The following is a 143,625-nucleotide window of genomic DNA, read 5'->3' as shown; positions in this document are numbered from 1 at the left end:
GTAGTTCTCTCTCAGGAGAGGTTCTGGTAGATATGGTAGGTAGTTCTCTCTCAAGAGAGGTTCTGGTAGATATGGTAGGTAGTTCTCTCTCATGAGAGGTTCTGGTAGATATGGTAGGTAGTTCTCTCTCAAGAGAGGTTCTGGTAGATATGGTAGGTAGTTCTCTCTCAAGAGAGGTTCTGGTAGATATGGTAGGTAGTTCTCTCTCAGGAGAGGTTCTGGTAGATATGGTAGGTAGTTCTCTCTCAAGAGAGGTTCTGGTAGATATGGTAGGTAGTTCTCTCTCAGGAGAGGTTCTGGTAGATATGGTAGGTAGGCTATAGCCCTGCCCCAAACCACCGGTAGTTATCGTGTTCAAGGGTGAGAGAGTTTATCAGTCATTCTTTATGAGAGCCTCAGTGTGCATGGTGTTTATAAAGAGTTGGGAAAGCTACTGCATGATGGCTATGTGATTGTAATCACATCACAGTCAAAGGTTGGCTCTGCACTGAAGTCTGAGGTGGTGAGTTCACTTAATAATATGTAGCCTAAATGTGCATTATATAATGTAGTTAAACCTGTCTGCAATACATATCTCAATATATACATATAATAACATAATAACATAAGGTATGAGCTACATGAGTAGCTTAGGCCTACACAGCAAATTCTCCAGTGTTAAATCAACACTGGCCAGTGTCTATACGGGTCTTTTGAGTGTTAAATTATTACTGTGCTAGTGCTGACGCTGTTACCCTTTCTGGTCCCTTCCTTTATGCAAATTATTTCACAGCTATTCTTTCAAAATAATATTTATGTATTTATTGTAAGACACATATTGGTGTAACTCAATAAATCTAACTAACTGATTGGATTAGTTAAAAAATATATATGTTATTTATCTTTGTGTAGCATAAGATGAATCAATCAATTAGTGTAATGCAAAAACACAGTTATTAAAAATTGGTTAGGTCAGGGTGTGACGAGGGTGTTATGTGTGTTTTTGTCTTGTCTAGGGTTTTTTTGTATGTCTAGGTGTGTGTGTGTCTAGTCTAGACATATGTAGGTCTATGGTGGCCTAGATTGGTTCCCAATCAGAGGCAGCTGTTTATCGTTGTCTCTGATTGGGGATCCTATTTTGGTTGCCATTTTCCAGTTTGGTTTGTGGGTTATTGTCTATGTGATGTTGCATGTCTGCACTCATTGTTTATAGCGGTCACGTTCGTGTTTTTGTAGTTTCGTTTGTTCAGAGTATTTCTTTATTAAAAGAAGTATGTATTATAATCACGCTGCGCCTTGGTCTCCTCACTACGACGTTCGTGACAAAAACAATCCTAAAAAAATCTAGTTGCAGTAGGCATGCTGGGAAATATGATAATTATGGACGTGGTTTTGATGGGAATGTTTTATTCTACACTGAGTAAAACTGACTCAATCAAACTGTCACACTCAACACTAGTAATTAACACCAACACTGGGGTTCTTTTACACCAATGAGTGTTACTTGCACTCTTAGAGAGTTAACGCCTGAATCAACATTATAAATGTTATACTGAAAAATGAGCAGTGCCCTGCCCTGAACCTTAGACAATGTCACTAGCTAGCTACCATCTGGTACTCTACCCTGCCCCTTAGAGACTGATGCACTATCTAATGTACATAGAGTCATTGAACACTGGTCACTTTAATAATGTTTACATACTGTTTTACCCACTTTACATGTACAGTGCATTCGGAAACTATTCAGACCCCTTGACTTTTTCCACATTTCGTTACATTCCAGCCTTATTCAAACATGTATTAAATTGTTTTTTTCCCTTATCAATCTACACACAATACCCCATAATGACAACGCAAAAACAGGTTTTTAGACATTTTTGCAAATGTATTAAAAATAAAAAACGGAAATATAAAATTTACATAAGTATTCAGACCCTTTAATCGGTACTTTGTTGAAGCACCTTAAGCAGCGATTACAGCCTCTGGTATTCTTGGGTATGTATGCTACAAGCATGGCACACCTGTATTTGGGGAGTTTATCCCATTCTTCTCTGCAGATCCTCTCAAGCTCTGTCAGGTTGGATGGGGAGCATCGCTGCACAGCTATTTCAATCGAGTTCAAGTCCGGGCTTTGGCTGGGCCACTCAAGGACATTCAGAAACTTCTCCCGAAGCCACTCCTGCATTGTCTTGGCTGTGTGCTTAGGGTTGTTGTCCTGTTGGAAGGTGAACCTTCGCCCCAGTCTGAGGTCCTGAGCGCTCTGGGGCAGGTTTTTATCAAGGATCTCTCTGTACTTTGCTCCGTTCATCTTTCTCTCGATCCTGACTAGTCTCCCAGTCCCTGCTGCTGAAAAACATCCCCACAGCATGATGCTGCCATCACCATGCTTCACCGTAGGAATGGTGCCAGGTTTCCTCCAGACGTGGTGCTTGGCATTCAGGCCAAAGAAATCTTGGTTTCATCAGACCAGATAGTCTTGTTTCTCATGGTCTGAGAATCTTTAGGTGCCTTTTGGCAAACTCCAAGTGGGCTGTCATGTGCCTTTTACTGAGGAGTGGCTTCCGTCTGTTACTATAAAAGCCTGATTGTTGGAGTGCTGCAGAGATGGTTGTCCTTCTGGAAGGTTCTCCCATCTCCACAGAGGAAATCTGGAGTTCTGTCAGAGTGACCATCGGGTTCTTGGTCACCTCCCTGACCAAGGCCCTTCTTCCCCGATTGCTCAGTTTGGCCGGGCGGCCTGAAGATTCATGGAGGCCACTGTGTTCTTAGGGACCTTCAATGCTGCATAAATTTTTTGGTACCCTTCCCCAGATCTGTGCTTCAACATAATCCTGTCTCGGAGCTCTACGGACAATTCCTTCAACCTCATGGATTGGTTTTTGCTCTGACATGCATTGTCATCTGTGACAGGTGTGTGCCTTTTCAAATCATGTCCAATAAATTGAATTTACTACAGATGGACTCCAATCAAGTTGTAGAAACATCTCAAGGATGATCAATGGAAACAGGATGCACCTGAGCTCAATTTAGAGACTCATAGCAAAGGGTCTGAATGCTTATGTAAATAAGATATTTACATAAGTAATTTCTAAAAACCTGTTTTCGCTTTGTCATTATGGAGTATTGTGTGTTGATTGATGAGAATTTAAAAATATATATATTTTAGAATAAGTGTCACGCCCTGACCTTAGTTCCTTGTTTATGTCTCTATTTTGGTTTGGTCAGGGTGTGAGTTGGGTTGGGCATTCTATGTTTTGTTCTATGTTTTGTACTTCTATGTGTTTGGCCTGGTATGGTTCCCAATCAGAGGCAGCTGTCAATCGTTGTCTCTGATTGAGAACCATACTTAGGTAGCCTGTTCCCACCTGTGTTTGTGGGTAGTTATTTTCTGTTTAGTGTTTGTATCACCTGTCAGAACTGTTTCGGTTATTCCTTTTGTTATTTTGTATTTAGTGTTCAGTTTCGATTAAATAATATGAACACGTATCCCACTGCACCTTGGTCTTCTCCTTCTTCCGATGAATGCCGTTACAATAAGACTTATGTAACAAAATGTGTAAAAAGTCAAGGGGTCTGAATACTTTCCGAATGCATTGTATATACTGTATTCTAGTGATGGCTTATCGTATATAACTACTGCTGTACAGACCTTTTCTATTCACATAGTCCACACTGTCTTTACACACACCATTCACTTAGGGTGAGTTCAGAAAGAGTGGGACATCATATCAACTGGCACAGCTTAATCCTAACAGTTTATTTCTTGGTCTTGGTTACTAAATCATTGCTGACAAACCACATGATCCAAATCATATCAATTCATTGGTGTGACCTCATCGAGGGGGGCAGAGCAAACTTCAAACGTTTTTGTCTGTTTTGATGTTTCAGGTATAAAACTGTCATAAATAATGCACTGTGCCAAATGGTGATGTAAATGTGTATACTATGTACTGGTGCATCAAAATACATTAAAAAGTTGCTAATATTATGTTTCCACTTTGTAATTCAGTAATTGTTTTTCAACCATAGCTAGCTAAAGTAGGACAGCATGGAGTAGCTATAGTAGAACAGCATGGAGTAGCTAAAGTAGGACAGCATGGAGTAGCTGAAGTAGTCCAGCATGGAGTAGCTAAAGTAGGACAGCATGGAGTAGCTAAAGTGGGGCAGCATGGAGTAGCTAAAGTAGGACAGCATGGAGTAGCTGAAGTGGGACAGAATGGAGTAGCTAAAGTAGGACAGCATGGAGTAGCTAAAGTAGGACAGCATGGAGTAGCTAAAGTAGGAAAGCATGGAGTAGCTAAAGTAGGACAGCATGGAGTAGCTAAAGTAGGACAGCATGGAGTAGCTAAAGTAGGACAGCATGGAGTAGCTGAAGTGGGACAGCATGGAGTAGCTAAAGTAGGACAGCATGGAGTAGCTAAAGTGGGACAGCATGGAGTAGCTGAAGTAGGACAGCATGGAGTAGCTAAAGTGGGACAGCATGGAGTAGCTAAAGTAGGACAGCATGGAGTAGCTGTAGTGGGACAGCATGGAGTAGCTAAAGTAGGACAGCATGGAGTAGCTGAAGTAGGACAGCATGGAGTAGCTAAAGTAGGACAGCATGGAGTAGTTAAAGTAGGACTGCATGGAGTAGCTGAAGTGGGACAGCATGGAGTAGCTAAAGTAGGACAGCATGGAGTAGCTGAAGTGGGACAGCATGGAGTAGCTAAAGTAGGACAGCATGGAGTAGCTAAAGTGGGACAGCATGGAGTAGCTGAAGTAGGACAGCATGGAGTAGCTAAAGTGGGACAGCATGGAGTAGCTAAAGTAGGACAGCATGGAGTAGCTGAAGTGGGACAGCATGGAGTAGCTAAAGTAGGACAGCATGGAGTAGCTGAAGTAGGACAGCATGGAGTAGCTGAAGTGGGACAGCATGGAGTAGCTAAAGTAGGACGGCATGGAGTAGCTAAAGTAGGACAGCATGGAGTAGCTGAAGTAGGACAGCATGGAGTAGCTAAAGTAGGACAGCATGGAGTAGCTAAAGTAGGACAGCATGGAGTAGCTGAAGTAGGATAGCATGGAGTAGCTGAAGTGGGACAGCATGGAGTAGCTAAAGTAGGACAGCATGGAGTAGCTAAAGTAGAACAGCAGGGAGTAGCTAAAGTAGGACAGCATGGAGCAGCTGAAGTGGGACAGCATGGAGTAGCTGAAGTAGGACAGCATGGAGTAGCTAAAGTGGGACAATATGGAGTAGCTGAAGTAGGACAGCATGGAGTAACTAAAGTGGGACAGCATGGAGTAGCTAAAGTAGAACAGCATGGAGTAGCTAAAGTGGGACAGCATGGAGTAGCTGAAGTGGGACAGCATGGAGTAGCTAAAGTAGGACAGCATCGAGTAGCTAAAGTAGGACAGCATGGAGTAGCTGAAGTAGGACACCATGGAGTAGCTAAAGTAGGACAGCATGGAGTAGCTGAAGTGGGACAGCAAGGACTAGGTGAAGTGGACAGCATGGAGTAGCTGAAGTGGGACAGCATGGAGTAGCTAAAGTGGGACATTATGGAGTAGCTAAAGTGGGACAGCATGGAGTAGCTGAAGTAGGACAGCATGGAGTAGCTGACGTGGGACATTATGGACTAGCTAAAGTAGGACAGCATGGAGTAGCTAAAGTAGGACGGCATGGAGTAGCTAAAGTAGGACAGCATGGAGTAGCTAAAGTAGGACGGCATGGAGTAGCTGAAGTGGGACAGCATGGAGTAGCTAAAGTAGGACAGCATGGAGTAGCTAAAGTAGGACAGCATGGAGTAGCTGAAGTGGGACAGCATGGAGTAGCTAAAGTAGGACAGCATGGAGTAGCTAAAGTAGAACAGCATGGAGTAGCTAAAGTAGGACGGCATGGAGTAGCTAAAGTGGGACAGCATGGAGTAGCTAAAGTAGGACAGCATGGAGTAGCTGAAGTGGGACAGAATGGAGTAGCTAAAGTAGGACAGCATGGAGTAGCTAAAGTAGGACAGCATGGAGTAGCTAAAGTAGGACAGCATGGAGTAGCTAAAGTAGGACATCATGGAGTAGCTAAAGTAGGACAGCATGGAGTAGCTGAAGTAGGACAGCATGGAGTAGCTAAAGTGGGACAGCATGGAGTAGCTAAAGTAGGACAGCATGGAGTAGCTAAAGTGGGACAGCATGGAGTAGCTGAAGTGGGACAGCATGGAGTAGCTAAATTGGGACAGCATGGAGTAGCTAAAGTAGGACAGCCTGGAGTAGATGAAGTGGGACAGCATGGAGTAGCTGAAATGGGACAGCATGGAGTAGCTAAAGTAGGACAGCATGGAGTAGCTAAAGTAGGACAGCATGGAGTAGCTAAAGTAGGACGGCATGGAGCAGCTAAAGTGCGAAAGCATGGAGTAGCTGAAGTGGGACAGCATGGAGTAGCTAAAGTGGGACAGCATGGAGTAGCTGAAGTAGGACAGCATGGAGTAGCTGAAGTGGGACAGCATGGAGTAGATAAAGTGGGACAGCATGGAGTAGCTAAAGTGGGACAGCATGGAGTAGCTAAAGTAGGACAGCATGGAGTAGCTAAAGTAGGACAGCATGGAGTAGCTAAAGTGGGACAGCATGAAGTTTCTGAAGTGGGACAGCATGGAGTAGCTGAAGTGGGACAGCATGGAGTAGCTGAAATGGGACAGCATGGAGTAGCTAAAGTAGAACAGTATGGAGTAGCTGAAGTAGGACAGCATGGAGTAACTAAAGTGGGACAGCATGGAGTAGCTGAAGTGGGACAGCATGGAGTAGCTAAAGTAGGACGGCATGGAGTAGCTAAGTTGGGTCAGCATGGAGTAGCTAAAGTAGGACAGCATGGAGTAGCTGAAGTGGGACAGCATGGAGTACATAAAGTGGGACAGCATGGAGTAGCTAAAGTGGGACAGCATGGAGTAGCTAAAGTAGGACAGCATGGAGTAGCTAAAGTAGGACAGCATGGAGTAGCTAAAGTGGGACAGCATGGAGTAGCTGAAGTGGGACAGTATGAAGTAGCTAAAGTGGGACAGCATGGAGTAGCTGAAGTGGGACAGCATGGAGTAGCTGAAGTGGGACAGCATGGAGTAGCTGAAATGGGACAGCATGGAGTAGCTAAAGTAGAACAGCATGGAGTAGCTGAAGTGGGACAGCATGGAGTAACTAAAGTGGGACAGCATGGAGTAGCTAAAGTAGGACAGCATGGAGTAGCTAAAGTGGGACAGCATGGAGTAGCTGAAGTAGGACAGCATGGAGTAACTAAAGTGGGACAGCATGGAGTAGCTAAAGTAGGACAGCATGGAGTAGCTAAAGTGGGACAGCATGGAGTAGCTGAAGTGGGACAGCATGGAGTAGCTAAAGTGGGTCAGCATGGAGAATCTAAAGTGGGACAGCATGGAGTAGCTAAAGTAGGACAGCATGGAGTAGCTAAAGTGGGACAGCATGGAGTAGCTAAAGTAGGACAGCATGGAGTAGCTAAAGTGGGACAGCATGGAGTAGCTAAAGTAGGACAGCCTGGAGTAGATGAAGTGGGACAGCATGGAGTAGCTGAAATGGGACAGCATGGAGTAGCCAAAGTAGGACAGCATGGAGTAGCTAAAGTAGGACAGCATGGAGTAGCTAAAGTAGGACAGCATGGAGCAGCTAAAGTGCGAAAGCATGGAGTAGCTGAAGTGGGACAGCATGGAGTAGCTAAAGTGGGACAGCATGGAGTAGCTGAAGTAGGACAGCATGGAGTAGCTGAAGTGGGACAGCATGGAGTAGATAAAGTGGGACAGCATGGAGTAGCTAAAGTGGGACAGCATGGAGTAGCTAAAGTAGGACAGCATGGAGTAGCTAAAGTAGGACAGCATGGAGTAGCTAAAGTGGGACAGCATGGAGTATCTGAAGTGGGACAGCATGGAGTAGCTGAAGTGGGACAGCATGGAGTAGCTGAAATGGGACAGCATGGAGTAGCTAAAGTAGGACAGCATGGAGTAGCTGAAGTAGGACAGCATGGAGTAACTAAAGTGGGACAGCATGGAGTAGCTGAAGTGGGACAGCATGGAGTAGCTGAAGTGGGACAGCATGGAGTAACTAAAGTGGGACAGCATGGAGTAGCTAAAGTAGGACAGCATGGAGTAGCTAAAGTGGGACAGCATGGAGTAGCTGAAGTAGGACAGCATGGAGTAACTAAAGTGGGACAGCATGGAGTAGCTAAAGTAGGACAGCATGGAGTAGCTAAAGTGGGACAGCATGGAGTAGCTGAAGTGGGACAGCATGGAGTAGCTAAAGTGGGTCAGCATGGAGAATCTAAAGTGGGACAGCATGGAGTAGCTAAAGTAGGACAGCATGGAGTAGCTAAAGTGGGACAGCATGGAGTAGCTAAAGTAGGACAGCATGGAGTAGCTAAAGTGGGACAGCATGGAGTAGCTAAAGTAGGACAGCCTGGAGTAGATGAAGTGGGACAGCATGGAGTAGCTGAAATGGGACAGCATGGAGTAGCTAAAGTAGGACAGCATGGAGTAGCTAAAGTAGGACAGCATGGAGTAGCTAAAGTAGGACAGCATGGAGCAGCTAAAGTGCGAAAGCATGGAGTAGCTGAAGTGGGACAGCATGGAGTAGCTAAAGTGGGACAGCATGGAGTAGCTGAAGTAGGACAGCATGGAGTAGCTGAAGTGGGACAGCATGGAGTAGATAAAGTGGGACAGCATGGAGTAGCTAAAGTGGGACAGCATGGAGTAGCTAAAGTAGGACAGCATGGAGTAGCTAAAGTAGGACAGCATGGAGTAGCTAAAGTGGGACAGCATGGAGTATCTGAAGTGGGACAGCATGGAGTAGCTGAAGTGGGACAGCATGGAGTAGCTGAAATGGGACAGCATGGAGTAGCTAAAGTAGGACAGCATGGAGTAGCTGAAGTAGGACAGCATGGAGTAACTAAAGTGGGACAGCATGGAGTAGCTGAAGTGGGACAGCATGGAGTAGCTAAAGTAGGACGGCATGGAGTAGCTAAGTTGGGTCAGCATGGAGTAGCTAAAGTAGGACAGCATGGAGTAGCTGAAAGGGGACAGCATGGAGTACATAAAGTGGGACAGCATGGAGTAGCTAAAGTGGGACAGCATGGAGTAGCTAAAGTAGGACAGCATGGAGTAGCTAAAGTAGGACAGCATGGAGTAGCTAAAGTGGGACAGCATGGAGTAGCTGAAGTGGGACAGTATGGAGTAGCTAAAGTGGGACAGCATGGAGTAGCTGAAGTGGGACAGCATGGAGTAGCTGAAATGGGACAGCATGGAGTAGCTAAAGTAGAACAGCATGGAGTAGCTGAAGTAGGACAGCATGGAGTAACTAAAGTGGGACAGCATGGAGTAGCTAAAGTAGGACAGCATGGAGTAGCTAAAGTGGGACAGCATGGAGTAGCTGAAGTAGGACATCATGGAGTAACTAAAGTGGGACAGCATGGAGTAGCTAAAGTAGGACAGCATGGAGTAGCTAAAGTGGGACAGCATGGAGTAGCTGAAGTGGGACAGCATGGAGTAGCTAAAGTAGGACAGCATCGAGGAGCTAAAGTAGGACAGCATGGAGTAGCTGAAGTAGGACACCATGGAGTAGCTAAAGTAGGACAGCATGGAGTAGCTGAAGTGGGACAGCAAGGAGTAGCTGAAGTGGACAGCATGGAGTAGCTGACGTGGGACATTATGGACTAGCTAAAGTAGGACAGCATGGAGTAGCTGAAGTGGGACAGCATGGAGTAGCTAAAGTAGGACAGCATGGAGTAGCTAAAGTAGAACAGCATGGAGTAGCTAAAGTAGGACGGCATGGAGTAGCTAAAGTGGGACACTATGGAGTAGCTAAAGTAGGACAGCATGGAGTAGCTGAAGTGGGACAGAATGGAATAGCTAAAGTAGGACCGCATGGAGTAGCTAAAGTAGGACAGCATGGAGTAGCTAAAGTAGGACAGCATGGAGTAGCTAAAGTAGGACATCATGGAGTAGCTAAAGTGGGACAGCATGGAGTAGCTAAAGTAGGACAGCATGGAGTAGCTGAAGTGGTACAGCATGGAGTAGCTGAAGTGGGACAGCATGGAGTAGCTAAAGTAGGACAGCATGGAGTAGCTGAAGTAGGACAGCATGGAGTAGCTAAAGTGGGACAGCATGGAGTAGCTAAAGTAGGACAGCATGGAGTAGCTAAAGTGGGACAGCATGGAGTAGCTAAAGTGGGACAGCATGGAGTAGCTGAAGTGGGACAGCATGGAGTAGCTAAAGTGGGACAGCATGGAGTAGCTAAAGTAGGACAGCCTGGAGTAGATGAAGTGGGACAGCATGGAGTAGCTGAAATGGGACAGCATGGAGTAGCTAAAGTAGGACCGCATGGAGTAGCTAAAGTAGGACAGCATGGAGTAGCTAAAGTAGGACGGCATGGAGCAGCTAAAGTGCGAAAGCATGGAGTAGCTGAAGTGGGACAGCATGGAGTAGCTAAAGTGGGACAGCATGGAGTAGCTGAAGTAGGACAGCATGGAGTAGCTAAAGTGGGACAGCATGGAGTAGCTAAATTAGGACAGCATGGAGTAGCTGAAGTGGGACAGCATGGAGTAGCTAAAGTAGGACCGCATGGAGTAGCTGAAGTAGGACAGCATGGAGTAGCTGAAGTGGGACAGCATGGAGTAGCTAAAGTAGGACGGCATGGAGTAGCTAAAGTAGGACAGCATGGAGTAGCTAAAGTAGGACAGCATGGAGTAGCTAAAGTGGGACAGCATGGAGTATCTGAAGTGGGACAGCATGGAGTAGCTGAAGTGGGACAGCATGGAGTAGCTGAAATGGGACAGCATGGAGTAGCTAAAGTAGAACAGCATGGAGTAGCTGAAGTGGGACAGCATGGAGTACATAAAGTGGGACAGCATGGAGTAGCTAAAGTGGGACAGCATGGAGTAGCTAAAGTAGGACAGCATGGAGTAGCTAAAGTAGGACAGCATGGAGTAGCTAAAGTGGGACAGCATGGAGTAGCTGAAGTGGGACAGTTTGGAGTAGCTAAAGTGGGACAGCATGGAGTAGCTGAAGTGGGACAGCATGGAGTAGCTGAAATGGGACAGCATGGAGTAGCTAAAGTAGAACAGCATGGAGTAGCTGAGGTAGGACAGCATGGAGTAACTAAAGTGGGACAGCATGGAGTAGCTAAAGTAGGACAGCATGGAGTAGCTAAAGTGGGACAGCATGGAGTAGCTGAAGTAGGACATCATGGAGTAACTAAAGTGGGACAGCATGGAGTAGCTAAAGTAGGACAGCATGGAGTAGCTAAAGTGGGACAGCATGGAGTGGCTGAAGTGGGACAGCATGGAGTAGCTAAAGTAGGACAGCATCGAGGAGCTAAAGTAGGACAGCATGGAGTAGCTGAAGTAGGACACCATGGAGTAGCTAAAGTAGGACAGCATGGAGTAGCTGAAGTGGGACAGCAAGGAGTAGCTGAAGTGGACAGCATGGAGTAGCTGACGTGGGACATTATGGACTAGCTAAAGTAGGACAGCATGGAGAAGCTGAAGTGGGACAGCATGGAGTAGCTAAAGTAGGACAGCATGGAGTAGATAAAGTAGAACAGCATGGAGTAGCTAAAGTAGGACGGCATGGAGTAGCTAAAGTGGGACACTATGGAGTAGCTAAAGTAGGACAGCATGGAGTAGCTAAAGTAGGACATCATGGAGTAGCTAAAGTAGGACAGCATGGAGTAGCTAAAGTAGGAAAGCATGGAGTAGCTGTAGTGGTACAGCATGGAGTAGCTGAAGTGGGACAGCATGGAGTAGCTAAAGTAGGACAGCATGGAGTAGCTGAAGTAGGACAGCATGGAGTAGCTAAAGTGGGACAGCATGGAGTAGCTAAAGTAGGACAGCATGGAGTAGCTAAAGTGGGACAGCATGGAGTAGCTAAAGTGGGACAGCATGGAGTAGCTGAAGTGGGACAGCATGGAGTAGCTAAAGTGGGACAGCATGGAGTAGCTAAAGTAGGACAGCCTGGAGTAGATGAAGTGGGACAGCATGGAGTAGCTGAAATGGGACAGCATGGAGTAGCTAAAGTAGGACCGCATGGAGTAGCTAAAGTAGGACAGCATGGAGTAGCTAAAGTAGGACGGCATGGAGCAGCTAAAGTGCGAAAGCATGGAGTAGCTGAAGTGGGACAGCATGGAGTAGCTAAAGTGGGACAGCATGGAGTAGCTGAAGTAGGACAGCATGGAGTAGCTAAAGTGGGACAGCATGGAGTAGCTAAAGTAGGACAGCATGGAGTAGCTGAAGTGGGACAGCATGGAGTAGCTAAAGTAGGACAGCATGGAGTAGCTGAAGTAGGACAGCATGGAGTAGCTGAAGTGGGACAGCATGGAGTAGCTAAAGTAGGACGGCATGGAGTAGCTAAAGTAGGACAGCATGGAGTAGCTGAAGTAGGACAGCATGGAGTAGCTAATGTAGGACAGAATGGAGTAGCTAAAGTAGGACAGCATGGAGTAGCTGAAGTAGGACAGCATGGAGTAGCTGAAGTGGGACAGCATGGAGAAGCTAAAGTAGGACAGCATGGAGTAGCTAAAGTAGAATAGCATGGAGTAGCTAAAGTAGGACAGCATGGAGCAGCTGAAGTGGGACAGCATGGAGTAGCTGAAGTGGGACAGCATGGAGTAGCTAAAGAAGGACGGCATGGAGTAGCTAAAGTAGGAAGGCATGGAGTAGCTAAGTTGGGACAGCATGGAGTAGCTGAAGTGGGACAGCATGGGGTAGCTGAAGTGGGACAGCATGGAGTAGCTAAAGTAGGACAGCATGGAGTAGCTAAGTTAGGTCAGCATGGAGTAGCTAAAGTAGGACAGCATGGAGTAGCTGAAGTGGGACAGCATGGAGTAGATAAAGTGGGACAGCATGGAGTAGCTAAAGTGGGACAGCATGGAGTAGCTAAAGTAGGACAGCATGGAGTAGCTAAAGTAGGACAGCATGGAGTAGCTAAAGTGGGACAGCATGGAGTAGCTGAAGTGGGACAGCATGGAGTAGCTGAAGTGGGACAGCATGGAGTAGCTGAAGTAGGACAGCATGGAGTAACTAAAGTGGGACAGCATGGAGTAGCTAAAGTAGGACAGCATGGAGTAGCTAAAGTGGGACAGCATGGAGTAGCTGAAGTAGGACAGCATGGAGTAACTAAAGTGGGACAGCATGGAGTAGCTAAAGTAGGACAGCATGGAGTAGCTAAAGTGGGACAGCATGGAGTAGCTGAAGTGGGACAGCATGGAGTAGCTAAAGTGGGACAGCATGGAGTAGCTAAAGTGGGACAGCATGGAGTAGCTAAAGTAGGACAACATGGAGTAGCTAAAGTGGGACAGCATGGAGTAGCTAAAGTAGGACAGCATGGAGTAGCTAAAGTGGGACAGCATGGAGTAGCTAAAGTAGGACAGCCTGGAGTAGATGAAGTGGGACAGCATGGAGTAGCTGAAATGGGACAGCATGGAGTAGCTAAAGTAGGACAGCATGGAGTAGCTAAAGTAGGACAGCATGGAGTAGCTAAAGTAGGATGGCATGGAGCAGCTAAAGTGCGAAAGCATGGAGTAGCTGAAGTGGGACAGCATGGAGTAGCTAAAGTGGGACAGCATGGAGTAGCTAAAGTGGGACAGCATGGAGTAGCTAAAGTAGGACAGCATGGAGTAGCTAAAGTGGGACAGCATGGAGTAGCTGAAGTAGGACAGCATGGAGTAACTAAAGTGGGACAGCATGGAGTAGCTAAAGTAGGACAGCATGGAGTAGCTAAAGTGGGACAGCATGGAGTAGCTGAAGTGGGACAGCATGGAGTAGCTAAAGTGGGACAGCATGGAGTAGCTAAAGTGGGACAGCATGGAGTAGCTAAAGTAGGACAACATGGAGTAGCTAAAGTGGGACAGCATGGAGTAGCTAAAGTAGGACAGCATGGAGTAGCTAAAGTGGGACAGCATGGAGTAGCTAAAGTAGGACAGCCTGGAGTAGATGAAGTGGGACAGCATGGAGTAGCTGAAATGGGACAGCATGGAGTAGCTAAAGTAGGACATCATGGAGTAGCTAAAGTAGGACAGCATGGAGTAGCTAAAGTAGGATGGCATGGAGCAGCTAAAGTGCGAAAGCATGGAGTAGCTGAAGTGGGACAGCATGGAGTAGCTAAAGTGGGACAGCATGGAGTAGCTGAAGTAGGACAGCATGGAGTAGCTGAAGTGGGACAGCATGGAGTAGATAAAGTGGGACAGCATGGAGTAGCTAAAGTGGGACAGCATGGAGTAGCTAAAGTAGGACAGCATGGAGTAGCTAAAGTAGGACAGCATGGAGTAGCTAAAGTGGGACAGCATGGAGTATCTGAAGTGGGACAGCATGGAGTAGCTGAAGTGGGACAGCATGGAGTAGCTGAAATGGGACAGCATGGAGTAGCTAAAGTAGAACAGCATGGAGTAGCTGAAGTAGGACAGCATGGAGTAACTAAAGTGGGACAGCATGGAGTAGCTGAAGTGGGACAGCATGGAGTAGCTAAAGTAGGACGGCATGGAGTAGCTAAGTTGGGTCAGCATGGAGTAGCTAAAGTAGGACAGCATGGAGTAGCTGAAGTGGGACAGCATGGAGTACATAAAGTGGGACAGCATGGAGTAGCTAAAGTGGGACAGCATGGAGTAGCTAAAGTAGGACAGCATGGAGTAGCTAAAGTAGGACAGCATGGAGTAGCTAAAGTGGGACAGCATGGAGTAGCTGAAGTGGGACAGTATGGAGTAGCTAAAGTGGGACAGCATGGAGTAGCTGAAGTGGGACAGCATGGAGTAGCTGAAGTGGGACAGCATGGAGTAGCTGAAATGGGACAGCATGGAGTAGCTAAAGTAGAACAGCATGGAGTAGCTGAAGTAGGACAGCATGGAGTAACTAAAGTGGGACAGCATGGAGTAGCTAAAGTAGGACAGTATGGAGTAGCTAAAGTGGGACAGCATGGAGTAGCTGAAGTAGGACATCATGGAGTAACTAAAGTGGGACAGCATGGAGTAGCTAAAGTAGCACAGCATGGAGTAGCTAAAGTAGGACGGCATGGAGTAGCTAAAGTAGGACAGCATGGAGTAGCTGAAGTAGGACAGCATGGAGTAGCTAAAGTAGGACAGCATGGAGTAGCTAAAGTAGGACAGCATGGAGTAGCTGAAGTAGGACAGCATGGAGTAGCTAAAGTGGGACAGCATGGAGAAGCTAAAGTAGGACAGCATGGAGTAGCTAAAGTAGAACAGCATGGAGTAGCTAAAGTAGGACAGCATGGAGCAGCTGAAGTGGGACAGCATGGAGTAGCTGAAGTGGGACAGCATGGAGTAGCTAAAGTAGGACGGCATGGAGTAGCTAAAGTAGGAAGGCATGGAGTAGCTAAGTTGGGACAGCATGGAGTAGCTGAAGTGGGACAGCATGGGGTAGCTGAAGTGGGACAGCATGGAGTAGCTAAAGTAGGACGGCATGGAGTAGCTAAGTTAGGTCAGCATGGAGTAGCTGAAGTGGGACAGCATGGAGTAGATAAAGTGGGACAGCATGGAGTAGCTGAAGTGGGACAGCATGGAGTAGATAAAGTGGGACAGCATGGAGTAGCTGAAGTAGGACAGCATGGAGTAACTAAAGTGGGACAGCATGGAGTAGCTAAAGTAGGACAGCATGGAGTAGCTAAAGTGGGACAGCATGGAGTAGCTGAAGTAGGACAGCATGGAGTAGCTAAAGTGGGACAGCATGGAGTAGCTAAAGTGGGACAGCATGGAGTAGCTAAAGTAGGACAACATGGAGTAGCTAAAGTGGGACAGCATGGAGTAGCTAAAGTAGGACAGCATGGAGTAGCTAAAGTGGGACAGCATGGAGTAGCTAAAGTAGGACAGCCTGGAGTAGATGAAGTGGGACAGCATGGAGTAGCTGAAATGGGACAGCATGGAGTAGCTAAAGTAGGACAGCATGGAGTAGCTAAAGTAGGACAGCATGGAGTAGCTAAAGTAGGATGGCATGGAGCAGCTAAAGTGCGAAAGCATGGAGTAGCTGAAGTGGGACAGCATGGAGTAGCTAAAGTGGGACAGCATGGAGTAGCTGAAGTAGGAAGGCATGGAGTAGCTAAGTTGGGACAGCATGGAGTAGCTGAAGTGGGACAGCATGGGGTAGCTGAAGTGGGACAGCATGGAGTAGCTAAAGTAGGACGGCATGGAGTAGCTAAGTTAGGTCAGCATGGAGTAGCTAAAGTAGGACAGCATGGAGTAGCTGAAGTGGGACAGCATGGAGTAGATAAAGTGGGACAGCATGGAGTAGCTAAAGTGGGACAGCATGGAGTAGCTAAAGTAGGACAGCATGGAGTAGCTAAAGTAGGACAGCATGGAGTAGCTAAAGTGGGACAGCATGGAGTAGCTGAAGTGGGACAGCATGGAGTAGCTGAAGTGGGACAGCATGGAGTAGCTGAAGTAGGACAGCATGGAGTAACTAAAGTGGGACAGCATGGAGTAGCTAAAGTAGGACAGCATGGAGTAGCTAAAGTGGGACAGCATGGAGTAGCTGAAGTAGGACAGCATGGAGTAACTAAAGTGGGACAGCATGGAGTAGCTAAAGTAGGACAGCATGGAGTAGCTAAAGTGGGACAGCATGGAGTAGCTGAAGTGGGACAGCATGGAGTAGCTAAAGTGGGACAGCATGGAGTAGCTAAAGTGGGACAGCATGGAGTAGCTAAAGTAGGACAACATGGAGTAGCTAAAGTGGGACAGCATGGAGTAGCTAAAGTAGGACAGCATGGAGTAGCTAAAGTGGGACAGCATGGAGTAGCTAAAGTAGGACAGCCTGGAGTAGATGAAGTGGGACAGCATGGAGTAGCTGAAATGGGACAGCATGGAGTAGCTAAAGTAGGACAGCATGGAGTAGCTAAAGTAGGACAGCATGGAGTAGCTAAAGTAGGATGGCATGGAGCAGCTAAAGTGCGAAAGCATGGAGTAGCTGAAGTGGGACAGCATGGAGTAGCTAAAGTGGGACAGCATGGAGTAGCTAAAGTGGGACAGCATGGAGTAGCTAAAGTAGGACAGCATGGAGTATCTGAAGTGGGACAGCATGGAGTAGCTGAAGTGGGACAGCATGGAGTAGCTGAAATGGGACAGCATGGAGTAGCTAAAGTAGAACAGCATGGAGTAGCTGAAGTAGGACAGCATGGAGTAACTAAAGTGGGACAGCATGGAGTAGCTGAAGTGGGACAGCATGGAGTAGCTAAAGTAGGACGGCATGGAGTAGCTAAGTTGGGTCAGCATGGAGTAGCTAAAGTAGGACAGCATGGAGTAGCTGAAAGGGGACAGCATGGAGTACATAAAGTGGGACAGCATGGAGTAGCTTAAGTGGGACAGCATGGAGTAGCTAAAGTAGGACAGCATGGAGTAGCTAAAGTAGGACAGCATGGAGTAGCTAAAGTGGGACAGCATGGAGTAGCTGAAGTGGGACAGTATGGAGTAGCTAAAGTGGGACAGCATGGAGTAGCTGAAGTGGGACAGCATGGAGTAGCTGAAATGGGACAGCATGGAGTAGCTAAAGTAGAACAGCATGGAGTAGCTGAAGTAGGACAGCATGGAGTAACTAAAGTGGGACAGCATGGAGTAGCTAAAGTAGGACAGCATGGAGTAGCTAAAGTGGGACAGCATGGAGTAGCTGAAGTAGGACATCATGGAGTAACTAAAGTGGGACAGCATGGAGTAGCTAAAGTAGGACAGCATGGAGTAGCTAAAGTAGGACGGCATGGAGTAGCTAAGTTGGGTCAGCATGGAGTAGCTAAAGTAGGACAGCATGGAGTAGCTGAAAGGGGACAGCATGGAGTACATAAAGTGGGACAGCATGGAGTAGCTTAAGTGGGACAGCATGGAGTAGCTAAAGTAGGACAGCATGGAGTAGCTAAAGTAGGACAGCATGGAGTAGCTAAAGTGGGACAGCATGGAGTAGCTGAAGTGGGACAGTATGGAGTAGCTAAAGTGGGACAGCATGGAGTAGCTGAAGTGGGACAGCATGGAGTAGCTGAAATGGGACAGCATGGAGTAGCTAAAGTAGAACAGCATGGAGTAGCTGAAGTAGGACAGCATGGAGTAACTAAAGTGGGACAGCATAGAGTAGCTAAAGTAGGACAGCATGGAGTAGCTAAAGTGGGACAGCATGGAGTAGCTGAAGTAGGACATCATGGAGTAACTAAAGTGGGACAGCATGGAGTAGCTAAAGTAGGACAGCATGGAGTAGCTAAAGTGGGACAGCATGGAGTGGCTGAAGTGGGACAGCATGGAGTAGCTAAAGTAGGACAGCATCGAGGAGCTAAAGTAGGACAACATGGAGTAGCTGAAGTAGGACACCATGGAGTAGCTAAATAGGACAGCATGGAGTAGCTGAAGTGGGACAGCAAGGAGTAGCTGAAGTGGACAGCATGGAGTAGCTGACGTGGGACATTATGGACTAGCTAAAGTAGGACAGCATGGAGTAGCTGAAGTGGGACAGCATGGAGTAGCTAAAGTAGGACAGCATGGAGTAGCTAAAGTAGAACAGCATGGAGTAGCTAAAGTAGGACGGCATGGAGTAGCTAAAGTGGGACACTATGGAGTAGCTAAAGTAGGACAGCATGGAGTAGCTGAAGTGGGACAGAATGGAGTAGCTAAAGTAGGACCGCATGGAGTAGCTAAAGTAGGACAGCATGGAGTAGCTAAAGTAGGACAGCATGGAGTAGCTGAAGTAGGACATCATGGAGTAGCTAAAGTAGAACAGCATGGAGTAGCTAAAGTAGGACAGCATGGAGTAGCTGAAGTGGTACAGCATGGAGTAGCTGAAGTGGGACAGCATGGAGTAGCTAAAGTAGGACAGCATGGAGTAGCTGAAGTAGGACAGCATGGAGTAGCTAAAGTGGGACAGCATGGAGTAGCTAAAGTAGGACAGCATGGAGTAGCTAAAGTGGGACAGCATGGAGTAGCTAAAGTGGGACAGCATGGAGTAGCTGAAGTGGGACAGCATGGAGTAGCTAAAGTGGGACAGCATGGAGTAGCTAAAGTAGGACAGCCTGGAGTAGATGAAGTGGGACAGCATGGAGTAGCTAAAGTAGGACGGCATGGAGCAGCTAAAGTGCGAAAGCATGGAGTAGCTGAAGTGGGACCGCATGGAGTAGCTAAAGTGGGACAGCATGGAGTAGCTGAAGTAGGACAGCATGGAGTAGCTAAAGTGGGACAGCATGGAGTAGCTAAAGTAGGACAGCATGGAGTAGCTGAAGTGGGACAGCATGGAGTAGCTAAAGTAGGACAGCATGGAGTAGCTGAAGTAGGACAGCATGGAGTAGCTGAAGTGGGACAGCATGGAGTAGCTAAAGTAGGACGGCATGGAGTAGCAAAATTAGGACAGCATGGAGTAGCTAAAGTAGGATAGCATGGAGTAGCTAAAGTTGGACAGCATGGAGTATCTGAAGTGGGACAGCATGGAGTAGCTGAAGTGGGACAGCATGGAGTAGCTGAAATGGGACAGCATGGAGTAGCTAAAGTAGAACAGCATGGAGTAGCTGAAGTAGGACAGCATGGAGTAACTAAAGTGGGACAGCATGGAGTAGCTGAAGTGGGACAGCATGGAGTAGCTAAAGTAGGACGGCATGGAGTAGCTAAGTTGGGTCAGCATGGAGTAGCTAAAGTAGGACAGCATGGAGTAGCTGAAGTGGGACAGCATGGAGTACATGAAGTGGGACAGCATGGAGTAGCTAAAGTGGGACAGCATGGAGTAGCTAAAGTAGGACAGCATGGAGTAGCTAAAGTAGGACAGCATGGAGTAGCTAAAGTGGGACAGCATGGAGTAGCTGAAGTGGGACAGTATGGAGTAGCTAAAGTGGGACAGCATGGAGTAGCTGAAGTGGGACAGCATGGAGTAGCTGAAATGGGACAGCATGTAGTAGCTAAAGTAGAACAGCATGGAGTAGCTGAAGTAGGACAGCATGGAGTAACTAAAGTGGGACAGCATGGAGTAGCTAAAGTAGGACAGCATGGAGTAGCTAAAGTGGGACAGCATGGAGTAGCTGAAGTAGGACATCATGGAGTAACTAAAGTGGGACAGCATGGAGTAGCTAAAGTAGGACAGCATGGAGTAGCTAAAGTGGGACAGCATGGAGTGGCTGAAGTGGGACAGCATGGAGTAGCTAAAGTAGGACAGCATCGAGGAGCTAAAGTAGGACAGCATGGAGTAGCTGAAGTAGGACACCATGGAGTAGCTAAAGTAGGACAGCATGGAGTAGCTGAAGTGGGACAGCAAGGAGTAGCTGAAGTGGACAGCATGGAGTAGCTGACGTGGGACATTATGGACTAGCTAAAGTAGGACAGCATGGAGTAGCTGAAGTGGGACAGCATGGAGTAGCTAAAGTAGGACAGCATGGAGTAGCTAAAGTAGAACAGCATGGAGTAGCTAAAGTAGGACGGCATGGAGTAGCTAAAGTGGGACACTATGGAGTAGCTAAAGTAGGACAGCATGGAGTAGCTGAAGTGGGACAGAATGGAGTAGCTAAAGTAGGACCGCATGGAGTAGCTAAAGTAGGACAGCATGGAGTAGCTAAAGTAGGACAGCATGGAGTAGCTAAAGTAGGACATCATGGAGTAGCTAAAGTAGGACAGCATGGAGTAGCTAAAGTAGGACAGCATGGAGTAGCTGAAGTGGTACAGCATGGAGTAGCTGAAGTGGGACAGCATGGAGTAGCTAAAGTAGGACAGCATGGAGTAGCTGAAGTAGGACAGCATGGAGTAGCTAAAGTGGGACAGCATGGAGTAGCTAAAGTAGGACAGCATGGAGTAGCTAAAGTGGGACAGCATGGAGTAGCTAAAGTGGGACAGCATGGAGTAGCTGAAGTGGGACAGCATGGAGTAGCTAAAGTGGGACAGCATGGAGTAGCTAAAGTAGGACAGCCTGGAGTAGATGAAGTGGGACAGCATGGAGTAGCTGAAATGGGACATTATGGAGTAGCTAAAGTAGGACAGCATGGAGTAGCTGAAGTGGGACAGCATGGAGTAGCTAAAGTAGGACAGCATGGAGTAGCTAAAGTAGAACAGCATGGAGTAGCTAAAGTAGGACGGCATGGAGTAGCTAAAGTGGGACACTATGGAGTAGCTAAAGTAGGACAGCATGGAGTAGCTGAAGTGGGACAGAATGGAGTAGCTAAAGTAGGACCGCATGGAGTAGCTAAAGTAGGACAGCATGGAGTAGCTAAAGTAGGACAGCATGGAGTAGCTAAAGTAGGACATCATGGAGTAGCTAAAGTAGGACAGCATGGAGTAGCTAAAGTAGGACAGCATGGAGTAGCTGAAGTGGTACAGCATGGAGTAGCTGAAGTGGGACAGCATGGAGTAGCTAAAGTAGGACAGCATGGAGTAGCTGAAGTAGGACAGCATGGAGTAGCTAAAGTGGGACAGCATGGAGTAGCTAAAGTAGGACAGCATGGAGTAGCTAAAGTGGGACAGCATGGAGTAGCTAAAGTGGGACAGCATGGAGTAGCTGAAGTGGGACAGCATGGAGTAGCTAAAGTGGGACAGCATGGAGTAGCTAAAGTAGGACAGCCTGGAGTAGATGAAGTGGGACAGCATGGAGTAGCTGAAATGGGACAGCATGGAGTAGCTAAAGTAGGACCGCATGGAGTAGCTAAAGTAGGACAGCATGGAGTAGCTAAAGTAGGACGGCATGGAGCAGCTAAAGTGCGAAAGCATGGAGTTGCTGAAGTGGGACAGCATGGAGTAGCTAAAGTGGGACAGCATGGAGTAGCTGAAGTAGGACAGCATGGAGTAGCTAAAGTGGGAAAGCATGGAGTAGCTAAAGTAGGACAGCATGGAGTAGCTGAAGTGGGACAGCATGGAGTAGCTAAAGTAGGACAGCATGGAGTAGCTGAAGTAGGACAGCATGGAGTAGCTGAAGTGGGACAGCATGGAGTAGCTAAAGTAGGACGGCATGAAGTAGCTAAAGTAGGACAGCATGGAGTAGCTGAAGTAGGACAGCATGGAGTAGCTGAAGTGGGACAGCATGGAGAAGCTAAAGTAGGACAGCATGGAGTAGCTAAAGTAGAACAGCATGGAGTAGCTAAAGTAGGACAGCATGGAGCAGCTGAAGTGGGACAGCATGGAGTAGCTGAAGTGGGACAGCATGGAGTAGCTGAAGAAGGACGGCATGGAGTAGCTAATGTAGGAAGGCATGGAGTAGCTAAGTTGGGACAGCATGGAGTAGCTGAAGTGGGACAGCATGGGGTAGCTGAAGTGGGACAGCATGGAGTAGCTAAAGTAGGACGGCATGGAGTAGCTAAGTTAGGTCAGCATGGAGTAGCTAAAGTAGGACAGCATGGAGTAGCTGAAGTGGGACAGCATGGAGTAGATAAAGTGGGACAGCATGGAGTAGCTAAAGTGGGACAGCATGGAGTAGCTAAAGTAGGACAGCATGGAGTAGCTAAAGTAGGACAGCATGGAGTAGCTAAAGTGGGACAGCATGGAGTAGCTGAAGTGGGACAGCATGGAGTAGCTGAAGTGGGACAGCATGGAGTAGCTGAAGTAGGACAGCATGGAGTAACTAAAGTGGGACAGCATGGAGTAGCTAAAGTAGAACAGCATGGAGTAGCTAAAGTGGGACAGCATGGAGTAGCTGAAGTAGGACAGCATGGAGTAACTAAAGTGGGACAGCATGGAGTAGCTAAAGTAGGACAGCATGGAGTAGCTAAAGTGGGACAGCATGGAGTAGCTGAAGTGGGACAGCATGGAGTAGCTAAAGTGGGACAGCATGGAGTAGCTAAAGTGGGACAGCATGGAGTAGCTAAAGTAGGACAACATGGAGTAGCTAAAGTGGGACAGCATGGAGTAGCTAAAGTAGGACAGCATGGAGTAGCTAAAGTGGGACAGCATGGAGTAGCTAAAGTAGGACAGCCTGGAGTAGATGAAGTGGGACAGCATGGAGTAGCTGAAATGGGACAGCATGGAGTAGCTAAAGTAGGACAGCATGGAGTAGCTAAAGTAGGACAGCATGGAGTAGCTAAAGTAGGATGGCATGGAGCAGCTAAAGTGCGAAAGCATGGAGTAGCTGAAGTGGGACAGCATGGAGTAGCTAAAGTGGGACAGCATGGAGTAGCTAAAGTGGGACAGCATGGAGTAGCTAAAGTAGGACAGCATGGAGTAGCTAAAGTGGGACAGCATGGAGTAGCTGAAGTAGGACAGCATGGAGTAACTAAAGTGGGACAGCATGGAGTAGCTAAAGTAGGACAGCATGGAGTAGCTAAAGTGGGACAGCATGGAGTAGCTGAAGTGGGACAGCATGGAGTAGCTAAAGTGGGACAGCATGGAGTAGCTAAAGTGGGACAGCATGGAGTAGCTAAAGTAGGACAACATGGAGTAGCTAAAGTGGGACAGCATGGAGTAGCTAAAGTAGGACAGCATGGAGTAGCTAAAGTGGGACAGCATGGAGTAGCTAAAGTAGGACAGCCTGGAGTAGATGAAGTGGGACAGCATGGAGTAGCTGAAATGGGACAGCATGGAGTAGCTAAAGTAGGACAGCATGGAGTAGCTAAAGTAGGACAGCATGGAGTAGCTAAAGTAGGATGGCATGGAGCAGCTAAAGTGCGAAAGCATGGAGTAGCTGAAGTGGGACAGCATGGAGTAGCTAAAGTGGGACAGCATGGAGTAGCTGAAGTAGGACAGCATGGAGTAGCTGAAGTGGGACAGCATGGAGTAGATAAAGTGGGACAGCATGGAGTAGCTAAAGTGGGACAGCATGGAGTAGCTAAAGTAGGACAGCATGGAGTAGCTAAAGTAGGAGAGCATGGAGTAGCTAAAGTGGGACAGCATGGAGTATCTGAAGTGGGACAGCATGGAGTAGCTGAAGTGGGACAGCATGGAGTAGCTGAAATGGGACAGCATGGAGTAGCTAAAGTAGAACAGCATGGAGTAGCTGAAGTAGGACAGCATGGAGTAACTAAAGTGGGACAGCATGGAGTAGCTGAAGTGGGACAGCATGGAGTAGCTAAAGTAGGACAGCATGGAGTAGCTAAGTTGGGTCAGCATGGAGTAGCTAAAGTAGGACAGCATGGAGTAGCTGAAGTGGGACAGCATGGAGTACATAAAGTGGGACAGCATGGAGTAGCTAAAGTGGGACAGCATGGAGTAGCTAAAGTAGGACAGCATGGAGTAGCTAAAGTAGGACAGCATGGAGTAGCTAAAGTGGGACAGCATGGAGTAGCTGAAGTGGGACAGTATGGAGTAGCTAAAGTGGGACAGCATGGAGTAGCTGAAGTGGGACAGCATGGAGTAGCTGAAGTGGGACAGCATGGAGTAGCTGAAATGGGACAGCATGGAGTAGCTAAAGTAGAACAGCATGGAGTAGCTGAAGTAGGACAGCATGGAGTAACTAAAGTGGGACAGCATGGAGTAGCTAAAGTAGGACAGCATGGAGTAGCTAAAGTGGGACAGCATGGAGTAGCTGAAGTAGGACATCATGGAGTAACTAAAGTGGGACAGCATGGAGTAGCTAAAGTAGGACAGCATGGAGTAGCTAAAGTAGGACGGCATGGAGTAGCTAAAGTAGGACAGCATGGAGTAGCTGAAGTAGGACAGCATGGAGTAGCTAAAGTAGGACAGCATGGAGTAGCTAAAGTAGGACAGCATGGAGTAGCTGAAGTAGGACAGCATGGAGTAGCTGAAGTGGGACAGCATGGAGAAGCTAAAGTAGGACAGCATGGAGTAGCTAAAGTAGAACAGCATGGAGTAGCTAAAGTAGGACAGCATGGAGCAGCTGAAGTGGGACAGCATGGAGTAGCTAAAGTGGGACAGCATGGAGTAGATAAAGTGGGACAGCATGGAGTAGCTAAAGTGGGACAGCATGGAGTAGCTAAAGTAGGACAGCATGGAGTAGCTAAAGTAGGACAGCATGGAGTAGCTAAAGTGGGACAGCATGGAGTATCTGAAGTGGGACAGCATGGAGTAGCTGAAGTGGGACAGCATGGAGTAGCTGAAATGGGACAGCATGGAGTAGCTAAAGTAGAACAGCATGGAGTAGCTGAAGTAGGACAGCATGGAGTAACTAAAGTGGGACAGCATGGAGTAGCTGAAGTGGGACAGCATGGAGTAGCTAAAGTAGGACGGCATGGAGTAGCTAAGTTGGGTCATTATGGAGTAGCTAAAGTAGGACAGCATGGAGTAGCTGAAGTGGGACAGCATGGAGTACATAAAGTGGGACAGCATGGAGTAGCTAAAGTGGGACAGCATGGAGTAGCTAAAGTAGGACAGCATGGAGTAGCTAAAGTAGGACAGCATGGAGTAGCTAAAGTGGGACAGCATGGAGTAGCTGAAGTGGGACAGTATGGAGTAGCTAAAGTGGGACAGCATGGAGTAGCTGAAGTGGGACAGCATGGAGTAGCTGAAGTGGGACAGCATGGAGTAGCTGAAATGGGACAGCATGGAGTAGCTAAAGTAGAACAGCATGGAGTAGCTGAAGTAGGGCAGCATGGAGTAACTAAAGTGGGACAGCATGGAGTAGCTAAAGTAGGACAGCATGGAGTAGCTAAAGTGGGACAGCATGGAGTAGCTGAAGTAGGACATCATGGAGTAACTAAAGTGGGACAGCATGGAGTAGCTAAAGTAGGACAGCATGGAGTAGCTAAAGTAGGACGGCATGGAGTAGCTAAAGTAGGACAGCATGGAGTAGCTGAAGTAGGACAGCATGGAGTAGCTGAAGTGGGACAGCATGGAGAAGCTAAAGTAGGACAGCATGGAGTAGCTAAAGTAGAACAGCATGGAGTAGCTAAAGTAGGACAGCATGGAGTAGCTAAGTTGGGACAGCATGGAGTAGCTGAAGTGGGACAGCATGGAGTAGCTAAAGTAGGACGGCATGGAGTAGCTAAGTTAGGTCAGCATGGAGTAGCTAAAGTAGGACAGCATGGAGTAGCTGAAGTGGGACAGCATGGAGTAGATAAAATGGGACAGCATGGAGTAGCTAAAGTGGGACAGCATGGAGTAGCTAAAGTAGGACAGCATGGAGTAGCTAAAGTAGGACAGCATGGAGTAGCTAAAGTGGGACAGCATGGAGTAGCTGAAGTGGGACAGCATGGAGTAGCTGAAGTGGGACAGCATGGAGTAGCTGAAGTAGGACAGCATGGAGTAACTAAAGTGGGACAGCATGGAGTATCTAAAGTAGGACAGCATGGAGTAGCTAAAGTGGGACAGCATGGAGTAGCTGAAGTAGGACAGCATGGAGTAACTAAAGTGGGACAGCATGGAGTAGCTAAAGTAGGACAGCATGGAGTAGCTAAAGTGGGACAGCATGGAGTAGCTGAAGTGGGACAGCATGGAGTAGCTAAAGTGGGACAGCATGGAGTAGCTAAAGTGGGACAGCATGGAGTAGCTAAAGTAGGACAACATGGAGTAGCTAAAGTGGGACAGCATGGAGTAGCTAAAGTAGGACAGCATGGAGTAGCTAAAGTGGGACAGCATGGAGTAGCTAAAGTAGGACAGCCTGGAGTAGCTAAAGTAGGACAGCATGGAGTAGCTAAAGTAGGACAGCATGGAGTAGCTAAAGTAGGATGGCATGGAGCAGCTAAAGTGCGAAAGCATGGAGTAGCTGAAGTGGGACAGCATGGAGTAGCTAAAGTGGGACAGCATGGAGTAGCTGAAATGGGACAGCATGGAGTAGCTAAAGTAGAACAGCATGGAGTAGCTGAAGTAGGACAGCATGGAGTAACTAAAGTGGGACAGCATGGAGTAGCTGAAGTGGGACAGCATGGAGTAGCTAAAGTAGGACAGCATGGAGTAGCTAAGTTGGGTCAGCATGGAGTAGCTAAAGTAGGACAGCATGGAGTAGCTGAAGTGGGACAGCATGGAGTACATAAAGTGGGACAGCATGGAGTAGCTAAAGTGGGACAGCATGGAGTAGCTAAAGTAGGACAGCATGGAGTAGCTAAAGTAGGACAGCATGGAGTAGCTAAAGTGGGACAGCATGGAGTAGCTGAAGTGGGACAGTATGGAGTAGCTAAAGTGGGACAGCATGGAGTAGCTGAAGTGGGACAGCATGGAGTAGCTGAAGTGGGACAGCATGGAGTAGCTGAAATGGGACAGCATGGAGTAGCTAAAGTAGAACAGCATGGAGTAGCTGAAGTAGGACAGCATGGAGTAACTAAAGTGGGACAGCATGGAGTAGCTAAAGTAGGACAGCATGGAGTAGCTAAAGTGGGACAGCATGGAGTAGCTGAAGTAGGACATCATGGAGTAACTAAAGTGGGACAGCATGGAGTAGCTAAAGTAGGACAGCATGGAGTAGCTAAAGTAGGACGGCATGGAGTAGCTAAAGTAGGACAGCATGGAGTAGCTGAAGTAGGACAGCATGGAGTAGCTAAAGTAGGACAGCATGGAGTAGCTAAAGTAGGACAGCATGGAGTAGCTGAAGTAGGACAGCATGGAGTAGCTGAAGTGGGACAGCATGGAGAAGCTAAAGTAGGACAGCATGGAGTAGCTAAAGTAGAACAGCATGGAGTAGCTAAAGTAGGACAGCATGGAGCAGCTGAAGTGGGACAGCATGGAGTAGCTAAAGTGGGACAGCATGGAGTAGATAAAGTGGGACAGCATGGAGTAGCTAAAGTGGGACAGCATGGAGTAGCTAAAGTAGGACAGCATGGAGTAGCTAAAGTAGGACAGCATGGAGTAGCTAAAGTGGGACAGCATGGAGTATCTGAAGTGGGACAGCATGGAGTAGCTGAAGTGGGACAGCATGGAGTAGCTGAAATGGGACAGCATGGAGTAGCTAAAGTAGAACAGCATGGAGTAGCTGAAGTAGGACAGCATGGAGTAACTAAAGTGGGACAGCATGGAGTAGCTGAAGTGGGACAGCATGGAGTAGCTAAAGTAGGACGGCATGGAGTAGCTAAGTTGGGTCAGCATGGAGTAGCTAAAGTAGGACAGCATGGAGTAGCTGAAGTGGGACAGCATGGAGTACATAAAGTGGGACAGCATGGAGTAGCTAAAGTGGGACAGCATGGAGTAGCTAAAGTAGGACAGCATGGAGTAGCTAAAGTAGGACAGCATGGAGTAGCTAAAGTGGGACAGCATGGAGTAGCTGAAGTGGGACAGTATGGAGTAGCTAAAGTGGGACAGCATGGAGTAGCTGAAGTGGGACAGCATGGAGTAGCTGAAGTGGGACAGCATGGAGTAGCTGAAATGGGACAGCATGGAGTAGCTAAAGTAGAACAGCATGGAGTAGCTGAAGTAGGGCAGCATGGAGTAACTAAAGTGGGACAGCATGGAGTAGCTAAAGTAGGACAGCATGGAGTAGCTAAAGTGGGACAGCATGGAGTAGCTGAAGTAGGACATCATGGAGTAACTAAAGTGGGACAGCATGGAGTAGCTAAAGTAGGACAGCATGGAGTAGCTAAAGTAGGACGGCATGGAGTAGCTAAAGTAGGACAGCATGGAGTAGCTGAAGTAGGACAGCATGGAGTAGCTGAAGTGGGACAGCATGGAGAAGCTAAAGTAGGACAGCATGGAGTAGCTAAAGTAGAACAGCATGGAGTAGCTAAAGTAGGACAGCATGGAGCAGCTGAAGTGGGACAGCATGGAGTAGCTGAAGTGGGACAGCATGGAGTAGCTAAAGAAGGACGGCATGGAGTAGCTAAAGTAGGAAGGCATGGAGTAGCTAAGTTGGGACAGCATGGAGTAGCTGAAGTGGGACAGCATGGAGTAGCTAAAGTAGGACGGCATGGAGTAGCTAAGTTAGGTCAGCATGGAGTAGCTAAAGTAGGACAGCATGGAGTAGCTGAAGTGGGACAGCATGGAGTAGATAAAATGGGACAGCATGGAGTAGCTAAAGTGGGACAGCATGGAGTAGCTAAAGTAGGACAGCATGGAGTAGCTAAAGTAGGACAGCATGGAGTAGCTAAAGTGGGACAGCATGGAGTAGCTGAAGTGGGACAGCATGGAGTAGCTGAAGTGGGACAGCATGGAGTAGCTGAAGTAGGACAGCATGGAGTAACTAAAGTGGGACAGCATGGAGTATCTAAAGTAGGACAGCATGGAGTAGCTAAAGTGGGACAGCATGGAGTAGCTGAAGTAGGACAGCATGGAGTAACTAAAGTGGGACAGCATGGAGTAGCTAAAGTAGGACAGCATGGAGTAGCTAAAGTGGGACAGCATGGAGTAGCTGAAGTGGGACAGCATGGAGTAGCTAAAGTGGGACAGCATGGAGTAGCTAAAGTGGGACAGCATGGAGTAGCTAAAGTAGGACAACATGGAGTAGCTAAAGTGGGACAGCATGGAGTAGCTAAAGTAGGACAGCATGGAGTAGCTAAAGTGGGACAGCATGGAGTAGCTAAAGTAGGACAGCCTGGAGTAGCTAAAGTAGGACAGCATGGAGTAGCTAAAGTAGGACAGCATGGAGTAGCTAAAGTAGGATGGCATGGAGCAGCTAAAGTGCGAAAGCATGGAGTAGCTGAAGTGGGACAGCATGGAGTAGCTAAAGTGGGACAGCATGGAGTAGCTAAAGTGGGACAGTATGGAGTAGCTAAAGTAGGACAGCATGGAGTAGCTAAAGTGGGACAGCATGGAGTAGCTGAAGTAGGACAGCATGGAGTAACTAAAGTGGGACAGCATGGAGTAGCTAAAGTAGGACAGCATGGAGTAGCTAAAGTGGGACAGCATGGAGTAGCTGAAGTGGGACAGCATGGAGTAGCTAAAGTGGGACAGCATGGAGTAGCTAAAGTGGGACAGCATGGAGTAGCTAAAGTAGGACAACATGGAGTAGCTAAAGTGGGACAGCATGGAGTAGCTAAAGTGGGACAGCATGGAGTAGCTAAAGTAGGACAGCCTGGAGTAGATGAAGTGGGACAGCATGGAGTAGCTGAAATGGGACAGCATGGAGTAGCTAAAGTAGGACAGCATGGAGTAGCTAAAGTAGGACAGCATGGAGTAGCTAAAGTAGGATGGCATGGAGCAGCTAAAGTGCGAAAGCATGGAGTAGCTGAAGTCGGACAGCATGGATTAGCTAAAGTGGGACAGCATGGAGTAGCTGAAGTAGGACAGCATGGAGTAGCTGAAGTGGGACAGCATGGAGTAGATAAAGTGGGACAGCATGGAGTAGCTAAAGTGGGACAGCATGGAGTAGCTAAAGTAGGACAGCATGGAGTAGCTAAAGTAGGACGGCATGGAGTAGCTAAAGTGGGACAGCATGGAGTATCTGAAGTGGGACAGCATGGAGTAGCTGAAGTGGGACAGCATGGAGTAGCTGAAATGGGACAGCATGGAGTAGCTAAAGTAGAACAGCATGGAGTAGCTGAAGTAGGACAGCATGGAGTAACTAAAGTGGGACAGCATGGAGTAGCTGAAGTGGGACAGCATGGAGTAGCTAAAGTAGGATGGCATGGAGTAGCTAAGTTGGGTCAGCATGGAGTAGCTAAAGTAGGACAGCATGGAGTAGCTAAAGTAGGACAGCATGGAGTAGCTAAAGTGGGACAGCATGGAGTAGCTAAAGTAGGACAGCATGGAGTAGCTAAAGTGGGACAGCTTGGAGTAGCTGAAGTAGGACAGCATGGAGTAACTAAAGTGGGACAGCATGGAGTAGCTGAAGTGGGACAGCATGGAGTAGCTAAAGTGGGACAGCATGGAGTAGCTAAAGTAGGACAGCATGGAGTAGCTAAAGTAGGACGGCATGGAGTAGCTAAAGTAGGACAGCATGGAGTAGCTGAAGTAGGACAGCATGGAGTAGCTAAAGTAGGACAGCATGGAGTAGCTAAAGTAGGACAGCATGGAGTAGCTGAAGTAGGACAGCATGGAGTAGCTGAAGTGGGACAGCATGGAGAAGCTAAAGTAGGACAGCATGGAGTAGCTAAAGTAGAACAGCATGGAGTAGCTAAAGTAGGACAGCATGGAGCAGCTGAAGTGGGACAGCATGGAGTAGCTAAAGTGGGACAGCATGGAGTAGATAAAGTGGGACAGCATGGAGTAGCTAAAGTGGGACAGCATGGAGTAGCTAAAGTAGGACAGCATGGAGTAGCTAAAGTAGGACAGCATGGAGTAGCTAAAGTGGGACAGCATGGAGTATCTGAAGTGGGACAGCATGGAGTAGCTGAAGTGGGACAGCATGGAGTAGCTGAAATGGGACAGCATGGAGTAGCTAAAGTAGAACAGCATGGAGTAGCTGAAGTAGGACAGCATGGAGTAACTAAAGTGGGACAGCATGGAGTAGCTGAAGTGGGACAGCATGGAGTAGCTAAAGTAGGACGGCATGGAGTAGCTAAGTTGGGTCAGCATGGAGTAGCTAAAGTAGGACAGCATGGAGTAGCTGAAGTGGGACAGCATGGAGTACATAAAGTGGGACAGCATGGAGTAGCTAAAGTGGGACAGCATGGAGTAGCTAAAGTAGGACAGCATGGAGTAGCTAAAGTAGGACAGCATGGAGTAGCTAAAGTGGGACAGCATGGAGTAGCTGAAGTGGGACAGTATGGAGTAGCTAAAGTGGGACAGCATGGAGTAGCTGAAGTGGGACAGCATGGAGTAGCTGAAGTGGGACAGCATGGAGTAGCTGAAATGGGACAGCATGGAGTAGCTAAAGTAGAACAGCATGGAGTAGCTGAAGTAGGGCAGCATGGAGTAACTAAAGTGGGACAGCATGGAGTAGCTAAAGTAGGACAGCATGGAGTAGCTAAAGTGGGACAGCATGGAGTAGCTGAAGTAGGACATCATGGAGTAACTAAAGTGGGACAGCATGGAGTAGCTAAAGTAGGACAGCATGGAGTAGCTAAAGTAGGACGGCATGGAGTAGCTAAAGTAGGACAGCATGGAGTAGCTGAAGTAGGACAGCATGGAGTAGCTGAAGTGGGACAGCATGGAGAAGCTAAAGTAGGACAGCATGGAGTAGCTAAAGTAGAACAGCATGGAGTAGCTAAAGTAGGACAGCATGGAGCAGCTGAAGTGGGACAGCATGGAGTAGCTGAAGTGGGACAGCATGGAGTAGCTAAAGAAGGACGGCATGGAGTAGCTAAAGTAGGAAGGCATGGAGTAGCTAAGTTGGGACAGCATGGAGTAGCTGAAGTGGGACAGCATGGAGTAGCTAAAGTAGGACGGCATGGAGTAGCTAAGTTAGGTCAGCATGGAGTAGCTAAAGTAGGACAGCATGGAGTAGCTGAAGTGGGACAGCATGGAGTAGATAAAATGGGACAGCATGGAGTAGCTAAAGTGGGACAGCATGGAGTAGCTAAAGTAGGACAGCATGGAGTAGCTAAAGTAGGACAGCATGGAGTAGCTAAAGTGGGACAGCATGGAGTAGCTGAAGTGGGACAGCATGGAGTAGCTGAAGTGGGACAGCATGGAGTAGCTGAAGTAGGACAGCATGGAGTAACTAAAGTGGGACAGCATGGAGTATCTAAAGTAGGACAGCATGGAGTAGCTAAAGTGGGACAGCATGGAGTAGCTGAAGTAGGACAGCATGGAGTAACTAAAGTGGGACAGCATGGAGTAGCTAAAGTAGGACAGCATGGAGTAGCTAAAGTGGGACAGCATGGAGTAGCTGAAGTGGGACAGCATGGAGTAGCTAAAGTGGGACAGCATGGAGTAGCTAAAGTGGGACAGCATGGAGTAGCTAAAGTAGGACAACATGGAGTAGCTAAAGTGGGACAGCATGGAGTAGCTAAAGTAGGACAGCATGGAGTAGCTAAAGTGGGACAGCATGGAGTAGCTAAAGTAGGACAGCCTGGAGTAGCTAAAGTAGGACAGCATGGAGTAGCTAAAGTAGGACAGCATGGAGTAGCTAAAGTAGGATGGCATGGAGCAGCTAAAGTGCGAAAGCATGGAGTAGCTGAAGTGGGACAGCATGGAGTAGCTAAAGTGGGACAGCATGGAGTAGCTAAAGTGGGACAGTATGGAGTAGCTAAAGTAGGACAGCATGGAGTAGCTAAAGTGGGACAGCATGGAGTAGCTGAAGTAGGACAGCATGGAGTAACTAAAGTGGGACAGCATGGAGTAGCTGAAGTGGGACAGCATGGAGTAGCTGAAATGGGACAGCATGGAGTAGCTAAAGTAGAACAGCATGGAGTAGCTGAAGTAGGACAGCATGGAGTAACTAAAGTGGGACAGCATGGAGTAGCTGAAGTGGGACAGCATGGAGTAGCTAAAGTAGGACGGCATGGAGTAGCTAAGTTGGGTCAGCATGGAGTAGCTAAAGTAGGACAGCATGGAGTAGCTGAAGTGGGACAGCATGGAGTACATAAAGTGGGACAGCATGGAGTAGCTAAAGTGGGACAGCATGGAGTAGCTAAAGTAGGACAGCATGGAGTAGCTAAAGTAGGACAGCATGGAGTAGCTAAAGTGGGACAGCATGGAGTAGCTGAAGTGGGACAGTATGGAGTAGCTAAAGTGGGACAGCATGGAGTAGCTGAAGTGGGACAGCATGGAGTAGCTGAAGTGGGACAGCATGGAGTAGCTGAAATGGGACAGCATGGAGTAGCTAAAGTAGAACAGCATGGAGTAGCTGAAGTAGGGCAGCATGGAGTAACTAAAGTGGGACAGCATGGAGTAGCTAAAGTAGGACAGCATGGAGTAGCTAAAGTGGGACAGCATGGAGTAGCTGAAGTAGGACATCATGGAGTAACTAAAGTGGGACAGCATGGAGTAGCTAAAGTAGGACAGCATGGAGTAGCTAAAGTAGGACGGCATGGAGTAGCTAAAGTAGGACAGCATGGAGTAGCTGAAGTAGGACAGCATGGAGTAGCTGAAGTGGGACAGCATGGAGAAGCTAAAGTAGGACAGCATGGAGTAGCTAAAGTAGAACAGCATGGAGTAGCTAAAGTAGGACAGCATGGAGCAGCTGAAGTGGGACAGCATGGAGTAGCTGAAGTGGGACAGCATGGAGTAGCTAAAGAAGGACGGCATGGAGTAGCTAAAGTAGGAAGGCATGGAGTAGCTAAGTTGGGACAGCATGGAGTAGCTGAAGTGGGACAGCATGGAGTAGCTAAAGTAGGACGGCATGGAGTAGCTAAGTTAGGTCAGCATGGAGTAGCTAAAGTAGGACAGCATGGAGTAGCTGAAGTGGGACAGCATGGAGTAGATAAAATGGGACAGCATGGAGTAGCTAAAGTGGGACAGCATGGAGTAGCTAAAGTAGGACAGCATGGAGTAGCTAAAGTAGGACAGCATGGAGTAGCTAAAGTGGGACAGCATGGAGTAGCTGAAGTGGGACAGCATGGAGTAGCTGAAGTGGGACAGCATGGAGTAGCTGAAGTAGGACAGCATGGAGTAACTAAAGTGGGACAGCATGGAGTATCTAAAGTAGGACAGCATGGAGTAGCTAAAGTGGGACAGCATGGAGTAGCTGAAGTAGGACAGCATGGAGTAACTAAAGTGGGACAGCATGGAGTAGCTAAAGTAGGACAGCATGGAGTAGCTAAAGTGGGACAGCATGGAGTAGCTGAAGTGGGACAGCATGGAGTAGCTAAAGTGGGACAGCATGGAGTAGCTAAAGTGGGACAGCATGGAGTAGCTAAAGTAGGACAACATGGAGTAGCTAAAGTGGGACAGCATGGAGTAGCTAAAGTAGGACAGCATGGAGTAGCTAAAGTGGGACAGCATGGAGTAGCTAAAGTAGGACAGCCTGGAGTAGCTAAAGTAGGACAGCATGGAGTAGCTAAAGTAGGACAGCATGGAGTAGCTAAAGTAGGATGGCATGGAGCAGCTAAAGTGCGAAAGCATGGAGTAGCTGAAGTGGGACAGCATGGAGTAGCTAAAGTGGGACAGCATGGAGTAGCTAAAGTGGGACAGTATGGAGTAGCTAAAGTAGGACAGCATGGAGTAGCTAAAGTGGGACAGCATGGAGTAGCTGAAGTAGGACAGCATGGAGTAACTAAAGTGGGACAGCATGGAGTAGCTAAAGTAGGACAGCATGGAGTAGCTAAAGTGGGACAGCATGGAGTAGCTGAAGTGGGACAGCATGGAGTAGCTAAAGTGGGACAGCATGGAGTAGCTAAAGTGGGACAGCATGGAGTAGCTAAAGTAGGACAACATGGAGTAGCTAAAGTGGGACAGCATGGAGTAGCTAAAGTGGGACAGCATGGAGTAGCTAAAGTAGGACAGCCTGGAGTAGATGAAGTGGGACAGCATGGAGTAGCTGAAATGGGACAGCATGGAGTAGCTAAAGTAGGACAGCATGGAGTAGCTAAAGTAGGACAGCATGGAGTAGCTAAAGTAGGATGGCATGGAGCAGCTAAAGTGCGAAAGCATGGAGTAGCTGAAGTCGGACAGCATGGATTAGCTAAAGTGGGACAGCATGGAGTAGCTGAAGTAGGACAGCATGGAGTAGCTGAAGTGGGACAGCATGGAGTAGATAAAGTGGGACAGCATGGAGTAGCTAAAGTGGGACAGCATGGAGTAGCTAAAGTAGGACAGCATGGAGTAGCTAAAGTAGGACGGCATGGAGTAGCTAAAGTGGGACAGCATGGAGTATCTGAAGTGGGACAGCATGGAGTAGCTGAAGTGGGACAGCATGGAGTAGCTGAAATGGGACAGCATGGAGTAGCTAAAGTAGAACAGCATGGAGTAGCTGAAGTAGGACAGCATGGAGTAACTAAAGTGGGACAGCATGGAGTAGCTGAAGTGGGACAGCATGGAGTAGCTAAAGTAGGATGGCATGGAGTAGCTAAGTTGGGTCAGCATGGAGTAGCTAAAGTAGGACAGCATGGAGTAGCTAAAGTAGGACAGCATGGAGTAGCTAAAGTGGGACAGCATGGAGTAGCTAAAGTAGGACAGCATGGAGTAGCTAAAGTGGGACAGCATGGAGTAGCTGAAGTAGGACAGCATGGAGTAACTAAAGTGGGACAGCATGGAGTAGCTGAAGTGGGACAGCATGGAGTAGCTAAAGTGGGACAGCATGGAGTAGCTAAAGTAGGACAGCCTGGAGTAGATGAAGTGGGACAGCATGGAGTAGCTAAAGTGGGACAGCATGGAGTAGCTGAAGTGGGACAGCATGGAGTAGCTAAAGTGGGACAGCATGGAGTAGCTAAAGTAGGACAGCCTGGAGTAGATGAAGTGGGACAGCATGGAGTAGCTGAAATGGGACAGCATGGAGTAGCTAAAGTAGGACCGCATGGAGTAGCTAAAGTAGGACAGCATGGAGTAGCTAAAGTAGGACGGCATGGAGCAGCTAAAGTGCGAAAGCATGGAGTAGCTGAAGTGGGACAGCATGGAGTAGCTAAAGTGGGACAGCATGGAGTAGCTGAAGTAGGACAGCATGGAGTAGCTAAAGTGGGAAAGCATGGAGTAGCTAAAGTAGGACAGCATGAAGTAGCTGAAGTGGGACAGCATGGAGTAGCTAAAGTAGGACAGCATGGAGTAGCTGAAGTAGGACAGCATGGAGTAGCTGAAGTGGGACAGCATGGAGTAGCTAAAGTAGGACGGCATGGAGTAGCTAAAGTAGGATAGCATGGAGTAGCTGAAGTAGGACAGCATGGAGTAGCTGAAGTGGGACAGCATGGAGAAGCTAAAGTAGGACAGCATGGAGTAGCTAAAGTAGAACAGCATGGAGTAGCTAAAGTAGGACAGCATGGAGCAGCTGAAGTGGGACAGCATGGAGTAGCTGAAGTGGGACAGCATGGAGTAGCTGAAGAAGGACGGCATGGAGTAGCTAATGTAGGAAGGCATGGAGTAGCTAAGTTGGGACAGCATGGAGTAGCTGAAGTGGGACAGCATGGGGTAGCTGAAGTGGGACAGCATGGAGTAGCTAAAGTAGGACAGCATGGAGTAGCTAAGTTAGGTCAGCATGGAGTAGCTAAAGTGCGAAAGCATGGAGTAGCTGAAGTGGGACAGCATGGAGTAGATAAAGTGGGACAGCATGGAGTAGCTAAAGTGGGACAGCATGGAGTAGCTAAAGTAGGACAGCATGGAGTAGCTAAAGTAGGACAGCATGGAGTAGCTAAAGTGGGACAGCATGGAGTAGCTGAAGTGGGACAGCATGGAGTAGCTGAAGTGGGACAGCATGGAGTAGCTGAAGTAGGACAGCATGGAGTAACTAAAGTGGGACAGCATGGAGTAGCTAAAGTAGAACAGCATGGAGTAGCTAAAGTGGGACAGCATGGAGTAGCTGAAGTAGGACAGCATGGAGTAACTAAAGTGGGACAGCATGGAGTAGCTAAAGTAGGACAGCATGGAGTAGCTAAAGTGGGACAGCATGGAGTAGCTGAAGTGGGACAGCATGGAGTAGCTAAAGTGGGACAGCATGGAGTAGCTAAAGTAGGACAGCATGGAGTAGCTAAAGTGGGACAGCATGGAGTAGCTAAAGTAGGACAGCCTGGAGTAGATGAAGTGGGACAGCATGGAGTAGCTGAAATGGGACAGCATGGAGTAGCTAAAGTAGGACAGCATGGAGTAGCTAAAGTAGGACAGCATGGAGTAGCTAAAGTAGGATGGCATGGAGCAGCTAAAGTGCGAAAGCATGGAGTAGCTGAAGTGGGACAGCATGGAGTAGCTAAAGTGGGACAGCATGGAGTAGCTAAAGTGGGACAGCATGGAGTAGCTAAAGTAGGACAGCATGGAGTAGCTAAAGTGGGACAGCATGGAGTAGCTGAAGTAGGACAGCATGGAGTAACTAAAGTGGGACAGCATGGAGTAGCTAAAGTAGGACAGCATGGAGTAGCTAAAGTGGGACAGCATGGAGTAGCTGAAGTGGGACAGCATGGAGTAGCTAAAGTGGGACAGCATGGAGTAGCTAAAGTGGGACAGCATGGAGTAGCTAAAGTAGGACAACATGGAGTAGCTAAAGTGGGACAGCATGGAGTAGCTAAAGTAGGACAGCATGGAGTAGCTAAAGTGGGACAGCATGGAGTAGCTAAAGTAGGACAGCCTGGAGTAGATGAAGTGGGACAGCATGGAGTAGCTGAAATGGGACAGCATGGAGTAGCTAAAGTAGGACAGCATGGAGTAGCTAAAGTAGGACAGCATGGAGTAGCTAAAGTAGGATGGCATGGAGCAGCTAAAGTGCGAAAGCATGGAGTAGCTGAAGTGGGACAGCATGGAGTAGCTAAAGTGGGACAGCATGGAGTAGCTGAAGTGGGACAGCATGGAGTAGATAAAGTGGGACAGCATGGAGTAGCTAAAGTGGGACAGCATGGAGTAGCTAAAGTAGGACAGCATGGAGTAGCTAAAGTAGGACAGCATGGAGTAGCTAAAGTGGGACAGCATGGAGTATCTGAAGTGGGACAGCATGGAGTAGCTAAAGTAGGACAGCATGGAGTAGCTAAAGTGGGACAGCATGGAGTATCTGAAGTGGGACAGCATGGAGTAGCTGAAGTGGGACAGCATGGAGTAGCTGAAATGGGACAGCATGGAGTAGCTAAAGTAGAACAGCATGGAGTAGCTGAAGTAGGACAGCATGGAGTAACTAAAGTGGGACAGCATGGAGTAGCTGAAGTGGGACAGCATGGAGTAGCTAAAGTCGGACGGCATGGAGTAGCTAAGTTGGGTCAGCATGGAGTAGCTAAAGTAGGACAGCATGGAGTAGCTGAAGTGGGACAGCATGGAGTACATAAAGTGGGACAGCATGGAGTAGCTAAAGTGGGACAGCATGGAGTAGCTAAAGTAGGACAGCATGGAGTAGCTAAAGTAGGACAGCATGGAGTAGCTAAAGTGGGACAGCATGGAGTAGCTGAAGTGGGACAGTATGGAGTAGCTAAAGTGGGACAGCATGGAGTAGCTGAAGTGGGACAGCATGGAGTAGCTGAAGTGGGACAGCATGGAGTAGCTGAAATGGGACAGCATGGAGTAGCTAAAGTAGAACAGCATGGAGTAGCTGAAGTAGGACAGCATGGAGTAACTAAAGTGGGACAGCATGGAGTAGCTAAAGTAGGACAGCATGGAGTAGCTAAAGTGGGACAGCATGGAGTAGCTGAAGTAGGACATCATGGAGTAACTAAAGTGGGACAGCATGGAGTAGCTAAAGTAGGACAGCATGGAGTAGCTAAAGTAGGACGGCATGGAGTAGCTAAAGTAGGACAGCATGGAGTAGCTGAAGTAGGACAGCATGGAGTAGCTAAAGTAGGACAGCATGGAGTAGCTAAAGTAGGACAGCATGGAGTAGCTGAAGTAGGACAGCATGGAGTAGCTGAAGTGGGACAGCATGGAGAAGCTAAAGTAGGACAGCATGGAGTAGCTAAAGTAGAACAGCATGGAGTAGCTAAAGTAGGACAGCATGGAGCAGCTGAAGTGGGACAGCATGGAGTAGCTAAAGTGGGACAGCATGGAGTAGATAAAGTGGGACAGCATGGAGTAGCTAAAGTGGGACAGCATGGAGTAGCTAAAGTAGGACAGCATGGAGTAGCTAAAGTAGGACAGCATGGAGTAGCTAAAGTGGGACAGCATGGAGTATCTGAAGTGGGACAGCATGGAGTAGCTGAAGTGGGACAGCATGGAGTAGCTGAAATGGGACAGCATGGAGTAGCTAAAGTAGAACAGCATGGAGTAGCTGAAGTAGGACAGCATGGAGTAACTAAAGTGGGACAGCATGGAGTAGCTGAAGTGGGACAGCATGGAGTAGCTAAAGTAGGACGGCATGGAGTAGCTAAGTTGGGTCAGCATGGAGTAGCTAAAGTAGGACAGCATGGAGTAGCTGAAGTGGGACAGCATGGAGTAACTAAAGTGGGACAGCATGGAGTAGCTGAAGTGGGACAGCATGGAGTAGCTAAAGTCGGACGGCATGGAGTAGCTAAGTTGGGTCAGCATGGAGTAGCTAAAGTAGGACAGCATGGAGTAGCTGAAGTGGGACAGCATGGAGTACATAAAGTGGGACAGCATGGAGTAGCTAAAGTGGGACAGCATGGAGTAGCTAAAGTAGGACAGCATGGAGTAGCTAAAGTAGGACAGCATGGAGTAGCTAAAGTGGGACAGCATGGAGTAGCTGAAGTGGGACAGTATGGAGTAGCTAAAGTGGGACAGCATGGAGTAGCTGAAGTGGGACAGCATGGAGTAGCTGAAGTGGGACAGCATGGAGTAGCTGAAATGGGACAGCATGGAGTAGCTAAAGTAGAACAGCATGGAGTAGCTGAAGTAGGACAGCATGGAGTAACTAAAGTGGGACAGCATGGAGTAGCTAAAGTAGGACAGCATGGAGTAGCTAAAGTGGGACAGCATGGAGTAGCTGAAGTAGGACATCATGGAGTAACTAAAGTGGGACAGCATGGAGTAGCTAAAGTAGGACAGCATGGAGTAGCTAAAGTAGGACGGCATGGAGTAGCTAAAGTAGGACAGCATGGAGTAGCTGAAGTAGGACAGCATGGAGTAGCTAAAGTAGGACAGCATGGAGTAGCTAAAGTAGGACAGCATGGAGTAGCTGAAGTAGGACAGCATGGAGTAGCTGAAGTGGGACAGCATGGAGAAGCTAAAGTAGGACAGCATGGAGTAGCTAAAGTAGAACAGCATGGAGTAGCTAAAGTAGGACAGCATGGAGCAGCTGAAGTGGGACAGCATGGAGTAGCTAAAGTGGGACAGCATGGAGTAGATAAAGTGGGACAGCATGGAGTAGCTAAAGTGGGACAGCATGGAGTAGCTAAAGTAGGACAGCATGGAGTAGCTAAAGTAGGACAGCATGGAGTAGCTAAAGTGGGACAGCATGGAGTATCTGAAGTGGGACAGCATGGAGTAGCTGAAGTGGGACAGCATGGAGTAGCTGAAATGGGACAGCATGGAGTAGCTAAAGTAGAACAGCATGGAGTAGCTGAAGTAGGACAGCATGGAGTAACTAAAGTGGGACAGCATGGAGTAGCTGAAGTGGGACAGCATGGAGTAGCTAAAGTAGGACGGCATGGAGTAGCTAAGTTGGGTCAGCATGGAGTAGCTAAAGTAGGACAGCATGGAGTAGCTGAAGTGGGACAGCATGGAGTACATAAAGTGGGACAGCATGGAGTAGCTAAAGTGGGACAGCATGGAGTAGCTAAAGTAGGACAGCATGGAGTAGCTAAAGTAGGACAGCATGGAGTAGCTAAAGTGGGACAGCATGGAGTAGCTGAAGTGGGACAGTATGGAGTAGCTAAAGTGGGACAGCATGGAGTAGCTGAAGTGGGACAGCATGGAGTAGCTGAAGTGGGACAGCATGGAGTAGCTGAAATGGGACAGCATGGAGTAGCTAAAGTAGAACAGCATGGAGTAGCTGAAGTAGGACAGCATGGAGTAACTAAAGTGGGACAGCATGGAGTAGCTAAAGTAGGACAGCATGGAGTAGCTAAAGTGGGACAGCATGGAGTAGCTGAAGTAGGACATCATGGAGTAACTAAAGTGGGACAGCATGGAGTAGCTAAAGTAGGACAGCATGGAGTAGCTAAAGTAGGACGGCATGGAGTAGCTAAAGTAGGACAGCATGGAGTAGCTGAAGTAGGACAGCATGGAGTAGCTAAAGTAGGACAGCATGGAGTAGCTAAAGTAGGACAGCATGGAGTAGCTGAAGTAGGACAGCATGGAGTAGCTGAAGTGGGACAGCATGGAGAAGCTAAAGTAGGACAGCATGGAGTAGCTAAAGTAGAACAGCATGGAGTAGCTAAAGTAGGACAGCATGGAGCAGCTGAAGTGGGACAGCATGGAGTAGCTGAAGTGGGACAGCATGGAGTAGCTAAAGAAGGACGGCATGGAGTAGCTAAAGTAGGAAGGCATGGAGTAGCTAAGTTGGGACAGCATGGAGTAGCTGAAGTGGGACAGCATGGAGTAGCTAAAGTAGGACGGCATGGAGTAGCTAAGTTAGGTCAGCATGGAGTAGCTAAAGTAGGACAGCATGGAGTAGCTGAAGTGGGACAGCATGGAGTAGATAAAATGGGACAGCATGGAGTAGCTAAAGTGGGACAGCATGGAGTAGCTAAAGTAGGACAGCATGGAGTAGCTAAAGTAGGACAGCATGGAGTAGCTAAAGTGGGACAGCATGGAGTAGCTGAAGTGGGACAGCATGGAGTAGCTGAAGTGGGACAGCATGGAGTAGCTGAAGTAGGACAGCATGGAGTAACTAAAGTGGGACAGCATGGAGTATCTAAAGTAGGACAGCATGGAGTAGCTAAAGTGGGACAGCATGGAGTAGCTGAAGTAGGACAGCATGGAGTAACTAAAGTGGGACAGCATGGAGTAGCTAAAGTAGGACAGCATGGAGTAGCTAAAGTGGGACAGCATGGAGTAGCTGAAGTGGGACAGCATGGAGTAGCTAAAGTGGGACAGCATGGAGTAGCTAAAGTGGGACAGCATGGAGTAGCTAAAGTAGGACAACATGGAGTAGCTAAAGTGGGACAGCATGGAGTAGCTAAAGTAGGACAGCATGGAGTAGCTAAAGTGGGACAGCATGGAGTAGCTAAAGTAGGACAGCCTGGAGTAGATGAAGTGGGACAGCATGGAGTAGCTGAAATGGGACAGCATGGAGTAGCTAAAGTAGGACAGCATGGAGTAGCTAAAGTAGGACAGCATGGAGTAGCTAAAGTAGGATGGCATGGAGCAGCTAAAGTGCGAAAGCATGGAGTAGCTGAAGTGGGACAGCATGGAGTAGCTAAAGTGGGACAGCATGGAGTAGCTAAAGTGGGACAGCATGGAGTAGCTAAAGTAGGACAGCATGGAGTAGCTAAAGTGGGACAGCATGGAGTAGCTGAAGTAGGACAGCATGGAGTAACTAAAGTGGGACAGCATGGAGTAGCTAAAGTAGGACAGCATGGAGTAGCTAAAGTGGGACAGCATGGAGTAGCTGAAGTGGGACAGCATGGAGTAGCTAAAGTGGGACAGCATGGAGTAGCTAAAGTGGGACAGCATGGAGTAGCTAAAGTAGGACAACATGGAGTAGCTAAAGTGGGACAGCATGGAGTAGCTAAAGTAGGACAGCATGGAGTAGCTAAAGTGGGACAGCATGGAGTAGCTAAAGTAGGACAGCCTGGAGTAGATGAAGTGGGACAGCATGGAGTAGCTGAAATGGGACAGCATGGAGTAGCTAAAGTAGGACAGCATGGAGTAGCTAAAGTAGGACAGCATGGAGTAGCTAAAGTAGGATGGCATGGAGCAGCTAAAGTGCGAAAGCATGGAGTAGCTGAAGTGGGACAGCATGGATTAGCTAAAGTGGGACAGCATGGAGTAGCTGAAGTAGGACAGCATGGAGTAGCTGAAGTGGGACAGCATGGAGTAGATAAAGTGGGACAGCATGGAGTAGCTAAAGTGGGACAGCATGGAGTAGCTAAAGTAGGACAGCATGGAGTAGCTAAAGTAGGACGGCATGGAGTAGCTAAAGTGGGACAGCATGGAGTATCTGAAGTGGGACAGCATGGAGTAGCTGAAGTGGGACAGCATGGAGTAGCTGAAATGGGACAGCATGGAGTAGCTAAAGTAGAACAGCATGGAGTAGCTGAAGTAGGACAGCATGGAGTAACTAAAGTGGGACAGCATGGAGTAGCTGAAGTGGGACAGCATGGAGTAGCTAAAGTAGGACGGCATGGAGTAGCTAAGTTGGGTCAGCATGGAGTAGCTAAAGTTGGACAGCATGGAGTAGCTAAAGTAGGACAGCATGGAGTAGCTAAAGTGGGACAGCATGGAGTAGCTAAAGTAGGACAGCATGGAGTAGCTAAAGTGGGACAGCATGGAGTAGCTGAAGTAGGACAGCATGGAGTAACTAAAGTGGGACAGCATGGAGTAGCTAAAGTAGGACAGCATGGAGTAGCTAAAGTGGGACAGCATGGAGTAGCTGAAGTGGGACAGCATGGAGTAGCTAAAGTGGGACAGCATGGAGTAGCTAAAGTGGGACAGCATGGAGTAGCTAAAGTAGGACAGCATGGAGTAGCTAAAGTGGGACAGCATGGAGTAGCTAAAGTAGGACAGCATGGAGTAGCTAAAGTGGGACAGCATGGAGTAGCTAAAGTAGGACAGCCTGGAGTAGATGAAGTGGGACAGCATGGAGTAGCTGAAATGGGACAGCATGGAGTAGCTAAAGTAGGACAGCATGGAGTAGCTAAAGTAGGACAGCATGGAGTAGCTAAAGTAGGATGGCATGGAGCAGCTAAAGTGCGAAAGCATGGAGTAGCTGAAGTGGGACAGCATGGAGTAGCTAAAGTGGGACAGCATGGAGTAGCTGAAGTAGGACAGCATGGAGTAGCTGAAGTGGGACAGCATGGAGTAGATAAAGTGGGACAGCATGGAGTAGCTAAAGTGGGACAGCATGGAGTAGCTAAAGTAGGACAGCATGGAGTAGCTAAAGTAGGACAGCATGGAGTAGCTGAAGTGGGACAGCATGGAGTAGCTGAAATGGGACAGCATGGAGTAGCTAAAGTAGAACAGCATGGAGTAGCTGAAGTAGGACAGCATGGAGTAACTAAAGTGGGACAGCATGGAGTAGCTAAAGTAGGACGGCATGGAGTAGCTAAGTTGGGTCAGCATGGAGTAGCTAAAGTAGGACAGCATGGAGTAGCTGAAGTGGGACAGCATGGAGTACATAAAGTGGGACAGCATGGAGTAGCTAAAGTGGGACAGCATGGAGTAGCTAAAGTAGGACAGCATGGAGTAGCTAAAGTAGGACAGCATGGAGTAGCTAAAGTGGGACAGCATGGAGTAGCTGAAGTGGGACAGTATGGAGTAGCTAAAGTGGGACAGCATGGAGTAGCTGAAGTGGGACAGCATGGAGTAGCTGAAGTGGGACAGCATGGAGTAGCTGAAATGGGACAGCATGGAGTAGCTAAAGTAGAACAGCATGGAGTAGCTGAAGTAGGACAGCATGGAGTAACTAAAGTGGGACAGCATGGAGTAGCTAAAGTAGGACAGCATGGAGTAGCTAAAGTGGGACAGCATGGAGTAGCTGAAGTAGGACATCATGGAGTAACTAAAGTGGGACAGCATGGAGTAGCTAAAGTAGGACAGCATGGAGTAGCTAAAGTGGGACAGCATGGAGTAGCTGAAGTGGGACAGCATGGAGTAGCTAAAGTAGGACAGCATCGAGGAGCTAAAGTAGGACAGCATGGAGTAGCTGAAGTAGGACACCATGGAGTAGCTAAAGTAGGACAGCATGGAATAGCTGAAGTGGGACAGCAAGGAGTAGCTGAAGTGGACAGCATGGAGTAGCTGACGTGGGACATTATGGACTAGCTAAAGTAGGACAGCATGGAGTAGCTGAAGTGGGACAGCATGGAGTAGCTAAAGTAGGACAGCATGGAGTAGCTAAAGTAGAACAGCATGGAGTAGCTAAAGTAGGACAGCATGGAGTAGCTAAAGTGGTACACTATGGAGTAGCTAAAGTAGGACAGCATGGAGTAGCTGAAGTGGGACAGAATGGAGTAGCTAAAGTAGGACCGCATGGAGTAGCTAAAGTAGGACAGCATGGAGTAGCTAAAGTAGGACAGCATGGAGTAGCTAAAGTAGGACATCATGGAGTAGCTAAAGTAGGACAGCATGGAGTAGCTAAAGTAGGACAGCATGGAGTAGCTGAAGTGGTACAGCATGGAGTAGCTGAAGTGGGACAGCATGGAGTAGCTAAAGTAGGACAGCATGGAGTAGCTGAAGTAGGACAGCATGGAGTAGCTAAAGTGGGACAGCATGGAGTAGCTAAAGTAGGACAGCATGGAGTAGCTAAAGTGGGACAGCATGGAGTAGCTAAAGTGGGACAGCATGGAGTAGTTGAAGTGGGACAGCATTGAGTAGCTAAAGTGGGACAGCATGGAGTAGCTAAAGTAGGACAGCCTGGAGAAGATGAAGTGGGACAGCATGGAGTGGCTGAAATGGGACAGCATTGAGTAGCTAAAGTAGGACAGCATGGAGTAGCTAAAGTAGGACAGCATGGAGTAGCTAAAGTAGGACGGCATGGAGCAGCTAAAGTGCGAAAGCATGGAGTAGCTGAAGTGGGACAGCATGGAGTAGCTAAAGTGGGACAGCATGGAGTAGCTGAAGTAGGACAGCATGGAGTAGCTAAAGTGGGACAGCATGGAGTAGCTAAAGTAGGACAGCATGGAGTAGCTGAAGTGGGACAGCATGGAGTAGCTAAAGTAGGACAGCATGGAGTAGCTGAAGTAGGACAGCATGGAGTAGCTGAAGTGGGACAGCATGGAGTAGCTAAAGTAGGACGGCATGGAGTAGCTAAAGTAGGACAGCATGGAGTAGCTGAAGTAGGACAGCATGGAGTAGCTAAAGTAGGACAGCATGGAGTAGCTAAAGTAGGACAGCATGGAGTAGCTGAAGTAGGACAGCATGGAGTAGCTGAAGTGGGACAGCATGGAGTAGCTAAAGTAGGACAGCATGGAGTAGCTAAAGTAGAACAGCATGGAGTAGCTAAAGTAGGACAGCATGGAGCAGCTGAAGTGGGACAGCATGGAGTAGCTGAAGTGGGACAGCATGGAGTAGCTAAAGAAGGACGGCATGGAGTAGCTAAAGTAGGAAGGCATGGAGTAGCTAAGTTGGGACAGCATGGAGTAGCTGAAGTGGGACAGCATGGGGTAGCTGAAGTGGGACAGCATGGAGTAGCTAAAGTAGGACGGCATGGAGTAGCTAAGTTAGGTCAGCATGGAGTAGCTAAAGTAGGACAGCATGGAGTAGCTGAAGTGAGACAGCATGGAGTAGATAAAGTGGGACAGCATGGAGTAGCTAAAGTGGGACAGCATGGAGTAGCTAAAGTAGGACAGCATGGAGTAGCTAAAGTAGGACAGCATGGAGTAGCTAAAGTGGGACAGCATGGAGTAGCTGAAGTGGGACAGCATGGAGTAGCTGAAGTGGGACAGCATGGAGTAGCTGAAATGGGACAGCATGGAGTAGCTAAAGTAGAACAGCATGGAGTAGCAGAAGTAGGACAGCATGGAGTAACTAAAGTGGGACAGCATGGAGTAGCTAAAGTGGGACAGCATGGAGTAGCTAAAGTAGGACGGCATGGAGTAGCTAAGTTGGGTCAGCATGGAGTAGCTAAAGTAGGACAGCATGGAGTAGCTGAAGTGGGACAGCATGGAGTACATAAACTGGGACAGCATGGAGTAGCTAAAGTGGTACAGCATGGAGTAGCTAAAGTAGGACAGCATGGAGTAGCTAAAGTAGGACAGCATGGAGTAGCTAAAGTGGGACAGCATGGAGTAGCTGAAGTGGGACAGTATGGAGTAGCTAAAGTGGGACAGCATGGAGTAGCTGAAGTAGGACAGCATGGAGTAACTAAAGTGGGACAGCATGGAGTAGCTAAAGTAGGACAGCATGGAGTAAGTAAAGTGGGACAGCATGGAGTAGCTGAAGTAGGACATCATGGAGTAACTAAAGTGGGACAGCATGGAGTAGCTAAAGTAGGACAGCATGGAGTAGCTAAAGTGGGACAGCATGGAGTAGCTGAAGTGGGACAGCATGGAGTAGCTAAAGTAGGACAGCATCGAGGAGCTAAAGTAGGACAGCATGGAGTAGCTGAAGTAGGACACCATGGAGTAGCTAAAGTAGGACAGCATGGAGTAGCTGAAGTGGGACAGCAAGGAGTAGCTGAAGTGGACAGCATGGAGTAGCTGACGTGGGACATTATGGACTAGGTAAAGTAGGACAGCATGGAGTAGCTGAAGTGGGACAGCATGGAGTAACTAAAGTAGGACAGCATGGAGTAGCTAAAGTAGAACAGCATGGAGTAGCTAAAGTAGGACGGCATGGAGTAGCTAAAGTGGGACACTATGGAGTAGCTAAAGTAGGACAGCATGGAGTAGCTGAAGTGGGACAGAATGGAGTAGCTAAAGTAGGACCGCATGGAGTAGCTAAAGTAGGACAGCATGGAGTAGCTAAAGTAGGACAGCATGGAGTAGCTAAAGTAGGACATCATGGAGTAGCTAAAGTAGGACAGCATGGAGTAGCTAAAGTAGGACAGCATGGAGTAGCTGAAGTGGTACAGCATGGAGTAGCTGAAGTGGGACAGCATGGAGTAGCTAAAGTAGGACAGCATGGAGTAGCTGAAGTAGGACAGCATGGAGTAGCTAAAGTGGGACAGCATGGAGTAGCTAAAGTAGGACAGCATGGAGTAGCTAAAGTGGGACAGCATGGAGTAGCTAAAGTGGGACAGCATGGAGTAGCTGAAGTGGGACAGCATTGAGTAGCTAAAGTGGGACAGCATGGAGTAGCTAAAGTAGGACAGCCTGGAGTAGATGAAGTGGGACAGCATGGAGTAGCTGAAATGGGACAGCATGGAGTAGCTAAAGTAGGACAGCATGGAGTAGCTACAGTAGGACAGCATGGAGTAGCTAAAGTAGGACGGCATGGAGCAGCTAAAGTGCGAAAGCATGGAGTAGCTGAAGTGGGACAGCATGGAGTAGCTAAAGTGGGAAAGCATGGAGTAGCTGAAGTAGAACAGCATGGAGTAGCTAAAGTGGGACAGCATGGAGTAGCTAAAGTAGGACAGCATGGAGTAGCTGAAGTGGGACAGCATGGAGTAGCTAAAGTAGGACAGCATGGAGTAGCTGAAGTAGGACAGCATGGAGTAGCTGAAGTGGGACAGCATGGAGTAGCTAAAGTAGGACGGCATGGAGTAGCTAAAGTAGGACAGCATGGAGTAGCTGTAGTAGGACAGCATGGAGTAGCTAAAGTAGGATAGCCTGGGGTAGATGAAATGGGACAGCATGGAGTAGCTGAAGTGGGACAGCATGGAGTAGCTGAAATGGGACAGCATGGAGTAGCTAAAGTAGAACAGCATGGAGTAGCTGAAGTAGGACAGCATGGAGTAACTAAAGTGGGACAGCATGGAGTAGCTAAAGTGGGACAGCATGGAGTAGCTAAAGTAGGACAGCATGGAGTAGCTAAAGTAGGACAGCATGGAGTAGCTAAAGTGGGACAGCATGGAGTAGCTGAAGTGGGACAGTATGGAGTAGCTAAAGTGGGACAGCATGGAGTAGCTGAAGTGGGACAGCATGGAGTAGCTGAAGTGGGACAGCATGGAGTAGCTGAAATGGGACAGCATGGAGTAGCTAAAGTAGAACAGCATGGAGTAGCTGAAGTAGGACAGCATGGAGTAACTAAAGTGGGACAGCATGGAGTAGCTAAAGTAGGACAGCATGGAGTAGCTAAAGTGGGACAGCATGGAGTAGCTGAAGTAGGACATCATGGAGTAACTAAAGTGGGACAGCATGGAGTAGCTAAAGTAGGACAGCATGGAGTAGCTAAAGTGGGACAGCATGGAGTAGCTGAAGTGGGACAGCATGGAGTAGCTAAAGTAGGACAGCATCGAGGAGCTAAAGTAGGACAGCATGGAGTAGCTGAAGTAGGACACCATGGAGTAGCTAAAGTAGGACAGCATGGAATAGCTGAAGTGGGACAGCAAGGAGTAGCTGAAGTGGACAGCATGGAGTAGCTGACGTGGGACAGCATGGAGTAGCTAAAGTAGGACAGCATGGAGTAGCTAAAGTAGAACAGCATGGAGTAGCTAAAGTAGGACGGCATGGAGTAGCTGAAGTAGGACAGCATGGAGTAGCTAAAGTGGGACAGCATGGAGTAGCTAAAGTAGGACAGCATGGAGTAGCTAAAGTGGGACAGCATGGAGTAGCTAAAGTGGGACAGCATGGAGTAGCTGAAGTGGGACAGCATTGAGTAGCTAAAGTGGGACAGCATGGAGTAGCTAAAGTAGGACAGCCTGGAGTAGATGAAGTGGGACAGCATGGAGTAGCTGAAATGGGACAGCATGGAGTAGCTAAAGTAGGACAGCATGGAGTAGCTACAGTAGGACAGCATGGAGTAGCTAAAGTAGGACGGCATGGAGCAGCTAAAGTGCGAAAGCATGGAGTAGCTGAAGTGGGACAGCATGGAGTAGCTAAAGTGGGAAAGCATGGAGTAGCTGAAGTAGAACAGCATGGAGTAGCTAAAGTGGGACAGCATGGAGTAGCTAAAGTAGGACAGCATGGAGTAGCTGAAGTGGGACAGCATGGAGTAGCTAAAGTAGGACAGCATGGAGTAGCTGAAGTAGGACAGCATGGAGTAGCTGAAGTGGGACAGCATGGAGTAGCTAAAGTAGGACGGCATGGAGTAGCTAAAGTAGGACAGCATGGAGTAGCTGTAGTAGGACAGCATGGAGTAGCTAAAGTAGGATAGCCTGGAGTAGATGAAATGGGACAGCATGGAGTAGCTGAAGTGGGACAGCATGGAGTAGCTGAAATGGGACAGCATGGAGTAGCTAAAGTAGAACAGCATGGAGTAGCTGAAGTAGGACAGCATGGAGTAACTAAAGTGGGACAGCATGGAGTAGCTAAAGTGGGACAGCATGGAGTAGCTAAAGTAGGACAGCATGGAGTAGCTAAAGTAGGACAGCATGGAGTAGCTAAAGTGGGACAGCATGGAGTAGCTGAAGTGGGACAGTATGGAGTAGCTAAAGTGGGACAGCATGGAGTAGCTGAAGTGGGACAGCATGGAGTAGCTGAAGTGGGACAGCATGGAGTAGCTGAAATGGGACAGCATGGAGTAGCTAAAGTAGAACAGCATGGAGTAGCTGAAGTAGGACAGCATGGAGTAACTAAAGTGGGACAGCATGGAGTAGCTAAAGTAGGACAGCATGGAGTAGCTAAAGTGGGACAGCATGGAGTAGCTGAAGTAGGACATCATGGAGTAACTAAAGTGGGACAGCATGGAGTAGCTAAAGTAGGACAGCATGGAGTAGCTAAAGTGGGACAGCATGGAGTAGCTGAAGTGGGACAGCATGGAGTAGCTAAAGTAGGACAGCATCGAGGAGCTAAAGTAGGACAGCATGGAGTAGCTGAAGTAGGACACCATGGAGTAGCTAAAGTAGGACAGCATGGAATAGCTGAAGTGGGACAGCAAGGAGTAGCTGAAGTGGACAGCATGGAGTAGCTGACGTGGGACATTATGGACTAGCTAAAGTAGGACAGCATGGAGTAGCTGAAGTGGGACAGCATGGAGTAGCTAAAGTAGGACAGCATGGAGTAGCTAAAGTAGAACAGCATGGAGTAGCTAAAGTAGGACGGCATGGAGTAGCTAAAGTGGGACACTATGGAGTAGCTAAAGTAGGACAGCATGGAGTAGCTGAAGTGGGACAGAATGGAGTAGCTAAAGTAGGACCGCATGGAGTAGCTAAAGTAGGACAGCATGGAGTAGCTGAAGTGGTACAGCATGGAGTAGCTGAAGTGGGACAGCATGGAGTAGCTAAAGTAGGACAGCATGGAGTAGCTGAAGTAGGACAGCATGGAGTAGCTAAAGTGGGACAGCATGGAGTAGCTAAAGTAGGACAGCATGGAGTAGCTAAAGTGGGACAGCATGGAGTAGCTAAAGTGGGACAGCATGGAGTAGTTGAAGTGGGACAGCATTGAGTAGCTAAAGTGGGACAGCATGGAGTAGCTAAAGTAGGACAGCCTGGAGAAGATGAAGTGGGACAGCATGGAGTGGCTGAAATGGGACAGCATGGAGTAGCTAAAGTAGGACAGCATGGAGTAGCTAAAGTAGGACAGCATGGAGTAGCTAAAGTAGGACGGCATGGAGCAGCTAAAGTGCGAAAGCATGGAGTAGCTGAAGTGGGACAGCATGGAGTAGCTAAAGTGGGACAGCATGGAGTAGCTGAAGTAGGACAGCATGGAGTAGCTAAAGTGGGACAGCATGGAGTAGCTAAAGTAGGACAGCATGGAGTAGCTGAAGTGGGACAGCATGGAGTAGCTAAAGTAGGACAGCATGGAGTAGCTGAAGTAGGACAGCATGGAGTAGCTGAAGTGGGACAGCATGGAGTAGCTAAAGTAGGACGGCATGGAGTAGCTAAAGTAGGACAGCATGGAATAGCTGAAGTGGGACAGCAAGGAGTAGCTGAAGTGGACAGCATGGAGTAGCTGACGTGGGACATTATGGACTAGCTAAAGTAGGACAGCATGGAGTAGCTGAAGTGGGACAGCATGGAGTAGCTAAAGTAGGACAGCATGGAGTAGCTAAAGTAGAACAGCATGGAGTAGCTAAAGTAGGACGGCATGGAGTAGCTAAAGTGGGACACTATGGAGTAGCTAAAGTAGGACAGCATGGAGTAGCTGAAGTGGGACAGAATGGAGTAGCTAAAGTAGGACCGCATGGAGTAGCTAAAGTAGGACAGCATGGAGTAGCTGAAGTGGTACAGCATGGAGTAGCTGAAGTGGGACAGCATGGAGTAGCTAAAGTAGGACAGCATGGAGTAGCTGAAGTAGGACAGCATGGAGTAGCTAAAGTGGGACAGCATGGAGTAGCTAAAGTAGGACAGCATGGAGTAGCTAAAGTGGGACAGCATGGAGTAGCTAAAGTGGGACAGCATGGAGTAGTTGAAGTGGGACAGCATTGAGTAGCTAAAGTGGGACAGCATGGAGTAGCTAAAGTAGGACAGCCTGGAGAAGATGAAGTGGGACAGCATGGAGTGGCTGAAATGGGACAGCATGGAGTAGCTAAAGTAGGACAGCATGGAGTAGCTAAAGTAGGACAGCATGGAGTAGCTAAAGTAGGACGGCATGGAGCAGCTAAAGTGCGAAAGCATGGAGTAGCTGAAGTGGGACAGCATGGAGTAGCTAAAGTGGGACAGCATGGAGTAGCTGAAGTAGGACAGCATGGAGTAGCTAAAGTGGGACAGCATGGAGTAGCTAAAGTAGGACAGCATGGAGTAGCTGAAGTGGGACAGCATGGAGTAGCTAAAGTAGGACAGCATGGAGTAGCTGAAGTAGGACAGCATGGAGTAGCTGAAGTGGGACAGCATGGAGTAGCTAAAGTAGGACGGCATGGAGTAGCTAAAGTAGGACAGCATGGAGTAGCTGAAGTAGGACAGCATGGAGTAGCTAAAGTAGGACAGCATGGAGTAGCTAAAGTAGGACAGCATGGAGTAGCTGAAATAGGACAGCATGGAGTAGCTGAAGTGGGACAGCATGGAGTAGCTAAAGTAGGACAGCATGGAGCAGCTGAAGTGGGACAGCATGGAGTAGCTGAAGTGGGACAGCATGGAGTAGCTAAAGAAGGACGGCATGGATTAGCTAAAGTAGGAAGGCATGGAGTAGCTAAGTTGGGACAGCATGGAGTAGCTGAAGTGGGACAGCATGGGGTAGCTGAAGTGGGACAGCATGGAGTAGCTAAAGTAGGACGGCATGGAGTAGCTAAGTTAGGTCAGCATGGAGTAGCTAAAGTAGGACAGCATGGAGTAGCTGAAGTGAGACAGCATGGAGTAGATAAAGTGGGACAGCATGGAGTAGCTAAAGTGGGACAGCATGGAGTAGCTAAAGTAGGACAGCATGGAGTAGCTAAAGTAGGACAGCATGGAGTAGCTAAAGTGGGACAGCATGGAGTAGCTGAAGTGGGACAGCATGGAGTAGCTGAAGTGGGACAGCATGGAGTAGCTGAAATGGGACAGCATGGAGTAGCTAAAGTAGAACAGCATGGAGTAGCAGAAGTAGGACAGCATGGAGTAACTAAAGTGGGACAGCATGGAGTAGCTAAAGTGGGACAGCATGGAGTAGCTAAAGTAGGACGGCATGGAGTAGCTAAGTTGGGTCAGCATGGAGTAGCTAAAGTAGGACAGCATGGAGTAGCTGAAGTGGGACAGCATGGAGTACATAAACTGGGACAGCATGGAGTAGCTAAAGTGGTACAGCATGGAGTAGCTAAAGTAGGACAGCATGGAGTAGCTAAAGTAGTACAGCATGGAGTAGCTAAAGTGGGACAGCATGGAGTAGCTGAAGTGGGACAGTATGGAGTAGCTAAAGTGGGACAGCATGGAGTAGCTGAAGTAGGACAGCATGGAGTAACTAAAGTGGGACAGCATGGAGTAGCTAAAGTAGGACAGCATGGAGTAAGTAAAGTGGGACAGCATGGAGTAGCTGAAGTAGGACATCATGGAGTAACTAAAGTGGGACAGCATGGAGTAGCTAAAGTAGGACAGCATGGAGTAGCTAAAGTGGGACAGCATGGAGTAGCTGAAGTGGGACAGCATGGAGTAGCTAAAGTAGGACAGCATCGAGGAGCTAAAGTAGGACAGCATGGAGTAGCTGAAGTAGGACACCATGGAGTAGCTAAAGTAGGACAGCATGGAGTAGCTGAAGTGGGACAGCAAGGAGTAGCTGAAGTGGACAGCATGGAGTAGCTGACGTGGGACATTATGGACTAGGTAAAGTAGGACAGCATGGAGTAGCTGAAGTGGGACAGCATGGAGTAGCTAAAGTAGGACAGCATGGAGTAGCTAAAGTAGAACAGCATGGAGTAGCTAAAGTAGGACGGCATGGAGTAGCTAAAGTGGGACACTATGGAGTAGCTAAAGTAGGACAGCATGGAGTAGCTGAAGTGGGACAGAATGGAGTAGCTAAAGTAGGACCGCATGGAGTAGCTAAAGTAGGACAGCATGGAGTAGCTAAAGTAGGACAGCATGGAGTAGCTAAAGTAGGACATCATGGAGTAGCTAAAGTAGGACAGCATGGAGTAGCTAAAGTAGGACAGCATGGAGTAGCTGAAGTGGTACAGCATGGAGTAGCTGAAGTGGGACAGCATGGAGTAGCTAAAGTAGGACAGCATGGAGTAGCTGAAGTAGGACAGCATGGAGTAGCTAAAGTGGGACAGCATGGAGTAGCTAAAGTAGGACAGCATGGAGTAGCTAAAGTGGGACAGCATGGAGTAGCTAAAGTGGGACAGCATGGAGTAGCTGAAGTGGGACAGCATTGAGTAGCTAAAGTGGGACAGCATGGAGTAGCTAAAGTAGGACAGCCTGGAGTAGATGAAGTGGGACAGCATGGAGTAGCTGAAATGGGACAGCATGGAGTAGCTAAAGTAGGACAGCATGGAGTAGCTACAGTAGGACAGCATGGAGTAGCTAAAGTAGGACGGCATGGAGCAGCTAAAGTGCGAAAGCATGGAGTAGCTGAAGTGGGACAGCATGGAGTAGCTAAAGTGGGACAGCATGGAGTAGCTGAAGTAGAACAGCATGGAGTAGCTAAAGTGGGACAGCATGGAGTAGCTAAAGTAGGACAGCATGGAGTAGCTGAAGTGGGACAGCATGGAGTAGCTAAAGTAGGACAGCATGGAGTAGCTGAAGTAGGACAGCATGGAGTAGCTGAAGTGGGACAGCATGGAGTAGCTAAAGTAGGACGGCATGGAGTAGCTAAAGTAGGACAGCATGGAGTAGCTGAAGTAGGACAGCATGGAGTAGCTAAAGTAGGACAGCATGGAGTAGCTAAAGTAGGACAGCATGGAGTAGCTGAAGTAGGACAGCATGGAGTAGCTGAAGTGGGACAGCATGGAGTAGCTAAAGTAGGACAGCATGGAGTAGCTAAAGTAGAACAGCATGGAGTAGCTAAAGTAGGACAGCATGGAGCAGCTGAAGTGGGACAGCATGGAGTAGCTGAAGTGGGACAGCATGGAGTAGCTAAAGAAGGACGGCATGGAGTAGCTAAAGTAGGAAGGCATGGAGTAGCTAAGTTGGGACAGCATGGAGTAGCTGAAGTGGGACAGCATGGGGTAGCTGAAGTGGGACAGCATGGAGTAGCTAAAGTAGGACGGCATGGAGTAGCTAAGTTAGGTCAGCATGGAGTAGCTAAAGTAGGACAGCATGGAGTAGCTGAAGTGAGACAGCATGGAGTAGATAAAGTGGGACAGCATGGAGTAGCTAAAGTGGGACAGCATGGAGTAGCTAAAGTAGGACAGCATGGAGTAGCTAAAGTAGGACAGCATGGAGTAGCTAAAGTGGGACAGCAAGGAGTAGCTGAAGTGGGACAGCATGGAGTAGCTGAAGTGGGACAGCATGGAGTAGCTGAAATGGGACAGCATGGAGTAGCTAAAGTAGGACATCATGGAGTAGCAGAAGTAGGACAGCATGGAGTAACTAAAGTGGGACAGCATGGAGTAGCTGAAGTGGGACAGCATGGAGTAGCTAAAGTAGGACGGCATGGAGTAGCTAAGTTGGGTCAGCATGGAGTAGCTAAAGTAGGACAGCATGGAGTAGCTGAAGTGGGACAGCATGGAGTACATAAAGTGGGACAGCATGGAGTAGCTAAAGTGGTACAGCATGGAGTAGCTAAAGTAGGACAGCATGGAGTAGCTAAAGTAGGACAGCATGGAGTAGCTAAAGTGGGACAGCATGGAGTAGCTGAAGTGGGACAGTATGGAGTAGCTAAAGTGGGACAGCATGGAGTAGCTGAAGTGGGACAGCATGGAGTAGCTAAAGTAGGACAGCATCGAGGAGCTAAAGTAGGACAGCATGGAGTAGCTGAAGTAGGACACCATGGAGTAGCTAAAGTAGGACAGCATGGAGTAGCTGAAGTGGGACAGCAAGGAGTAGCTGAAGTGGACAGCATGGAGTAGCTGACGTGGGACATTATGGACTAGGTAAAGTAGGACAGCATGGAGTAGCTGAAGTGGGACAGCATGGAGTAGCTAAAGTAGGACAGCATGGAGTAGCTAAAGTAGAACAGCATGGAGTAGCTAAAGTAGGACGGCATGGAGTAGCTAAAGTGGGACACTATGGAGTAGCTAAAGTAGGACAGCATGGAGTAGCTGAAGTGGGACAGAATGGAGTAGCTAAAGTAGGACCGCATGGAGTAGCTAAAGTAGGACAGCATGGAGTAGCTAAAGTAGGACAGCATGGAGTAGCTAAAGTAGGACATCATGGAGTAGCTAAAGTAGGACAGCATGGAGTAGCTAAAGTAGGACAGCATGGAGTAGCTGAAGTGGTACAGCATGGAGTAGCTGAAGTGGGACAGCATGGAGTAGCTAAAGTAGGACAGCATGGAGTAGCTGAAGTAGGACAGCATGGAGTAGCTAAAGTGGGACAGCATGGAGTAGCTAAAGTAGGACAGCATGGAGTAGCTAAAGTGGGACAGCATGGAGTAGCTAAAGTGGGACAGCATGGAGTAGCTGAAGTGGGACAGCATTGAGTAGCTAAAGTGGGACAGCATGGAGTAGCTAAAGTAGGACAGCCTGGAGTAGATGAAGTGGGACAGCATGGAGTAGCTGAAATGGGACAGCATGGAGTAGCTAAAGTAGGACAGCATGGAGTAGCTACAGTAGGACAGCATGGAGTAGCTAAAGTAGGACGGCATGGAGCAGCTAAAGTGCGAAAGCATGGAGTAGCTGAAGTGGGACAGCATGGAGTAGCTAAAGTGGGACAGCATGGAGTAGCTGAAGTAGAACAGCATGGAGTAGCTAAAGTGGGACAGCATGGAGTAGCTAAAGTAGGACAGCATGGAGTAGCTGAAGTGGGACAGCATGGAGTAGCTAAAGTAGGACAGCATGGAGTAGCTGAAGTAGGACAGCATGGAGTAGCTGAAGTGGGACAGCATGGAGTAGCTAAAGTAGGACGGCATGGAGTAGCTAAAGTAGGACAGCATGGAGTAGCTGAAGTAGGACAGCATGGAGTAGCTAAAGTAGGACAGCATGGAGTAGCTAAAGTAGGACAGCATGGAGTAGCTGAAGTAGGACAGCATGGAGTAGCTGAAGTGGGACAGCATGGAGTAGCTAAAGTAGGACAGCATGGAGTAGCTAAAGTAGAACAGCATGGAGTAGCTAAAGTAGGACAGCATGGAGCAGCTGAAGTGGGACAGCATGGAGTAGCTGAAGTGGGACAGCATGGAGTAGCTAAAGAAGGACGGCATGGAGTAGCTAAAGTAGGAAGGCATGGAGTAGCTAAGTTGGGACAGCATGGAGTAGCTGAAGTGGGACAGCATGGGGTAGCTGAAGTGGGACAGCATGGAGTAGCTAAAGTAGGACGGCATGGAGTAGCTAAGTTAGGTCAGCATGGAGTAGCTAAAGTAGGACAGCATGGAGTAGCTGAAGTGAGACAGCATGGAGTAGATAAAGTGGGACAGCATGGAGTAGCTAAAGTGGGACAGCATGGAGTAGCTAAAGTAGGACAGCATGGAGTAGCTAAAGTAGGACAGCATGGAGTAGCTAAAGTGGGACAGCAAGGAGTAGCTGAAGTGGGACAGCATGGAGTAGCTGAAGTGGGACAGCATGGAGTAGCTGAAATGGGACAGCATGGAGTAGCTAAAGTAGGACATCATGGAGTAGCAGAAGTAGGACAGCATGGAGTAACTAAAGTGGGACAGCATGGAGTAGCTGAAGTGGGACAGCATGGAGTAGCTAAAGTAGGACGGCATGGAGTAGCTAAGTTGGGTCAGCATGGAGTAGCTAAAGTAGGACAGCATGGAGTAGCTGAAGTGGGACAGCATGGAGTACATAAAGTGGGACAGCATGGAGTAGCTAAAGTGGTACAGCATGGAGTAGCTAAAGTAGGACAGCATGGAGTAGCTAAAGTAGGACAGCATGGAGTAGCTAAAGTGGGACAGCATGGAGTAGCTGAAGTGGGACAGTATGGAGTAGCTAAAGTGGGACAGCATGGAGTAGCTAAAGTGGGACAGCATGGAGTAGCTAAAGTGGGACAGCATGGAGTAGCTGAAGTGGGACAGCATTGAGTAGCTAAAGTGGGACAGCATGGAGTAGCTAAAGTAGGACAGCCTGGAGTAGATGAAGTGGGACAGCATGGAGTAGCTGAAATGGGACAGCATGGAGTAGCTAAAGTAGGACAGCATGGAGTAGCTACAGTAGGACAGCATGGAGTAGCTAAAGTAGGACGGCATGGAGCAGCTAAAGTGCGAAAGCATGGAGTAGCTGAAGTGGGACAGCATGGAGTAGCTAAAGTGGGACAGCATGGAGTAGCTGAAGTAGAACAGCATGGAGTAGCTAAAGTGGGACAGCATGGAGTAGCTAAAGTAGGACAGCATGGAGTAGCTGAAGTGGGACAGCATGGAGTAGCTAAAGTAGGACAGCATGGAGTAGCTGAAGTAGGACAGCATGGAGTAGCTGAAGTGGGACAGCATGGAGTAGCTAAAGTAGGACGGCATGGAGTAGCTAAAGTAGGACAGCATGGAGTAGCTGAAGTAGGACAGCATGGAGTAGCTAAAGTAGGACAGCATGGAGTAGCTAAAGTAGGACAGCATGGAGTAGCTGAAGTAGGACAGCATGGAGTAGCTGAAGTGGGACAGCATGGAGTAGCTAAAGTAGGACAGCATGGAGTAGCTAAAGTAGAACAGCATGGAGTAGCTAAAGTAGGACAGCATGGAGCAGCTGAAGTGGGACAGCATGGAGTAGCTGAAGTGGGACATTATGGAGTAGCTAAAGAAGGACGGCATGGAGTAGCTAAAGTAGGAAGGCATGGAGTAGCTAAGTTGGGACAGCATGGAGTAGCTGAAGTGGGACAGCATGGGGTAGCTGAAGTGGGACAGCATGGAGTAGCTAAAGTAGGACGGCATGGAGTAGCTAAGTTAGGTCAGCATGGAGTAGCTAAAGTAGGACAGCATGGAGTAGCTGAAGTGAGACAGCATGGAGTAGATAAAGTGGGACAGCATGGAGTAGCTGAAGTGGGACAGCATGGAGTAGCTGAAATGGGACAGCATGGAGTAGCTAAAGTAGGACATCATGGAGTAGCAGAAGTAGGACAGCATGGAGTAACTAAAGTGGGACAGCATGGAGTAGCTGAAGTGGGACAGCATGGAGTAGCTAAAGTAGGACGGCATGGAGTAGCTAAGTTGGGTCAGCATGGAGTAGCTAAAGTAGGACAGCATGGAGTAGCTGAAGTGGGACAGCATGGAGTACATAAAGTGGGACAGCATGGAGTAGCTAAAGTGGTACAGCATGGAGTAGCTAAAGTAGGACAGCATGGAGTAGCTAAAGTAGGACAGCATGGAGTAGCTAAAGTGGGACAGCATGGAGTAGCTGAAGTGGGACAGTATGGAGTAGCTAAAGTGGGACAGCATGGAGTAGCTGAAGTGGGACAGCATGGAGTAGCTGAAGTGGGACAGCATGGAGTAGCTAAAATGGGACAGCATGGAGTAGCTAAAGTAGAACAGCATGGAGTAGCTGAAGTAGGACAGCATGGAGTAACTAAAGTGGGACAGCATGGAGTAGCTAAAGTAGGACAGCATGGAGTAGCTAAAGTGGGACAGCATGGAGTAGCTGAAGTAGGACAGCATGGAGTAACTAAAGTGGGACAGCATGGAGTAGCTAAAGTAGGACAGCATGGAGTAGCTAAAGTGGGACAGCATGGAGTAGCTGAAGTGGGACAGCATGGAGTAGCTAAAGTGGGACAGCATGGAGTAGCTGAAGTAGGACAGCATGGAGTAGCTGACGTGGGACAGCATGGAGTAGATAAATTGGGACAGCATGGAGTAGCTAAAGTGGGACAGCATGGAGTAGCTAAAGTAGGACAGCATGGAGTAGCTAAAGTAGGACAGCATGGAGTAGCTAAAGTGGGACAGCATGGAGTATCTGAAGTGGGACAGCATGGAGTAGCTGAAGTGGGACAGCATGGAGTAGCTGAAATGGGACAGCATGGAGTAGCTAAAGTAGAACAGCATGGAGTAGCTGAAGTAGGACAGCATGGAGTAACTAAAGTGGGACAGCATGGAGTAGCTGAAGTGGGACAGCATGGAGTAGCTAAAGTAGGACGGCATGGAGTAGCTAAGTTGGGTCAGCATGGAGTAGCTAAAGTAGGACAGCATGGAGTAGCTGAAGTGGGACAGCATGGAGTACATAAAGTGGGACAGCATGGAGTAGCTAAAGTGGGACAGCATGGAGTAGCTAAAGTAGGACAGCATGGAGTAGCTGAAGTAGGACATCATGGAGTAACTAAAGTGGGACAGCATGGAGTAGCTAAAGTAGGACAGCATGGAGTAGCTAAAGTGGGACAGCATGGAGTAGCTGAAGTGGGACAGCATGGAGTAGCTGAAGTAGGACACCATGGAGTAGCTAAAGTAGGACAGCATGGAGTAGCTGAAGTGGGACAGCAAGGAGTAGCTGAAGTGGACAGCATGGAGTAGCTGACGTGGGACATTATGGACTAGCTAAAGTAGGACAGCATGGAGTAGCTGAAGTGGGACAGCATGGAGTAGCTAAAGTAGGACAGCATGGAGTAGCTAAAGTAGGACAGCATGGAGTAGCTGAAGTGGGACAGCAAGGAGTAGCTGAAGTGGACAGCATGGAGTAGCTGACGTGGGACAGTATGGACTAGCTAAAGTAGGACAGCATGGAGTAGCTGAAGTGGGACAGCATGGAGTAGCTAAAGTAGGACAGCATGGAGTAGCTGAAGTGGGACAGAATGGAGTAGCTAAAGTAGGACCGCATGGAGTAGCTAAAGTAGGACAGCATGGAGTAGCTAAAGTAGGACAGCATGGAGTAGGTAAAGTAGGACATCATGGAGTAGCTAAAGTAGGACAGCATGGAGTAGCTAAAGTAGGACAGCATGGAGTAGCTGAAGTGGTACAGCATGGAGCAGCTGAAGTGGGACAGCATGGAGTAGCTAAAGTAGGACAGCATGGAGTAGCTGAAGTAGGACAGCATGGAGTAGCTAAAGTGGGACAGCATGGAGTAGCTAAAGTAGGACAGCATGGAGTAGCTAAAGTGGGACAGCATGGAGTAGCTAAAGTGGGACAGCATGGAGTAGCTGAAGTGGGACAGCATGGAGTAGCTAAAGTGGGACAGCATGGAGTAGCTAAAGTGGGACAGCATGGAGTAGCTAAAGTGGGACAGCATGGAGTAGCTAAAGTAGGACAGCATGGAGTAGCTAAAGTGGGACAGCATGGAGTAGCTAAAGTGGGACAGCATGGAGTAGCTGAAGTGGGACAGCATTGAGTAGCTAAAGTGGGACAGCATGGAGTAGCTAAAGTAGGACAGCCTGGAGTAGATGAAGTGGGACAGCATGGAGTAGCTGAAATGGGACAGCATGGAGTAGCTAAAGTAGGACAGCATGGAGTAGCTACAGTAGGACAGCATGGAGTAGCTAAAGTAGGACGGCATGGAGCAGCTAAAGTGCGAAAGCATGGAGTAGCTGAAGTGGGACAGCATGGAGTAGCTAAAGTGGGACAGCATGGAGTAGCTGAAGTAGAACAGCATGGAGTAGCTAAAGTGGGACAGCATGGAGTAGCTAAAGTAGGACAGCATGGAGTAGCTGAAGTGGGACAGCATGGAGTAGCTAAAGTAGTACAGCATGGAGTAGCTGAAGTAGGACAGCATGGAGTAGCTGAAGTGGGACAGCATGGAGTAGCTAAAGTAGGACAGCATGGAGTAGCTAAAGTAGAACAGCATGGAGTAGCTAAAGTAGGACAGCATGGAGCAGCTGAAGTGGGACAGCATCGAGTAGCTGAAGTGGGACAGCATGGAGTAGCTAAAGAAGGACGGCATGGAGTAGCTAAAGTAGGAAGGCATGGAGTAGCTAAGTTGGGACAGCATGGAGTAGCTGAAGTGGGACAGCATGGGGTAGCTGAAGTGGGACAGCATGGAGTAGCTAAAGTAGGACGGCATGGAGTAGCTAAGTTAGGTCAGCATGGAGTAGCTAAAGTAGGACAGCATGGAGTAGCTGAAGTGGGACAGCATGGAGTAGATAAAGTGGGACAGCATGGAGTAGCTAAAGTGGGACAGCATGGAGTAGCTAAAGTAGGACAGCATGGAGTAGCTAAAGTAGGACAGCATGGAGTAGCTAAAGTGGAACAGCATGGAGTAGCTGAAGTGGGACAGCATGGAGTAGCTGAAGTGGGACAGCATGGAGTAGCTGAAATGGGACAGCATGGAGTAGCTAAAGTAGAACAGCATGGAGTAGCTGAAGTAGGACAGCATGGAGTAACTAAAGTGGGACAGCATGGAGTAGCTGAAGTGGGACAGCATGGAGTAGCTAAAGTAGGACAGCATGGAGTAGCTAAGTTGGGTCAGCATGGAGTAGCTAAAGTAGGACAGCATGGAGTAGCTGAAGTGGGACAGCATGGAGTACATAAAGTGGGACAGCATGGAGTAGCTAAAGTGGTACAGCATGGAGTAGCTAAAGTAGGACAGCATGGAGTAGCTAAAGTAGGACAGCATGGAGTAGCTAAAGTGGGACAGCATGGAGTAGCTGAAGTGGGACAGTATGGAGTAGCTAAAGTGGGACAGCATGGAGTAGCTGAAGTGGGACAGCATGGAGTAGCTGAAGTGGGACAGCATGGAGTAGCTGAAATGGGACAGCATGGAGTAGCTAAAGTAGAACAGCATGGAGTAGCTGAAGTAGGACAGCATGGAGTAACTAAAGTGGGACAGCATGGAGTAGCTAAAGTAGGACAGCATGGAGTAGCTAAAGTGGGACAGCATGGAGTAGCTGAAGTAGGACAGCATGGAGTAACTAAAGTGGGACAGCATGGAGTAGCTAAAGTAGGACAGCATGGAGTAGCTAAAGTGGGACAGCATGGAGTAGCTGAAGTGGGACAGCATGGAGTAGCTAAAGTAGGACAGCATCGAGTAGCTAAAGTAGGACAGCATGGAGTAGCTGAAGTAGGACACCATGGAGTAGCTAAAGTAGGACAGCATGGAGTAGCTGAAGTGGGACAGCAAGGAGTAGCTGAAGTGGACAGCATGGAGTAGCTGAAGTGGGACAGCATGGAGTAGCTAAAGTGGGACAGCATGGAGTAGCTAAAGTGGGACAGCATGGAGTAGCTGAAGTAGGACAGCATGGAGTAGCTGAAGTGGGACATTATGGAGTAGCTAAAGTAGGACAGCATGGAGTAGCTAAAGTAGGACGGCATGGAGTAGCTAAAGTAGGACAGCATGGAGTAGCTAAAGTAGGACAGCATGGAGTAGCTGAAGTGGGACAGCATGGAGTAGCTAAAGTAGGACAGCATGGAGTAGCTAAAGTAGGACAGCATGGAGTAGCTGAAGTGGGACAGCAAGGAGTAGCTGAAGTGGACAGCATGGAGTAGCTGAAGTGGGACAGCATGGAGTAGCTAAAGTAGGACGGCATGGAGCAGCTGAAGTGGTACAGCATGGAGTAGCTAAAGTAGGACAGCATGGAGTAGCTAAAGTAGGACAGCATGGAGTAGCTGAAGTTGGACAGCATGGAGTAGCTAAAGTAAGACAGCATGGAGTAGCTAAAGTAGGACAGCATGGAGTAGCTGAAGTGGGACAGCATGGAGTAGCTAAAGTAGGACAGCATGGAGTAGCTAAAGTAGAACAGCATGGAGTAGCTAAAGTAGGACGGCATGGAGCAGCTGATGTGGTACAGCATGGAGTAGCTGAAGTGGGACAGCATGGAGTAGCTAAAGATGGACGGCATGGAGTAGCTAAAGTAGGAAGGCATGGAGTAGCTAAGTTGGGACAGCATGGAGTAGCTGAAGTGGGACAGCATGGGTTAGCTGAAGTGGGACAGCATGGAGTAGCTAAAGTAGGACGGCATGGAGTAGCTAAGTTGGGTCAGCATGGAGTAGCTAAAGTAGGACAGTCTTGTTGGCTTTTCCAATGTAGGAAAGAGATCCAGTTTACATTAGGGACCTCCTGTACTTATGTGTTGTTGAATTTATTCCGCCAATGTGTGACGTCTTTTTGCTGTCACAGCCTTACTGGGTTATAGAGCAAACAACGCAATTATCACAACATAGGTTGTAATATGGCTTTTTTACTGGCTTGGCTGCCTCACTGATTTTATCCACACACAGCAACTGATAGGCCTACTTTCAAGTCGCCAAATAATGTCTAAAGTCCAAACCCATAAAACAAGTTACTTTTAGACTACTCTTTGTTTATAATTGTATGTATTTAGAGGGCCTCTTGCAGGGGTCCCAAACTACATTCAGCTGCCTGACGATTTTTTCTTGAGCGGATGGTTGGGCAGCTCGAACATAATTACAAATAACATTGTACGCTGTAATTGACCACAAGTCCAAACATATATAACATTTGACCAAAACAAACCTTCATTGCATTGGAATACGATCTAATGTGTCTCTCTATTACACGTGAGAATACTTGAAAATCACTTGGAGCTGATTTCCTGGTGTTTTTACAGTCTTTAATGTCCAACAATGAAAACTCAGCTAAATAAAACCACCCCGTGTGCTGCCAGTTGGGGAACCCTGGCCCCTATTGTTTTTCTAGGTTAGCCTATATTGTTTTTTTTGTCGTTTACGCACTAATAGTTGGTCATGTAAATAGCCTTAATCACACCATTATTATAGAGAGAAGGGTAAAAGTGTTTATTGGGGTCCGGAAAACAAAATGCGGATGTGTGTGTGTCAGCCAAGTGTTCTCGTGTGCCTAAACGTCATCTGTGACTCTTCCTCACAGTTATTTTCTATTTCACTCCTAGTCTCACCCCTCTATCGGTCCGTTCTCCAGACGCAGCAGCTCGGCTGGTCTACGCCTATTCCCGGCCAACCACCCTATCCCCCAGAGAGAAGAGAAAGAATACATGGGACACAACGAAAGATAAAGTATCCTAGGTTGTACTTTAGATATATCCAGGACAATCAGAGCGGATATCCATCGACACAGAAAGAAACCCCGCCTTTACTCGTCACGCGGTCTCTCAACTTCTCCCACCTACTCTTTCTTTTTATCTCAATCCTTCTTTCTATTAAAATTGTTTTTGACTGGATGGAAAGATGTGGATAAACGGCGGAAGTGGTCAGGTTGGACCCTAATCTAAAACAACGACACACCCGGGCCGTCACGAGCGCAGCAGGCATATTATATTCAACAGGACGGAGCTATACTTTTTCCGGTTGGACTGATTTTCGAACTTTCTGAAAATTGCATATAGGCTACCGCTGTCTCTTCTGTGTGCTCTAACCCAAAGTCTCATACATCGCCTTGGACCTCAGTGAGAGGGGATTGGGACCAAAGTAAGTACCGTTATCTCAATCACATCAATAGACTGTTATTGTGATATAAACTGAATAACGGTTTCGTCTGAATATGCAGTGTTTCTACAATAGCCAGCACTACTCTGTTGTCTGTTCAAGTGTTGAAGGTTTTCAACCTAATCCTACCCGTAACCCTAACTTTAACCACACGGCTAACCTTATGCCTAACCCTAACATTAAATTACTAACAAAATGCTTTTTTTCCATTAATTTTTTACAATAGCCAATTTTGACTTTGTGGCTGCGCTAACCTTTCGGTTATCTAGGCATGCAGCCCACAATGAAGCGCGATCACTTGGACACGCGTCATTACGCAAGCCACGTACGTTTATCCTATGATTAAGGAACGCCGTTTGGGTCTTTTCGTGTCAAAAAATATATACTTCAAATAACACTATTTGATGTGTCAAATAAGCTTGTTGGACCTGAATATGACTTCACGTCACATAATAATTTAAGCGTTCATAAAGCTTTTACGTAGGTATTACACATTGATTACACTATCACTCGTATGTCATATGTCACAACGATTCACCGATACGTATGCTATGATGCTGGTAAAGTTGTCTCGCGCACCTACAACGCTGGTCATAAAAAAAGCTAGCTAGCTGATGGATGCAAACAATGTTCTTCCCCAAAAACATAGCTAAACGACATCATCTGTTTCAGTAGCTATAGTTAGACAATTAACTATATAGCTAGGTGTCATAATTTAAAAGGACCCTAATTTATAACAGTTTTTATTTGATTAATGGTGGTCGGACCCATCTATGTGAAGCTAGCGACAATAAGGATTAGCCTCAATAGTGGACTTTGAGGTTAGCCTTCAAAATAAAAGTATGTCATTGACAGTGACGCAAATCGATGTCAATTATGCCATAATTAAATAGATAATGCTAAACGAGTTTGGAATGTTGTTATATAAAATCAAAAACAGATTATAATTTGTACATTTGAAAATAATATGTTGAAATTACACTGGATATATTAGACTTTAGCATTGCATTGGGGGCATTCTTATTTCACTGTAAAGGCCTTACCTATGGATTGTGGATCAATGACATGGGGTATCAGTCTACTCAATGACACCCAGAGAACATTAACGTCGTAGCTCTTATTGTGGGACTCTAAAACATCTGTGAATTGAACCACATTTATAGTCAACCTACTATGTGTTTATGTGTAACTCTGTTGTTTTTGTCGCACTTGTCATGTACTTCTAGACGTAGTGAGTGGAGGAGTCAGGCGCAGAGAGCAGGGTAGTAGATACGTGGATAGTTAATTCCCAAAGCAACAGTGTCGGTCAACGCCACACACACGGGTGCAAAAATACCCAGTCCAAAATGCAAATAATCTGGTTAGCCATTTGATTAGCACTGATCTGATAGAAGTGGGCAGGACAGCTGGACCTCTGATGAAGCTAGCTGGCTGCTTATAACGTTAGCTTTGGGCAACAGGGTTAAGTAGCTGGCTAGCTATTTATTTTCATGAACTGAAGTTCAATTTCAATAGGCGAACAATAAGTGGCTACCTAGCTAATACTTACTCGCAAGGATTCCTAAATCATTGCTAAGAATAATGAAAATGACTGCAGTTTCGACTTGTCATTGTTTTCAGGCTGGTTGTATTGGTGCTAGCTAGGTACCAAGCTAAAGCTAGCTACCCTAGACGTTGCGGTCTAACAAATAATGCCTTATAATTAAAGCGATATTGTAAACATATCGTTCGTGGCCGGTGTGTGCTTGTTTGCAGACTTTTTATGTACAGCTTTGACAGTGCTACTACAGTAGTGGTGGCGCTTGGCTTACACGTGCAAATTCAGCACACACAACATTCTATAATAGAATTGTGTTATTTGACGTGTCAAATTAAAAGCTTATTTAATGTGTCAAATAGTGTTATTTGATGTGTATCTTTTTTGACATGCAAAGACCCAAACGGTGTTCCATATATGATGAGACAATTGTGAACTCGGAAAAATATGAAGTCAAATCATGACGTCAGTGATCTTTAGGTCAAAAAGTCGGAGTTCTGGAAAGCGGTCCGAGTTCCTGAGTTGGAATTCCGAGTTGGGTTTTTTTCAGAGTGGGAGCTTGTTTTTTTTCTCGAGTTATCTGTTGTTTTGAATGCATTGAAGTCGGAAGTCGGAGATTTCCGAGTTCACAGATGTTTTGAAAACGGTATATTGTGTTTTGCTCCTTCTGACAAATTTTAAAATAAAAAAGCTTAAACGTACAATATGCAGAAATCGCTCAGCCATTTACTGGTTGCTAAAATTCTAATACTTCGCCTAATTTCAGTTTATGTGACAAAACAAGTGTAGATAATCATTGCACAATCCAAACCACTGTGAAATAAATATATTTTCAATAACCCAAAATATTGAATTTTCAGCTGTTTGAAGCAGGTGTACAAAAGCGAAGGTAAAAGCAGTAAAAACGAAACGTAGGAATGGGAAGCATATGGAGTGACATGTAGCAATGAATAAGATCAAATTAATTAGCTTAAACCTCATATTTACACTTCATAACTTTTATTTGAAACTATATCTTAAACTTTTGACTGTCGGAAATGCATCCTTATTAAAAAGAACAGGGAAAAAGTGAGGTGCTCCCACAGACAGCATGATGTCACTGATCTTAAACACACTGATGGATCAATAGCTGACTGTTAACACATCAAAGATCTGAGTCCTAACTCTCTACCCTCCATCTATCCATTAGGCTTTACTCCTTCAATCATTTTTATTTTTTATGTGTACATTTTATTGCATGTCTGTCAGTGTGTGGGCCTCTAATTTCAGTAAAGTGCTCTTTTACAGGGTCACAGCAAGGAGTACAGTCCAAACATCCTCTCCCTCTGCCAGTTGGAGAAGGAGAGGGAGACCGACAGAACAGAATATTGCACTTAAAAATGTCTCAGGCATGACCTGCGTTAAAGTTAGTTTGCAGTCATAATAATATAACATCAGTGTGTGTGTGTGACTGGTGAGGATACAGAGGATCACGCTCTGGATCTCTAAACCTTGTAATCCGAGGTCATGAAATCCCATTTTTAGTTTGAGATTAACCAAACCAGAATGTGGACTTTAATCTGGTTGTGGATTGTATTACTTTATGTTGAAATTACACTGACTCTAAATCATTTAACCTGACATCATTTAGACCCACTGTTGGACAACGTCTATCTTGTTCAAGAGATTTTATCTCAGTAGGCCAAATCCTAACTTGAGGTCTGCCTGTCACGCAAACCTCCCATTGACTGGAAGCATGATTTACAACATGGAAGTCTCAGTTATGAACGCTGATCTCAAATTACAATTAAGGTCACTGAAACTAGACAGGTCTCTCTCTCTCATATATATACACTGCTCAAAAAAATAAAGGGAACACTTAAACAACACAATGTAACTCCAAGTCAATCACACTTCTGTGAAATCAAACTATCCACTTAGGAAGCAACACTGATTGACAATAAATTTCACATGCTGTTGTGCAAATGGAATAGACAAAAGGTGGAAATTATAGGCAATTAGCAAGACACCCCCCAAAACAGGAGTGATTCTGCAGGTGGTGACCACAGACCACTTCTCAGTTCCTATGCTTCCTGGCTGATGTTTTGGTCACTTTTGAATGCTGGCGGTGCTCTCACTCTAGTGGTAGCATGAGACGGAGTCTACAACCCACACAAGTGGCTCAGGTAGTGCAGTTCATCCAGGATGGCACATCAATGCGAACTGTGGAAAAAAGGTTTGCTGTGTCTGTCAGCGTAGTGTCCAGAGCATGGAGGCACTACCAGGAGACAGGCCAGTACATCAGGAGACGTGGAGGAGGCCGTAGGAGGGCAACAACCCAGCAGCAGGACCGCTACCTCCGCCTTAGTGCAAGGAGGTGCACTGCCAGAGCCCTGCAAAATGACCTCCAGCAGATCACAAATGTGCATGTGTCTGCTCAAACGGTCAGAAACAGACTCCATGAGGGAGTCTCCACTCAACTCTATCTGCACACACTTGGATGCTTAAACACACACACACACACACACACACACACACACACACACACACACACACACACACACACACACACACACACACACACACACACACACACACACACACACACAGACACTCTTAGACTCAAGAACACTGGTATTGACTGAAATGTCACCTCCATGTTTCTAATGTTAAATGAAATCTATGCTTCCTCCCATGGAGAGACCTGTAGACCATACGTTAGCATAGTGAAACCCCCAGTTAGGCCTACTCTACTGTTTACTGCAGGTACGTCTGCTTTAGGTTGGGACCAGTGGTTATTACACAGGGAAGTGAGTCCGGCCTTTATTGCTTCTCTGCTGTGTGTGATGTGTTATGATCACCTTTGGACTGCACTGTGGCTCTGTTTTGTAGCAGGGAAGATCCCTGTATCTGTGCTGTTGTGGTTAACTCTGCTTAGACGACTCACCTATACAATAATCAACTGGCTAAAACACAGTAGGACAGAGGCATTTCTATATCTATGGTATGGTGCTTTTAAGAATTGTCTGTGAGAATGAAATTATCTATGGCATTTGGAATTCTTCTTAGGAGTGTGCGGTAGTTGTAAGCAGTGTACTGTGTCCTACCCTCCTCTTTGCTCTGTGTACATCTGCTCGTTCGTGTTGTGATCTTCAACAGCATTTTACGGAGTTCCTTTCTACATTTCTGGAATAGCAGGCAATCTGGGTGATGTGCCCTAAAGGCATGGAAAGTACAAGAGTTCAATATCTCTGCTAGTGTGCTCACAGAAAGTCAACAGGGTTATTCACCTGTCCAGCCCCCCACCTCCTGTCTGTTGTGGAGGGGTGGATTTCCCAGTGAATACATGGACCCTCCCTCCCTCCCTCCCTCGCTCCCTCCCTCCCTCGCTGCCTCTGAATTCAGCAGGATGATGTCGTATCAGTAATCCCATGATGCCAGCAGAATGCTCTGCTGCAGAGGAGTGACGGGGGGAACAAAAGCACTAATGCTGTTTCAATAGCAGCAGCAACCCCCCAGGACTCAGTGTCATCAACCTTGCAGCGTTTCTACAACAGCGTGCAGGCTTTTGCCAAAACCTGCATCCTATAGCCCCCGTTTGAGAAACGACTTTTGACACATCAACATGTGTCTATCTCACCACTTCTTGTTTTTAACATCATCTGCACTGATCTCAATAGACTGGATAGGTGGAAGCTTTATAGCAGAGGTCCATCTGTCCTGTCCACTTCTATCAGATCAGTGCTGACAGAGGAGATGAGATGACGAGAGGAAGGCATTTTAGAGTATTGAGATACACCCCTGATGAAGGACAGGAGATGAGGAGGGGAAGACGATTGAGATGCACTCTCTGAGTTGTGACAGGAAATGTGTCTGGTGTTGATGAGTAACCTGCTATGATGTGGAATTAACTGAACAATGACAGTGTCTCAGGGGAGAGTGTGTGTGAGAAGGGAAGGCTTCTGTAGCCGTAACTTAGTGTTGTAACTTGTAACTTCATTTACTGTCTTGTTAGTGTGACTGGTGTATGGGGATCCACGCCTACGTAACCTAAGCTATCCAAAGCTAGCCTAGCGTTAGCTAACATTTTTATTGAAGCTCAAAGGGTCAGTTCTGTATTAGCCGGTAGCTCCTATCCGTTTCAATGTTAACCAGTGTGAAAAGCCCAGTTTATCTCAGTGTATGCTACCGTTGGGTGTCAGCGGCACTCCCTTCCCTGGCTGTATATCAGTCTTTAATGTGTGTGTAAATCCAGCTGCATAGTTGAAAGAGAGCCAGGCCTGCTCTGTCTGTGTCTGGGAGTAATGTTAGGCAGAGAAGGAAGGAGGGAGGCAGGCAGCGAGGTAGGCATGGAGGGAGGCCTCGCTCTGCCTCTCAGAGCTTCTGTCAGCTTGGGAGGGAACCTACTCAATGAGGCAAGTCCTGGAAGGATCAGGGAGGGGGAGGGGTTTGGGGGGCTGAGGAGAATCGGGGGAGTGGGTTGGGTAGGGTGTAGAAGGGTGGCGTCAGAGAGGATTAGGGTAGTATTTTGGAGAGGGTTTAGGTGCTGGGTTTAGGGTGCAGGGTTGAGTGGTGATAGGGGAGTGGTGTGTGGGAGGACATTCTGACTCAGCACAGATAGATGATTCACAGCAAAATATTCAGCCATGATTCATACTGTCCCCCACTCAACTCCCGTCCCCATCCTACACACCCAAATCACAGTCGAAGTAAAACTTCTCTACTTTTCTCTCTCTGAAACCACGAAGCGCCTGTCATAAATCAGGAAGCCAAGTGTTTGTTTCTTGGGCTTCAGGAATGTAACTGAAGAAGTGCCTCAGGCCTTGAAAAAGAAGAAAAGAACTGATTGAAAGTAAGGTGATATCATCTTGCAACGTGGTCTCAGAGCATTTTGTATTATTCTGTACGTAAATCCAAAACACTCCATTTATACTGAACAAAAATATAAAAACGCAACATGCAACAATTTCAAAGATTTTACAGTTCATATAAGGAACTTGTCAATTTAAGTAAATTCATTAAGCCCTAAAATATGAATTTCACATGACTGGGAATACAGATATTCATCTGTTGGTCACAGATACCTTTAAAAAAAAGTAAGGACGTGGATCAGAAAACCAGTCAGTATCTGGTGTGACCACCATTTGCCTCATGCAGCGTGACACATCTCCTGATCAGGCTGTTAATTGTGGCCTGTGGCCCACTCCTCTTCAATTGCTGTGAGAAGTTGCTGGATATTGGCGGGAACTGGAACACGCTGTCGTACATGTCCATCCAGAGCATCCCAAACATGCTCAATTGGTGACATGTCTGGTGAGTATGCAGGCCATGGAAGAACTGGGACATTTTCAGCTTCCAGGAATTGTGTATAGATCCTTGCGACATAGGGCTGTGCATTATCATGCTGAAACATGAGGTGATGGGCCAGAACTTGTCCGTGTAGACCAATTTGGGTTTCCAATGTCTCCAAAAGAATGTGGTGATCGATGGTATCAAAGGCAGCACTAAGGTCTAGGAGCACGAGGACAGATGCAGAGCCTCGGTCTGACGCCATTAAAATGTCATTTAACACCTTCACAAGTGCAGTCTCAGTGCTATGATGGGGTCTAAAACCAGACTGAAGCATTTCATATCCATTGTTTGTCTTCAGGAAGGCAGTGAGTTGCTGTGCAACAGCTTTTTCAAAAATTTTTGAGAGGAATGGAAGATTCGATATAGGCCGATAGTTTTTTATATTTTCTGGGTCAAGGTTTGGCTTTTTCAAGAGAGGCTTTATTTCTGCCACTTTTAGTGAGTTTGGTACACATCCGGTGGATAGAGAGCCGTTTATTATGTTCAACATAGGAGGGCCGAGCACAGGAAGCAGCTCTTTCAGTAGTTTAGTTGGAAATAGGATCCAGTATCCAGCTTGAAGGTTTAGAGGCCATGATTATTTTCATCATTGTGTCAAGAGATATAGTACTAAAACACTTAAGTGTCTCTCTTGATCCTAGGTCCTGGCAGAGTTGTGCAGATCCAGGACAGCTAAGCCCTGGAGGAATACGCAGATTTAAAGAGGAGTCCGTAATTTGCTTTCTAATGATCATGATCTTTTCCTCAAAGAAGTTCATAAATTTATTACTGCTGAAGTGAAAGCCATCCTCACTTGGGGAATGCTGCTTTTTAAGTTAGCTTTGCGACAGTATCAAAAATCAATTTTGGATTGTTCTTATTTTCCTCAATTAAGTTGGAAAAATAGGATGATCGAGCAGCAGTGAGGGCTCTTCGATACTGCACGGTACTGTCTTTCCAAGCTAGTCGGAAGACTTCCAGTTTGGTGTGGCGCCATTTCCGTTCCAATTTTCTGGAAGCTTGCTTCAGAGCTCGGGTATTTTCTGTATACCAGGGAGCTAGTTTCTTATGACAAATGTTTTTAGTTTTTAGGGGTGCAACTGCATCTAGGGTATTGCGCAAGGTTTAATTGAGTTCCTCAGTTAGGTGGTTAACTGATTTTTGTCCTCTGACGTCCTTGGGTAGGCAGAAGGAGTCTGGAAGGGCATCAATTAATCTTTGTGTTGTCTGAGAATTTATAGCATGACTTTTGATGCTCCTTGGTTGGGGTCTGAGCAGATTATTTGTTGCGATTGCAAACGTAATAAAATTGTGATCCGATAGTCCAGGATTATGAGGAAAAACATTAAGATCTACAACATTGGGACAAAACTAGGTCCAGAGTATGACTGTGACAGTGAGTAGGTCCAGAGACATGTTGGACAAAACCCACTGAATCGATGATGGCTCCAAAAGCCTTTTGGACTGGGTCTGTGGACTTTTCCATGTGAATTTTAAAATCACCAAAAATTTTAATATTATCTGCTATGACTACAAGGTCCGATAGCAATTCAGGGAACTCAGTGAGGAACGCTGTATATGGCCCAGGAGGCCTGTAAACAGTAGCTATAAAAAGTGATTGAGTAGGCTGCATAGATTTCATGACTAGAAGCTTAAAAGACGAAAACGTCATTTTTTTTTTGTAAATTGAAATTTGCTATCGTAAATGTTAGCAACACCTCCGCCTTTGCGGGATGCACGGGGGATATGGTCACTAGTGTAACCAAGAGGTGAGGCCTCATTTAACACAGTAAATTCATCAGGCTTAAGCCATGTTTCAGTCAGGCCAATCACATCAAGATTATGATCAGTGATTAGTTAATTGACTATAACTGCCTTTGAAGTGAGGGATCTAACATTAAGTAGCCCTATTTTGAGATGTGAGTTATCACGATCTCTTTCAATAATGGCAGGAATGGAAGAGGTCTTTATCCTAGTGAGATTGCTAAGGCGAACACCGCCATGTTTAGTTTTGCCCAACCTAGGTCGAGGCACAGACACGGTCTCAATGGGGATAGCTGAGCTGACTACACTGACTGTGCTAGTGGCAGACTCCACTAAGCTGGCAGGCTGGCTAACAGTCTGCTGCCTGGCCTGCACCCTATTTCATTGTGGAGCTAGAGGAGTTAGAGCCCTGTCTATGTTGGTAGATAAGATGAGAGCACCCCTCCAGCTAGGATGGAGTCCGTCACCCCTCAGCAGGTCAGGCTTGGTCCTGTTTGTGGGTGAGTCCCAGAAAGAGGGCCAATTATCTACAAATTCTATCTTTTGGGAGGGGCAGAAAACAGTTTTCAACCAGCGATTGAGTTGTGAGACTCTGCTGTAGAGCTCATCACTCCCCCTAACTGGGAGGGGGCCAGAGACAATTACTCGATGCCGACACATCTTTCTAGCTGATTTACACGCTGAAGCTATGTTGCGCTTGGTGACCTTTGGTGACCGCTTTTCTCTTTTGGGGTCAAGTTTATTCAGATCCAAGAACCGAGAATGGTGCTTGTTGCTGTCGACATTTTCTGAAAACTTTGTCCCTGCAACCAAAACAGTTTATCTGCTAACAAGTTAGCTAGCTAGTGACTTCCACTCCAGAGCCATGGCGCAGCAAGGGTCGTTTGAGGGGGTGGGATTTCGAGCAAAGACACACCTTTCCCAGAAGACCAGTCCAAGGTGGTTTAGGGCTCAACCCCGTTGTTTTCGTTGAAAGTGAAAAAACAACACAACAAGTGGGTGCAGCATGAGGTTGCCCGCGACCTTTGGATTCCATCTTTAATTTGAGCCAGTTTGCTACATGTCACGTTCGTCGTATGGTGGAAGAGAGGAGGACCAAGGCGCAGCGTGATATAAATACATTCTTCTTATTTATTTACCGAAACGAAGAACACTAAACACACTATCAAAATAACAAACGAACGTAACGCTATATAATCAATAAGTGCAGACACAGGCAATTTACACATAGACAATAACCCACAAAATACCCAACGGAATATGGCTGCCTAAATATGGTTCCCAATCAGAGACAACAATAAACAGCTGCCTCTAATTGAGAACCAATCTAGGCAACCATAGACATACAAACACCACCCCATAAACATTCAAAACCCCTAGACAAGACAAAACACATCCATCCCCATGTCACACCCTGACCTAACCAAAATAATAAAGAAAACAAAGATAACTAAGGCCAGGGTGTGACACTACAGCAGGAAAATAATCCTACATCAACATGAATGTGATTATTATGTAGATTATAATTCATTTACATTTTTGTAGGTTTTGATACATTTTTCGTGAGGGAATATTGAGTCTGAAATTTCTAAATGAAAATTACAAACTTAAGAAGCCTTTTTAAACCTCAAATACACAAGTGTTACATTTCCTGCAATGCAGGACAGTTCTCCTGCAACAGGGTGATCAAATGAAGATCCTACATCTGTAATTGAATGTGTAAGATTTGCACAACCAATGCGACCAATGCGCAGCGTTGTAAGTGTTCATGATGAATGGATCAAACTGAACACTGAAATAAAAAACAATAAAGTGAACGAACGAAAACCGAAACAGTTCCGTGTGGAACACACAGACACGGAAGACAACCACCCACAAAAACACAATAGAAAACAGGCTACCGAAGTATGATTCTCAATCAGAGACAACAATTAACACCTGCCTCTGATTGAGAACCATATCAGGCCAAACGAAAAACCCAACATAGAAAAACAAACATAGATAACCCACCCAACTCACGCCCTGACCATACTAAAACAAAGAAATAACAAAAGAACTAAGGTCAGAACGTGACACAATGTCATTACATCTAATTAGTTGGTGCCAATCTTTCCTATTCATTTGGCCTGCAGATTTCTCCCAATGTGTGTTATGTGGAGTTTATACAACAGATGGTATGGATTAGAATATGGATTTGACTTCAGTCGATTGTTGAGGTATGAACATTTCCTCTAGACTGATTGGGATGGTTCTTGTTGTTTAACTGCGGTGAAAGAAATGGATAAATAAACAGTCATTCAGTTAGTGATTTTAACCCTTTCCATTCTTCCTGTGTCTGGCTAGGATGAGATAGAGAAGGATTAGACAGACATTGTGTCATAAAAGAGACCAGGAAGTAGGCTACACATGGGACAACTGGTCACATCCTTTCATTCACTGGCAATTCAAATAACCACAAAGGATGATGTAACCACTCCTTCCTCCCATCCCACTGAGGCAGCATGCTGCCAAAGGTGTGCTGTGTGTGTGTGTGTGTGTTTCTTTGTGTGTGTGTGTGTATCTTTGCGTTTGTGCATGTGTGTGTAAATGTCAGTATATTAACCGTCTTCTCTGCTCTCTCCCCAGTATGGTGTCCAGTTTGAGCGAGTGGTTCTGGAATGAGCAGCTGTGGTTCCCTGAGGGGCTGGGTTGGGCTGACCTGGAGGACAAAGATGGCCGTGTCTACGCCAAGGCCAGCGACCTTTGGGTGGTGCTACCCATCGCCCTAGCCTTCCTCGTAATACGACATATCTTCGAGAGGTATGTCTGTCCATCTGTTCTTCTGTCTGTCTGTTTGGCTGGCTGGCTGGCTGGCTGGCTGGCTGGCTGTCACCCCTCATAAGATTAATCCTCTGCCTCTTTCACCATCTGTCTACATGTTTATATCTCTTCTCTTTCCCCATCTGTCTACATGTTTATACCTCTTCTCTTCCCCCATCTGTCTACATGTTTATTCCTCTTCTCTTTCACCATCTGTCTACATGTTTATATCTCTTCTCTTTCACCCATCTGTCTACATGTTTATACCTCTTCTCTTTCACCATCTGTCTACATGTTTATACCTCTTCTCTTTCACCATCTGTCTACATGTTTATACCTCTTCTCTTTCACCATCTGTCTACATGTTTATACCTCTTCTCTTTCACCATCTGTCTACATGTTTATACCTCTTCTCTTTCCCCCATCTGTCTACATGTTTATATCTCTTCTCTTTCCCCCATCTGTCTACATGTTTATATCTCTTCTCTTTCACCATCTGTCTACATGTTTATACCTCTTCTCTTTCACCCGTCTGTCTACATGTTTATACCTCTTCTCTTTCACCCATCTGTCTACATGTTTATATCTCTTCTCTTTCACCATCTGTCTACATGTTTATTTCTCTTCTCTTTACCCCATCTGTCTACATGTTTATACCTCTTCTCTTTCACCCATCTGTCTACATGTTTATACCTCTTCTCTTTCACCCATCTGTCTACATGTTTATACCTCTTCTCTTTCACCCGTCTGTCTACATGTTTATACCTCTTCTCTTTCACCATCTGTCTACATGTTTATACCTCTTCTCTTTCACCATCTGTCTACATGTTTATACCTCTTCTCTTTCACCATCTGTCTACATGTTTATATCTCTTCTCTTTCACCATCTGTCTACATGTTTATATCTCTTCTCTTTCACCCATCTGTCTACATGTTTATACCTCTTCTCTTTCCCCCATCTGTCTACATGTTTATATCTCTTCTCTTTCACCATCTGTCTACATGTTTATACCTCTTCTCTTTCACCATCTGTCTACATGTTTATACCTCTTCTCTTTCACCCATCTGTCTACATGTTTATACCTCTTCTCTTTCCCCCATCTGTCTACATGTTTATACCTCTTCTCTTTCCCCATCTGTCTACATGTTTATACCTCTTCTCTTTCACCATCTGTCTACATGTTTATATCTCTTCTCTTTACCCCATCTGTCTACATGTTTATACCTCTTCTCTTTCCCCCATCTGTCTACATGTTTATATCTCTTCTCTTTCCCCCATCTGTCTACATGTTTATACCTCTTCTCTTTCCCCCATCTGTCTACATGTTTATACCTCTTCTCTTTCCCCCATCTGTCTACATGTTTATATCTCTTCTCTTTCACCATCTGTCTACATGTTTATACCTCTTCTCTTTCACCATCTGTCTACATGTTTATACCTCTTCTCTTTCCCCCATCTGTCTACATGTTTATACCTCTTCTCTTTCCCCCATCTGTCTACATGTTTATACCTCTTCTCTTTCCCCCATCTGTCTACATGTTTATATCTCTTCTCTTTCCCCCATCTGTCTACATGTTTATATCTCTTCTCTTTACCCCATCTGTCTACATGTTTATACCTCTTCTCTTTCACCATCTGTCTACATGTTTATACCTCTTCTCTTTCACCATCTGTCTACATGTTTATACCTCTTCTCTTCCCCCATCTGTCTACATGTTTATACCTCTTCTCTTTCACCATCTGTCTACATGTTTATATCTCTTCTCTTTCACCATCTGTCTACATGTTTATATCTCTTCTCTTTCACCCATCTTTCTACATGTTTATACCTCTTCTCTTTCACCATCTGTCTACATGTTTATATCTCTTCTCTTTCACCATCTGTCTACATGTTTATATCTCTTCTCTTTCCCCCATCTGTCTACATGTTTATATCTCTTCTCTTTCACCATCTGTCTACATATTTATACCTCTTCTCTTCCCCCATCTGTCTACATGTTTATATCTCTTCTCTTTCACCATCTGTCTACATGTTTATACCTCTTCTCTTTCACCATCTGTCTACATGTTTATACCTCTTCTCTTTCACCATCTGTCTACATGTTTATATCTCTTCTCTTTCACCATCTGTCTACATGTTTATATCTCTTCTCTTTCCCCCATCTGTCTACATGTTTATATCTCTTCTCTTTCACCATCTGTCTACATATTTATACCTCTTCTCTTCCCCCATCTGTCTACATGTTTATATCTCTTCTCTTTCCCCATCTGTCTACATGTTTATACCTCTTCTCTTTCACCATCTGTCTACATGTTTATACCTCTTCTCTTTCCCCCATCTGTCTACATGTTTATATCTCTTCTCTTTCACCCATCTGTCTACATGTTTATACCTCTTCTCTTTCACCCATCTGTCTACATGTTTATACCTCTTCTCTTTCACCCATCTGTCTACATGTTTATACCTCTTCTCTTTCACCCATCTGTCTACATGTTTATACCTCTTCTCTTTCACCATCTGTCTACATGTTTATACCTCTTCTCTTTCACCATCTGTCTACATGTTTATACCTATTCTCTTTACCCATCTGTCTACATGTTTATACCTCTTCTCTTTCACCATCTGTCTACATGTTTATACCTCTTCTCTTTCACCATCTGTCTACATGTTTATATCTCTTCTCTTTCACCATCTGTCTACATGTTTATACCTCTTCTCTTTCACCATCTGTCTACATGTTTATACCTCTTCTCTTTCACCATCTGTCTACATGTTTATATCTCTTCTCTTTCACCATCTGTCTACATGTTTATATCTCTTCTCTTTCACCATCTGTCTACATGTTTATATCTCTTCTCTTTCACCATCTGTCTACATGTTTATACCTCTTCTCTTTCACCCATCTGTCTACATGTTTATATCTCTTCTCTTTCACCATCTGTCTACATGTTTATATCTCTTCTCTTTCACCATCTGTCTACATGTTTATACCTCTTCTCTTTCACCATCTGTCTACATGTTTATATCTCTTCTCTTTCACCATCTGTCTACATGTTTATACCTCTTCTCTTTCACCATCTGTCTACATGTTTATACCTCTTCTCTTTCACCATCTGTCTACATGTTTATATCTCTTCTCTTTCACCATCTGTCTACATGTTTTTACCTCTTCTCTTTCACCATCTGTCTACATGTTTATACCTCTTCTCTTTCCCCCATCTGTCTACATGTTTATATCTCTTCTCTTCCCCCATCTGTCTACATGTTTATATCTCTTCTCTTTCACCATCTGTCTACATGTTTATATCTCTTCTCTTTCACCATCTGTCTACATGTTTATACCTCTTCTCTTCCCCCATCTGTCTACATGTTTATTTCTCTTCTCTTTCCCCCATCTGTCTACATGTTTATATCTCTTCTCTTTCACCATCTGTCTACATGTTTATACCTCTTCTCTTTCACCATCTGTCTACATGTTTATATCTCTTCTCTTTCCCCATCTGTCTACATGTTTATACCTCTTCTCTTCACCCATCTGTCTACATGTTTATACCTCTTCTCTTTCACCATCTGTCTACATGTTTATACCTCTTCTCTTTCACCATCTGTCTACATGTTTATACCTCTTCTCTTTCACCATCTGTCTACATGTTTATACCTCTTCTCTTTCACCATCTGTCTACATGTTTATACCTCTTCTCTTTCACCATCTGTCTACATGTTTATACCTCTTCTCTTTCACCATCTGTCTACATGTTTATACCTCTTCTCTTTCACCATCTGTCTACATGTTTATACCTCTTCTCTTTACCCATCTGTCTACATGTTTATACCTCTTCTCTTCCCCCATCTGTCTACATGTTTATACCTCTTCTCTTTCACCATCTGTCTACATGTTTATACCTCTTCTCTTTCACCATCTGTCTACATGTTTATACCTCTTCTCTTTACCCATCTGTCTACATGTTTATACCTCTTCTCTTCCCCCATCTGTCTACATGTTTATACCTCTTCTCTTTCACCATCTGTCTACATGTTTATACCTCTTCTCTTTCACCCATCTGTCTACATGTTTATACCTCTTCTCTTCACCCATCTGTCTACATGTTTATACCTCTTCTCTTCCCCCATCTGTCTACATGTTTATACCTCTTCTCTTCCCCCATCTGTCTACATGTTTATACCTCTTCTCTTCCCCCATCTGTCTACATGTTTATACCTCTTCTCTTTTCCCCATCTGTCTGTATGTTTATATCTCTTCTCTTTCACCCGTCTGTCTACATGTTTATACCTCTTCTCTTCCCCATCTGTCTACATGTTTATACCTCTTCTCTTTCACCATCTGTCTACATGTTTATACCTCTTCTCTTTCACCATCTGTCTACATGTTTATATCTCTTCTCTTTCCCCCATCTGTCTACATGTTTATACCTCTTCTCTTTCACCATCTGTCTACATGTTTATACTTCTTCTCTTTCCCCCATCTGTCTACATGTTTATACCTCTTCTCTTTCACCATCTGTCTACATGTTTATACCTCTTCTCTTCCCCATCTGTCTACATGTTTATACCTCTTCTCTTTCACCATCTGTCTACATGTTTATACCTCTTCTCTTTCACCATCTGTCTACATGTTTATACCTCTTCTCTTTCACCATCTGTCTACATGTTTATACTTCTTCTCTTTCCCCCATCTGTCTACATGTTTATATCTCTTCTCTTTCACCCATCTGTCTACATGTTTATATCTCTTCTCTTTACCCATCTGTCTACATGTTTATATCTCTTCTCTTTCACCATCTGTCTACATGTTTATACCTCTTCTCTTTCCCCCATCTGTCTACATGTTTATATCTCTTCTCTTTCACCATCTGTCTACATGTTTATATCTCTTCTCTTTCACCATCTGTCTACATGTTTATATCTCTTCTCTTTCACCATCTGTCTACATGTTTATATCTCTTCTCTTTCCCCCATCTGTCTACATGTTTATATCTCTTCTCTTTCCCCATCTGTCTACATGTTTATACCTCTTCTCTTTCACCATCTGTCTACATGTTTATACCTCTTCTCTTTCCCCCATCTGTCTACATGTTTATATCTCTTCTCTTTCACCATCTGTCTACATGTTTATATCTCTTCTCTTTCCCCATCTGTCTACATGTTTATACCTCTTCTCTTTCACCATCTGTCTACATGTTTATATCTCTTCTCTTTCACCATCTGTCTACATGTTTATACCTCTTCTCTTTCACCATCTGTCTACATGTTTATATCTCTTCTCTTTCACCCATCTGTCTACATGTTTATACCTCTTCTCTTTCCCCATCTGTCTACATGTTTATACCTCTTCTCTTTCACCCATCTGTCTACATGTTTATACCTCTTCTCTTTCCCCATCTGTCTACATGTTTATACCTCTTCTCTTTCCCCATCTGTCTACATGTTTATACCTCTTCTCTTTCACCATCTGTCTACATGTTTATACCTCTTCTCTTTCACCCATCTGTCTACATGTTTATACCTCTTCTCTTTCACCATCTGTCTACATGTTTATACCTCTTCTCTTTACCCGTCTGTCTACATGTTTATATCTCTTCTCTTTCCCCCATCTGTCTACATGTTTATACCTCTTCTCTTTCACCATCTGTCTACATGTTTATACCTCTTCTCTTTCCCCCATCTGTCTACATGTTTATATCTCTTCTCTTTCACCATCTGTCTACATGTTTATATCTCTTCTCTTTACCCGTCTGTCTACATGTTTATATCTCTTCTCTTTCACCATCTGTCTACATGTTTATATCTCTTCTCTTTCACCCATCTGTTTACATGTTTATACCTCTTCTCTTTCCCCATCTGTCTACATGTTTATACCTCTTCTCTTTCACCATCTGTCTACATGTTTATACCTCTTCTCTTTACCCATCTGTCTACATGTTTATATCTCTTCTCTTTCACCATCTGTCTACATGTTTATACCTCTTCTCTTTCCCCCATCTGTCTACATGTTTATATCTCTTCTCTTTCACCATCTGTCTACATGTTTATACCTCTTCTCTTTCACCCATCTGTCTACATGTTTATACCTCTTCTCTTTCACCATCTGTCTACATGTTTATACCTCTTCTCTTTCACCATCTGTCTACATGTTTATACCTCTTCTCTTTCCCCCATCTGTCTACATGTTTATACCTCTTCTCTTTCACCCGTCTGTCTACATGTTTATACCTCTTCTCTTTCCCCCATCTGTCTACATGTTTATACCTCTTCTCTTTCACCCATCTGTCTACATGTTTATACCTCTTCTCTTCCCCCATCTGTCTACATGTTTATACCTCTTCTCTTTCACCATCTGTCTACATGTTTATACCTCTTCTCTTTCACCATCTGTCTACATGTTTATACCTCTTCTCTTTCACCATCTGTCTACATGTTTATACCTCTTCTCTTTCACCATCTGTCTACATGTTTATACCTCTTCTCTTTCACCATCTGTCTACATGTTTATATCTCTTCTCTTTCACCATCTGTCTACATGTTTATATCTCTTCTCTTTCACCCATCTGTCTACATGTTTATACCTCTTCTCTTTCACCATCTGTCTACATGTTTATACCTCTTCTCTTTCACCATCTGTCTACATGTTTATACCTCTTCTCTTTCACCATCTGTCTACATGTTTATACCTCTTCTCTTTCACCATCTGTCTACATGTTTATTTCTCTTCTCTTTCACCATCTGTCTACATGTTTATACCTCTTCTCTTTCACCCATCTGTCTACATGTTTATACCTCTTCTCTTCCCCATCTGTCTACATGTTTATACCTCTTCTCTTTCACCATCTGTCTACATGTTTATACCTCTTCTCTTTCACCATCTGTCTACATGTTTATACCTCTTCTCTTCCCCCATCTGTCTACATGTTTATACCTCTTCTCTTCCCCCATCTGTCTACATGTTTATACCTCTTCTCTTTCACCCATCTGTCTACATGTTTATACCTCTTCTCTTTCCCCATCTGTCTACATGTTTATACCTCTTCTCTTTCACCATCTGTCTACATGTTTATACCTCTTCTCTTTCCCCCATCTGTCTACATGTTTATATCTCTTCTCTTTCACCATCTGTCTACATGTTTATACCTCTTCTCTTTCCCCCATCTGTCTACATGTTTATACCTCTTCTCTTTCACCATCTGTCTACATGTTTATACCTCTTCTCTTTCCCCATCTGTCTACATGTTTATACCTCTTCTCTTTCACCATCTGTCTACATGTTTATACCTCTTCTCTTTCACCATCTGTCTACATGTTTATACCTCTTCTCTTTCACCATCTGTCTACATGTTTATACCTCTTCTCTTTCACCATCTGTCTACATGTTTATACCTCTTCTCTTTCACCATCTGTCTACATGTTTATACCTCTTCTCTTTCACCATCTGTCTACATGTTTATATCTCTTCTCTTTCACCATCTGTCTACATGTTTATATCTCTTCTCTTTCACCCATCTGTCTACATGTTTATACCTCTTCTCTTTCCCCCATCTGTCTACATGTTTATACCTCTTCTCTTCCCCATCTGTCTACATGTTTATACCTCTTCTCTTTCCCCCATCTGTCTACATGTTTATACCTCTTCTCTTTCACCCATCTGTCTACATGTTTATATCTCTTCTCTTTCCCCCATCTGTCTACATGTTTATATCTCTTCTCTTTCACCATCTGTCTACATGTTTATACCTCTTCTCTTTCACCATCTGTCTACATGTTTATACCTCTTCTCTTTCACCCATCTGTCTACATGTTTATACCTCTTCTCTTCCCCATCTGTCTACATGTTTATACCTCTTCTCTTTCACCATCTGTCTGTATGTTTATACCTCTTCTCTTTCACCCATCTGTCTACATGTTTATACCTCTTCTCTTTCACCATCTGTCTACATGTTTATACCTCTTCTCTTTCACCATCTGTCTACATGTTTATACCTCTTCTCTTTCACCCATCTGTCTACATGTTTATACCTCTTCTCTTCCCCATCTGTCTACATGTTTATATCTCTTCTCTTCCCCATCTGTCTGTATGTTTATACCTCTTCTCTTTCACCCATCTGTCTACATGTTTATACCTCTTCTCTTTCACCATCTGTCTACATGTTTATACCTCTTCTCTTTCACCATCTGTCTACATGTTTATATCTCTTCTCTTTCACCATCTGTCTACATGTTTATACCTCTTCTCTTTCACCATCTGTCTACATGTTTATACCTCTTCTCTTTCACCATCTGTCTACATGTTTATATCTCTTCTCTTTCACCATCTGTCTACATGTTTATACCTCTTCTCTTTCACCCATCTGTCTACATGTTTATACCTCTTCTCTTTCACCATCTGTCTACATGTTTATACCTCTTCTCTTTCACCCGTCTGTCTACATGTTTATACCTCTTCTCTTTACCCCATCTGTCTACATGTTTATACCTCTTCTCTTTACCCATCTGTCTACATGTTTATACCTCTTCTCTTTCACCATCTGTCTACATGTTTATACCTCTTCTCTTTCACCATCTGTCTACATGTTTATACCTCTTCTCTTTCCCCCATCTGTCTACATGTTTATACCTCTTCTCTTCCCCCATCTGTCTACATGTTTATATCTCTTCTCTTTACCCCATCTGTCTACATGTTTATACCTCTTCTCTTTCCCCCATCTGTCTACATGTTTATACCTCTTCTCTTTCCCCCATCTGTCTACATGTTTATATCTCTTCTCTTTCACCCATCTGTCTACATGTTTATATCTCTTCTCTTTACCCATCTGTCTACATGTTTATATCTCTTCTCTTTCACCATCTGTCTACATGTTTATATCTCTTCTCTTTCCCCCATCTGTCTACATGTTTATATCTCTTCTCTTTCCCCATCTGTCTACATGTTTATACCTCTTCTCTTTCACCATCTGTCTACATGTTTATATCTCTTCTCTTTCCCCATCTGTCTACATGTTTATACCTCTTCTCTTTCACCATCTGTCTACATGTTTATATCTCTTCTCTTTCCCCCATCTGTCTACATGTTTATACCTCTTCTCTTTCACCATCTGTCTACATGTTTATATCTCTTCTCTTTCCCCCATCTGTCTACATGTTTATACCTCTTCTCTTTCACCCATCTGTCTACACGTTTATATCTCTTCTCTTTCACCATCTGTCTACATGTTTATATCTCTTCTCTTTACCCGTCTGTCTACATGTTTATATCTCTTCTCTTTCCCCATCTGTCTACATGTTTATACCTCTTCTCTTTCACCATCTGTCTACATGTTTATATCTCTTCTCTTTCACCATCTGTCTACATGTTTATACCTCTTCTCTTTCACCATCTGTCTACATGTTTATATCTCTTCTCTTTCACCATCTGTCTACATGTTTATATCTCTTCTCTTTCACCATCTGTCTACATGTTTATACCTCTTCTCTTTCACCATCTGTCTACATGTTTATATCTCTTCTCTTTCACCATCTGTCTACATGTTTATATCTCTTCTCTTTCCCCATCTGTCTACATGTTTATACCTCTTCTCTTTCCCCCATCTGTCTACATGTTTATATCTCTTCTCTTTCACCCGTCTGTCTACATGTTTATATCTCTTCTCTTTCACCATCTGTCTACATGTTTATACCTCTTCTCTTTCCCCCATCTGTCTACATGTTTATACCTCTTCTCTTTCACCCATCTGTCTACATGTTTATTCCTCTTCTCTTTCACCATCTGTCTACATGTTTATATCTCTTCTCTTTCACCCATCTGTCTACATGTTTATACCTCTTCTCTTTCACCCATCTGTCTACATGTTTATACCTCTTCTCTTTCCCCCATCTGTCTACATGTTTATACCTCTTCTCTTTCACCATCTGTCTACATGTTTATACCTCTTCTCTTTCACCATCTGTCTACATGTTTATACCTCTTCTCTTTCACCATCTGTCTACATGTTTATACCTCTTCTCTTTCACCATCTGTCTACATGTTTATTTCTCTTCTCTTTCACCATCTGTCTACATGTTTATATCTCTTCTCTTTCACCATCTGTCTACATGTTTATATCTCTTCTCTTTCACCATCTGTCTACATGTTTATACCTCTTCTCTTTCCCCCATCTGTCTACATGTTTATATCTCTTCTCTTTCACCCATCTGTCTACATGTTTATACCTCTTCTCTTTCACCATCTGTCTACATGTTTATATCTCTTCTCTTTCACCATCTGTCTACATGTTTATACCTCTTCTCTTTCCCCCATCTGTCTACATGTTTATATCTCTTCTCTTTCACCCATCTGTCTACATGTTTATATCTCTTCTCTTTCACCATCTGTCTACATGTTTATACCTCTTCTCTTTCCCCCATCTGTCTACATGTTTATATCTCTTCTCTTTCACCCATCTGTCTACATGTTTATATCTCTTCTCTTTCACCATCTGTCTACATGTTTATACCTCTTCTCTTTCACCCATCTGTCTACATGTTTATATCTCTTCTCTTTCACCATCTGTCTACATGTTTATACCTCTTCTCTTTCCCCATCTGTCTACATGTTTATATCTCTTCTCTTTCCCCCATCTGTCTACATGTTTATACCTCTTCTCTTTCACCATCTGTCTACATGTTTATATCTCTTCTCTTTCACCATCTGTCTACATGTTTATATCTCTTCTCTTTCACCATCTGTCTACATGTTTATATCTCTTCTCTTTCACCATCTGTCTACATGTTTATATCTCTTCTCTTTCACCATCTGTCTACATGTTTATATCTCTTCTCTTTCACCATCTGTCTGCATGTTTATACCTCTTCTCTTTCACCATCTGTCTACATGTTTATACCTCTTCTCTTTCACCATCTGTCTACATGTTTATATCTCTTCTCTTTCACCATCTGTCTACATGTTTATATCTCTTCTCTTTCACCATCTGTCTACATGTTTATATCTCTTCTCTTTCACCATCTGTCTACATGTTTATATCTCTTCTCTTTCCCCCATCTGTCTACATGTTTATACCTCTTCTCTTTCCCCCATCTGTCTACATGTTTATATCTCTTCTCTTTCACCATCTGTCTACATGTTTATACCTCTTCTCTTTCACCATCTGTCTACATGTTTATACCTCTTCTCTTTACCCATCTGTCTACATGTTTATACCTATTCTCTTTCCCCATCTGTCTACATGTTTATACCTCTTCTCTTTCACCATCTGTCTACATGTTTATATCTCTTCTCTTTCCCCCATCTGTCTACATGTTTATACCTATTCTCTTTCCCCATCTGTCTACATGTTTATACCTCTTCTCTTTCACCATCTGTCTACATGTTTATACCTCTTCTCTTTCCCCATCTGTCTACATGTTTTTACCTCTTCTCTTTCACCATCTGTCTACATGTTTATATCTCTTCTCTTTCACCCATCTGTCTACATGTTTATTTCTCTTCTCTTTCACCATCTGTCTACATGTTTATATTCCTATGTCTCTCCCCCATCTGTCTACATGTGTTTATATTCCTATGTCTCTCCCCCCCTCCTCCACGTGCTCCACCCTTTTTCTCCTTTCCCCCCTCCCTCTCGCCCTCTTCCATCTTGTCCTCTCCTCCGCTAATCTTTAATTACATTATTTAAACTTCAATCTGTAATTTAATCTCGGTCTGTTTTCACTGAGTCACTCTGATCATATCTCTGCTTCCTCTGTCCTTTCCTTCTCTCTCTTCTTCTCTCATATTTTTAGAACCCACCTGTATGTTGTGTGTTAGCTTAGCAATAGCAAACAGTCAAGACGTAACCTTTCTCTGTCACTCTCTCTATCACTTTCTCTCCCAATCTTCATACCTCTCCATCCTCCCTCATGATAATATCAAACCCACATCCTCCAACCAACTGAACAATTGCACCCAGCAATACCATGCCCTCTCTCACTCTTCCTCTTATCTCATCCCTCTCTCCCCCCTCTCTGTGTGTGCAGGTTAGTGGCCACCCCACTGGCTGCTGTCATGGGGGTGAAGGAGAAAGTTCGGCTCACAGTGTCACACAACCCCACACTGGAGTCATTCTACTGTAACACAACCAAGAACCCCTCACAGGTAACACAATTTTAAAAACTACACCAATGTACGCAAGCACAGAGACCCATGCACACAGGTACGCACGCACACACATGAACACATTAACACTACACAATTGCTACAGATCGTAATTTGTTCAGTCTTTTGTTGCAAAAAAAAAATCTGCACAGCAGGAAATGTAAACTTGCAGTGTATTTGAGTTTTAAAAAGGCTTCTAAGGTTTGTCATTTCAGACTTGATTTGCCCTAATGAAAAATGTATCAACCCCTAGTTATAATCCATATAATAATTAACATATCCTGTTGCTGCAGAATTATTTTCCTGCTGTAGCAATCTGACTCAAATTAAGATCCTACATCTGTATACAGCACCATACAAACTGATTCAAATTAAGATCCTACATCTGTATACAGCACCATACAAACTGATTCAAATTAAGATCCTACATCTGTATACAGCACCATACAAACTGATTCAAATTAAGATCCTACATCTGTATACAGCACCACACAAACTGACTCAAATTAAGATCTACATCTGTATACAGCACCATACAAACTGACTCAAATTAAGATCCTACATCTGTATACAGCACCATACAAACTGACTCAAATTAAGATCCTACATCTGTATACAGCACCATACAAACTGACTCAAATTAAGACCTACATCTGTATACAGCACCACACAAATCATTATGCTAAACTGTATCCCTTTCTACCCTTCTCTCTCTCCCCCTCCTCCCGTTCTCTCTCCCCCTATCCCCCGCTCTCCCTCCCTCCTACAGAGTTCTATAGACAGTCTGTGTAAGCAGACAGGTTGTTCAGAGAGACAGGTGCAGAGATGGTTCAGGAGACGCAGGAACCAGGACCGACCCAGTCTACTGAAGAAGTTCAAAGAGGCCAGGTACACACACACACACACACACACACACACACACACACACACACACACACACACACACACACACACACACACACACACACACACACACACACACGCACACACACCCATATGCATACACACTCCAACACACCCACATGCACAGACACACCCACATGCACAGACACACACACATGCACAGACACACACACATGCACAGACACACCCACATGCACAGACACACCCACATGCACAGACACACCCACATGCACAGACACACCCACATGCACAGACACACCCACATGCACAGACACACACACATGCACAGACACACCCACATGCACAGACACACCCACATGCACAGACACACACACATGCACAGACACACACACATGCACAGACACACCCACATGCACAGACACACCCACATGCACAGACACACACACATGCACAGACACACACACATGCACAGACACACACACGTGCTGACATTGGCCTGTGAGCACATGTCTGAGTGTTAAAGCATGAGTCTATTTACAGTATATCTGACACTCATTATATTGCCAGCCTGGTTTTATCAAGGCTCCTCCTACCCCCCGAATATAATAATAATAATATCACAATCACTCGTGTAGATACAACCTGTAGTTAATATCACAATCACTAGTGTAGAGGTTGTTGTGTTGTACAGTACTGGAGGTCTCTATCTGTAGTCAGCAGGTTGTTGTGTTGTACAGTACTGGAGGTCTCTATCTGTAGTCAGCAGGTTGTTGTTGTACAGTACTGGAGGTCTCTATCTGTAGTCAGCAGGTTGTTGTGTTGTACAGTACTGGAGGTCTCTCTCTGTAGTCAGCAGGTTGTTGTTGTACAGTACTGGAGGTCTCTATCTGTAGTCAGCAGGTTGTTGTGTTGTACAGTACTGGAGGTCTCTATCTGTAGTCAGCAGGTTGTTGTGTTGTACAGTACTGGAGGTCTCTATCTGTAGTCAGCAGGTTGTTGTTGTACATTACTGGAGGTCTCTATCTGTAGTCAGTAGGTTGTTGTGTTGTACAGTACTGGTGGTCTCTATCTGTAGTCAGCAGGTTGTTGTGTTGTACAGTACTGGAGGTCTCTATCTGTAGTCAGCAGGTTGTTGTGTTGTACAGTACTGGAGGTCTCTATCTGTAGTCAGCAGGTTGTTGTTGTACATTACTGGAGGTCTCTATCTGTAGTCAGTAGGTTGTTGTGTTGTACAGTACTGGAGGTCTCTATCTGTAGTCAGCAGGTTGTTCTGTTTTATTACTGGAGGTCTCTATCTGTAGTCAGCAGGTTGTTGTGTTGTACAGTACTGGAGGTCTCTATCTGTAGTCAGCAGGTTGTTGTGTTGTACAGTACTGGAGGTCTCTATCTGTAGTCAGCAGGTTGTTGTGTTGTACATTACTGGAGGTCTCTATCTGTAGTCAGCAGGTTGTTGTACAGTACTGGAGGTCTCTATCTGTAGTCAGCAGGTTGTTGTGTTGTACAGTACTGGAGGTCTCTATCTGTAGTCAGCAGGTTGTTGTGTTGTACAGTACTGGAGGTCTCTATCTGTAGTCAGCAGGTTGTTGTGTTGTACATTACTGGAGGTCTCTATCTGCAGTCAACAGGTTGTTGTGTTGTACAGTACTGGAGGTCTCTATCTGTAGTCAGCAGGTTGTTGTGTTGTACAGTACTGGAGGTCTCTATCTGTAGTCAGCAGGTTGTTGTATTGTGCAGTACTGGAGGTCTCTATCTGTAGTCAGCAGGTTGTTGTGTTGTACAGTACTGGAGGTCTCTATCTGTAGTCAGCAGGTTGTTGTGTTGTACAGTACTGGAGGTCTCTATCTGTAGTCAGCAGGTTGTTGTGTTGTACAGCACTGGAGGTCTCTATCTGTAGTCAGCAGGTTGTTGTGTTGTACAGTACTGGAGGTCTCTATCTGTAGTCAGCAGGTTGTTGTGTTGTACAGTACTGGAGGTCTCTATCTGTAGTCAGCAGGTTGTTGTGTTGTACAGTACTGGAGGTCTCTATCTGTAGTCAGCAGGTTGTTGTGTTGTACAGTACTGGAGGTCTCTATCTGTAGTCAGCAGGTTGTTGTGTTGTACATTACTGGAGGTCTCTATCTGTAGTCAGCAGGTTGTTGTGTTGTACATTACTGGAGGTCTCTATCTGTAGTCAGCAGGTTGTTGTGTTGTACAGTACTGGAGGTCTCTATCTGTAGTCAGCAGGTTGTTGTGTTGTACAGTACTGGAGGTCTCTATCTGTAGTCAGCAGGTTGTTGTGTTGTACAGTACTGGAGGTCTCTATCTGTAGTCAGCAGGTTGTTGTTGTACAGTACTGGAGGTCTCTATCTGTAGTCAGCAGGTTGTTGTTGTACAGTACTGGAGGTCTCTATCTGTAGTCAGCAGGTTGTTGTGTTGTACAGTACTGGAGGTCTCTATCTGTAGTCAGCAGGTTGTTGTGTTGTACAGTACTGGAGGTCTCTATCTGTAGTCGGCAGGTTGTTGTGTTGTACAGTACTGGAGGTCTCTATCTGTAGTCAGCAGGTTGTTGTTGTACAGTACTGGAGGTCTCTATCTGTAGTCAGCAGGTTGTTGTGTTGTACAGTACTGGAGGTCTCTATCTGTAGTCAGCAGGTTGTTGTTGTACAGTACTGGAGGTCTCTATCTGTAGTCAGCAGGTTGTTGTTGTACAGTACTGGAGGTCTCTATCTGTAGTCAGCAGGTAGTTGTGTTGTACAGTACTGGAGGTCTCTATCTGTAGTCAGCAGGTTGTTGTGTTGTACAGTACTGGAGGTCTCTATCTGTAGTCTGCAGGTTGTTGTGTTGTACAGTACTGGAGGTCTCTCTCTGTAGTCAGCAGGTTGTTGTGTTGTACATTACTGGAGGTCTCTATCTGTAGTCAGCAGGTTGTTGTACAGTACTGGAGGTCTCTCTCTGTAGTCAGCAGGTTGTTGTGTTGTACAGTACTGGAGGTCTCTATCTGTAGTCAGCAGGTTGTTGTGTTGTACAGTACTGGAGGTCTCTATCTGCAGTCAGCAGGTTGTTGTTGTACAGTACTGGAGGTCTCTATCTGTAGTCAGCAGGTTGTTGTGTTGTACAGTACTGGAGGTCTCTATCTGTAGTCAGCAGGTTGTTGTGTTGTACAGTACTGGAGGTCTCTATCTGTAGTCAGCAGGTTGTTGTTGTACAGTACTGGAGGTCTCTATCTGTAGTCAGCAGGTTGTTGTGTTGTACATTACTGGAGGTCTATATCTGTAGTCAGCAGGTTGTTGTGTTGTACATTACTGGAGGTCTCTATCTGTAGTCAGCAGGTTGTTGTGTTGTACAGTACTGGAGGTCTCTATCTGTAGTCAGCAGGTTGTTGTGTTGTACAGTACTGGAGGTCTCTATCTGTAGTCAGCAGGTTGTTGTTGTACAGTACTGGAGGTCTCTATCTGTAGTCAGCAGGTTGTTGTGTTGTACAGTACTGGAGGTCTCTATCTGCAGTCAGCAGGTTGTTGTGTTGTACAGTACTGGAGGTCTCTATCTGTAGTCAGCAGGTTGTTGTTGTACAGTGCTGGAGGTCTCTATCTGTAGTCAGCAGGTTGTTGTGTTGTACAGTACTGGAGGTCTCTATCTGTAGTCAGCAGGTTGTTGTGTTGTACAGTACTGGAGGTCTCTATCTGTAGTCAGCAGGTTGTTGTGTTGTACAGTACTGGAGGTCTCTATCTGTAGTTAGCAGGTTGTTGTTGTACAGTACTGGAGGTCTCTATCTGTAGTCAGCAGGTTGTTGTGTTGTACAGTACTGGAGGTCTCTATCTGTAGTCAGCAGGTTGTTGTGTTGTACAGTACTGGAGGTCTCTATCTGTAGTCTGCAGGTTGTTGTGTTGTACAGTACTGGAGGTCTCTATCTGTAGTCAGCAGGTTGTTGTTGTACAGTACTGGAGGTCTCTATCTGTAGTCAGCAGGTAGTTGTGTTGTACAGTACTGGAGGTCTCTATCTGTAGTCAGCAGGTTGTTGTGTTGTACAGTACTGGAGGTCTCTATCTGTAGTCTGCAGGTTGTTGTGTTGTACAGTACTGAAGGTCTCTATCTGTAGTCAGCAGGTTGTTGTGTTGTACATTACTGGAGGTCTCTATCTGTAGTCAGCAGGTTGTTGTACAGTACTGGAGGTCTCTATCTGTAGTCAGCAGGTTGTTGTGTTGTACAGTACTGGAGGTCTCTATCTGTAGTCAGCAGGTTGTTGTGTTGTACAGTACTGGAGGTCTCTATCTGCAGTCAGCAGGTTGTTGTTGTACAGTACTGGAGGTCTCTATCTGTAGTCAGCAGGTTGTTGTTGTACAGTACTGGAGGTCTCTATCTGTAGTCAGCAGGTTGTTGTGTTGTACATTACTGGAGGTCTATATCTGTAGTCAGCAGGTTGTTGTGTTGTACAGTACTGGAGGTCTCTATCTGTAGTCAGCAGGTTGTTGTGTTGTACAGTACTGGAGGTCTCTATCTGTAGTCAGCAGGTTGTTGTTGTACAGTACTGGAGGTCTCTATCTGTAGTCAGCAGGTTGTTGTTGTACAGTACTGGAGGTCTCTATCTGTAGTCAGCAGGTTGTTGTGTTATACATTACTGGAGGTCTCTATCTGTAGTCAGCAGGTTGTTGTTGTACAGTGCTGGAGGTCTCTATCTGTAGTCAGCAGGTTGTTGTGTTGTACAGTACTGGAGGTCTCTATCTGTAGTCAGCAGGTTGTTGTGTTGTACAGTACTGGAGGTCTCTATCTGTAGTCAGCAGGTTGTTGTGTTGTACAGTACTGGAGGTCTCTATCTGTAGTCAGCAGGTTGTTGTGTTGTACAGTACTGGAGGTCTCTATCTGTAGTCAGCAGGTTGTTGTGTTGTACAGTACTGGAGGTCTCTATCTGTAGTCAGCAGGTTGTTGTTGTACAGTACTGGAGGTCTCTATCTGTAGTCAGCAGGTTGTTGTGTTGTACAGTACTGGAGGTCTCTATCTGTAGTCAGCAGGTTGTTCTGTTTTATTACTGGAGGTCTCTATCTGTAGTCAGCAGGTTGTTGTGTTGTACAGTACTGGAGGTCTCTATCTGTAGTCAGCAGGTTGTTCTGTTTTATTACTGGAGGTCTCTATCTGTAGTCAGCAGGTTGTTGTGTTGTACAGTACTGGAGGTCTCTATCTGTAGTCAGCAGGTTGTTGTGTTGTACAGTACTGGAGGTCTCTATCTGTAGTCAGCAGGTTGTTGTGTTGTACAGTACTGGAGGTCTCTATCTGTAGTCAGCAGGTTGTTGTTGTACAGTACTGGAGGTCTCTATCTGTAGTCAGCAGGTTGTTGTGTTGTACAGTACTGGAGGTCTCTATCTGTAGTCAGCAGGTTGTTCTGTTTTATTACTGGAGGTCTCTATCTGTAGTCAGCAGGTTGTTGTGTTGTACAGTACTGGAGGTCTCTATCTGTAGTCAGCAGGTTGTTGTGTTGTACAGTACTGGAGGTCTCTATCTGTAGTCAGCCGGTTGTTGTGTTGTACAGTACTAGAGGTCTCTATCTGTAGTCAGCAGGTTGTTGTGTTGTGCAGTACTGGAGGTCTCTATCTGTAGTCAGCAGGTTGTTGTGTTGTACAGTACTGGAGGTCTCTATCTGTAGTCAGCCGGTTGTTGTGTTATACATTACTGGAGGTCTCTATCTGTAGTCAGCAGGTTGTTGTGTTGTACAGTACTGGAGGTCTCTATCTGTAGTCAGCAGGTTGTTGTGTTGTACAGTACTGGAGGTCTCTATCTGTAGTCAGCAGGTTGTTGTGTTGTACAGTACTGGAGGTCTCTATCTGTAGTCAGCAGGTTGTTGTTGTACAGTACTGGAGGTCTCTATCTGTAGTCAGCAGGTTGTTGTGTTGTACAGTACTGGAGGTCTCTATCTGTAGTCAGCAGGTTGTTCTGTTTTATTACTGGAGGTCTCTATCTGTAGTCAGCAGGTTGTTGTGTTGTACAGTACTGGAGGTCTCTATCTGTAGTCAGCAGGTTGTTCTGTTTTATTACTGGAGGTCTCTATCTGTAGTCAGCAGGTTGTTGTGTTGTACAGTACTGGAGGTCTCTATCTGTAGTCAGCAGGTTGTTGTGTTGTACAGTACTGGAGGTCTCTATCTGTAGTCAGCAGGTTGTTGTGTTGTACAGTACTGGAGGTCTCTATCTGTAGTCAGCAGGTTGTTGTTGTACAGTACTGGAGGTCTCTATCTGTAGTCAGCAGGTTGTTGTGTTGTACAGTACTGGAGGTCTCTATCTGTAGTCAGCAGGTTGTTCTGTTTTATTACTGGAGGTCTCTATCTGTAGTCAGCAGGTTGTTGTGTTGTACAGTACTGGAGGTCTCTATCTGTAGTCAGCAGGTTGTTGTGTTGTACAGTACTGGAGGTCTCTATCTGTAGTCAGCCGGTTGTTGTGTTGTACAGTACTAGAGGTCTCTATCTGTAGTCAGCAGGTTGTTGTGTTGTGCAGTACTGGAGGTCTCTATCTGTAGTCAGCAGGTTGTTGTGTTGTACAGTACTGGAGGTCTCTATCTGTAGTCAGCCGGTTGTTGTTGTACAGTACTGGAGGTCTCTATCTGTAGTCAGCAGGTTGTTGTGTTGTACAGTACTGGAGGTCTCTATCTGTAGTCAGCAGGTTGTTGTGTTGTACAGTACTGGAGGTCTCTATCTGTAGTCAGCAGGTTGTTGTGTTGTACATTACTGGAGGTCTCTATCTGTAGTCAGCAGGTTGTTGTGTTGTACAGTACTGGAGGTCTCTATCTGTAGTCAGCAGGTTGTTGTGTTGTACAGTACTGGAGGTCTCTATCTGTAGTCAGCAGGTTGTTGTTGTACATTACTGGAGGTCTCTATCTGTAGTCAGCAAGTTGTTGTTGTACAGTACTGGAGGTCTCTATTTGTAGTCAGCAGGTTGTTGTTGTACAGTACTGGAGGTCTCTATCTGTAGTCAGCAGGTTGTTGTGTTGTACAGTACTGGAGGTCTCTATCTGCAGTCAGCAGGTTGTTGTGTTGTACAGTACTGGAGGTCTCTATCTGTTGTCAGCAGGTTGTTGTGTTGTACAGTACTGGAGGTCTCTATCTGTAGTCAGCAGGTTGTGTTGTACAGTACTGGAGGTCTCTATCTGTAGTCAGCAGGTTGTTGTGTTGTACAGTACTGGAGGTCTCTATCTGTAGTCAGCAGGTTGTTGTGTTGTACAGTACTGGAGGTCTCTATCTGTAGTCAGCAGGTTGTTGTGTTGTACAGTACTGGAGGTCTCTATCTGTAGTCAGCAGGTTGTTGTTGTACAGTACTGGAGGTCTCTATCTGTTGTCAGCAGGTTGTTGTGTTGTACAGTACTGGAGGTCTCTATCTGTAGTCAGCAGGTTGTTGTACAGTACTGGAGGTCTCTATCTGTAGTCAGCAGGTTGTTGTGTTGTACAGTACTGGAGGTCTCTATCTGCAGTCAGCAGGTTGTTGTGTTGTACAGTACTGGAGGTCTCTATCTGTAGTCAGCAGGTTGTTGTGTTGTACAGTACTGGAGGTCTCTATTTGTAGTCAGCAGGTTGTTGTTGTACAGTACTGGAGGTCTCTATCTGTAGTCAGCAGGTTGTTGTGTTGTACAGTACTGGAGGTCTCTATCTGTAGTCAGCAGGTTGTGTTGTACAGTACTGGAGGTCTCTATCTGTAGTCAGCAGGTTGTGTTGTACAGTACTGGAGGTCTGGTCTCTATCTGTGTGACAGGACTGAACTGGGAGGCTACTGTATGACTGTTCCCATTGTGTGCTGGGAATTTTTCACGGGACTGTTCCACTACAGTTTAGCAGAATGTGTGTATGTTCTCTTTACTGTACATATACAGTGCATTCAGAAAGTGCATTCAGACCCCTTCACTTTTGCCATTTTTTTTTACATTACAGCCTTATTCTACAATGGATTACATATATTTTTTCCCTCATCAATCTACATACAATACCCCATAATGACAAAGTGAAAACAGGTTTTTAGAAATTTTTGCAAATGTATTACAAATAAAAAACTGAAATACTTGATTTACATAAGTATTCAGACCATTTGCTATGACATTCGAAATTGAGCTCTGGTTCATCCTTTTTCCATTGATCATCCTTGATGTTTCTACAACTTGATTAGAGTCCACATTTGGTCAAATGTATTGATTGGACATAATTTGGAAATGCACACACCTGTCTATATAAGGTCCCACAGTTGACAATGCATGTCAGAGCAAAAACCAAGCCATGAGGTCGAAGGAATTGTCCATAGAGCTCCGAGACAGGATTGTGTTGAGGCACAGATCTGGGACAGGTATCAAAAAAATGTCTGCAGCATTGAAGGTCCTCAAGAACACAGTGGCCTCCATCATTCTTAAATGAACTAAGTTTGTAACCAGCAAGATTCTTCCTAGAGCTGGCCGCCCAGCCAAACTGAGCAATCAGGGGAGAAGGGCCTTGGTCAGGGAGGTGACCAAGAACCCAATGGTCACTCTATGGGAGAACCTTCCAGAAAGGGAGATACCTAGTCAGTTGAGTTGTACAACTGAATGCATTCAACTGAAATGTGTCTTCCGCATTTAACCCAACCTTTCTGGACAACACGGTCCATGACGGTGCCAAGATGGTGGAGCATTGCTGCGTGCTCCCGGACGCGCTTCTCCACCCCTATTCTGCTGACTCCATAAGTTTGGTCCGGAATTCTGTCAGAGAGATGCGGGGGGCTGCCATAATTGACATCCACAGCCCAGGGAACCATCTCTGCAGCACTCCACCAATCAGGCCTTTATGGTAGAGTGGCCAGACGGAAGCTACTCCTCAGTAAAAGGCAGATGACAGCCCTGCTTGGAAAAAAATGATCTGTTCTGATGAAACCAAGGTTGAACTATTTGGCCTGAATACCAAGCGTCACGTCTGGAGGAAACCTGGCACCATCCCTATGGTGAAGCATGGTGGTGGCAGCATCATGCTGTGGGGATATTTTTCAGCAGCAGGGACTTGGAGATGAGGGAAAGATGAACGGAGCAAAGTACAGAGAGATCCTTGATGAAAACCTGCTCAGGACCTCAGCCTGGGGTGAAGGGTCATTTTCTGAAAGGACAATGACTCTGAGCACACAGCCTAGACAACGCAGGAGTGGCGTGAGGACAAGTCTCTGAATGTCCTTGTAGAGGGGGCGGAGGAACCTCCTGCACCTCAGACTCCTGGAGCGGACCAGCCACCACCGGCCTGAGGACAGACAGACACATGGAACGAGGGGTTAATATGGTAATCTGGGGCAAGCTGTAACCTATAACAAACCTTGTTCACTCTCCTCGGGACTTTAAATGGCCCCATAAACCGCGGACCCAGCTTCCGGCAGGGCAGGCGGAGGGGCAGGTTCCTCTTTTTGGCGCAGCACAGCCCGCTGAAGGTAAACACGGGCAGCTTCCCATGTCTCTTCCACGCGCCTGAACCAGTTGTCCATCGCAGGAGCCTCGGTCTGACTCTTAAGCCAAGGCGCCAGAACCGGATGGTACCCCAGTACGCACTGGAAGGGAGAGAGGTTAGTGGAGGAGTGGCGAAGCGAGTTCTGTGCCATCTCGGCCCAGGGCACAAACACCGCCCACACACCCGGCCAGGACCGCAGAAACCTGCCCACATCCTGGTTTACTCACTCCACCTGCCCATTATTCTCGGGGTGAAACCACGAAGTAAGGCCGATCGAGACCCCCAGACGTTCCATGAACGCCTTCCAGGCCCTAGACGTGAACTGGGGACCTCGATCAGACACTATATCCTCAGGCACCCCGTAGTGCCGGAAGACATGCGTAAACAAGGCCTCCGCAGTCTGTAGGGCCGTAGGGAGACCGGGCAGAGGGAGGAGACGACAGGACTTAGAGAACTGATCCACAACGACCAGGATCGCGGTGTTACCCTGTGAGGGAGGAAGATTGGTAAGAAAATCCACCGACAGGTGCGACCAAGGCTGTTGTGGAACGGGTAAGGAGTGTAGCTTCCCTCTGGGCAGGTGCCTAGGAGCCTTACACTGGGCGCACTCCGAGCAGGAGGAAACATAAACCCTCACGTCCGTAGCCAAGGTAGGCCACCAGTACCTCCCGCTCAAACAGCGCACAGTCCGACCGATCCCAGAATGACCAGAGGAGGGTGACGTGTGGGCCCAATAGATCAACCGGGCACGAACAGCAGACGGGACGTACAGACGCCCAGCGGGACATGAGAGCCGTCTGTGGCCAAGAAACAGTGGGGTCATGACACACTAACCAGGGTAGGCCTAGCACCACGGGAAATGCAGGAGAGTCAATAAAGAAGAGACTAATTCTCTCCTTGTGACCCCCCTGCGTCACCATGCCCAGAGGAGCAGCGGCCTCCCTAATCAACCCTGACCCTAATGGTCGACTATCTAAGGCATGAACGGGAAAGGGCACAGCCACGGGAACAATGGGGATCCCTAAACTATGGGCGAACGATCTATCTATAAAATTCCCAGACGCGCCTGAATCGACGAGCGCCTTATGCTGGGAATGCGGGGAAAACTCAGGAAAAGTGGCAGACACAAACATATGTGCAACAGAGGGCTCTGGGTGAGAATGGTGCCGGCTCACCTGGGGTGACACATGAGCCTGCTGCCTCGATACCCAGAGGAACCAACCCGGCACCGACCGGCAGTGTGACCCCCTCCGGTCTCCCTGCGCACCGCCCCTCCCAGCTCCATGGGTATCGGAGAGGGTGAACTCCTCAAACTGGTCCAACGCCGCATCTCCCTCTCTCCACACGGCGTTGGCCCACTCCAGGGCTTTCCCGGTGAGGCACGAGACGAGTGTGGACACCCTCTCACGGCCCGAAGGAGCCGGGTGGAAGGTTGCTAGGTATAAGTCCAGCTGCTACAGGAACCCCTGGCAGTTCGCAGCCATCCCATCGTATTCCTGGGGAAGGGAGAGACGAATCCCACTGGGTCCAGGAGAAGGAGGGGCGCGTAGTGGAGACCCCGGTTGTGCTGGTGGAGGCACTGGGAGAACTCCCTGTCCCTCCCAGCGGTCCATTGTCTCGACAACACGGTCCATGGCGGTGCCAAGATGGTGGAGCATTGCTGCGTGCTCCCGGACGCGCTTCTCCACCCCTATTCTGCTGACTCCATAAGTTTGGTCCGGAATTCTGTAGGGGGTGCGTACTGGCGGCAGAGAAGTCAGGCGCAGGAGAGCAAAAACTGATTTACAACAGCGTAGTTTAATAAACAAAACCATCGTAAACAGAACAATACATGCACAAGCACTACAATAAACAATTCCGGACAAGGACATGGGGGGAACAGAGGGTTAAATACACAACATGTAATGATGGAATTGAAATCAGGTGTGTGGGAAGACAAGACAAATGGAAAATGAAAGGTGGATCGGCGATGGCTAGAAGACCGGTGACGCCGACCGACGCCCGAACAAGGAGAGGGACCTACTTCGGCGGAAGTCGTGACAGTCCTTGAGTGGCCCAGCCAGAGCTTGGACTTGAACCCGATCGAACATCTCTGGAAAAACGTGAAAAGAGCTGGTCAGCGACGCTCCCCATCCAACCTGACAGAGTTTGAGAGGATCTGCAGAGAAGAATGGGAGAAACTCCCCAAATAAAGGTGTGCCAAGCTTATAGGGTCATACCCAAGAAGACTTGAGGCCATAATCGCTGCTAAAGGTGCTTCAACAAAGCACTGAGAAAAGGGTCTGAATACTTATGTAAATATGATATTTAAGTTTTGTATTTTTAATACATTTGCAAAAATATCTAAAAAGTTGTTTTTGCTTTGTCATTATGGGGTATTGTGTGTAGATTGATGAGGGAAAAAAACTATAATCATAATCAATCAATTTTAGAATAAGGCTGTAGCGTAACAAAATGTGGAAAAAGTCAAGGGGTCTGAATACATTCCGAATGCACTGTAGTATAAAGTCTGTGTGTGTGTTGTCCAATGATTTTGTGTGTTCTCTTGCAGTTGGAGATTCACCTTTTACCTTCTTGCTTTCATTGCTGGTCTGGCTGCCCTCATTGACGTGAGTACTGCTGTTTCACCTTTGACCTTTAAAACTCTCGCCTGTCTCCAAGCTAATCTCCCTGCACCCTCATTGGTCACTCGTGTCATCTGACCTCTGTCATAACTCATCGTTTAAAGTGACCTCTGTCATGACTCATAGTTTAAACTTTAGATCCTAGTTAAACCATTGATGGGAGAAACAGAGCCTGTTCACTGACAGCATTAATGTGTTACAGGATACTAAGATAGAATAGAAGCCTTGTCAACAACAGTGTTGGTTATATCAGGGACAACTGAGTATCCTAAACAAATGTTATACAATTTGATCTTTTTCTAACATGATTAATAAAGAACTTACAAATGACACTGGAAGATAATTATAAAGACACATTAATATATAGAGGGTGTGAAAATGATTTATCACTTCTTCTGTTTCAATGCTGTATTTCTCTTTGACTGAAGTTAGAACTCTCCGATTTATGTATAACTCTCTCCCTCTCTCAGAAACCCTGGCTGTATGACTTTAAGGAGATGTGGCAGGGCTTCCCTATTCTGGTATGTCCCTCTGGTTATTGACGAGTGGTAACATTGTAACATAGGAAAGTCATTGGAAGGCATAAATCATAATCAATCATATCATGTTATGTCCAGTGTTTGACTGTGTTCAGAAATCATATTATGGAAGTATCAATGTATGTTATTGATATTATCTTGCTCTTTCTCTCCTCTCTCTCTCTCTCCATCCATCTCTCTCCCTATCCCTCCATCTCTCATCAATTTCTCTCCATCGATCCATCCCTCGTCTATTTCTCTCTCCATCCCTCATCTATTTCTCTCTCCATCCCTCATCTATTTCTCTCCATCCCTCATCTATTTCCCTCCATCCCTCATCTATTTCTCTCTCTATCCCTCATCTATTTCTCTCTCCATCCCTCCCTCTCTCATCTATTTCCCTCCATCCCTCATCTATTTCCCTCCATCCCTCATCTATTTCTTTCTCCATCCCTCAATCTTTCATCTCTCCCCCAGACTCTCCTGCCGTCTCAGTATTGGTACTATATGATAGAGCTGGGTTTCTACGTCTCTCTAATCTTCAGTGTGGCGTCAGATGTCAAACGTAAAGTAAGTGTGCACCGTGCCTGCTCTATGAAACACTTGCTTGTAACAATCAAGAATACAGTATATAAATGAACCACTAAAAATGGTGGTACAGAATCCCTTTACTTACAGTCCTATTCACTTTAAGAGTCAATCAATTACAGCACGCAGATCACCCGAAGATTCTTCCATACATGGGAGAGTGCAGTTTACAAGATCAGGGATAGTGGTTAACCAAGCCTGCACACTCTGTTAGCTACAAGTGATTCATTGAAAGCAGTAAGCAAGTCTTTCCGATCCCTCTCCTGCTGTTGCCATGGTGTTGCCCCTGTGCTGACGACCAGGGGTTACTGTCATGACACTGATGTAAGTGTCAGTGTGTATAGGGACAGGGGCCAGGGGGCAACTGCAGGAGGTGGACATTAGACTGATATGACGTGTTTGTGTGTGTGGAGCCGGAGGTTAAAGGGGAGATGGTCAGTGGACTCTACTCCACTAGGGTCAGGTCAGTACAGACAGTGTGTACCGGCTAAATATCACCTGATGGCCCTCTGGCATGATTTACTATAGTGTGTGTGTGTGCGTGCGCGCATGTGCATGCGTACGTGTGTGTGTGTGTGTGTGTGTGTGTGTGTGTGTGTGTGTGTGTGTGTGTGTGTGTGTGTGTGCGTGTGCGTGTGCGTGTGCGCATGTGCATGTGTACAGGTGTGTGTGTGTGAAGGATCAGAATGTTATCAAGGTAACAAAACACAAACTCTAACCTTCTCTCTCTCCCTCTCTGCATCTCTCTCTTTCCCTCCTTCTCTCCCTCCCTTCCTCTCTGTAGGACTTTAAGGAGCAGATGGTTCACCATATGGCCACCATCTTCCTCATCAGTTTCTCCTGGTGTGTCAACTACATCAGAGCGGGCACGCTCATCATGCTGCTGCACGACTCCTCCGACTATTTACTGGAGGTACAACCAATTACAGGACAGCTGGGTCACCAACATAACATGATAATAATATCCCTGCCATGACACGATAATAAACACAATAATACTATGGTGATTTAGTAGTTGCTGTTATCCAATACAACTTACAGTTAGCACATGTGGTTTGTAGGTGGGGCCCACAGGGGAATCACCCACAAGGAAGTCCCATTTTATTTGATAAACCAGGAAGCGGACAAAGTACTACTGATATTGGAGAAGTGGAGATATGGAGAGATTTAGTACTGCCACCTGGTGGAAGAAATATGACATTACAATTATTTTCTAACAACAACAACCTTTCTCTCTCTCCCTCTCTCTCTGATAGTCCGCTAAGATATTCATCTATGCTGGATGGAGAAACACCAGTAACTACGTCTTCTTCCTCTTCGCTACCGTCTTCATCTTCACTAGACTCTATATCTTCCCGTTCTAGTGAGATGACACCTGAACACTCCCACCACACACCAACGATCTGTCTCTCTCACACCCATTCTGATTGTTTTATTTATGTAACCTTTATTTAACTAGGCAAGTCAGTTAACAACAAATTCTGATTAGCATCATAAATGTCTTTTAATTGTCTGTTGGTTGTTACTGATGTTATTCACTCTTCTTGCCCCCCCTCTCCTCTCTCTCTCAGCATCATTTATTCTACGTACATTTATCCAATGACTATGTACTCTCCGTTCTTTGGATACTACTTCCTGAATTTCCTTATGATGGTGCTGCAGTGTCTCCATATCTTCTGGGCCATCCTCATTCTGCGTATGGCCGTCCGCTTCCTGAGCAGCGATGTATGTACACAACACTGCACACACTCTGACAACACGACACACACCCTGACAACACTGCACACACTCGGACAACACGACACACACCCTGACAACACTGCACACACTCTGACAACACGACACACACCCTGACAACACTGCACACACTCTGACAACACGACACACACCCTGACAACACTGCACACACTCTGACAACACGACACACACCCTGACAACACTACACACCCTCTGACAACACTACACACCCTCTGACAACACTACACACCCTGACAACACTACACACACACACCCACCCTGTCAATACTACACACACACACCCTCTGACAACACTACACACCCTGACAACACTACACACCCTGACAACACTGCACACACTCTGACAACATGACACACCCTCTGACAACACTACACACCCTGACAACACTACACACACACACCCACCCTGACAATACTACACACACCCACCCTGACAACACTACACACACACCCTCTGACAACACTACACACCCTGACAACACTACACACACACCCTGACAACACTGCACACACACCCTGACAACACTGCACACACACCCTGACAACAACACTACACACACACACCCACCCTGACAATACTACACACACCCACCCTGACAACACTACACACACACCCTCTGACAACACTACACACCCTGACAACACTACACACACACCCTGACAACACTGCACACACACCCTGACAACACTGCACACACACCCTGACAACACTGCACACACACTCTGACAACACTGCACACACACTCTGACAACACTGCACACACACTCTGACAGCACTACACACACACACACCCTGACAACACTACACACACACCCTGACAACACTACACACACACACGGACAACACTGCACACACACCCGGACAACACTGCACACACACCCTGACAGCACTACACACACACACACCCTGACAACACTACACACACACCCTGACAACACCACACACACACACACACACACACACACACACACACACACACACACACACACACACACACACACACACACACACTGACAACACTGCACACACACACACACACCCTGACAACACTACACACACACACCCTGACAACACTGCACACACACACACATGCACACACACACACATACATACACCCTGACAACACTACACACACACACACCCCCAGACAACACTACACACACACCCTGACACTACACACATACACACACCCTGACAACACTACACACACACACCCCTCCTGACAACACACACACCCCTCCTGACAACACTGAACACACATCCTGACAACACTGAACACACATCCTGACAACACTACATATACAACCATTACAGCACTGAACACACACCCTGACAACACTACATACACACACACATCCTGACAACACTGAACACACATCCTGACAACACGACATATACAACCATTACAGCACTGAACACACACCCTGCCAACACTACACACACACACCCCTCCTGACAACACACACACACATCCTGACAGCACTGAACACACATCCTGACAACACTACATATACAACCATTACAGCACTGAACACACACCCTGACAACACTGAACACACAACCCAGTCTATCTTTATTTTTTTTCATGTATGTGAGAGAGAAATGAATATGTGGGAAACAGATGGAGAGACTGGGAGAGGAGGGGTGGGTGGAGGAGAGAGACTGGGAGGGGTGGGTGGAGGAGAGAGACTGGGAGAGGAGGGGTGGGTGGAGGAGAGAGACTGGGAGAGGAGGGGTGGGTGGAGGAAAGAGACTATGAGAGGAGGGGTGGGTGGAGGAGAGAGACTGGGAGAGGAGGGGTGGGTGGAGGAGAGAGACTAGGAGAGGAGGGGTGGGTGGAGGAAAGAGACTGGGAGAGGAGGGGTGGGTGGAGGAGAGAGACTGGGAGAGGAGGGGTGGGTGGAGGAGAGAGACTAGGAGAGGAGGGGTGGGTGGAGGAGAGAGACTAGGAGAGGAGGGGTGGGTGGAGGAGAGAGACTGGGAGGGGTGGGTGGAGGAGAGAGACTGGGAGAGGAGGGGTGGGTGGAGGAGAGAGACTGGGAGAGGAGGGGTGGGTGGAGGAGAGAGACTGGGAGAGGAGGGGTGGGTGGAGGAGAGAGACTAGGAGGGGTGGGTGGAGGAGAGAGACTAGGAGAGGGGTGGGTGGAGGAGAGAGACTGGGAGAGGAGGGGTGGGTGGAGGAGAGAGACTAGGAGAGGAGGGGTGGGTGGAGGAGAGAGACTGGGAGAGGAGGGGTGGGTGGAGGAGAGAGACTAGGAGAAGAGGGGTGGGTGGAGGAGAGAGACTGGGAGAGGAGGGGTGGGTGGAGGAGAGAGACTGGGAGAGGAGGGTTGGGTGGAGGAGAGAGACTGGGAGAGGAGGGGTGGGTAGAGGAGAGAGACTGGGAGAGGAGAGGTGGGTGGAGGAGAGAGACTGGGAGAGGAGGGGTGGGTGGAGGAGAGAGACTGGGAGAGGAGGGGTGGGTGGAGGAGGAGAGACTGGGAGAGGAGGGGTGGGTGGAGGAGAGAGACTGGGAGAGGAGGGGTGGGTGGAGGAGAGAGACTGGGAGAGGAGGGTTTGGTTGGAGGAGAGAGACTGGGAGAGGAGGGTTGAGTGGAGGAGAGAGACTGGGAGAGGAGGGGTGGGTGGAGGAGAGAGACTGGGAGAGGAGGGTTGGGTGGAGGAGAGAGACTGGGAGAGGAGGGGTGGGTGGAGGAGGAGAGAGACTGGGAGAGGAGGGTTGGGTGGAGGAGAGAGACTGGGAGAGGAGGGTTGGGTGGAGGAGAGAGACTGGGAGAGGAGGGTTGGGTGGCGGAGAGAGACTGGGAGAGGAGGGTTGGGTGGAGGAGAGAGACTGGGAGAGGAGGGGTGGGTGGAGGAGAGAGACTGGGAGAGGAGGGTTGGGTGGAGGAGAGAGACTGGGAGAGGAGGGGTGGGTGGAGGAGAGAGACTAGGAGAGGAGGGGTGGGTGGAGGAGAGAGACTGGGAGAGGAGGGGTGGGTGGAGGAGAGAGACTGGGAGAGGAGGGGTGGGTGGAGGGGGAGAGAGACTGGGAGAGGAGGGGTGGGTGGAGGAGAGAGAAAGTTTATTCAGAAATCACACATTGATATGTGTTGGAAAGCCCAGCTGATAAAGACCAGCAGTCTGGTTTGGGTTCAGTTTGCGGAAAGGAAAAGTAATGTCTCTGGACGGATGACATGTTTCTCAACACACCTCTCTTTCTTTCGCTTCAGGAAAAGGTGGAGGACGAGAGGAGCGATAAAGAAGAGACAGACGAGTCAGGGGAGGAAGAGGAGGGGGTGGAGAAGAAAGGCGCGGTGCAGAATGGTCACGCCGCTCACAACAACCACCGCAAGACGGAGTAATGAAAACGTGTTCCAGGAAGTAAGAGTGTGAAGAATTCACATCCCTCACTCAGCAGAGTGGGAGAGATGGAGGGAAGGGGAAAGGGAGAGAGTGGTGGGGAAAATGGATGAAGGAGAAGGAAAGGCATTCCTAAAGCCTGAGAACTACAGGTAGACCTGTGCCTGTGGTTAGATACACTGTACTACATTATAAACACTCAATCACACACACAATTTTGGATATACTACATTAATTGGCATGGACCTGTTATTATAGTCCATTAATAACACACACACACACACACACACACGGGTAATTGTGTAACAGATTAGGATCTAATTAGGATCTATACGTATCTATTTCATAATTATTATTTGTTTTTTATCAGATATTATACCAACATTTTCACAAAATTCTCAATAGTTTTTGAAGTCCAAAAAGTAATAAATCAATATTTTTTAACATTGCTCCCCTAATGAAAATACACTGAAAATACAAATATTTTTAAATGACAATTATTATAAAATTAAAATCAGACTTTTTCCCAATTTGAGCTCTTTAGCTGTTTTCTAAGGACTACTCTAGATGATGCATCATGGGTGAAGAAATGTTCATTTAAAAACTGGAGTTTTATAGGAACTTGAAAAAAATGGTAATGAGACATATCCACAGACACTGCTTGTATGTAATAAATATTATAGTTTAATGTAAACTTCAACTAGTATACCATTTTTATAATTTATGGACAAACTACAGCAACATATTTTGTTTTATTTAAATAAGTTAGGTTTTTCTAAAGATATATTTTTATAAAATTACCATGAATTTAATCAGGACACATTTCAGTAATCAACATGTATTTTTTTTTTTTTTTACCTTTATTTAACTAGGCAAGTCAGTTAAGAACAAATTCTTATTTTCAATGACGGCCTAGGAACAGTGGGTTAACTGCCTGTTCAGGGGCAGAACGACAGATTTGTACCTTGTCAGCTCGGGGATTTGAACTTGCAACCTTTCGGTTACTAGTCCAACGCTCTAACCACTAGGCTACCCTGCCGCCCCGATTTAAAAAAATGTTTTACATGACACTTTCCCCTAGAACTAGACATCTTAGTCCTCATAATGATAGTTGATTTTTACAGATGCATCATAATTTTGTCACTCAATTTGTTCCAGACATTTTAAAACTGGTTTCATAAGAATACCCCCCCCCCCCCCCCCCCCCGCCCCCACACACAAGTTAAGGAATAGCATTGGGAACGTCACAGTGTGATTTCAGTCCCTCTTAAAGAGTGTTCAAAAGGATGTGAAAGGAAGAGAGGACAGAATGATGAGAATGAAGGGAAGAAGAGAAGGAAGGGGAGAAAGTGTGATGCTGCTTCTACTATGGCTCTTCTTACTGTACTCATGTGCCTTACAGCCAGATTATGGTGCTTTTACCGGATTCTTTTATTTGTCACTTACCTTGTTGTTGCTCAACCTGCTATAAGCATGTTTTGTCCATGTGCCTTTATGTCTAATACTCCAGTTGCCATGATAGACAGACTTTAGAAAAGAGACACAACAAGATTTAACCTGACACACAAATACACAATCATGTGAATGTGTCCTTGTGTGAATGTTGATTTGGGACATATAGATTCGCCAGCCCTGGTTTTTATGATTCTATGCAATTATGTTTTTTTCTGCTCAGCTCCTGTAGTGCATCTGAATGGGCGTTGTTTGCCGTTGTTTGGGACACATCTAAGCTTGTAGAAGCCATGCAGTAAGATAGTGAGGGAGTCTGGTTGTCTCCCTCACTGGTAGCATGGGTTTAAATACTGCACTGTATGGACCTTGATTTGAGGGCCTGTTTATAAACTGCTTTATTGAATGGTTAATAAACAATGTAATAATGTGAATAACTGGTTCATAAACTGTAATAATGTTTAACTGGTTAATAAACGATGTAATCATGTTTATAAGCAGCTTATAAGCAGTCCTTCAAACGAAGTGTTAAATCGTTTTTTGGGGTATATTGAGATTCTGCTGATTCTGAATGATTCTCTCCTTCCTCTGCTGATTCATGTTTATGTGCCAGTGGTAACGCTCTGTCTGTAGACACTCTCCGTTGACATTGGAGAGGAAAATACTTTTTATCAAACAGTTTTATCATGTTTTCGCTCTGTACGTGCGTGACTAATTCAGTATATCTTCTGAGTATCATTGACATCTTACCAAGGTCACACAGGCAGAACTTTATTTTCAGTATATTTCAATAGTTTTTGCAAAAACAAAAATTGCCATTGTAAATGTAAAGGCAAAAAACAACAACAGTCCAGCCAGTCAGGATCCCAAATAGAATGTCAATAATTCCGTTTTTTTTTTTTTTTTTTTTAAAGCAATATTTTAACTGTTTTCCAGTCTAGACCAGTTAAGACCAGTATGGACCAGTTGTGGTTTCAATCCAGTGTGGTATGACGCATGTCATCGACTAGAGATGCATTCAACTCCGCTAACGATTATGAAGCTCCCAACTCTGAGCGCCCACCAACAATCCAATTCACCAAGAATGTTTGACAACAGGAGCGAACTGTTCTATTCTATTGAAAACACTTGATTGTGTACTCTTTCTTCCAACAATGACCTTGTAAGGACGAAAGTTTTCTGCAAATGTTTGCAGAGTTGAATGCCAGTCTGGTTTGGTCCAGTCCAATCTGTTTCTGGGCACATTGATACAGTAAAATCCTGACCCATACTGATGATATCATGCCTCATGATGGATATTCATCAGGGGCCTGGATTGGTTAGTCAGAACAGGACATTTCTTCTCAGGAGACTGGAAAGGGCCATTGTAATTTAGGCTTTATTTAGGGCAGATTTTTTAGGCCATACTGCCCCGGATTAGATTATCCCGTGTGTGGTATGTGTTTTTTTGTTATTCTAGAGTGATTTGAGGTATGATTCCTATGAGAAACAGGTTTACAGTCATGTTTCATGTTTGACATCATTGTTTCAGAGAAGTTAGTATTTTTCTTGAGTTTGGATTTTAGCAACTCAATTGCTCAGTAAGCAAAAGTATGATAAATGGAACAATGGAAGTATTGTATTTTTATCATTATATATTTTCAATTGTTGTTGTATGTTAAGTGCCTTATCTGTAATGTAGGTGATAGCCTACCCTCTCACCTTTCTACCTTCTTCAGTTCCTCTCATCCTCATTTCTCCTTCTTTCTTTTCCTTCTTATTGTTCCATATGTCCCCCACTCCTTCTACTCATCCATCTCCTCCTCCTCCCTTATTCTGAGATCCTCCCCTCACAGCCTTTCACATCCCCATTCCAACCCTCGTTCATTTGTACTAACCTTGACCAATCTTCCTCTCTTCCCCCGTCGCTTTAGAAAAAGAACAGTCATGTAATTACAGTGTTATTTTTGTGTTTGTATTATGATGCTTAAGTATTATCATTAATAATAAAAACAACGATCATGAATCACTACGCCAAACCTGTTTACTCCAATGTTTGTTTTACACACTCAAATTAGGAAGTTCTCCTCACTGATTGATAAGGGGAGAGTATCTATAGGTTTCCTATGTCTTGGTTTAGGTACTGAGGCCTATAACCTTCTATAAACACGGGGATTGTATATTGTGCACTTATTTTAGTGTACACACATACAATACGTTTCTGAAATAGGAGTAGTAGGTTTATTACATTATAATACAAAATTACATTATAATGTGAGTATAACATATCACTCAAATAATCTTAAAGTTTAAGATCTTGCTTTGACTCAACCAAAATATTATACAGATGGTTCTGGCCTGTGATTCTGTGTAAGTGGTCAAACATTGGGGTTGCCTTCTTATTGGATGTCACTTGTATCCCGCTAGTGATTGAAGAAAAGTGTTACATAGCTAGAGCAGACTTGGGCGCCTATACAGTTATTGCTGTTAGCCGTGAACGCCATCTTGGATCTAGATGGTTTTTAAACGGGGAAAACAGGAAAAGGGACAGGAAAATAGATACTTTCGTTCTTATTTAGTAATTTCCCCCACTGGCTGATGATGAAGAAACACGAGTCATGACGTCGCCTCTTTATTTGCTGATATAGTTCAAATCGGTAAATCTGAGAGGAAATAGGATTGTGGACTGAGGAAATTTCCGCAGTTTACTGTAACTTGGTTTGTTTATGTTATTCAACCCGGACATGGACTCTTCTAACCCAGGTACAGTAAAGTTTTAAGCTTGTGGGAATAAGTTCAAATGTTACATGTGATAATGCAGATGGAAAATTGGCGATCCATGGCCCTTTGATCGAATCTGTCACTTTCTCCCGATTGCGTCTGATGACAGCATTATGGAGCTAGATAGCTCAGCTGGGGCTAAGCTAACTGGCCAGCGAAAGCAAGCTAACTGGATATTTGACTTGAATAATTTAACTAGCGAGCTACTTAGCTAGCTATTGATGTTTCTGTCTTTCTTGCAAAATCGTAGTTAGCAAGTTAGCTACCAACCTTGGCAAATAGCATGTCTTACATTTAGCTGGCATGACCTGAGGTTAATGTTGCCAACTCGCCATGTCAGCTTAGCTAGTTATCATTTTTAGCTAGCTTGCTAGGTGACAGACGTGCGTAGGTTATGCTCAGATAAGTTAGCTAGTTAACTAGCTAGCTAGTTTGTGTCGATATTTCATCAAAACACGTGTTATTTTGAACGAAGGATTAGCTTTTTTGGCCAGCTAACAGTTAGGTTGTTCAGCTTGGCATAGCTAGCGAGTTAGTTGTAGCTACAGTATTTGTTAGCTAGCTAGCTTTGTGGCTAGGTAAGTTAACGCATAGCCAGTGTCATTACCAGAGAGGCAATAGCTAGCTCGCTATACTCACAACTGCAGTGGTCACACGCTCTGGCGTGGAGAGGTGCATGGTTCAATCCAGCATTCACACGCCTTCATTTTATTCGTCTAATCAATTCTTACGATTTGTTGATTAACGTTAGTTGACCCAGGTGTGTTACTACATGGCTGTCTGGAACAACATATGTCCCGTTAGATATGTTTATGGCTAAATCAATTAAACAAACAGTTGTGTTACTGAAGTGGATACACATGTAGCATCGTGTAACGTTACGTTGCATAATTTGTGTGTTTGTGTGTGTGGCAGACATACCAGATGATTCTCTGGGTTTGGGAGCCGGTGGGGCCCAGGCAAGCAGCAGTGCTGTTGTGCCAAAAGGGTCCAATAAGAGGCGAGCTGCGTGAGTATAGTATACAATGCCAATGAATCAGTCAATCACTATGTCACATAACTTTAACAGACAGCACAGGGTAGAAGTTGTCCATAGGTGCAGAATCAGAATCACACCGATAAGTTGTTGATCCATTCTTTGGTGTTAACTTTACAAACATGAATTCTGTCTACTTCCTCACAGGCCAGACTTCGATGATGATGATGATGATGATGGAAGCAAGCTCTTCAGGTAGGACTGACACCTGTCTCTCGCTCTTTCTTGCTCTCTCATCGCTCTCCCTCTCTATTTGATCTGACTGTATTGTGTTGGTTGTTTTGATGACAGATCTTCTTCTCTGTCTTTGACCAGGTGTGATGACGACGGAGGAGGAGGAGACAAAGAGCGATTTGCCAGGTAGAATAAGGAGGTTGTTGGTGCGTGTTTGTGCGTGTGTATAATACAGATATTCTGCATGCACACATCCCGAGCCACCAGAATCCCTATCACACCACTGTGATTCTTGTCACTACTACAAACCCCTGAGCTCAGGGACACCTGTTCACTCCTATCAATCCCTTTCTTCTGAGCACAACCCCTTTCTCTCCCTCCTTCCCTCTCTGCTTCTCTCTCTCTCAGGATCTTGAAGTCTTTTTCTTTCAGCACTTCCTCTCCTCTATCACTCCGTCTCGCTTTGAAAGACCAGGTTCTCTCTATCTCGATCTCTACATTTATCTATCCTATTGATGGATCATTCACTCCTTGTTATATTTATCAATCCATGCTTGTTCCACCTACCTCATGCTAATCTGAAAATATAATTTGGTTACGCCAACACTAAACTCTACTCCATGTTATCCACCTACCTGCCCATCTCTTCCCATTTATATCCCTCCCTCTTTCTCTCCTCCCCCGTCCCTCCTCTACCTCTTCCTCTCTGCCCTTCCTATTTCTCCCCATCTCTACCCCATCCCTGTCCCTCCTCCTACTCCATGTCTGTCGCTCCTCCCCCTGCTCTCCCATCTCTACCCCATCTCTGTCCTTCCTACTCTCCTCTCTTCCTCTCCTCCCTCATTCCCTCGCTCCAGGGAGAACCACAGTGAGATTGAGCGGCGGCGGAGGAACAAGATGACTGCTTACATCACAGAGCTGTCGGACATGGTTCCCACCTGTAACGCGTTGGCACGGAAACCAGATAAGCTGACCATCCTGCGCATGGCCGTGTCCCACATGAAGTCTCTGAGAGGGAGCGGCAACACTGCAGCAGACGGGACATACAAACCATCCTTCCTCACCGACCAGGTTAGAGAAAGAGAGGGAGGACGGAAAGGGGGGAGAGGGGACTGAGGGATGAAAAAGGAAAAATGTTATCATATGTGTTTGTTGCACAATAATAACTGAGTGTATCTTCCATGTCATCTCTCCTCCATCGTTCTCTCTTTCCTCTACCTCTCCTTTCCTCTCTCTCTCCCCCATCCCTCTCTTTGTAGGAGCTGAAACACCTGATCCTGGAAGCTGCTGATGGCTTCCTGTTTGTGGTGTCGTGTGAGAGTGGACGGGTTGTCTACGTGTCAGACTCCCTGACTCCTGTTCTTAACCAATCACAGTCCAACTGGCTAGGCTCCTCACTCTACGACCAGCTCCACCCGGACGACGGAGACAAACTACGAGAGCAGCTCTCTACTGCAGAGAATAACAATACAGGTACACACAGGTGGTACAGATGAACTACAGGAGCAGCTCTGTACTACAGAGAGTTATAATACAGGTGGTACAGATGAACTACAGGAGCAGCTCTGTACTACAGAGAGTTATAATACAGGTGGTACAGATGAACTACAGGAGCAGCTCTGTACTACAGAGAGTTATAATACAGGTGGTACAGATGAACTACAGGAGCAGCTCTGTACTACAGAGAGTTATAATACAGGTGGTACAGATGAACTACAGGAGCAGCTGTCTACTGCATAGAGTTAAAATACAGGTAGGAGACACACACAACACTAATGACTGTGAGTAACGACCCTTCTCTCTTTCTCAGGGAGGATGTTAGACCTGAAGACAGGAACAGTTAAGAAGGAGGGACAGCAGTCCTCTGTCAGGATGTGTATGGGAGCCAGACGATCCTTCATATGTAGGATGAGGTGTGTGTGATGAGCTTGAATGTGTATATGGCTGTATGCACCTGTGTTGGGAGTGTGTATTCTGAAATGTGTGTGTTTGTAGATGTGGTTCGTGTCCAGTGGAGCCCATGTCTATGAACAGATTGAATTTCCTGCGGAGCAGGAACAGGTGAGATAATTCTTATATATTTTACTGTAAAAAGTGCAAGTATTCAGACCCCTTGACTTTTTCCACATTTTGTTATGTTACATCCTTGTTTTAAAATGTATTAAATACACATTTTTCCTCATCAATCTACACACAATACCATAATGACAAATCAAAAACAGGTTTTTATACATTTTTGCACATTAATTAAAATAAAAAACAGAAATACCTTATTTACATAAGTATTCAGACCCTTTGTTATGAGACTCGAAATTGAGCTCAGGTTCATCCTGTTTCCATTGATCATCCTTGAGATGTTTCTGCAACTTGATTGGAGTCCATCTGTGGTAAATTCAGTTGATTGGACATGATTTGGAAAGGCACACACCTGTCTATAAAAGGTCCCACAGTTGACAGTGCATGTCAGAACAAAATTCAAGCCACGTTGAAGAAATTTTCTATAGAGCTCAGAGACAGGATTGTGTCGAGGTACCAGAGACAGATCTGGGGAAAGGTACCAACATATATCTGCAGCATTGAAGTTCCACAAGAGCACAGTGGCCTCCATCATTCTTGAATGGAAGAAGTTTGGAACCACCAAGACACTTCCTAGAGCTGGCTGCCCAGACAAACTGAGCAATCAGGGGAGAAGGACCTTTGTCAGGGAGGTGACGAAGAACCCAACGGTCACTCTGATAGAGCTCCAGAGTTCATCTTTGGAAATGGGAGAACCTTCCAGAAGGACAACCATCTCTGCAGAACTCCACCAATCAGTCCTTTATGGTAGAGTGGCCAGACAGAAGCCACTCCTCAGTATAAGGCTCATGACCGCATGCTTGGAATTTGCCAAAAGGCATTTAAATGACTCTCAGACAATGAGAAACAAGATTGTCTGGTTTGATGAAACCAAGATTGAACTTTTTGGTTTGAATGCCAAGCGTCACATCTGGAGGAAACCTGTTATCATCCCTACGGTGAAGCATGGTGGTGGCAGCATACAAAAACACATGTTTTTCAACGGCTACGAGACTAGTCAGGATCGAGGCAAAGATGAACGGCGCAAAGTACAGAGAGATCCTTGATGAAAACCTGCTCCAGAGAGCTCAGACTGCGGCGAAGGTTCACTTTCCAACAGGATGACGACCCTAAGCACACGGCCAAGACAACGCGCAGGATTGGCTTCGAGACACGTTTCTGAATGTCCTTGAGTGGCCCAGCCAGAGCCCGGACTTGAACCCGATCGAACATCTTTGGAGAAACATGAAAAGAGCTGGTCAGCGACGCTCCCCATCCAACCTGATAGGGTTTGAGACGATTTGCAGAGAAGAATGGGAGAATCTCCCCTCATACAGGTGTGCCAAGCTTGTAAAGAAGACTCTGGGCTCGAATTGCTGCCAAAGGTGCTTCAACAACTGAGTAAATGGTCTGATTGCTTATGTAAATGTCATATTTCAGTTTTTTTTAAATAAATTTGCAAACATTTCTGAAAACCTGTTTTTGCTTTGTCATTGTGGGATATTGTGTGTCGATTGATGAGGGAAAAGGCTTTAACATAATAAAATGTGGAAAAAGTCAAGATGTCTGAATACTTTCCCGAATGCAATGTATAGTGAACTATGCCTTGACTGGTAGTGCTCTTCCCTGTAGGAATGGTCTGGGTCCACCCAAGGATGGGGAGCCTCAGTATGTGGTGGTCCACTGCACTGGATACATCAAGTCCTGGCCCCCCACAGGTAACTAACTAACTAACTAACCTATGGCTTAGCTCTTATATCAAATCAAATTTTATTGGTCACATACACATGGTTAGCAGATGTTATTATGAGTGTAGCGAAATGCTTGTGCTTCTAGTTCCGACAGTGCAGCAATATCTAACAAGTAATCTAACAATTCCCCAACAACTACCTAATACACACAATCTTAAGGGGTAAATGAGAATATGTACATATAATTATATGGATGAGCGATGGCCGAACGGCATAGGCAAGGTGCAATAGATGGTATAAAATACAGTATATACATATGAGATGAGTAATGTAAGATATGTAAACATTATTTAAGTGACATTATTTAAAGTGGCATTGTTTAAAGTGACTAGTGATCCATTTATTAAAGTGGCCAGTGATTGGGTCTCAATGTAGGCAGCAGCCTCTCTGAGTTAGTGATTGCTGTTTAGCAGTCTGATGGCCTTGAGATAGAAGCTGTTTTTTAGTCTCTCGGTCCCAGCTTTGATGCACCTGTACTGACCTCGCCTTCTGGATGGTAGCGGGGTTAACAGGCCGTGGCTCGGGTGGTTGATGTACTTGATGATCTTTTTGGCCTTCCTGTGACATCGTGTGCTGTAGGTGTCATGGAGGGCAGGTAGTTTGCCACGGGTGATGCGTTGTGCAGACCGCACCACCCTCTGGAGAGCCTTGCGGTTTAGGGTGGTGCAGTTGCCGTATAAGGCTGTGATACAGCCCGACAGGATGCTCTCGATTGTGCATCTGTAAAAGTTTGTCAGGGTTTTGGGTGACAAGCCAAGTTTCTTCAGCCTCCTGAGGTTGAAGAGGCACTGTTGCGCCTTCTTCACCACACTGTATGTGTGGGTGGACCATTTCAGTTTGTCTGTGACGTGTACGCCGAGGAACTTAAAACTTCTCCACTACTGTCCCTTCGATGTGGATAGGGTAGTGCTCCCTCTGCTGTTTCCCGAAGTCCACGATCATCTCCTTTGTTTTGTTGACGTTGAGTGAGAGGTTATTTTCCTGACACCACACTCCGAGTGCCCTTACCTCCCCCCTGTAGGCTGCCTTGTCGTTGTTGGTAATCAAGCCCACTACTGTTGTGTCGTCTGCAAACTTGATAATTGAGTTGGAGGCCTGCATGGCCATGCAGTCATGGGTGAACAGGGAGTACAGGAGAGGGCTCAGAACGCACCCTTGTTGGGCCCCAGTGTTGAGGGTCAGCGAAGTGGATATGTTGTTTCCTACCTTCACCACCTGGGGGCGGCCCGTCAGAATGTTCAGGACCCAATTGCACAGGGCCGGGTTGAGACCCAAGGCCTCAAGCTTAATTATGAGCTTGGAGTGTACTATGGTGTTGAATGCTGAGCTGTAGTCAATGAACAGCATTCTTACATATGTATTCCTCGTGGGGCAGTGTGCAGTTTGATAGCGATTGCATCGTCTGTGGACCTGTTGGGGCGGTATGCAAACTGAAGTTGGTCTAGGGTGGCTGGTAAGGTGGAGGTGATATGATCCTTGACTAGTCTCTCAAAGCACTTCATGATGACAGAAGTGAGTGCTACGGGACGGTAGTCATTTAGTTCAGTTATCTTTGCCTTCTTGGGTACAGGAACAATGGTGGCTATCTTGAAGCGAGGACAGCAGACTGGGATAGGGAGCAATTGAATATGTCTGTAAACACACAAATCAAATCAAATGTATTTATATAGCCCTTCTTACATCAGCTGATATATCAAAGTGCTGTACAGAAACCCAGCCTAAAACCTCAAACAGCAAGCAATGCAGATGTAGAAGCACGGTGGCTAGGAAAAACTCCCAAGAAAGGCCAAAACCTAGGAAGAAACCTAGAGAGGAACCAGGCTATGAGGGGTGGCCAGTCCTCTTCTGGCTGTGCCGGGTGGGGATTATAACAGAACATGGCCAAGATGTTCAAATGTTCATAAATGACCAGCATGGTCAAATAATAATAATCACAGTGGTTGTCGAGGGTGCAACAAGTCAGCACCTCAGGAGTAAATGTCAGTTGGCTTTTCATAGCCGATCATTGAGACTATCTCTACCGCTCCTGCTGTCTTTAGAGAGTTGAAAACAGCAGGTCTGGGACAGGTAGCACGTCCGGTGAACAGGTCAACAGGTCAGCCAGCTGGTCTGCGCGTGCTCTGAGGACGCGGCTAGGGATGCTATCTGGGCCAGCAGCCTTCCAAGAGTTAACACATTTAAATGTTTTACTCACGTCGGCCACGGAGAAGGAGAGGGGGTGGCACAGTCCTTGTTAGCGGGCCGCGACAGTGGCACTGTATTATCCTCAAAGCGGGCAAAGAAGGTGTTTCGTTTGTCTGGAAGCAAGATGTCGGTGTCCGTGACGTGGCTGGTTTTCTTTTTGTAGTCCGTGAAATCCTGTAGACCCTGACACATACGTCTGGTGTCTGAGCCGTTTAATTGCGACTCCACTTTCCCGGCATATATCCAATGTATACACTACTGCTGCATACTGAGTCCTATGTGTGTGTGTGTTTGCGTGCGCGCATTTCAGGGGTGAATTTAACAGATGAGGAAGCAGACAATATTCAGGGGAGTCGCTACTGTCTAGTCGCCATCGGTAGACTTCAGGTAAGATGGGACAACTTAATGTCCAATGTTTGGATGGGCTCATGGAACCACCATCTTGCAGACGCTTGTTCTCCCCTTGTTGTCTAGGTGACCTCTTGCCCGAGCGACACAGACATAAACAGCATCAGCGTTCCGGTGGAGTTCATCTCTCGTCACAACTGCCAGGGCCTCTTTACCTTCGTAGACCACCGCTGCATGGCCACAGTGGGCTACCAGCCTCAGGTAGGCCTCACTCACAGCCTGGGGCTAGAGTAGGACAAACACCCAGCATCGCATTTCATAGTGTATCAGAATACAGAATGTGTTTAAACTGTGTATCAGGTTACAGTATGTGTTTAAACTGTGTGTCAGGATACAGAATGTGTTTAAACTGTGTATCAGGATACAGAATGTGTTTAAACTGTATCAGGATACAGAATGTGTTTAAACTGTGTATCAGGATACAGAATGTGTTTAAACTGTGTATCAGGATACAGAATGTGTTTAAACTGTGTGTCAGGATACAGAATGTATTTAAACTGTGTGTCAGGATACAGAATGTGTTTAAACTGTGTATCAGGATACAGAATGTGTTTAAACTGTGTATCAGGATACAGAATGTGTTTAAACTGTATCAGGATACAGAATGTGTTTAAACTGTGTGTCAGGATACAGAATGTGTTTAAACTGTATCAGGATACAGAATGTGTTTAAACTGTGTATCAGGATACAGAATGTGTTTAAACTGTGTGTCAGGATACAGAATGTGTTTAAACTGTGTGTCAGGATACAGAATGTGTTTAAACTGTGTATCAGGATACAGAATGTGTTTAAACTGTGTATCAGGATACAGAATGTGTTTAAACTGTATCAGGATACAGAATGTGTTTAAACTGTGTATCAGGATACAGAATGTGTTTAAACTGTGTGTCAGGATACAGAATGTATTTAAACTGTGTGTCAGGATACAGAATGTATTTAAACTGTGTGTCAGGATACAGTATGTGTTTAAACTGTGTGTCAGGATACAGTATGTGTTTAAACTGTGTATCAGGATACAGTATGTGTTTAAACTGTGTGTCAGGATACAGTATGTGTTTAAACTGTGTGTCAGGATACAGAATGTGTTTAAACTGTGTGTCAGGATACAGGATGTATTTAAACTGTGTGTCAGGATACAGTATGTGTTTAAACTGTGTGTCAGGATACAGTATGTGTTTAAACTGTGTATCAGGTTACAGTATGTGTTTAAACTGTGTTTCAGGTTACAGTTTGTGTTTAAACTGTGTATCAGGTTACAGTATGTGTTTAAACTGTGTGACAGCTGTAAGCTTGATCTAACTTTTTCTGTGTTGTGTGTGTTGGCGCCTGTGTGTGTGTGTTTGCCAGGAACTGCTGGGTAAGAACGTCTTGGAGCTGGCCCACCCTGAGGACCAGGGTCTGCTGAGAGACAGCTTCCAGCAGGTGGTCAAGCTGAAGGGTCAGGTGCTGTCCGTCATGTTCCGCTTCCTGTCCAAGACCAGAGACTGGCTCTGGATCAGGACCAGCTCCTTCACCTTCCAGAACCCCTTCTCTGAGGAGATAGAGTACATCATCTGTACCAACGCCAACGTCAAGTACGTGCTGTATACACACACACACACACACATCATCTGTACCAACGCCAACGTCAAGTACCTGCTGTATACACACACACACACACACACATCATCTGTACCAACGCCAACGTCAAGTACGTGCTGTATACACACACAGACACACACCATCTGTACCAACTTCAAGTACCTGCTGTATATACACACAGACACACACCATCTGTACCAACTTCAAGTACCTGCTGTATACACACACAGACACACACCATCTGTACCAACTTCAAGTACCTGCTGTATATACACACAGACACACACCATCTGTACCAACTTCAAGTACCTGCTGTATACACACACAGACACACACCATCTGTACCAACATCAAGTACCTGCTGTATACACACACAGACACACATCATCTGTACCAACGCCAACTTCAAGTACCTGCTGTATACACACACAGACACACACCATCTCTACCAACGCCAACGTCAAGTACCTGCTGTATACACACACAGACACACACCATCTGTACCAACGTCAAGTACCTGCTGTATATACACACAGACACACACCATCTGTACCAACGCCAACGTCAAGTACCTGCTGTATACACACACAGACACACATCATCTGTACCAACATCAAGTACCTGCTGTATATACACACAGACACACACCATCTGTACCAACGTCAAGTACCTGCTGTATATACACACAGACACACACCATCTGTACCAACGCCAACGTCAAGTACCTGCTGTATACACACACAGACACACATCATCTGTACCAACGCCAACGTCAAGTACCTGCTGTATACACACACAGACACACACCATCTGTACCAACGCCAACGTCAAGTACCTGCTGTATACACACACAGACACATACCATCTGTACCAACGCCAACGTCAAGTACCTGCTGTATACACACACAGACACACATCATCTGTACCAACATCAAGTACCTGCTGTATACACACACACACACATCATCTGTACCAACGTCAAGTACCTGCTGTATACACACACAGACACACATCATCTGTACCAACGCCAACTTCAAGTACCTGCTGTATACACACACAGACACACATCATCTGTACCAACATCAAGTACCTGCTGTATACACACACACACACATCATCTGTACCAACGTCAAGTACCTGCTGTATACACACACAGACACACATCATCTGTACCAACGCCAACTTCAAGTACCTGCTGTATACACACACAGACACACATCATCTGTACCAACTTCAAGTACCTGCTGTACACACAGACACACATCATCTGTACCAACGCCAACTTCAAGTACCTGCTGTATATACACACAGACACACATCATCTGTACCAACGCCAACGTCAAGTACCTGCTGTATACACACACAGACACACATAATCTGTACCAACGCCAACTTCAAGTACCTGCTGTATACACACACAGACACACACCATCTGTACCAACTTCAAGTACCTGCTGTATACACACACAGACACACACCATCTGTACCAACTTCAAGTACCTGCTGTATACACACACAGACACACACCATCTGTACCAACTTCAAGTACCTGCTGTATACACACACAGACACACACCATCTGTACCAACTTCAAGTACCTGCTGTATACACACACAGACACACATCATCTGTACCAACATCAAGTACCTGCTGTATACACACACAGACACACATCATCTGTACCAACATCAAGTACCTGCTGTATACACACACAGACACACATCATCTGTACCAACGTCAAGTACCTGCTGTATACACACACAGACACACACCATCTGTACCAACGCCAACTTCAAGTACCTGCTGTATATACACACAGACACACACCATCTGTACCAACTTCAAGTACCTGCTGTATACACACAAAGACACACATCATCTGTACCAACTTCAAGTACCTGCTGTATATACACACAGACACACACCATCTGTACCAACGCCAACTTCAAGTACCTGCTGTATATACACACAGACACACATCATCTGTACCAACTTCAAGTACCTGCTGTATATACACACAGACACACACCATCTGTACCAACGCCAACTTCAAGTACCTGCTGTATATACACACAGAACCACATCATCTGCACCAACACCATGTAGGTACACACACACACACACACACACACACATATTATCTGCACCAACGCAAGTCACCTGAGTGTGAGACGCCTACAACACATAGACACCACAACTCTCTTCCACCTCAACATCTGAACATCTCCACTGTCTGACCAATCTGTTGAGCCACCTTAGGAAATGTGATGTCATCTCTTCCAGGATGTGTGTTTGTCAGTATGTTCACCTCCCCTCCATATCTTTCTCTCCCTTTCCTCCTCACCCCTTGTTTTTGTTGTGGGCCAGTAGAACCTCAACTCAGGACACCCTCACCCCCCTCTCGTCCTCGGGGGTGTCTTTGCCCCCCTCGCTGGGGGAGAGCAGTCCTAACTTCCCCCCTGTGTCCCACAGCCCAGGGCAGGTGGCTGCCAGGTGAGACCCCCTCAACCCCCCCTCTGGCATGGGTCAGCTGGGGCTGCTGCTGCTTCACTGGAGACTACAACTCTATTTCTCTCTTGTTCCCTTTATGTTCCTGTTCTCTCTGGTCCAGAGTTCACCCCTTGGTAAGGGCTGTGGATTGTTACTTGATTTGACCGGGCCTTTCTGTTTTTGGGTGATTCCCTCGTCCCTCTCCCTCCTCAACAGCACTAAGATATTCATCATGACCAAGGTGTTGGTAACAATCCCCCTCCCCTCTCCTCTTTTCTTCTTGGTTACCATAGTGACTGGTGGTGGGGCAAGTGCTGTTGGTCAGCAGGTGTTTTGGTTTCCCGAACAGCGGTGGAGGGCCTTGACGAAAATTATATTTTCTGTTGTCACTGCTAACACTCTTTTTTTCTCTCTAACACTCCCTCTTTTCTCCCTTTACCACTCTCTACCACTCCCTCTTTTCTCCCTTTACCACTCTCTACCACTCCCTCTCTTTTCTCCCTTTACCACTCTCTACCACTCCCTCTCTCTTCTCCCTTTACCACTCTCTACCACTCCCTCTCTTTTCTCCCTTTACCACTCTCTACCACTCCCTCTTTTCTCCCTTTACCACTCTCTACCACTCCCTCTCTTTTCTCCCTTTACCACTCTCTACCACTCCCTCTCTTTTCTCCCTTTACCACTCCCTATTTTCTCCCTTTACCACTCTCTACCACTCCCTCTCTTTTCTCCCTTTACCACTCTCTACCACTCCCTCTCTTTTCTACCTCTACCACTCCCTCTATTTTCTCCCTTTACCACTCTCTACAACTCCCTCTCTTTTCTCCCTTTACCACTCTCTACCACTCCCTCTTTTCTCCCTTTACCACTCTCTACAACTCCCTCTCTTTTCTACCTCTACCACTCTCTACCACTCCCTCTCTTTTCTCCCTTTACCACTCTCTACCACTCCCTCTCTTTTCTCCCTTTACCACTCTCTACCACTCCCTCTATTTTCTCCCTTTACCACTCTCTACAACTCCCTCTCTTTTCTCCCTTTACCACTCTCTACCACTCCCTCTCTTTTCTTCCTTTACCACTCTCTACCACTCCCTCTCTTTTCTCCCTTTACCACTCTCTACCACTCCCTCTCTTTTCTACCTCTACCACTCTCTACCACTCCCTCTCTTTTCTCCATTTACCACTCTCTACCACTCCCTCTCTTTTCTCCCTTTACCACTCCCTCTTTTCTCCCTTTACCACTCTCTACCACTCCCTCTCTTTTCTCCCTTTACCACTCTCTACCACTCCCTCTCTTTTCTACCTCTACCACTCTCTACCACTCCCTCTCTTTTCTCCCTCTCTTTTGTCTCTCTCCCTTTCCCCCCCTTTCCAGGCAGTTGCAGCAGCAGCAGCAAGCAGAGTTGGGGGGAGGAGGGAGAGATGGTCTGTACGAGGCAGGACAGGTTATACTTCCACAGGTAAGACTAGCACTGACTAAAACACACACCTAACTGGGGCCTTAAAACCCCACAACATGCCCTCCACCCAGCGGCGCTGCACTGCTGCTTGATCCTGTGCTTATCTCAACTGTATGTGTGATGTCTTGGGTGCGAGACCGTTCTATTGTTCGCTGTAACATGGACAATGAAGTTGTATTGTTGTACCTACCTCCAAGCCTTTAGTGAGTATTGACCGCTGGTTGACCGTTGTCCATGTCAGATGCCTGTCCAGGCCGTGACCGCAGCTGGAACTGACCACAGTAAGACCATGGACAAGGCAGAGATGCACCCCTCCTTGTACCCCAACCCAGACCAGGCCAAGTTCCTGCCCTCCACCTCTGCCCCCGGAGTACCCATCTACCCTCAGGACAACAACAACTACACCACTGCCAACCGCTCCAACGACACATACAGCAGGTATGACCACTAGCCTCTGTTGTACTGTTTTAAACTGATCTAAGGGCAATGTATACTGAATAAGCGATTCTAATTTCCTGTTATGAACTAATTCCAGGTCAGTAGGGATGGCCCCTCAGATGGTGCAGCCATCCCACTCCGCAGGCCAGATGCTGGCTCAGATGTCCCGTCAGAACGGGGCACCCCCCTCCAACAGCAGCCCCCTACAGGGAGGGGCAGCGGTGGGCTGGCCGGGGCCAGCGGCGGGGGCTAGACCACCCTTTAACAACCAGGTGAGACAGCTGGCAGCTGCAGGTAGAAGCTGCAGCCTGAAGTTTAGATCCTCTGTTGTTGCCCAAAGTGCTACAGATGTAGAATCTTAATTTAAGACTTTTCTACAGCAGGAAAATAATCCTGCAGCAACAGGAAATATGAATTATTTTAGGGATTATAATTTTTTGGTGGAAATTCCAAATGTCAGAAGCTTTTTTAAAACCTCAAATACAATATAAGTTTAAAATTGGCTGCATTGCAGGACAGTTTTCCCTGAACAGGGTTATCAAATTTAAATCCTACATCTGTAGCTGGCGTGATGGGGATGAGTGCTCTGAGGTTCTTGCATCTCTGTATCTTAGCGTTGTAAAGGACCTCATCTTTTATCCCCTGTGTAATTTCTGTTTTGAGTATCACACCCAGACAGTTTCAACAGTAAATGCATAACAGAAACCTAGTACGTTCATAAAGTGTGAATAATAACATGGTGGTTTTCACCACCCGCCCAGCAGGTGGCGCCCCAGGCAGGGAAGGCCCTGTCTCCCCAGTTTGCCATGGGGAGTTTTGTGGGGGGCTCTTCCTCCTCATTTGGGGCGATGCCCACCACTGCCGCTCCGACCCCCACCACCGGGGCTAACTACCCAAATATCAACCCCCGCGTCAGACTCAATACCAACGGATATGGTATGTGACCCTGAGAGAGTGTGCGTGTGTGTGTGTCAACAACTACAGTAGAGTGTTTTTATGTGTTTGTGTATGCTGGTGTAGTTAGATACTGACTCGCACATTGTCCTATCTCTGATAGATGGCTTGGGGTCGGGGCAGCAGTTCCCCTCCAGGGCAGCGGAGGCAGTGTGGCCCCAGTGGCAGGGCCAGCAGCAAGCTCAGAACAGCGCAGAGCAGCACCCCCACGCACAGAACAACCAGCCTGACATCTTCCCTGTAAGTCTCTCTCCCTCTACCTATATCAATCTGCCTTTCTCTTCCCATGTCTCCATCTCTCTTTTGTCTTTCTCCTTCTGACTGTACCTTTTGTTATGTGTTGTCATGTTGCTTTGAAGTTAAATCTCTCTCTCTCTCGCTCTCTCTCTCTCTCTCTCTCTAGGATGTTCTCGCCATGCTGGACCAGCCGGCCAACTTCAACAACGATGACTTTGAGATTCCCATCTACCCCTCTTTCGACGAGTGACCCCACATACACTCTTCCACTTACCTCTCTGTCTCTCAAATGTCTCCTCTCTCATTTGGTGCACTTTTGCTCTCTTTCTTCGCCTTTTGTGATCCAAAGAGAGCATGTCTAATTATCGGTCAGATGATTGCACGGCCAGGATGGAGAGAGCGAGTTAATCAGGGAAAAGAAAGAGTGAAATCAAGTATAGGTATGCAAATGCAGGTTCAATAAACACGTGAAAGGGGGGGAGAGAGAGAAGAGATTCAGGGTTCAATGATAGTTGGGCAAATGTAAAATGGCACATCTGTAGCCAGCACTGCCCAAGCTCCACAGCCAGTGGATTAGTTGTAGAGTTGCAACACACAATTCCACCTGAGCATGCACAAGGCCCTGAGGCAAGCACTGCTTCACCAGTAACACACAATCCCACCTGAGCATGCACAAGGCCCTGAGGCAAGCACTGCTTCACCAGTAACACACAATTCCACCTGAGCATGCACAAGGCCCTGAGGCAGGCACTGCTTCACCAGTAGCACACAATTCCACCTGAGCATGCACAAGGCCCTGAGGCAGGCACTGCTTCACCAGTAACACACAATCCCACCTGAGCATGCACAAGGCCCTGAGGCAGGCACTGCTTCACCAGTAGCACACAATTCCACCTGAGCATGCACAAGGCCCTGAGGCAGGCACTGCTTCACCAGTAGCACACAATTCCACCTGAGCATGCACAAGGCCCTGAGGCAGGCACTGCTTCACCAGTAGCACACAATTCCACCTGAGCATGCACAAGGCCCTGAGGCAGGCACTGCTTCACCAGTAACACACAATCCCACCTGAGCATGCACAAGGCCCTGAGGCAGGCACTGCTTCACCAGTAGCACACAATTCCACCTGAGCATGCACAAGGCCCTGAGGCAGGCACTGCTTCACCAGTAGCACACAATTCCACCTGAGCATGCACAAGGCCCTGAGGCAGGCACTGCTTCACCAGTAGCACACAATTCCACCTGAGCATGCACAAGGCCCTGAGGCAGGCACTGCTTCACCAGTAACACACAATCCCACCTGAGCATGCACAAGGCCCTGAGGCAGGCACTGCTTCACCAGTAACACACAAACATGGCCTTTCACTAACAGAGTCAGCTGTGTGTTTAGATCTGTGCTGCTCCACTGGTCTGTACATCATATGGATAGATCAGTCCAATCATTCACTTGAAGTCTCAGGCAATCCAGGTGATCTACAGCTTTGGGGGAATATGTGACAATATATATATGGGAATATTCTGATCGGAAGCCTGTGAATATCCTCTATCTGCTCCCCTCGCTGTTTTAGCTTAGCGACCCGTAGCATGTTCAAAAGGACAGTGTCCTCACGCAGGCTTTTTAAACTTTGTGCAGATTTATACAAACACTGTACAAACACTTTTATATTTGTACACAGTGTACATTGACGATGTCACCTATGAATGTGGTTATGGTGGTTTCAGGTGGAATAGAGGGGGAGAGAAATGTCTATGACTAGTAAAGGGAAGAGGGGGATATGAAACTAGAACCTGATATATACTGGGTATTTGTAGGAATATAAGTCAAGTGTTTATATACAGTTATATGTCTACTGGAGGTGTTTGTATAACTTTATTGATCTCAACCTGAATGCACAGCAATCCCAGGGTCCCTTTCTCACTCGTTTGTATTCCTTCCTCTGTTGCCCAGGGTTACCCAGCACACTCTTCCTCCTCTCACGCTCTTCTTCAATCACCCCCCCAAGTGTGTTTTTTTTCTCTTCTACTTACACTAGGAAAAGGAAAATGAAAACAGACATTGGAAAGCAATAATTTACGAGCAGGAATGATGTTCTTTTTTAAAGCCATTCTTTATTGTTGTCCTACATGTTTTTATCTTGACTATTGTTCTTGAATACGGAAATACACAGGAAATAGTAATGATTTGATTGATTGAAATTTTCCCCAACTGATGTTTTTATTTTCTGGCCTTTTGATTGGCTCTCCCTGTTTTGTAGCCCTCTCCATTGCTACTTCGTGATAGGTTGTTTTTGATGTATATTGATCAGGGCATCTTGTTCAGGACAGAAAGGTCTTGTTTAGAACTGACAAGATTCCTCATTCAATATGACACAGAATCATGCCATGATGTTTGGCCTGAAATTCAAGTCATCCTAATCATGTTCCAAACACATGACCCAATAATCAATAAGCAGTAGATGTTGATTGTGAGTTTGGCAATTAATACACTTTTTATTTTTTTTGCAGTTGATTCAATCGAAGTTCATCCTTATCAAGATAGTTTGACATTCATAAATATGATCTAAATCAAACACAACATTTGTTTTCTGAAATCGGTTGTGATGTTTAGTAAGTCACTATAACACTCTTATACAGGGAATTAAGAATTCTGATTGGGCAACAGAGGGCTGTGAATTTTAAGGTTCTGAAATACAAAAATTGTATTGTGTAGGCCTTTCATTTTTAGTCCGGTAATGTATACATGTCTGTGAGCGTAATTCACAGACATGCCGAAACATGTGAATTGTATGTAAACCCATCATGTGTCAATAGTCACACGATGGAAATGGCAGTTTGATGACTGTTGTCTTGTTATTGTTTTAAACCACTTTGGTTGTTCCCTGTCCAGGTTTTTACAATGATGTGAGCTGCAGTTTATATAGCGCACACAGATACACAAATATAGGAATATATATGTATATGAAATGTTAAACAAGAGAAAGTGAAATGTTTGGTTTTTCTGTTAAATTGTTATATTGTCAAGAAGTTGTGGGTGGATATTTGTTTATTTTAGGGGTCGGGGTACTGTAACATTTGAACTGTTCCTTTTGAGAAATGTGATGATTGTACAGCGTCACTCCTATGTATAAAATGTGTAGGCCTAGTCATCAGACCTGGGTTATAACACTATTTCAGGGATTTCAATTACTTTTCAAAACAAATATTCAGATAACCTTTTATTTGAAAAAACAAGTAATTTAATATTGGATTGTGTTTGAAGTACTCAAATACACTAACTCAAATACACTCCCAGGTATTTAAATAGTATTTCAAAACACTTTCAAATTGTAATGGTCGTCTTGTGGTGAATGAGCGGACCAAGGCGCAGCGGGTGATGAATACATAATGAATTTAATAAAGAAAAGAATAACGATGACGAAGCACACTTTAGAAATTACAAAAGAACAAAACGAACTCAACAGACCTGAACATGAAAACTACATGAAACGAAGAACGCACGAACAGGAAAAACGAATGCACGAACAAGACAGTACCGTGTGGTGCAACAAAACACAGACACAGCGACAATCACCCACAAACAAACAGTGAGAACAGCCTACCTTAATATGGTTCTCAATCAGAGGAAACGTCAAACACCTGCCTCTAATTGAGAAACATATCAGGCAACACATTAAACCCAACATAGAAACACAATACATAGAATGCTCACGCCCTGACCAACTAAACACATACAAAAACAAGGAAAACAGGTCAGGAACGTGACACAAATACAATTTGGTCAACTACTTAGTTTTTACAAATAAACGTTCAAATAAAAGTATTTGTTTTAGGTTGTGTATTTGGAAATACCAAAATACACAGAAAAAAAATATTTAAATAACATACTCAAATTCACATTTGAAATGAGGTCTGAGTCATATGCCTAAAACCCATTACTTTGTCCTCAACAGTCTTTAGGATGTTCAGTATGTTCACATGGTCTCCACCTACATAAGAGAGGAACAGAGATATAGTCCATAAATCCTTTCATCCTTTGTCCATCTATAGAAACACAGATGGTTTCACTACGTAAGAGAGGAACAGAGACAGTGTACCGGCAGTCTAGCTCGTCCTCCTCATCGGACGAGGAGAGGCGAGAAGGATCGGAGGACCAATGTGCAGCGTGGTAAGTTTCCATGATTTAATATACACGAAAACTAGACACGATACAAAACAACAAACGAACTAACCGTCACAGTCCCGTGTGGCACAAACACTGACACAGAAAACAACCACCCACAAATCCCCAACACAAAACAAGCCACCTATATATGATTCTCAATCAGGGACAACGATTGACAGCTGCCTCTGATTGAGAACCATATTAGGCTGAACACAGAAACAGACTAACTAGACACACAACATAGAATGCCCACCCAGCTCACGTCCTGACCAACACTAAAACAAGCACAACACATAAGAACTCTGGTCAGGACGTTACAGTACCCCCCTCCTGAGGTGCGGACTCCGAACGCACCCCTAAAACTCAAGAGGAGGGTCTGGGTGGGCATCTGTCCGCGGTGGCGGCGCAGGACGAGGACACCACTCCACCATTGTCTTTGTCCCCCTCCTTAGCGTCCTTTGAGTGGCGACCCTCGCCCCCGACCCTGGTCTAGGAACCTTCACAAAGGTCCCCCCTAGATAGAGGAGACAGCTCAGGACAGAGAGGTAGCTCAGGACAGAGAGGTAGCTCAGGACAGAGAGGTAGCTCAGGACAGAGAGGCAGCTCCGGACAGAGAGGCAGCTCCGGACAGAGAGGCAGCTCCGGACTGAGTGGCAGCTCCGGACTGAGTGGCAGCTCCGGACTGAGTGGCAGCTCCGGACTGAGTGGCAGCTCATGACTGAAGGGCAGCTCATGACTGGAAGGCAGCTCATGACTGGAGGGCAGCTCATGACTGGAGGGCAGCTCATGACTGGAGGTCAGCTCATGACTGGAGGTCAGCTCATGACTGGCTGGCAGCTCATGACTGGAGGGCAGCTCCTGACTGGAAGGCAGCTCATGACTGGAAGGCGGCTCATGACTGGAAGGCGGCTCCTGACTGGAATGCGGCTCTGGCAGCTCCTGACTGGCTGGCGGCTCTGGCAGCTCCTGACTGGCTGGCGGCTCTGGCAGCTCCTGACTGGCTGGCGGCTCTGGCAGCTCCTGACTGGCTGGCGGCTCTGGCAGCTCCTGACTGGCTGGCGGCTCTGGCAGCTCCTGACTGGCTGGCGGCTCTGGCAGCTCCTGACTGGCTGGCGGCTCTGGCAGCTCCTGACTGGCTGGCGGCTCTGGCAGCTCCTGACTGGCTGGCGGCTCTGGCGGCTCCTGACTGGCTGGCGGCTCTGGCGGCTCCTGACTGACGGACGGCTCCGGCGGCTCCTGACTGACAGACGGTTCTAATGGCTCGGGACAGACGGGCGGCTCTGACGGCTTGGGACAGACGGATGGCTCAGATGGCGCTGGGCAGACGGATGGCTCAGATGGCGCTGGGCAGGCAGGCAGTGCAGACAGCGCTGGGCAGGCAGGCAGTGCAGACGGCGCTGGGCAGACGAGCAGTGCAGGCGACGTTGGGCAGACGGCCGACTCTGACCTGCTGAGGCGCACAGTAGGCCTGGTGCGTGGTGCCGGAACTGGTGGTACCGGACTGGAGACACGCACCTCAAGGCTAGTGCGGGGAGCAGGAACAGGGCACACTGGACTCTCAAAGCGCACTATAGGCCTGGTGCGTGGTACCGGAACTGGTGGTGCCGGGCTGAGGGCACGCACCTCAGGGCGAGTGCGGGGAGAAAGAACAGTGCGTACAGGGCTCCGGAGACGCACAGGAGGCTTGGTGCGTGGTGCCGGAACTGGAGGTACTGGGCTGGAGACACGCACCACAGGAAGAGTGCGTGGAGGAGGAACAGGGCTCTGAAAACGCACTGGAAGCCTGGTGCGTGGTGTCGGCACTGGTGGTACTGCTCTGGGGCGGAAAAGTGGCGCCGCATATACCGGACCGTGCAGGCGTACTGGCTCCCTTGAGCACCGAGCCTGCCCAACCTTACCTGGTTGAATGCTCCCCGTAGCCCGACCAGTGCGGGGAGGTGGAATAACCCGCACTGGGCTGTGTTGGCGAACCGGGGACACCATGCGTAAGGCTGGTGCCATGTACACCGGCCCGAGGAGACGTACTGGAGGCCAGATATGTTGAGCCGGCTTCATGGCACTTGGCTCAATGCTCAATCTAGCCCGGCCAGTGCGGAGAGGTGGAATAACCCGCACCGGGCTATGCACACGTACAGGAGACACCGTGTGCTCTTCCGCATAACACGGTGTCTGCCCGTACTCCCGCTCTCCACGGTAAGCATGGGAAGTGGGCGCAGGTTTCCTACCTGTCTTCGCCACACTACCCTTTAGCCCCCCCCCCCAAGAAATTTTTGGGGTTTCTTCACGGGCTTCCAGCCACGCTTCCGTGCTGCCTCCTCATACCACCGCTCCTGGACTTTAGCTGCCTCCATCTCTTCCCGAGAGCGGCAATATTCTCCAATGTGAGCCCAGTGTCCTTTTTTTTTTCCTCCAAAATTTCCTCCCATGTCCAGGAGTCCTGTGTAGTTGGCCGCTGCTGTTGTTGTCGCTGCCCGTAGCTACGCTGCTTGGTCCGAGTTTGGTGGGTGGTTCTGTAACGGCAGTCTAGCTCGTCCTCCTCATCGGACGAGGAGAAGCGAGAAGGATCGGAGGACCAATGTGCAGCGTGGTAAGTTTCCATGATTTAATATACACGAAAACTAGACAAGATACAAAATGTCACGCCCTGGCCTTAGTATTCTTTGTTTTCTTTATTATTTTAGTTATGTCAGGGTGTGACATGGGGAATGTTTGTGTTTTGTCGGTTTTGGGTGGTTATATGGTAAAGGGGGTGTTGGGTGTAGTGTATGGGTTTGTGTTGAGTGAATGTGTCTAGCTGTGTCTATGGTTGAGTGTAGGTTCTAGGGAAGTCTATGGTTGCCTGAATTGGGTCTCAATTAGAGACAGCTGGTTATTGTTGTCTCTGATTGGGAGCCATATTTAAGGCAACCATAGGCTTTAGCTGTTTGTGGGGAATTGTCTATGTCAGAGTGTTTAGTGTCAGCACTTCTGTTTGTATAGCTTCACGGTCGTCTGTTTTGTTGTTTTTGTAGTTTGTATAGTGTTTGTTTCATTTTCGTCTTCTTTCGTTAATAAAGAAGATGTACTTTCCACGCGCTGCATGTTGGTCCTCACTCAGTCCCTTTGACGATCGTGACACAAAACAACAAAAGAACTAACCGTCACAGTCCCGTGTGGCACAAACACTGACACAGAAAACAACCACCCACAAATCCCCAACACAAAACAAGCCACCTATATATGATTCTCAATCAGGGACAACGATTGACAGCTGCCTTTGATTGAGAACCATATTAGGCTGAACACAGAAACAGACAAACTAGACACACAACATAGGATGCCCACCCAGCTCACGTCCTGACCAACACTAAAACAAGCACAACACATAAGAACTCTGGTCAGGATGTTACAGACAGTCCATAAATCCATCCATCCTGTGTCCATCTATAGAAACACAGATAGTTTCACTACGTAAGAGAGGAACAGAGAAATAGTCCATAAATCCATCCATCCTGTGTCCATCTATAGAAACACAGATGGTTTCACTACGTAAGAGAGGAACAAAGACAGAGAAGGATAGGAAGCTTACGTAGTGAAAGGTTGCTCTTTTTAGAATAAGCTCCTCTCTCATTCTCCCTCATCGTTTGGGTCATCATAGGCTAGTTGTTCCACAGACTCTGTCGTTAGATGTGTTTAGTACCAATGGACGAACACTAGATGGCTAAAAAACACCATCAGCATCACCAACCATGGAGAGATACAGGGTGAACAGGCTTTTGTTCTAGCCCAGCACTAACAAACACTAATTTAACTCATTCAGGTCTTGAAGAGCATGCATTGACAAATCTTAGTCGCACACATGCATACTACATACGCTAGCCCCACCCATCCTCCCCACTTGACAGTATTTTTAGCTGAAACCTGATCCCTTCAGCAACAGAGAATAAAGGCAACACTGCAAAACCCCTGCCTTTAACTAGCTCCGTGGACACACACACTAACCCGTTCTGACATGCAGACATGCACACTGTGACGCAGACACGCAGCAGGACGTTACGTACACATGGGGACACACCCGTCTACAGTCCAGTAAGGAAAATAAAAGAATGAGACGTGTGAGCTGAGGGCTGAAGTTATTCTCCACCAATCTGGAACAGAGTTCCATTACAGAGACACACTGCAGCAGACATTACGGATCCATATTCAGGTAATGTACTTAATGTGTACCCATATCTCTGTGTGTTTTAGAGGGATATGTGTGTAAATAGTAGTATGATTCTGAATGTAGAATGATTCTGGATGAACTTTTACCAGCAGGCCTAAGGCACAGAGAGCTGTGTGTGAGTCAGACTCAAGCCCTTCCTGTGTGTGAATACTTTCCTCCGTGCAGACAGCCTGCCTGACTAATATGGCCAGATTAAATGTGCACGTGTAAACAATGGCCTGTTTTGGAACCCTGTTTGATTGTAGATGGGAGGAAGAGAGATCCTGTTCACATTATATATTTCATTTTGATTGAATAACCAATGGGTTGTAGAACAGTTGTAGAAGCTCTGAGTGTTAACGGGGTCAGAGAGTGACAGGGAGCCAGGGATCAGATAGGAACGGCCCCATTCAGTTCCAGTGCATATTTAAATCCAGAGGGGCATCTGTAATAGATTTTAAAAAATAAAGGGGGGGGCCTACAAGCAACTTCACTCACTGAGCTATTTGTTTCTCTGCAGCTTCAAGACTTCTAAAGGATGAAGAACCTTAAACTTCTCATCCTCTCTCTCTCCATCTGCCTGTTGCTGGGCAACCTGGGGGTGAGTGGCTTCAGTAATGTCGAACCCTGCCAACGGTCCCGATGCAATAACTGCCATGAAAAGTTCCTATACCGACATGTGCGTCCAAATACCCCGTTAACGACGGACCGAAACGCGTGGGAGAAGTATCTACGTGAAGAAAATGACTGCTCAAGACCCACGCAGTCCTTCCTCCATCCCAAAGACCGGGAGAGGGTGGACGCGGTCTGCTCCAGCTCTGGGGGAAAGACGTACCAGGGGAACCTGTGCATCAGCCAAAGCCCGTTCACATTTCTAACAGTGAGGAGTGAGACTGGGACCTGCGGCGTGTCCAGCGTGCGAGAAGAGACCAAGCATTTGATCCTGGCATGTGAGGTGCTGGAGAACAGGTGTGTGCCGGTCCACTTCGAGGGGAACCGCGAGGGGAGCAAGCCCGACAATAACGCTGCAGGATGTGGCAGCACGGAGAAAGGGAAGGGCTCAAGCTTCAAAGTATCAGGAATGTGGCTGGCATCTTTATTGATACTCATGTTTCTCTCACAACTCCTTTTCTGAACAGTTAATGTGGGGGGGGGGGGGGGGGCAGATAGTCAAAGAATACATCAAAAGGAAGTTTGTTTTAAAGTGTTTGTCCTACACTCTAAAAATAAAATGTTCCTGGAGTATCCTTTAGGGGTTCTTCAAATTTAAAGTGTGGGTGAACCGCTATGAGTTCTTTAATGAACCCCTTTTAATGGATCCTCAGAGAACATTTTGGGGTTCATTTTTTAACTACCCCTCTCCCCTATTATTAATAATAGTATTGCGCATAACAAAAACAACAATAAAACAACATTTAGTTCTCAGTGTTTATTATGATTTTAGTGGCAAAGCAGAATAAAAAAATCTAAATATGAGGTAAACTCCCAGCAGAGCCCCAAGTCCAGTGGAAGTATATCCTCTGGTGTGTTGATGTTATTGTGTTGATGTTCTCCGTATCCATAGCCAGAATGAGGCGTATTTCTGTCTGTAATAATGCCCTTTTGTGGGGAAAAACTCATTCTGATTGGCTGGGCCTGGCTCCCTAGTAGGTGGGCACATGCTCACCCATGGCTGTGCCCCTGCCCAGTCATGTGAAATCCATAGATTAGGGCCTAAGTTATTTATTTCAATTGACTGATTTCCTTATTTAACTGTAACTCAGAAAAATCTTTGAAATCATTGCATGTTGCATTTATATTTTTGTTCAGTATACTTCCATATATACACTGCTCAAAAAAATAAAGGGAACACTTAAACAACACAATGTAACTCCAAGTCAATCACACTTCTGTGAAATCAAACTGTCCACTTAGGAAGCAACACTGATTGACAATAAATTTCACATGCTGTTGTGCAAATGGAATAGACAAAAGGTGGAAATTATAGGCAATTAGCAAGACACCTCCCAAAACAGGAGTGATTCTGCAGGTGGTGACCACAGACCACTTCTCAGTTCCTATGCTTCCTGACTGATGTTTTGGTCACTTTTGAATGCTGGCGGTGTTCTCACTCTAGTGGTAGCATGAGACGGAGTCTACAACCCACACAAGTGGCTCAGGTAGTGCAGTTCATCCAGGATGGCACATCAATGCGAACTGTGGCAAAAAGGTTTGCTGTGTCTGTCAGCGTAGTGTCCAGAGCATGCAGGCGCTACCAGGAGACAGGCCAGTACATCAGGAGACGTGGAGGAGGCCGTAGGAGGGCAACAACCCAGCAGCAGGACCGCTACCTCCGCCTTTGTGCAAGGAGGTGCACTGCCAGAGCCCTGCAAAATGACCTCCAGCAGGCCACAAATGTGCATGTGTCAGCATATGGTCTCACAAGGGGTCTGAGGATCTCATCTCGGTACCTAATGGCAGTCAGGCTACCTCTGGCGAGCACATGGAGGGCTGTGCGGCCCCACAAAGAAATGCCACCCCACACCATGACGGACCCATCGCCAAACCGGTCATGCTGGAGGATGTTGCAGGCAGCAGAACGTTCTCCACGGCGTCTCCAGACTCTGTCACGTCTGTCACGTGCTCATGTGCTCAGTGTGAACCTGCTTTCATCTGTGAAGAGCACAGGGCGCCAGTGGCGAATTTGCTAATCTTGGTGTTCTCTTGCAAATGCCAAACGTCCTGCACGGTGTTGGGCTGTAAGCACAACCCCCACCTGTGGACGTCGGGCCCTCATACCACCCTCATGGAGTCTGTTTCTGACCGTTTGAGCAGACACATGCACATTTGTGGCCTGCTGGAGGTCATTTTGCAGGGCTCTGGCAGTGCACCTCCTTGCACAAAGGCGGAGGTAGCGGTCCTGCTGCTGGGTTGTTGCCCTCCTACGGCCTCCTCCACGTCTCCCGATGTACTGGCCTGTCTCCTGGTGGCGCCTGCATGCTCTGGACACTACGCTGACAGACACAGCAAACCTTTTTGCCACAGTTCGCATTGATGTGCCATCCTGGATGAACTGCACTACCTGAGCCACTTGTGTGGGTTGTAGACTCCGTCTCATGCTACCACTAGAGTGAGAGCACCGCCAGCATTCAAAAGTGACCAAAACATCAGCCAGGAAGCATAGGAACTGAGAAGTGGTCTGTGGTCACCACCTGCAGAATCACTCCTGTTTTGGGGGGTGTCTTGCTAATTGCCTATAATTTCCACCTTTTGTCTATTCCATTTGCACAACAGCATGTGAAATTTATTGTCAATCAGTGTTGCTTCCTAAGTGGACACTTTGATTTCACAGAAGTGTGATTGACTTGGAGTTACATTGTGTTGTTTAAGTGTTCCCTTTATTTTTTTGAGCAGTGTACTTCCATTCATTGGTGTGTAGCCCAAACTGTTCCGGAGCTACAGACAGAAGTTGGCAGATCGGTGGTACCGACTTGTGGGGGTCGTAAAAATCTGAGAACACCATCATGTTGGTGAGAGTCTCATCTTTCCATAGAGGGGTCATATTAGTTTGTTGGCCAAACCGTTCGTACGTTAAGGACGTTTTTGTGAGAAGAACGATTTTCGCCATGTCTCATGGTCTGACAAACAGTAGCTTGGTCACCTTCCACCGCAGATGCGGAAGGACGCCATTGGCGGATGTGGTGAATTGAGATGCAGCCCATCCAAAAAGCTACATATCTCTAGCTTAAAGCTACAATATGTAACTTTTTGGGCAACCCAACCAAATTCACATAGAAATATGAGTTATAGATCTTATATAGATCAATAACTATATTGATCTCTATAGATCAAGTCTAAGAAGCGGTAGATCTGTTCTATGTGTGCTATTTTTGCGTCTTTTACTTTCAGTTTTGTACACAAGCAATATTTTTGGTTATTAAAAAAACATTTCACAGCAGTTTAGGTGGTACTATGATTCTCTACACAATGACTGCTTGTTTTGTCATAAACTGAAATTAGGTGAACTATTAGAGTTTTATCAACCAGGAAATGGCGGAGTGATTTCTTAATAGTACATCTTTAAACAGAGGGATTTTGATGGGGATTTTTTTATTATTATAATTAGATTTCAGCGGGGGGGGGGGGGCGGACATCGACTCTAGGGGGTGTAGACTGGCATGTATTCAGGTCTGGCCCTAGGCGATAACGTTTCACTCACAACATTTAAACCTGCCATGTATTCAGGTCTGGCCCTGGGCTATAACATTTCACTAACAACATTTAAAAGACTGCCATCTATTCAGGTCTGCCCCTGGGTCTGACCCTGGGCTACGATAGCCTGGGTACCTTGTACTCTGTGTCATATGCCAAAGATGTTTAGCATAAAATGAGTGGCAAGGAGGGGAATGATAGCTAAACAGACTGGTACCCGTACCAGACTTGGGCTATGACGTTTCACACACAACAGTTAAAAGACTGCCATGTTTTGTTCTCTCATGACATCTATTCTGAACAGTTGAAAGACTGGGCATTTGTTTTGTCATATGTATGTTATAGACGGTGTTGCCCGTTCCTGTGTGCCAGTCAGGGATCTGTCTATGGCTGTGGGCCCCAGCCAAATGTTGGCGTCAGCATTTCATTACCTGTACTTCATTTGAAAAAGTGTATTGTACCATGCTGAATATATGCACTATCAATAAAGGTTGATTTTGGTAGAATATTGAAGAGCAGCATCATCAGCCAGAATCATCAGCCATCATCATCAGCCACCATCATCAGCCAGCACCATAGGCCTTAAAGCAGGGGTTAAACCACATGACCTTATCTGAGAGGTCACACACAAGCAGCACATTCTGAGTTGGCAGGCAAGTGCTTTTCTATGAGCATGTAAACATGTAATACACCCCTATCAGCCTACAACATGGATTGGCTTTTGTAGGCCTGCAAAAAAAAAGGAGAAAGAAAAAATATTTTTAGGAACTCAGTCGGGGTCTCAACTTACTTATTTTTTCTTTCTCCTTTTTTTTGCAGGCCTACAAAAGCCAATCCATGTTGTAGGAGTTACAATAGTAGAACACACAAGGTGACATTTAGAAATCTGGTTGTGCATCAGCAGTTTCTCTTGTTGTGTCACTGACATTCACTCAATTAGCCATGTCTGCTAACATGTTTTAGATTGGTAAGTTAGTCTAGTGTCCAGCTATCTAAACTTGTAGTAATCATGGACCGGGGGGCCCTATTGATTATGTTAGGCACTCTCACTTAGATATCATATTAAAAACTGCAAACATTTCTCTTCACCCTATTGCAAAATGTGTAGAATTGAAGGAAATGTACTCTAAAACTTCCATCACAAGGATAGGAGCACATAAGGATGCATCGTGAAAGTATCGGAGCAGTGCCATGGTCAGGAAGAACTTCAAAGGTATTGAGATGGAATGTGGGCATTCTTCAGTGTTTCTATAGGGTGGGCAGTATTCACTTTTAGCCTAGTTCTGCTCAATGAGAAACTAAACAGGAATAGAATGTGAAAGAGGAAGTTTGTTTGTGGTTTCGACAATTCTCAACTATTGGTCTATTCAGGGCTCCACTGTGACCCCTTTCCTTGTTCTATAGGTCCACTCAGGTCCAGCTTCTCTATCACACATGCACTGTGTGAGGGACGTCTTGAAATAGAGGGCCATATGTGGAGCTCACCTGGTGAAACTTGTTCTGCATGCACACACAAACACAGACACGCGCATGTACACCAGTGGAGGCTGGTGGGAGGAGCTATAGGAGGACGGGCTCAGTATAATGGCTGGAATGGAATAAATGGAACGGTATCAAACACATCTAACGTATGGAAACCACACGTTTGACTCTATTCCATTTATTCCATTCTAGCTGTTACAATGAGCCCGTCCTCCTATAGCTCCTCCCACCAGCCTCCACTGTGTGCGCACTATGTAATTGAACTCACATAGAGGGCCGGTTCCAGGGAACTCACATAGAGGGCCGGGTTCCAGGGAACTCACATACACGGCCGGTTCCAGGGATAAGCGACATAAACTCACAATCACGGCCGGTTCCAGGGATAAGCAACATAAACTCACATACGCAGCCGGTTCCAGGCATAAGCGGTCACTAAGGGATTTTTAAAAATATTTTTTTTACCTTTAATTGTCTAGGCAAGTCAGTTAAGAACAAATTCTTATTTACAATGACGGCCTACCAAAAGGCAAAAGGCCTCCTGAGGGAATGGGGGCAGGGATTTTTTTTTTTTATCTGCAAAACACACATCACGACAAGAGAGACAACACAACACTACAGAGAGACCTAAGACGACAAAATAGCATGGACACAACACATGAAAACACAGCATGGTAGCAACACAACATGGCAGCAACACAACATGGTAGCAACACAAAACATGGTCCCGTGTAGCTCAGTTGGTAGAGCATGGCGCTTGCAACGCCAGGGTTGTGGGTTCGATTCCCACGGGGGGCCAGTACAAAAAAGTATGAATGTATGTACTTGTAAGTCGCTCTGGATAAGAGCGTCTGCTAAATTACTTAAAAATGGTACAAACATGAGTCCCTGAATTGAGTCAGGGTCTCAACTTAATATTGAGAGTAAGAATAGTAGAATTAATCAGGTGCAATTTTGACATTTGGTTGTGCATCATCAGTTTTCCTTATTATTTTTTATCTGACGTCAGTCACTGACAGCAGGTTTCCATCCATTGGTGACAGATTTTCATGTGAATATTCTAACATCAGCATAAAAACAATCTGCACCTTTTCCCATCAGAGATGTGTTTCCATCCAATTGACTTGTTGCAGATAAAACCCTGTGCGTGATGATGCAGTACACAGAAGCATACATTTTCCATATAAATTCCCATGTACCGAATATACAGTACCAGTCAAAAGTTTGGACACACCTACTCATTTTGGGTTTTTGCCAAGAGTGTGCAAAGCTGTCATCAAGGAAAGGGTGACTATTTGAAGAAACTCAAATATAAAATATATTTTGATTTGTTTAACACTTTTTTGGTTACTACATGATTCCATATGTGTTATTTCATAGTGTTGATGTCTTCACTACAATTCTACAATGTAGAAAATGATTTTAAAAAATAAAGAAAAATCCTGGAATGAGTAGGTGTGTCCAAACTGTTGACTGGTACTGTATTTTTTTAATGGGTTTCCATCACATTTTCAATACTGACGGTTTGGTAACAAAAATGTTTGCATTATATAGCGAATGTGCCGGTCAGGTCTTCGCACGAGCGCTCTATCGAACAGCGTGCAGATCCAGTATAGCCTACATGATGAGATCATTACAAAAGAGCAAGATCATTTTTATTTGTCAAATGGCAGCCAATCATGTCACCAGAATTAGACCTTCGATATTTATTGAAAAGAAGCATAAAGCTCATTGCGTGCACTTTCACATCCCGGTGAAGTTCATTATCATTTATTTAATCTGTAGCCTAATTCCCGAGTCGTAGTGGGCGGACCACACACCATCACCAGGTGACTCCGAGTTTACTTCGATATGATGTGATATGATATTTGCGCATAAAGTCGTTTCCACCACCGTTTCTGGCATAAATTTGACAACTCAAAAAGATCCCACCTTGTCTCGCTTATATTGTTTTCTGGACATTTGGAAAGTTTACTGACAAATGTAATGTTTCCATTAGGCCTGTAGTGACTTTTTGAATCTGACATGTACTTTACTCCTATAAAAAGTTTGGATGTAAACCTGGTTAGTCAGTCAATTAGCAATGTCAACACATTTTGGGGGATTGTGTAACGGCTCTCGTTGGTGGTATGAAGAGTGGACCAAGGCGCAGCGTGATAAGTGTTCACGATTACTTTTATTTTAAAAAACACTCAAACAAAATAACAAATGTGAAAACGAAAGCGTACAGTTCTGTCAGGCAGAAACACTAAACAGAAAACAAGATCCCACAAACACCAAAAGGAAAATGACAATTTATGTATGATCCCCAATCAGAGACAAACATCCTGGCCACGCTGCTTGGTCCGTTTATGGTGGAATCTTCTGTAACTGTAACATTCGTTGTTTGAAGGAGACCAAGGCGCAGCGTAATTTGTGGTCATCATATTTATTTAAATGAGAACCAGCAACAAAATAACAAAGTGAAACCAAAACGAACGTACCGTTCCGTAGGCTACAAGAGCTGTACAAAACA

General features: G+C 46.1%; 3 protein-coding genes and 1 long non-coding RNA gene across 11 annotated transcripts; all 4 read left to right on the top strand.

Moving 5' to 3' along the window:
• Positions 1-64,924: 64,924 nt before the first annotated feature.
• On the top strand, positions 64,925-111,585 carry LOC129843456 (ceramide synthase 2-like). The gene is made up of 11 exons (XM_055912174.1): positions 64,925-65,456; positions 76,711-76,884; positions 88,905-89,022; positions 89,792-89,910; positions 101,839-101,896; positions 102,382-102,432; positions 102,907-102,999; positions 103,802-103,930; positions 104,274-104,380; positions 104,589-104,742; positions 107,989-111,585. Exons 2-11 carry the CDS (start codon positions 76,712-76,714, stop codon positions 108,118-108,120), a joined length of 1,134 nt encoding a protein of 377 aa, XP_055768149.1. The 5' UTR covers positions 64,925-65,456; position 76,711; the 3' UTR covers positions 108,121-111,585.
• On the top strand, positions 92,823-95,793 carry LOC129843457 (uncharacterized). 3 transcript variants are annotated; one of them, XR_008757855.1, is made up of 4 exons: positions 92,823-93,330; positions 93,605-93,830; positions 94,015-94,825; positions 95,144-95,793. It is a non-coding gene; the product is annotated as an uncharacterized LOC129843457 (long non-coding RNA). The 3 variants fall into 3 exon arrangements; XR_008757854.1 differs by lacking the exon at positions 95,144-95,793 and having other exon boundaries at positions 94,148-94,883; XR_008757853.1 differs by lacking the exon at positions 95,144-95,793 and having other exon boundaries at positions 94,015-94,883.
• Positions 111,586-111,973: 388 nt separating the features above from the next.
• Positions 111,974-130,263, top strand: LOC129843455 (aryl hydrocarbon receptor nuclear translocator). 6 transcript variants are annotated; one of them, XM_055912168.1, is made up of 19 exons: positions 111,974-112,309; positions 113,243-113,336; positions 113,511-113,558; positions 113,679-113,723; positions 114,395-114,608; positions 114,797-115,010; positions 115,348-115,450; positions 115,533-115,598; positions 117,225-117,310; positions 119,838-119,914; positions 120,002-120,136; positions 121,283-121,509; positions 123,887-124,009; positions 125,382-125,466; positions 125,708-125,904; positions 126,002-126,176; positions 126,669-126,840; positions 126,962-127,098; positions 127,262-130,263. In XM_055912168.1, the coding sequence occupies exons 1-19, from the start codon at positions 112,273-112,275 to the stop codon at positions 127,343-127,345; spliced, it is 2,319 nt and encodes a 772-aa protein (XP_055768143.1). In that variant the 5' UTR covers positions 111,974-112,272; the 3' UTR covers positions 127,346-130,263. The 6 variants fall into 6 exon arrangements, with proteins under 6 accessions (XP_055768143.1, XP_055768142.1, XP_055768145.1 ...); XM_055912167.1 differs by having other exon boundaries at positions 126,666-126,840; XM_055912170.1 differs by lacking the exon at positions 123,887-124,009 and having other exon boundaries at positions 111,977-112,309.
• Positions 130,264-132,585: 2,322 nt separating this feature from the next.
• Positions 132,586-136,595, top strand: LOC129843458 (angiogenin). The gene is made up of 2 exons (XM_055912175.1): positions 132,586-135,443; positions 135,961-136,595. The coding sequence occupies exon 2, from the start codon at positions 135,979-135,981 to the stop codon at positions 136,573-136,575; it is 597 nt and encodes a 198-aa protein (XP_055768150.1). The 5' UTR covers positions 132,586-135,443; positions 135,961-135,978; the 3' UTR covers positions 136,576-136,595.
• The last annotated feature ends 7,030 nt before the right edge of the window (positions 136,596-143,625 follow it).

The sequence above is a fragment of the Salvelinus fontinalis genome, unplaced genomic scaffold, assembly GCF_029448725.1.
Source record: "Salvelinus fontinalis isolate EN_2023a unplaced genomic scaffold, ASM2944872v1 scaffold_0140, whole genome shotgun sequence".
NCBI lineage: Eukaryota > Metazoa > Chordata > Actinopteri > Salmoniformes > Salmonidae > Salvelinus > Salvelinus fontinalis.
This window is presented reverse-complemented; position numbering and strand designations above follow the sequence as displayed.

Coding starts and splice junctions, on each gene's coding strand:
- LOC129843456 (XM_055912174.1), top strand. CDS start 76,712: ATGGTGTCCAGTTTGAGCGAGTGGTTCTGGAATGAGCAGCTGTGGTTC. Junction 89,911..101,838: donor AAGAAGTTCAAAGAGGCCAG/GTACACACACAC, acceptor GTTCTCTTGCAG/TTGGAGATTCACCTTTTACC. Junction 103,931..104,273: donor CCTCCGACTATTTACTGGAG/GTACAACCAATT, acceptor TCTCTCTGATAG/TCCGCTAAGATATTCATCTA.
- LOC129843455 (XM_055912167.1), top strand. CDS start 112,273: ATGTTATTCAACCCGGACATGGACTCTTCTAACCCAG. Junction 124,010..125,381: donor CCAGGGCAGGTGGCTGCCAG/GTGAGACCCCCT, acceptor CCCCCTTTCCAG/GCAGTTGCAGCAGCAGCAGC. Junction 126,177..126,665: donor GACCACCCTTTAACAACCAG/GTGAGACAGCTG, acceptor CCACCCGCCCAG/CAGGTGGCGCCCCAGGCAGG.
- LOC129843458 (XM_055912175.1), top strand. CDS start 135,979: ATGAAGAACCTTAAACTTCTCATCCTCTCTCTCTCCATCTGCCTGTTG.